General features: G+C 42.1%; 1 long non-coding RNA gene across 1 annotated transcript; it reads left to right on the forward strand.

Annotated features, from left to right (window-relative positions):
• Nucleotides 1-53,021: 53,021 nt before the first annotated feature.
• LOC144377989 (uncharacterized) lies at nt 53,022-118,878 on the forward strand. The gene is made up of 3 exons (XR_013439374.1): nt 53,022-53,579; nt 110,586-112,722; nt 118,105-118,878. It is a non-coding gene; the product is annotated as an uncharacterized LOC144377989 (long non-coding RNA).
• The last annotated feature ends 25,301 nt before the right edge of the window (nt 118,879-144,179 follow it).

Below are 144,179 nucleotides of genomic sequence, written 5' to 3' on the forward strand. Positions count from 1 at the left end.
GGCCTGCTTCTTGGGACCTGCTCCCCCTTGTACTGCTTTCATTGGGCCATTGTCTCCTGGTCTGCTCCCCCTGGCCCTTTCTTCCATGACTCTGCTCCCTGTGGCTCTGATTCCCTGGACACTGCTCCTCTGGGACCTGCTTTCTTTGGCCCTACTCCCTGTCATCCCTGCTACCCCAGCCCACCTATCCTGGGCCCTGCTCCCCCTTGGTTTACCTTTCCCTGGGCCCTGCTCCACCTGTTCCTTCTCCTTCCCAGCCCTGCTCCCCCTGTCCCTGTTCCTCTGGGTCCAACTCCCCCCAGTCCTGCTTTCCTGGGCCCTAATCCCTCCTGTCCCAGCTCCCTGGGCCCTGCTCCCCCATGGCCTTACTCCCCTGGGTCCTTGTTTCTCTAGGCTGTGCTCCCTCTGGTCTTGCTTTCTTGGTCCCTGCTCCCCATGGCACTGCTCCCCATGGGCTCTGCTCCCTGTGGCCCTAATACCTTTCATTGTGACCTGCTCCCGCTGGCCCTAATCCCCTTTCCTGCTCTCCTTGGGACCTTCTCCACCTGGTCCTGATAACCATGGCCCTACTCCTTTTGGTCCTCATTCCCTGAGTCCTGACCCATAGGCCCTGCTCCCCCTTTCCCTGCTTCTCCTGGGCCTGCTTCCCCGGGCACTGCTCCTTCTGGTACTGCTCACCCTGGGCCCTTCTCCCCCGGCCCTGCTCCCTCTGGCCCTTTTCTCTCTCGATCTGCTCCACTGACTCTGCTTCCATGGGCCTTGCTCCTCTAGTATCTTCTCTCCCTGGTCCTACTCCCCTGGGCCCTGCTCCCACTGTGTACTGTTCCCCCTGTACCTACTCCCCTGAGCCCTGCACCCATGTGTCCTGCTCCCCATGGTCCTGTTTTCCCGGGCCCTGTTCCACCTGGCCCTTCTCCCGTGGCCCTGCTCCCCCTTGGCTGTGCTCCCTGATCCCTGCTCCCCTGGGTTCTGCTTCCCCTGGGCCCTGGTTTCAGTGTGTCAAGCTCCTCTGGGCCCCACTTCCACTGGGCTCTGCTCCCACTGGCCCTGCATTCCCCTGCCCTGCTCCTCCTGGCCCTGCTACCCTGGCCCTGATCCCTCTTGGCCATGCACCCTGAGCCCTACACGCCCCCCCCCCCCGTGTTCTGCTCCCTATGGGCCCTGGTTTCCCAGTGCCCCGCTGCCCCTGGGCCCTGCTCTCCCTTGTCCTGCATTTCTGGGCCCTGATTCTCCTGACCATGCTCCCCTGGGCCCAGCTTCCCCCAACCATGCTCCCTGGGCCCTCCTTCCCATGGTTCTACTCCCCCTGCACTGGTTTCCCTGTGCCCTGCTCCCCTGGGCCCTGCTTCCTTTGGGCCCTGTTCGCCATGGTCCTTCTCCCCATGGGCCCTGCTCCCCTGACCTTGCTCTCCCGGCCCTATTTCCTGTGAGCTCTTCTCCCCCTAGCCTGGATCTCCTGGGTCCTGTTCCCCATAGGCCTCCTCTCCTTGGGCCTTGCTCCACCTGGTCCGGCTCCTCCTGGGCCCTGCTACCCCTGGCCCTGCTCTCCTAGGCACTACTCCCCTGAGTCCTGCTACCATGGGCCCTCCTCTCCTGGGCCCTGCTTCCCCTGGCCTTGCTCCCCTGGTCCCTACTCCCGATGTGTCCTCCCCCTGGCCCAGCTCCCGTGGACTATTTTCCCTCTGGTCCTGCCCCCCCCCAAGTCCATGCTCCTCATTGCCCTGTCCTCCTGGGCCCTGCTCCCCCCTGGTCTCCTCTCCCCTTGAGTTCTGCTCCTCCTTGGCCCTGCTCCTCCTGGTCCTGCTCCCTGGGCCCCACTCCCTCTGACCATGCTCCCCATTGCCCTGTTTCCCCTGGCCCTTCTTCCCTGGAACTTACTCCCCTGGGCCCTGCTCACTCTGTTCCTGCTCCCCTGGGGCCTGCTCCTCCTGACCCTGATTCCCTGGGCCCTGCTCCCCCTTGGCCCTCTTGTCTGGTCCTGCTCCCTCTGGTTCTGCTCCCCCAGGCCCTGCTCCCACTAGGCCCTGCTCTTCCTTGTCCTGCTCCCCATGGGATCTGCTCCCCTGGCCCTGCTCCCCCTGGCCCAACTCCCTGTGGGCTCTGCTCCCTCTAGGCCTGCTGTCCTGGGCCCTGATCTCCCTGGACCTCCTCCCCCTGCGCCCTGCTCCCCTGGGCCCTGTTCCCCACTGGCACTACTCTCCTGGACTGTGCTCCCTCTGGTCCTGCTCCCCCTGGGCCCTGCTCTTCCTGGCCCTACTCCCTTGGGTCCTGCTGCCCCTTGGGCCCAGCTCCCTCTAGGCCGTGCACCCCTTGTCCCTGCTCCCCCTCGTGCTGCTTCCCTGGGCCCAGTTTCTTATGGCCCTAATCCCCTGTCCATGTTTCCCCTGGCCCTACACCCCTAGGCCCTACTACCCTGAGCCCTGCTTCTCTGGTCCTACTTTCCAGGCCCTGTTACCCCTCGCACTGCTCCCTATGGTCCCTGATCCCCCTGGCCCTAATTCCCTGGTCCTGTTCTCCTTGGGCTCTGCTCCACTTGTTCCTGATAACCATGGCCCTGCTCCCCATGGGCCCTGCTCACCCTGCCATAATCCCCTGACTCTGCTCCCCGTAGGCCTCCTTGCTCTCTGTTACCTGCTTCTCCTGGGACCTTCTCCCCTGCCCCTGCTATCCCTGGCAATGCTTCCCCTCGGCCTACTCCCCTGGGCTCTGCTCCCCCTGTTCCCTGCTTCTCCTGGCCCCTTCTCTCCCTGGCCCTGCTTCCAAGGTATATGCTCCCCTGGGACCTGCTCTCCCTGGCCTTCCTCCCTGCGCCCTACTCTTCTCTTCCTGTCCTTGCTCCCCTAGGCCTTGCTCCCCCTGTGTCCTGCTCCGCCTGGCCCTGCTCCCCTGGACAGTTCTCCCTTTGGTCCTGTTCCCTCCTGGGCCCTGCTCCACCTGGCCCTGCTCTTCTGGGCCTTGCACCCCACTTGGGCTCCATTCCCCCTGAAACCTGCTCCCCCTTGGCTCTGCTCCCCCTGGTCCTGCTTCCCCGGACCCCATACTTCTGGCCCAGCTCCTCCTACCTTGTTCCTCCTGGCTCTGTTCCTCTTGGCCCTGCTCCCTCTGGTCTTGCTTCCCCGGGCCCTACATTTCCTGGCCCTGCTCACCAGGGCCCTGCTTCCTACTGGACCTGATCCCCTGTGCCCTGCTCTCCCTGGTTCTTCTCTGCCTGGCCATCGGTTTTCCTGTGTCTTGCTTCCCCTGGGCCTTGCTACCCCTGAATCCTTCTCCCCATGTTCCTGCTTCCATGGGCCCTGCTCCCCTGACTTGCTCCCCTGACTTGCTCCCCTGACTTTCTCCCCCAGGCCCTGCTCCTCTGGGCTCTGCTCTTCCTGGTTCTTCTCTGCCTGGGCATCAGTTTTCCTGTGTCCTGCTCCCCCTGGGCTTTGCTATCCCTGATTCCTGCTCCCCATGTTCCTGCTTCCCTGGGCCCTGCTCTTCCTGCCCTGCTCCCATGACTTGCTCGCCCTGGCCCTGCTCCTCTGGGCCCTGCTCCCCTTGGCCATGCTCCCCCTGGGCCATACTCCCCCTGGGCCTGCTCCCCCTGGACCTGCTCCCCATGTTCCCTACTCCCTTGTCCCCTCTCCCCTTGGCCCTGCTCCTCTGAGCCCTGCTCTCCCTGGCCCTGCTCCCCATGTTCCCTACTGCCCTGCCCTGCTCGCCCTGGCTCTACTCCCTGTGGGCTCTGCTCCCCCTAGCCCTGCTTTGCTGAGTCTTGTTCCTCCTGGTTCTCCTCTCCCTGGGTCCTGCTCCCCCTGGCCCTATTCCCCTGAGTCCTTCTCTCCCCAGTCCTGCTCCCCTGGGCCCTTCTCTCCCTTGTTCTGCTCTTTCTGGCCCCAGGTCTCCCTGGGACCTGCTCCCCCTTGGCCCCGCTCCCTCTGGCCCTGCTCCCCCTTGCCGTTTTCCCCCTGGGCCCTGCTCTCTGGGCCTTGCTCCTTCTGGTCCGGCTTTTTGGGCCCTACTCCCCATGGCACTACTCACCATGGGCCCTCCTCCCCCTGGCCCTGCTCACCTGGGCCCTGTTCCCCTGTGGCTTGCTCCCTCAAGGCCTTGCTCCCCCTGGGCCCTTCTCCCCATGATCTTGCTCCACAGGGGCCATGCTACCTTGGGCCCTGCTTGCCCTGATCCCTGCTTCTCCTGGGCCCTGCTACTCCTGGCCCTGCTGTCCTGGGCTATGCTCCCCCCTGGGCACTACTCCCCCTGAGTCATGCTCCCCCTTGGCTCTACTCTCCTTGGTCCTGCTTCTCTGGGCCCCGTTTCCTCTGGCCCTACTCCCCATGACACTACTCCCTGGACACTGCTACTCCTGGTTCTACTCCCCCATTGTCCTGGATTCCTGTGCCTCACTCCCCCTGGCCCCTGCTTCCCCTGGTCCTTCTCCCCATATGCCTTGCTCCCCTGATCTGGCTCCCCCTGGCCTTACACCTGCAGCCTATGCTCCCCCTAGCCCTTATATCCTGTGCCCTGCTCCCCGTGGTCTTCCTTTCCCTGGGCACTGCTCCAACTGATCTTGCTCCCCCCCCCCGGGCCCTGCTCCTCATGGCCCTGCTCCACTGGGACCTATTCCCCGCATTATTGCTCCCCTGGGCCCTGCTTCCCCTATTTCTGCTCCTCCTGGGCCATGGTCCCCCCTGGGCCCTGCTCCACGTGGTCCTCTTCCCTGGGCCCTGCTTTCCCTGGCCCTCCTCCCCTTGGCCCTGCTTCCCCTGGGCCTGATCCTGGAGGCACTGCTTCCCCTGCCACTGCTTTCCCTGGGTCATTCTCCCCCTGGCCCTGCTCCCCCTGGCCCTTCTCCCTCTGGCCCTGTTCCCCCTGGTGCTTCTCCACTGGGTGATACTACTCTGGAACTTGCTCTCCCTGGCCCTGCTCCAATGAGCCCCAGTCCACCTTCGTCCTACATTCCCTGTCTTTGCTCCCCCTGGCTCTGCTCCCCCTTTTCCTGCTTCTCCTGGGCCCGCTTCTCTGGGCCCTGCTCCCCTTGTGACCTGCTCTCCCTGGGCTCTGCTGCACCTATCCCTGCTCCCCTGGGCCCCGTTCTCTGGACCCTGTTCCCACCTGTGCTTCACTCCTCCTGGGCGCTGTTCTCCCTTGGCCCTTTCTCCCCCTGGCTTGCTCCCCCTGGCCATTTTCTCCTGGCTCTACTCTCCCTGGCTATGCTCTCCCTGGCCCTGTTCTCCCTGGCCCTGCACTCCCTGGCCCTGCTCCCCTTGCCCTGCTCCCTCTGGCCCTACTTTCTATGGGCTCTTCTCCTTCTAGCCCTGCTCTCCTTGGCCCTGCTCTCTCTGGTCCTCTTCTCCCTTGGCCTTGCTCCAACTTATCCTGCTCCTCCAGGGCCCTTCTTTCCCTGGCCCTGCTCCCCTTGGCCCTACACCCCCAGTACTGCACCCCTGGGCCTTTCTTTCCCTGGTTCTGTTCCTCCTGGGCCCCTTTTCCCCGGTGCCTGGCTCCCACTGAGGCTTGCTCCCACTGGGCCCTGCTCCCCCTTGCCCTGCTCCCTTGGCCCTGCTGCCCCTGGTTCTGCTTGCCCTGGGCTCCGCTCCCCCTAGGCACAGCTCCCCCTGGGCTCTGCTCCCCCTGGCCTTTTTCTCCTGGCTCTGCTCCCTCTGGCTCTGCTACCCTGTGCCCTGCACTCACTGGCCTTTCTCCCCTGGGCCGTACTCCTGCTAGGTCCTTCTCCCCCTGGCCCTGCTCCCTAGGGCCCTGCTTCCCCTGTGGCCTGCTCCTCCTGGCCCTGCTCCCCTGGGCCCTACTCCCTGTGTGCCCTTCTCCCCCGGCCCTGCTCTACCTGGCCCTGCTCCCCTGGGCCCTACTCCCTGTGTGCCCTTCTCTCCCGGCCCTGCTCTACCTGGCCCTGCTCCCCTGGGCTGTTCTCCCCCTGGTCCTGCTCCCCCAGGGCTCTGTTCTATCTGGCCCTGCTCTCCTGGGCCCTGCTCCCCCATGGGCTCCACTCACCCAGAGCCCTGTTCTCACTTGGCCTTGCTCCCCCTGGGCCTACTTCCCCAGTTCCCATTCCCTCTGGCCCTGCTCCCCCTGGACCTGTTCCTCCTGGCTCTGCTCCCCTGGGTCTTGCTCCCCTGGCCCCTTCTCTCTCTGGTCCTGCTTCCCTTGGTCCTGCTCTCCCTGGTTCTGCTCTCCCTGGGCTCCGCTCCCCCTAGGCACAGCTCCGCCTGGGCCCTGCTCTCCCTGGCCTTTTTCTCCTGGCTCTGCTCCCTCTGGCTCTGCTGCCCTGTGCCTTGCTCCTCTGGGACTTGCACTCACTGGCCTTTCTCCCCTGGGCTGTACTCCTGCTAGGTCCTTCTCCCCCTGGCCCTGCTCCCCAGGGCCCTGCTTCCCCTGTGGCCTGCTCCCCCTGGCCATGCTCTCCTGGGCCATTCTCCCTCTGGTCCTGTCCCCCAGGGCCTTGCTCCTCCTGGCCCTTCTCTTCTGTGCCCGTCTCCCCCTGGGCTCCACGCCCCCTGAGCCATGCTCCCTCTTGCCCCTGTTCCCACTGGCCCTAATCCCCCTGGCCCTCTACCCCTGGCCCAGCTCCCTTGGGCCCTGCTCCCTCTGGTCCTGCTCCCCCAGGCCCTGGAACCCCTAGGCCCTGCTTCCCCTACCCTTGATCCCCGAGCCCTGCTCCCCCTGGGCCCTGCTCCTCCTACCCCTGCTCGCCTAGGCCCTGCTCCCCCTGGCCATGCCCCCTCTGGGCTCTACTTCTGCAGAGCCTGCTTCCCTGGATCCTTTTCCCTCCTCCTTCTACTCTCCCTGGGCCTGATCCCCTGAGTCCTGCTCCCCCTGGTTTTGCACTCCCTGGGCTGTTCTCCTTCCAGCTCTTTTTCCCCTGACCCTGCTCCACCTGTTCCTGCTCCCATGTACCCAGCTCCCCCGGACCCTCCTCCCCCTGGCCCTGCTTCCCCTGGGCCTCCTTCCCCTGGCCTTTCTCCCCTGGCCCTGCTCCCTCTGTCCCTCTTCCACTTGGCCCTGCTCCTGTGGGCCCTGTTCCCCCTAGCCCTGCTCTCCTAGTCCCTGTTCCCTCTTTTGCTGCTCCCTCTTTTCCTCTTCACCTTGTCCTACTCCCCCTTGGCCCTGCTCTCCCTGGCCCTGCTCCCTGGGCCCCTTGCCCCTTGTCCTGCTCTTTGGGCCCTGCTCCACCTCATCCTGCTCCCCAGGGCCCCATTGTCCCTGGGTCCTGCTCTCTTTGGGCCCTGATCCCTCTGTTCCTGCTTCCCTGGGCCCTACTCCCTCTGACCATTAACCCCTTGGGCCCTGCTCCTGCTGGGCCTGCTCCCCTGGGCCCTGCTCCCCCTGGCCCTGCTCCCTTGGGCCCTCCTCCACCTAACCCTGCTCTCCCTACCCCTGCTCCCCCAAGCCCTGCACCCCCTGGTACTTCTCTCCCTGCGCCCTTCTCTCCCTGGCCCTTTTCCCCATGGCCCTATTCTTCCTGGCCCTGATCTCCTGGCCCTGATCTCCCTGACCCTGCTCCCCTGGGCCCTGTTCCCCCTGGGCCCTGCTCCCTCTGGTCCCTGCTCCCTCTGATCTGGCTTCCCCTAGCCCTTCTCCCCCTGGCACTGCTCCCCCTGGCCCTGCTCCCCCTTGCCCCTGTTCCCCTGGCCCTACTCCCCCTGGCCCTTTCCACCTGGTCCTGCTCCCCTGGGCCCTGCTCCCCCTGGCCCTGCTCCCTTGGGCCCTCCTCCCCCTACCCCTGCTCTCCCTACCTCTGCTACCCCGTGCCCTGCTCCCCCTGGCAGTGCTCCCCATGGGCCCTTCTCCCTCTGGGCCTCCTCTTCCAAGCCCTGCTCCCCCGGTACTACTCATCCTGCGCCCTTCTCCCCCTGGCCCTTTTTCCTCTGACCCTGCTCCTCCTGACCCTGTTCCCCCTGGTCCTGCTCCCCTGGCCCTGATCTCCCTGGCCCTGCTCCCCCTGGCCCTGTTCCCCTTGGCCCTGGTCCCCTGGGCCCTGCTCCCTCTGGCCTTGCTCCCCATGTGCCCTGCTCCTCCTGGCTCTAATTCCCTGGTCCTGCTCTTCTTGGGCCCTGCTCCACCTGGTCCTGATCCCCATGGGCCCTGCTTTTCTGGCCCTAATCCCCTGGCCCTGCTCCCCATGGCCCTGTTTCCCTGGCCCTATTCTCCTGGGCCCAGCTTCCCTTGGTCCTGCTTCCCTGGGCCATCCTTCTCCTGGGCCCTGCTTCCCCTGAGCCCTGCTACCCCTGGTCCTGCTCCCTCTGACCTTGCTCCCACTGGTCTTGCTCCCCCTTGGCCCTGCTCTCCCTTGGCCCTGCTCCCTTAGTCCCTGCTTCCCCTGGTCCCTGCTGCTCCTGTCCCTGCTCCCTTTGACCCTGCTCCCCTGGGCCCTGCTCACCCTGGGCTCTGCTCTCCTGGGCCCTGAACCCCCTAATCCTGCTCACCCCGGCCCTGCTCTCCTAGCCTCTGCTTCCTTTGAGCCCTGATGCCTTAGGCCCTGCTTCCACAGGCCCTGCTCCTCTGGGCCCTGCTCTCCCTGGAGCTGAGTTCTTGCTGCACCCAGTTTGGAGGGCAACTATGCAGCAGGGAAACAGGGTGGTTCCCAGGGGTCCAGTGCTGCCCTGGTGCTGGCCCAAGCAGGTTCTTTGCTGGATTTGTAGCTGGGATGCAGGCAAGGCTTCAGGAGGGGAAGTGAGTGGAATGTAGAAGGCCCTGGGGGCCAGGCTAGGCCAGGAAGACCAGGAACAATAGGTTCACTGTGTTGGCCTCAAATCATGACTTCTCAGTGAAGACCTGTATGAATGGAGCATGGAGGAAAAGCTTCAGAGGGATGTGGCTCTGTGGGGAGCAGAGGCCCCATTGTGGCCAGGCCCCTGCGAAGGCACTGATGGCCAGGGGCTTCGCTTCTCTTCCAGGCTGCAGCTCATGGTCCCGGTGTTCTCCAGTGAAGCTGGGCATGGATAATATGCCTGTGATTATGGCCAACGAGGGGCCTCAGGCCTTCGCTAGGCAGGTGGAATGGCTGCCGTAGGACTGCAGGCCATCCCATACCCACAGAGGGGGCAGGGCAGAGGGGCCGTGGGCCCTATCAATCAATGGAAGAGAGATGGCCCTTCGCTGTCCTCCTGCTGCCATCATGGGCTGGAGCGTCCTGGTACCAGTAGTCATTGGAAGGCCTCTCCACTCCCATGCCAGCAGCTGTGACCCGGCTCACCCAGCTCCTCCTTTCTGCCACCCCAGCCTCCTGGAGTACCCTTCTCCAGGAAGCTCCCTGGCCAACCCACCCATCAGGCCCTCTCGCTGGCTGCCCATGGTCTAGGTTCTCCACCCCTGGTCAGACCAGGTTCCTCTTCGCTGTGGGGGCACTTGGTGATTCTGGAACTCTGCCCCTCCCAATAAGGTGGGAACAGCTTCCTTGGACAGCTGGGAGGCAGGGCAAGACCTCCAATAGTGGTGACGTCAGGGGAATGACTCCTGCAGAACTCCACTACTTGGCCTTCAGTGCCTTAGTTTCCCCTTCCATCACAAAAGCCTGTGCTTCCAGGTGAGAGTGGGTTGGTGGTACATACCTCCCACAATGCTCCTCAAAACCCCACCCTCCCTTTTCCTGTGGGCCATGCTAGTGTCCTAGGGCCACCTTTGCCACACACCTCAGATGGGCAGCTTGGACAATGGAGGAAGCTCAAGATCAAGGTGGCAGCATGTGGCTCCTCCTGAAGCCAGAAGGGGAGTGTGCTCCGGCCTCTAGATTTCCTGTGGTTGTAGCCACCTCTGGTTTTTGTGCCTGTAGACACACCTTCCCTCATCCCCCCAGGCCCCAAGGACACACCCAGCAGGCAAGGACACCTCTCTCTCTGTGCCTTTTCTTCAATTTTAACCACAATGACCTATTTCCCCTGAGACTACATTCTGTGGAACTGCATGTTAGGAGTATCAGAGTATCTTAGGGAAGAAATCCAACCCTGGGCATGTGGAGAGGGTGGCCTGGCTCTGGACTGGGCACTGAGCAGCTCCTTTTCTCCCTCCCCACCTCCGTCTTTGCCCCTCCTGAGCTCTCTGACCCCTCTTTATTCATGGTGTCCCTGCCCTGCCAGCCTAAGCCACTCTGTGTCCTGCCACAGCAGGGGCGGGTGACCCAGGCAGGTTGTGGATCTTCCGCAGTCACTGCTAATGGAAGGCTCTCAGGCACCAGTTTTGCCTGCACCTTGCTGGCACATAAGGGGGACTCACGTGTCCTGCCCAAAGTTCACCATCCACTGGTGGGCAAGGAACCCTGATTCAGAGGGCCCTGGGGCAGATGGAGGGGCCCACATATGCCCAGCTAGCAGCTGACTGACCTGAGCACCCCTCTCTGTGGCCTCTGCCTCCAGGAGTGCCCAGTTGGGTAAGAGGACCAGGACAGTGGAAGCTGGCCCTGCAGTCCTGGCAGCTTTCAGTTGGAGGTGGGGCTGATGGAGGAGGGCAGGCACCTCACTGCGTCACCCAGGTGGATCCCAAACTCCTGGGCTCCAGTGAGCCTCCCAGCTCATGCTCCTAGGTAGCTGGGCTACAGGCCCATGGCCCTAAGCCAGGCAGAGTTGAGACCAGTTATGCTGTGACTGTGCAGGGGATCTGGCTGAGCCTGAACTCTCCCTCTGGGGTCAGTGGCCTGCCTAGTGTCCTGCAGGACCCCAGAGCTGAGCCCAGCACCCGGCCCTGGGCATCCTACAGCAGCTCAGTTGTCAAAGGTGTGGACTGAAGCTGTGGTTGAGCCTCATTCCTGCACCTGACCCTGCCATCCAGAAGGCTAACAAGGTCACCTGTTGTCAAGGATGTCAACTTGCAATCCAAGTCTGGGAACCACATGGCTCAGCTGGTGTCCACCAAGGGCTAGGGTGTGTGTGTGGGGGGGCATGCCTGAAAAATGGCCACAGTGGTCATCGTCATTAAGGAGCTTACAGGTGCCCAAAGCAGATATGGTCCCTAAAAAGGCAAGCACATAACTTAACATAAGAGGATTTAGTGGCAGGGCGTGGGCTGCTTCCCAAGGATAGGTTTGGTCAGGGGCCATTTTTCACAGAGGAGCATGTGCCCTGCGTGTCCCTGGTCAGAACCCCTGAATTGCTGGACAGACATAGCTCCAGGACCAACCAGTGCAGAGCTGCAGCCTGGAGGGACAGCTGGGCTGGGGTGGCATGCCAACTCGGAATCTAATGTTCTGCTCCTGGTCACTCCACAGATAAGAGAAAGGCTTGGAGACCCATTGAAGATTCTCCTTTGAGCCATAAGTTTCTTCCCCAGGATTCATATCTGGGTGGTCGGAGCAGGGCTTTGCCAGGAGCCAGATGCCCTCTTCAGCTCCCCTTTACTGGAAGAGAGTGACTGTCCCTGGTATGGGCAAGCAGTCAGGGCCAGCTCAGGGCTCCATATGTCCACAGTGTGGGCTTCTGGGAGCCAGGACCCTGCCTGAACCCACAGGCTTCCTCCCAGAGGAACTGCCGTCCAGGGCCTGCTGGTGCAAAACCTTCCTGGAGAAGCAGATGCTACAAAAACCATGGCCAGGTGCCAGGACACTCAGGGGTCAGGGTGCAGGCTCCAGGGCAGGGGCCAGCCAGCTGGGCCTCAGCTTCAGCTCAAGTGGAAGAGGGTGAGGGTCGGGGCGAGGAGAGCCAAGCAGGCAGGGAGGTGCTTGCCCAGCATCGAGGATGTAGGGACAGGAGGATCTGGGTTGTCAGACTTCTCAGTATCCCCAGGGATGACCTTTGGTGACCTAGGGGTTTGGGTTCTTTCCTTGGGTCTGAATGTCTCTGGCTCCTGGCCTGGGAGAGCTGGCTGCCCATTGCAGGTAATCAGACCGTGGGGGGCCCTAGGCAGGCATGTTGCCATGCCCAGTGTCCCTGGTAGTGGGGCCTAATCAGCCCAGGCAGGAGTAGAACCCAGCCAGAAGTCCTTTCTTAGCTGGGTGGGGATTATGTTCCTGGGCTCCCCTGCTGGGCAGGATGAGGTCTGAATCCTGCTTCTCTCCTTCTTCCTAGACAGGACTGCCCTCCACTTTCCCTGAGTGGCGGGAGCCTACAAGACCCGGCTTGCCCAGGGGGGGCCTGTGGTAGCACTGTCTGCTACCTATTGCCCTAGTCCAGTGGGGCACGCAGCTGCTGGAGGGTCATTCCACCAACCTCCTTCCCAGGCTCCTCAGCCATCAGAAACAGGCAAGTCTGAGAAATTATCATGGCCAGGACAGGGCTGAGGTGACAAGATGACAGATGTCACATGGGGTCCTGGATGGAATCCTTCACAGACAGAAGGGGAAAGCAGTAAGTCTGAATAAACTTGGGCTTTGGTTAACAGTACCAATATCAACTGGTTTGTTGTAACAAATGTATTACACTAAGATGTTGGTACAGGGGAAATCGGGTGCTGGGTGTGGGGACTACCTGTACTATCTTTGCAATTTTCCTGTGAACTCAAAACTGTTCTAAATGATGGCACTTGTTGGTAAATGGGTGGAGCTGGAGAATATCATGCTAAGCGAGATAAGCTGATCCCCAAAAAACAGAGGCTGAATGTTTCTTTCCTCTGATATGCAGATGCTAATTCATAATGAGGGAGAACTACGGAAGAAGAGAGTTACTTTAGACTAGGTAGAAGGGAGTGAGGGAAGGAAAAGGGCATGGGGTAGAAAGGACAGAAGAATGAATCGGACATCATTACCCTACAAGCATATGTGTCTGCAGAGTGGGTGGGATTCTGCACCACATGCAACCAGAAGAGTGAGAAGTTATACTCCACTTGTGTGTGATGTGTCAAAATGTCTTCTACTGTCATGCATAACTAATTGAAAAACTTAAAAACCAATGAAGGTCAGAATGAACATGATAAGGCACAGTTTTGAAATAAAAGAATAAACAACAAGAAACTGTTCTAAAAAGCAATACATTATAAATGCCTTCGAGTATGGGCTACAGATGACACCACAGGTGCCCTTTGCCATTTGAAGCTGGCAGTGAGGACAGAGGCTTACTGTACTGTCCCAGTTGTTCGTGTAGTGTCTGAAATTTACGTCACAAATATGGGTTTGGAAGAAACCAACAAAGTGGTGCTTGGGAATCTTCCTGCCCAGCACCTGGCTCAACTCGAAGCCACATCCAAGGGGCTCATTGAAACAGTTATGTAACTGGACACACCTCACCGGCACACCTTGCCTTCCACCCTGACCCTGGAGTGGGTCCCACAGATGGTGCAGCAAAGGCCTGGCAAGGGGGTGGGAGTGGGCAGCTGCACAGGGTGTCCTGGGGCTTCTGCTGGTTGGAAGGGTCTTTAGTGCCTGTCCTGTGTGATGGGTGCTTTGCCTGCCTCCTCCTGGGGCTCCTCCCCATCCTCCTTCCTGGGCCTCAGCAGCCCCAGGTAGCTGGGCCTGCAAGTATGCACCACCACACCTGGCCAGCATCTAGAGCAGGAGCTAATGAGAACATGGTGCAGGGCACACTGCTCCTGAGGCAATTGTCTGGGGGTCCTGGTGCAAGGGAATTTAGCCCTGGCTCTCTTGCTCCTGGAGCTTGCTCTTAGGTGGGGCAAGGGTTATGAAGACTGTGCAGTGCAAGGACAGAGTGCCCCTGTCTCCCATAGTCCATTGGCTTCTCAAAGTCCCCATGCAGATACTCATAGCAGGTACTGCTACCTCCATCACAGGCACAGGAACTGAGGCTGGGAAAACCTACACAGCAGGAGAATGCAGAGCTGTGGTGCTCCTGGGCAGCCTGAGACCCCTCTGCCTGCACCCCACCACCCTCCATCCTCTATTTTTTCCTCTGCCTTAGTACTTGGGGACCTTTTGCTGGGCCATTATAAGGAGTGGGAATAGTGTACTTGGAATCTGCAGCTCAGGATTAGCCTGAGAGCAGCTGTTAAGTAAATGTAAAACAGGGCAGGAGAGCTACCTGGACGGCTTCTCTATCAAGGAAGTGACCTCACCTATGGTTAAATTCATGTGTCGCTCTGTGTGGGCGAGTGGTGCCTAGCTGAAACATTCTGGGCATGTCTGGAGGGTGTTTCTGGGTGATATTACAATTTGACTCATAGACTAAGCAAAGCAGATGGGCCTCCTGGGTGGGGACCTCACTTCATTCTCTGTTGAGAATTGAGGCCTCAATGGAGAAAGGGGAGAAAAGGCAGAGGGATTCTGCTCCTTTCTTTCCCGCCTCCTTTTCTGAGTGGAGATGCTGCATTTCCTCTTCCCACCCTTGGACTGAGGTCCACCTCACCAGCACCCTTGGTTCTAGGCCTTTGACTTGAGCTAAACACCACCACAGGCTTCTCTGGGTCTCCTATGGCTCCGAGGCAGCAGATCTTGGGACTTCTTAATAGAGCAGTCAGGTCGTCAGCACTCACTCCTTTCTCTCTGTACATCCTCTCAGTTCTGTGTTTCTGGAGAACCCTGACCAATGGGATGTGATGGGGAAAGATGATCCACATGTGTGCCTTGCTGGGTCCTGGCTTTCCTCAGACCATGTGGTCCTGTGCTCTGCCCAGGTTCTTGGGACAACAGAGAGGAGGAAAGGAGAGAGGAAGACACACTGTGGAGGGCAAAGGCACCTGCTGCAGGGATCACGGGGAAGCACGTGGTGGCCGAGCTGTGTGGGAGGCAGTGGGTAGGAAATAAAGAAGGCAGAGGGCTAGGAGGACAGGGAGAATGCATCTCCTGTTGGTCACAGTCCTTCTGGGTGCTCAGACACTAGCAAACCAGGCTTGGGTTATGCTGAATACCCTTCAGTGATCTGGGCAACAGCACCTGTGAGCCTTAAGAATCAGCACTCAGTCCATGAACAAGGGCCCTTTCCTTAGACCACAGTGCAGCCACCACACTATGGATCAAATGCTGAAGCCTTCATACACAGCATAGAGTGGAAACTTCCAGAATGGTGAAGAGCTTGGTGAGCAAGTTAGTGTGGACCGGCAATTCAAATGTGGGTGTCCTGGGAAAGGAGAGGTCGGAACTACTTTTGTATCTTTTCTCAACAAACTCATTAATTCTTAGAGATAACTGTATGAAAACCAGGAACAAGGGGGCTTCCTGAATCACCATGAAGTCCTGACTTTACTTGAAAGGAGAGGATGTCCCCACAAAGGGATGGGGAGACTGTGAATCCCCAGAAGAAGAGCTGATTGATCTTTGCATGTCTGATCAGCATGGCTGGAAAGTGCATGTGAGGTCCTCTGGCCCCACTGAGGGTATACTTGCCCCAGCTCTGGTTGCCAGCAGGGGCCTACCTTGGCTCCCTCCTCAGTGTACCATCCTGAATCCTGAAACCTATGATGTCACAGGCATCCTTGTTCTCTGAAGCCACCTGCTGTGGCCTGAATGTTTGTATCACCCCCACCCCCAAATTCAGGTATTAAAATCTAAACCCCCAGCATGATAGTATGAGCAGGTGGAGGCTTTGGGAGGTCCTCAGGTGGAGGGTGGAGGCCCACAGGTGGGATCAGTGTTCATGTAAGAGAAAGCCCCAGAGCAGCCTGGTCTCTTCTGTCATGAGAAGACTCAGTGAGTAGACATCATCTTTGAATCAGGAAGCAGATTCTCACCTGATGTGGAATGTGCTGACATCTTGTTCTTAGATTTCTCAGCTTCCTGAACTGTGGGAAATACCTTTGCATTGTTATTCTATAGCAGCCTGAACAGACTGACCTCCCCTCCTGCCCTGTCTTCAGGCCTTTAGCCAGAGACCATTCTGTGCTTTTGAGGGTTCACATAATTGACTGGAATTGCCTAGTTTACCCAGGATAATCTCTCTATTTTTAAGTCCATGCCCTGGTTACACCTGCAGAGTCTCTTCTGCCATCCAATAGAACACATTCACAGGTTCCAGGCCTGAGGGCATGGGCATATTTGGTGAATGCCATACTCAGACTGGGGAGAGAGAGAGCATTTGATGTGGACAGGGAGCCGAAACAATAGCGGCCTCTGCAGGAGCCCCGGGATCTTCCACTGCAGGGGGAACAAGGCCCCTCCATGAAGCCTGTTCTCCAGATGTGACTGAGGAACTGTGACCAACAGCGCTTGTTTTGATTTGTGCTGTCCCTGAAGAATGGACATAATTGGATGGATTTTTCAGTGAAAGTACCACTAATACCATGGGCTAGATCCCTAGTGCACCATGTCTTTAGAAAAATGGTCATTTTGAAATGACAGGCATCTTTCCTTAAGATATCCTAGAAACTCAGAGTAAAATCACAGATCTGTGAGAACACCCGAGTGGACATTCTATGTGAAGAGGAATGAGAGGTTCTCACCCCGGGGAAGCATCCCAGTCTTCAGTGTGCTTGTATTGATAAGATTCACTTTAAAAAGTCCAAAACCCCACAAACTCAATATGTAGTCAAACTGCTGAAGAGAGCAGGGGTGATGTATGAGGTGAAGGAAATAGAAGTCTTGTGGTTCTGTACCTGGTTTCATGATGAGTGATGATATTTCTCCAGAAAAACTGTGCTGGTGAACAGCTTCAATGTCACCTTGGCCTGGCGCCTGACTTCAGGGATGTGCTCACTTTCTGTTTCAAGTTCAAGGTCACAGCCCAGTGGGGTGTGTGTGTGTGTGTGTGTGTGTGTGTGTGTGTGTGCATGTGTGTGTGTATGTGTGTGTGTTTGGGAGTATCTTTCAGTTATCCACTGCAGGCTGGGGGTGCAACTCTGTGATTGAGGGCTTGCCTACCATGTGGGCTCCATTTCTAGTCTTCCTCCTACCCCAAAGACACCCCGTTATCTGCTGCCGTGTAATAAATTGCCCAAGATGTAGTGACATACAGACACCATTTCATTGTTCTGAGTTCTATTGTTTTGTGGGACTAGTCAGAGAACTCTGCTGGTCCCCCTTGGGATCCCTCGTGTTAATGATTTATTGGCAACAGGGCTGATCACCAGGGAAATGCTGTGCCTCTCTTTCCCTCTGTAGTCCTAACACCTCTCTGTGGAGTCTCTCTAGCAGGTAGACTGACTTTTCAAATCAAGAGTTGTCAAACTTTCCTGTAAAGAACCAACTATTTGAGATTTGTAGGCCATGTGGTCTTGTCACCCATGTTTCTCTCTCTCTTATTGTGACATAGCCATAGACAGTGCAAGAAGATGGTCATGGCCGGCCACGATGACACTTTATTCACAACAACAGGCAGTGGGCTAGATTTGGTCTGCTTCCAGGGTGGCTCAAAAGTCTCAAGGGCACAAGAGCAGTCACCCCCTCTGTGAGCATCAAGCACAGTCCAGGCACAGAGTCACCACCCACATTTGGCTGGCTAAAGTAAGTTACAGGTTCATTCCAGATGCAACATTGGGGGAGCAGGGGGACGTGTGTGGGAGAGGAAAGCATTTTCTCTACCCTCTTAGGTTCTGTGTCTGTGACCCTGTCAATTAAATTGGTAAGAGATAAACCAGAGAGAATTTTATTTGAAGTAAATATTTTATGAACAAATATATATTAAAAAATTAAATCATGTTTGATGTTAATAGTTTAATTTTACTTATTCAGAGATATCACAGAAAAAGAAATGAAAACCCCAAGAAGCAGTTAGATCTGAAACCTTCTTGGCCATTTTAAAAAAGTGGAATTTTCTGGGATGGCAATCCTGACTCCCTTTCACCAGTTCCAGAGAAGGGGTTATGAGGATTTGGGAGTTCACCTGGGCTGTCCTTGGGGAAAGACTCCTACAGGGAAGTGAGAGGTATCAGGTTCCATTTTGGCTTAGCATTTGATCTTGAAGTAGACATTAGTGCATGCATTCTTATTTTAACCAAGAAACAGAATTTACCTTTTGAAATAGACATTTTACAAGCTTGAGATACATTTCACTAATGAGCTGCTAGAATGACAGTACCAGGGCTCAGTTGCTTTTTGCTTCTGCTACTCCACCAAGGTGGAGAAAAGTCTCATTCCATGAATTTAGTAGTGGGACTCCTGTCACCTCTCTTTCATTATTTTTACTTCTGAAAACAGAAACCAGAGATGACATGTGATAATGAGGAGTCAGGGATGTAGTTCCCAGCCAATGTAAAACACGCCATGTTGGGGTTGGACTGGCTTTGCAATCTGTGTTTCTTGGTTTTCCTGTTACCCAGGAGCCCAGGGCTACTGCCCCGATAAAGGTGTGCCTCAGTACCTGCATGCAGAGGCATTATCTGTGCTGCAGCTTCTCCTGTCCACCCAGGACACTGCCTGGGAACCTCCTTCATAATCCCATAGGAGCCCTGGTACATAAAAATAACAGGAGGCCGTTGTTTTGGATGAGACTCCTGCCTTGGGCCCCATCAGACCAGTCTCTCCCCCTGTCCCTGCCTTACCAGGAAAGTAATTTTGAAATGAAGATTCCACCTCTTGAGTTTTATTTTTATTTTTTTAAAATTTTTGTTTTTTTCACCTCTTTTCTGTATATAAAACCAAACTCTTCTACACAACCCATCAGGACTGTATTTTGCAGAATGAAGCACTGCTTGATTCTAGATTTGAAAATAAGCCAATTAAGATCTTTCAACAATGGTTGTACTTTTGTCCTTGAAGTCTTCTTGCTTTCTCCTGTTTATTCTAGGCCTGAGATGATCCCCTCAACATACTGCAACTCCCTTTCTCATGAAGGTGATCTTGCAGATCCCAATGTGAATCCCCTCCTCCAGGAAGCCCTTCCCCATTCTCTTTATTTGGGTCCATTGCTTCTTCCTGGAAGAAAGACAGGGAGAAGAAAGGAAAGAAGGAAGGAAGAAAGAAAGGAAGGAAGGAAGGAAGGAAGGAAGGAAGGAAGGAAGGAAGGAAGGAAGGAAGGCAGGCAGGCATACTGTGATGTTTCCTGGAACAGTTTCCTGGATGCCCCATGAACACATTTCCATGTGAACTTGCTAGAACACTCTGACTTTCAGCGAGTCCATAAAATATAACTGAAAATTAAAAGTGATGTTCTCTGATACCAATGATTCATCTTTTGCCTGGTGAGCAATGCTGAACCTAGTAGAACCATTTTTGAAATATGTTCCCAAGTTGTTTGCTCTTATTTCTACTTAGGACGTTTGTGTGTGTGTGTGTGTGTGTGTGTGTGTGTGTGTGTGTGTGTGTGTGACCTGTAAACCATCAAGTCAGCATCTAAGGGTGCCTGTACCCACCACTCTTCAATTTCCCAAAAACTTTCTCAATGAATCATTGAAAAGTTCTCTAAGCTTAAAAAAAAATTCAGAAAGGCAGATGGCCATGAGCAGTTTGGCCTTCCTCTGTGCAGGTGGTAAATGGTCCTTTTACGTGGGATGAGAGTGCACCTGTGTTCTTCCTCATTCTGTTCTGTTGGTTTGGTTTTGTATGTAATAAAGTTTGACAAAAGCTGCCTTCGTCTCTGCCCTGAGCTGGTGCCTGGGCTGAAGCAGAGGCTACCAAGGCACAGAAGGGACTTGAGGCTCTCCAGGACAGGAGGGACATCTGCCTCCAGACTTCTATATCATCCCCAGGCTGAGGATGGCAGCGGTAAATATGCCCTAGTGGCAGCAATGTTCCCTTCCTGCAAAGACTCAGGCACCCCTGTGGGACATAGGTCATAGGACTCTCTGAATGGAGAAAAACCACAATGGGTCCCTGTCCTTTGAGGGCACAGCCTGAACATACATGGCCTTTCCCACGGAGCCACTGCTCCCTGGGCTTACCCTCTATGTCTACTAACCTTCTGCATATGCCCTTCTCTTGTTCCACCAGATATAGCCAGAGAATGCAGCCTGCATTTCTGGAGATTTTCCTGCACACAGGGACAGCGCTCCCAGAAGTCCCCAGGCAGGAGGTGGCTGCACACATGGTTTGTGCACGTGGTAGGTGACCTGTTACAGTGAGTTTTTTTAAAATGTAGTTGGGACCCACAAGTAGGACATGAAATTAATTTTGTGACCTGGGTGTGGTGGCAGGTGTAATCCAAGATGCTTGGAAGGCTGAGGAAGGAAGATAATGAGTTCAAAATCAAGCCTTAGCAACTTAGCAAAAACCCTGTTTCCAAATAAAAAATAAAGAAGACTGGGGATGTTGCTTAGTGGTTGAGCACCCTTGAATTCAATCCCCGGTACAAAAAATATTAATATAGCGAGATGTAACTGGAATTTTAAAAATTGAGCAAATTAAAACAAATATATAATGGTAAGCTTTTTTACCTTCTAATGTGTCACCTTTCTCCATCATCGTATTTACCTTACTCTATCACAATGTGCATTTCATCAGGACCCATCCTGCTGTGAGACTTCAGGCATCTCTAGATGCTCTGCTTTCACTTTCTTTGATGGCTTGCTTTCTTTCTGTTTCTTCTTCCTAGATCCTCACATTAGCAAACTGCTTTTCCACTGATTCTTTAAATGCTGGGTTCTCAGGTCTCCTTATCTCAGGCTTTAAGCTTTGCCTGCTGATCCTAGTGACATGGACAGTTGACCCCCACTCATCTCTTGGTTGCCATCCCACCTTTCTCTTTCTCTGAAGTGCCAGATCCATATATAAAATATATATGTTGTGTATGCTAAATAGACGTGTGTATATGTATGGATCTCAGCTTTCTATGTATTCTAGATGTCAGTCCTATGTGTCTCCGATACATCATATTTTATTCTGATCACTGTCTTTTTAGTTCCTTGATGCTGTTCTTTGTAGCACAAGAATTTGTGGTTGGGCAAGCTCCAATTTATACTTTTTTATTTCTCATTGCTATGCTTTTGTGATACTAAGAAATGATGGTCTAACGCACTATCATGAAGATTTATTCCTACAGAGTTTTCAGAGTCTTTTGGCTTGGGTTTTCCCCCTTGTTAAATGATCCACTTTGAGTTGCTTTTGTAAATGGGGGAGGTAGGAGCCTCCACTTCATTCTGATCATCCTGCAACACTTGCAGTGTTTTTTTTTTTTTTTGATGCTCTCATTGAAAACCCTTTGACTATACCTGTGAAGACTCTCCATTTTATTTCATGAAATTATTTGTCACTCTTCATAGCAGTACTTATTCTTTTGGTTACTGTAGCTTTTGAGAAAGGTATGAAATATCCAAGGTTTTATTAGTTGTTGCATCTAAAAGTTCAAAGGAAATTAGATACAGAACAATCAGAGAAGTGGGTCTCTCTTATCTAGAGAACCAGCTGTCAGTAATCCCCAGGACTTGAGATCCCAGGGGTTACTCTGTGTCTTGTCACTATGCCCATTTACCACCCACTGGCCATGAGGGAGGCTCTGTGCTGGGCAATTGGTGATAAACTGGGCTCTGGAGGTGAGGTGACTTTCCCGTGGTAACACAGCTGAGAAACTCTGGGACCAGAGCTTGAAGGCTGCCTGGGTCTAGAAGCTCTGCTTTCCACTACTTTTTTCTGAACTAACACTGACCTGCAGAAGCCACTGGGAGGTGCCAGGTACATTGCCCTGGTCAAAACATTTCTTCGATATGGTAAAATAGAAATGACATAAAACTTGCCATTTGAATCATTTGAAGCATACAAAGCAGTGGCCCTGAGTACATTTTATTTCATTGTTACTCCATTACCCTGTTTCTCCAGCACTTTCTGTTTTCTCCAATTGAAACTATGTTTCTATTAAACACAAACTCCCCATCTCTCCCCCATTCCCTGGTACTCACCATTCTATTTTCTGTCTCTATAGATTTAACTACTCTGTTTTATCATTTAAATGGAATCACACAGTGTTTGTCCTACTGTGACTAGTTTCATTCACTTACAGTAGTATCTTCCAAATTCATCTGCATTGTGGCATCTATCCAAGTTCCAATCCCTTTTTCAAGGTTCAATAATATTCCACATATGTATATGTCATGCTTCATTTATCCATTCACTGGTTGATGGACATGGGTTGTTTCTACTTCTTGGTTACTGTGAATGATGCTGCTATGAGGCTGAGTGTGAAAATAGTTGCCCAAGTCTTTGCTTTCAATGCTTAGCTGGATCATGTGGTAAATTCTATGCTTAATTTTTTGAGGAATTCTCAGAGTTTTAAATTGTCACTTTTGAAAATGATTTCAGAACTAACAGTATTACCTTTGGGTTGCACTCAACAGAAGAAATGTTTGTCTTCCTGAGGCTAGTTTTTCTGTCTAAAGAAAATAAATAAATAAATAAGCAATTTTGGTGAAGCAGGTCAGGCTAACTTGGAGAATGTGACAATGAACAAAATCTACTTTTTGTGGTGTTCTTCCTAGTTAAAGAAGCAGTGCTTCCTCTGTGGGACAGTTAATTACAATAAAAATTTTAGCCAGGAGTAAGAGGAAGACAGGCCTAAGAACCAGAGTAAGTCCCACCCCAGGCTCTGAGGACATTTGCAGGACAGAGTATCCAGAGCATTCACCTAGCATTGGGTGGCAGAGAGTGGTGCTCATCAGGTGCCAGCTTCTGTTCCATGCTATTGCTGAAGAGGAAGGTACAGGCCTTGGGATTTGGGGGCAGGGACCTATTTTGTTAGTGGTAATAGCTGGAGATGCCAGAGGCTGTCATGAGGGTCCTTAATCAAGGTTGAATGTCAAGGGCCAGGCACCAAGATGGCCCAATGGCTTGTTGTCTATATATGATTAAGAGACTTATTAAAACCCAAAGATGAACATGACTGTGTACAGTGAAATATGGAGCTCCACTCTCTTTTGTTCCCTCCCTTCCTTCCTTTCTCTCATCTCCATCTCTTCCTTCCTTCCTTTATTCCTTATGAATAGTACTTATTGAGTATTCTGCGTACTGAGTGTTTAGTATGTGCCCAGCTTGCCAGCTTGAGATATGTTATATAAGAACTAAATAAAAATCCTGCCTTTAAGGAGTTTATATCTTATGAAGTAAACATCAGAAGTCCAGGGAATTTGATCTTCTATTTTATTGATGATAAGAACATATGTTTAGAAAACTGAAGAGCTTTTGCTAAAATAAATAACAGAATTGGAATATAGAAAGAAGTGTCTGGAAACAAATTTAATAAATTAAAAAAAGACATCTTTTCTTTTTAAATAGAAATTTGTTTTTTCATGAGAATAAAATATCTCCCCAAACATAAAATTTCTAAAAAGTTCTTTTTTTCACCAAATACATGCAAAACACATTAGAAGAAAGATATAAAATGTCTTTGTAGAGTGTAAATTAGTTACTAAATACATGGAGAGGCATCCTGGGCTTATATAGAGTAGTGCTTAGAGCCTAAAATTACAAATCTTTGATAAATACATGTGCAACCATCATATCTAATTAAATTTTATGTTTATTATTTATATGTATAATATACTAAAAATATTAATAATTTTTATATATTTATTTAACAGAGTTGATGCAATTTCCAGTATCATTTCAATGGATTTTATTTGAATTAACAGAAAGTATTTTAAATTTGTTAAAAAAAATAAATACATAAAAATTGTTAAGAAAAATTTAGACCAAAAATATAGAGTTGTGTATCTTGCTCTATCTAAAGTAAAACAATATAATAAGGTAAAACAATATAATGTAAGATAATATAATATAAAATAATAACATAAAATATGATAGAAACAATATAATACTACTGTAACCCAATAGAATAGAATTGGCAGGAAAAAATGAAACAGATCAGTTGACTTGAGATAGGTCCAAATGTATACAGAAATTTAATATATGTTCAAAGCAACATTGTAAAAAAATATTTTATTGTGTACATTTGTGGCTTACCAAATGATGCTATGGGATACATATAAAAAATAAAATCATTACTGTAGTGTGGCCGATTAACATATAATCTCACATAATTATTTTTTGAACATGAGCAGCTAAAAGCTACTTATTTAGCAAAAATAAGTACAATTTTAGTTTTAAAAGATTTTTTGCATCTAAAGCAACATTTTAGTTAGCTGGATGCAGTGAGAGGACACCTACCATTTGACATTTTATTGTTGATTCTAGTTTGTTCATGCACAGTTAATCTCCCTCACACACACCTCTTCTAAATCAGGGTGAGGATTAGGGTTGAAGACTCTGGGGATCTCACATAAATAGAATCATTTAGTATTTTTTTCTTTGAGTATTGACTTATTCCATTTAGCACAATGTCATCAAGGATCAGTCATATTGTAATATATGTCAGAATTTCTTTCCTTTTTAAAGGCAAATAATATTTCACTGTATGTACATACTATATTTTATCTATCAGTTCTGCTGATATAAAATTGATTTTAATAATGTACTTCATTTAATCCTGTAAACCCCACATATTATAAGTCCAATGTGCAATCAGTGTAACAATTGAGGTATTTTTGTTGGTTTTGTACCCAAGCTTTGGGATCTGGTGCACATTTTATACCTAGAACGTGTCTTAATTCAGAATCAGCCAATTCAGCTATGCAGTGGCCATGTGTGGCTGGGGACTACCACTTTGGACACCCATGGTTCTAGATTACCTATAATTAGCATAGGGGTAAAGCTAGCATCCTTGTGAGAGAGTGGTCTCCTGGTGGGCACTTCCTGCTAACACAGGAAGTGTCCGCTGTGGCACCTACTATGTGGTCAAGGTGGGTAGAATGATTAGCATGTGACCTACCTTGCCTCCTCCTAAAGTTGAGAGACTGACACCAGCATCATCCTGGTGACCGATGTGCCTGGGGTTCAGAGGCTCCCTGGCAGCATCTGGAAGGCAGAGATGAGGGGAAACTGTTGTTTTTGCTGGCCAACATATATGAAATTGTTTTTCTATTGCAACATGGGTGCAGATCACCTCATCCATGTATTGACTTCACTGGGTAGAGGGGAGTGGGCAGCTGGCTTCTGAAAGATATCCCAAGCCCTTTCAATGCCTCTTGTGCATCCTACTTGAAGGGGCTCAAGTAGGTTCTTTTTTTTTTTTTTCAGGTGAACAAGAATGGATACCATGATGGATTGGAAACCACCTATTGCTACATATCTACACACTAAGTGAACAGTTCTGTAAAAATAATGACAAGATAATGACATTCCACTTAACCTGCCTATTGTGTTTGAGGACTTGGACACACAATTAAAATATGCCTCCTTGGTTTAGAAAACCCCTGTCATCAAATTGATAATAAATATAATGATAAATAAATACATTTCTGCTTAGCTTCCTCTAGGCAGCTTCTCCAATTACATGATATACAGAATATTAGGTTGTAATTGAATTTTGTACTAATTTGGGAGGAAAAAAGAGCTTAGGGCAGAGTCTATAACTCATGACAACTTGGAGACATGATGTAATAGATGGAAAGAAAATTGATTATGGCTTTAAAAGGACATTCATTTTATGGAATATGTTTAAAGGATAATTTCCTCTATAGATTATAAAGCAATTTAGGAAAATGGTCCATAAATATTTTAGTAATAAATTTTTTTTCTTTAAGAAGAAATTATAATCTGTGCCTCCCTCCCCCTCTGGCTGTCAGTCACTGAACTGAGTAGTCTTGATATTTTATTTAAATGTGATCCACATTTGTCAAGCTTCTGTGTTTCAAGGATTGTGTTGGAGTCTCTTAAGATATAAGCACATGCTAATCAGTCCTGTTAATGTAATATTTATGCTAATGCAAACCCTATGAAGCCAGTTGGAATATCCCCTTGGACATTGTGGGGATGAGTCTCAGCATAGCTGCATTTGACAATGATTTCTGCTGACTTCTTTTGTGTTAACTGAAAATTTGTAAGTGTTAGGATGGATTGGAGGAATAAGACACTCAGCTTTCTGCCCTGATGTCATGATTCTTCCCCCAAGATAGATATAAATACATACATGACCATGTGCATGTCATATAGCCTTACACATTACTTACCTACAAATATAAATATATTCATGCACACATATACACAGGTACATCTTCATATAAAACATGAACACACGTACACACATAGAAATATGTGCCTACACACTTTCCTACTTGTATATAGAGAAATATTATTCTACTTATTATGGGGCCACATCCCAATAAATCCGCAGTATCTTAAAAATATCCAAAGTTAACAGTGCATTCACTACAATGAACCTACCAAACATCACAGCTCAGCCTTGCTTACCTTGAACTTGCTCAGGATACTTAGCCTACAGTTGATCAAGACAATCTACCATAAAGCCCATGCTATAGTAGAGTATGAAGGATCTCATATGATTTTTCAAATGACTGTACTGAAAGTGAAAAATAGAATGGTCATGTGGGTACCCCTTCATCAAAAAATGGTTAAATAAGGGACTATCTGTATGCACAAACAGATGGTACCAACAGAAACACACCCGTATAAGCTGTGACCAAGATACCTGACAAGAGCCACTTCGAGGAGGAAAACCATGATTTCAGAAGTTCAGGCTATGATTGGGTAACTTCATAACTTCCTAGCTCTGGGCCTGAGAAGAGGCAGAGCATAATGGCAGAAGGACATGGTGGAGGAAAGCTGCTCAGTTAGTGGCATCCAAGAAGAGGTTGGAGAGGAGGGAGGGAGAGAGAGCAGAGGGGGGAGATGAGCAGGAACAAAATATATAATCTCCAAGGCACATCCCCACTGGCTGATTTTAACCCATCAAGTGGATTAATCCACTAAGTAGGTTACTTTCTCATGATGGTATCACTACACCTCCTGCTCAGGAGCTTTCAGGGACCTCTCACAGCCACACCATAGCATTAACATAGGTGCTTGTGAAGCATAAGCTAGATACACAGCCCATAAGGCAGTGTGACCTGTGTATCCATTTCACTGTTATCTGTAGAAAAGATGGGCAGTGTATGAGCTGTTGGTGGCTTCCACTGATGATGGAGGCTTCTAGGCTTCATTTCAGAATGTGAAGCTGGTTGCAGAGACAGGTCTTCCAGGGTCACAATGAGAACAAAGATCATGGCCTTAAGAGTGCCATATGTGTGCATGTCATTTAGTCATCAAAACAGCACTAGGAAGCTGACAGCGCTAGTTTGCCATCTCAAGGTCAAGGACATGGCATCTGTAGAAGCTCAAGGGCTGGCATAGGGAGAGTGGACATTGGCTCTGATGAACCTTTCAATCCTGGTGTTGGAAAATAAGAGAGACGGAAAAAAATAATAAAAGATAGTGGAAGTAAGGAAATTATAAAGTAAAAGTAAAAATCAGTGAAACAGAAAACAAAAACAACAAAAGATAATACTTTGAGCAAAAAACATAATTTAAACAAATTTGTGGCTACTCTGAACAAGTGTAAAACAGAAACCAAAATACAAAACAGCAACAAGACACAAATAAAAGCATTAGATATTAAAAACTGTCCATATCTGCATTATTAAAAAAGATTAGAATTGAACATAACTCTATGCTAGTACTTTTAAAACTTCAGATGAAAAATGGTGCAAGGAAATAGGAATGAGAGAAGAATCTCTCTTATCTAACACAGTCCAGACCTGCATCCAATAATGAAAAATGAAAAAAGTTCATTAAGGGGAGATATTATAATACAATGTCATTACATTTTACTTTCATTGAAAACACAAAATCATACATCCAGTCACCAGTCTTTTAATGTAGTGTCAGAATTTTTTATTTGAAAAATATTTTTTTTTATTTTAAAGTGTATGTAATTCTCTTGGGGATCTTGTAACAGGGCAGACTCTGATCAGTAGATGTGGAGGGGACTCTGCCATTTGGCATTTCTATCAGACTTTCAGGTGATGCTGGGGCTCCTGGTCCATGGACCACACTTTGAGTAGCAAGCACATAGATGTTTATGATTCCTGGCACCCACCCATTATTAGCACATTTAATTCTAAGTCATTGATTGCCATGATTCAACCCTATCTATTCCTACTAAAATATTCAACTTAGTCTTCACAGAAATAAAAACCTTCTTCCACTTATTTCATGGTTTACATAATACAGCATTAAGTTAAATGATTATAACAGGTAAACCTGTCATAAATAGATTCAGGAACAAACACAACTGAAAGCTGGTAAGCATTCACCTTTTGTCTTGATGATAAACACCTGAGATAAATCCTCTAGAAGGAGAAAAGATTTATTTGGGCTCATGGTTTCAGAGATTTCAATCTGTATTTGGCTGGCTGCATTGTCTTTGGGCCTGTGGTGATGAGGCAGAGTATCTCAGTGGGGAGCACATGGTGGTGCAAAGCCACTCATCTGGTGATAGCAAAGAGAGAGACAGAAAGGAGCTGTGGTCCAATACCTCCTTGAAGGCCACACCCCCAATGAAGGCCACACCCCCAACGAAGACCAAACCCCCAATGAAGGCCACACCCCTAATAAAGGTCACACCCCAATGGCCTAACTTCGTTTCACCAGGCCCCACCTCTTACAGTTTTCACCACCTCCCAGTACCACCCTGGCTGGGTGGGGACCAAGTCTTCAATACATGGGCCTTTGGAGGACCTGCAAGATCCAAACTAGAACACAGAGAAGCAGAATGTAGACTAATAACAGAAAGCAGCCTGTAAACCCATGAGAATATCCACCTTATTGTGAAGATTCTCCCCTCAAATCACCTAACATGCCAGCGCCATGGCACATGCCTGTAATCCTATCAGCTCACGAGTCTGAGGCGTGAATCATGAATTCAAAGCCAGCTTCAGCAAAGGCAAGGCCCTAAGCAACTCAATGAGACTTTTCTCTAAATAAAATACAAAAAAAAATAAAAAATAAAAAGGCTGGGGATGTGGCTCAGTGGCCTAGTGTCCCTGGGTTAGATCCCTAGTACTGCCCCACCCCCCCCAAAGCACCTCACATGTGGTTTACCAAACTTGCACAGAATAAATAAGATCCATCTTACATTTTATGCATGTTTTCCAGCTAATGGAGAATAACAATACTGGTATAACCTTAATCCAAACTAGATTACAGTACAAAAACATCAAGCTTGTTTTATTTGTGAACCTTCCTACAATTTAGATGTGAGGTGTCCCCCAAAAGCTCAAGTGTAAGAAAATGTAAGAGGTTTAGAGATTAAATTATTGGTCTATGAAAGCCTGTATGGTGTGGCTGGGCATGCCCTTGGGATCTATATTTACAAGCTAAACTTAGTCTCTCTCTGCTGCCTGTTTCAATATCTTGAGCTGCTTTTCATCACCACACTCTTCAGCCATGATGTTTGCCTCACCTCAAATCCCAAGGAATGGAGTCAACTATCTATGGACTGAAACCTCTGAAACTGTGAGCCCCCAAATAAACTTTTCCTCCTCTAATTACTCTTGTTAGATCTTTTTGTCACAGAGGTGAAAAAGCTGACTAAAACAATCCTACTTAGAAAAATTCCAAATAAAATTTTAACTGGCTAATTCTAATTGTATATTAAAGAAATAAAACTTCATAAATAATTAGGGTGTATTCCTAGAATATAAGTACGACTCAATATTAGAAAATATATTGACACAATTTTTTCCCTTGGTGGACAAAGAGAAGAAACCGTATATTTATTCTCTTAATATATATTTGATATACATAATATATAAAATATGAATAAATGGGAAGACTTACTGCCTTTTGAAATATCTTAATCTTACAAAGATTTCAGTTATTTCCAAATAATACAATTAATTTATCACAATCAAAATCCAAATAAAATGGCTTCAATTAGAGTGAACAAACTGACACTCAATTTTCATACAAAAGAAAGAGCACAAGAATAGCTACTCTGAAACATTTGGAGAAGACAAGGAACAAAGAGGGAGAGGACATTTTGCAAATAAAGAAACACAGTATCCCCAATGTATGAAGCATTGCAACAAAGCCACAAAAACTGTGCAAACAATGGAATCGAAAAATAGACAAAATAAGTAGACAATCTATAGGAAATGAAACACAAGTGGATAATAAACATTCACAGTACCCAGAACCAGGGAATTAAAAACTTAAATAAGACTTGATTTGTTGGGCTTTTCAGCAATCAGATTGGAAACGTGAGGAGGAGTTGATAAACAAATTGTATTCTATTTACAAAGGAAAAAGATACACAAATGTACTGAATACCAAGACTGGTGGCTTAGTGAAGAAGAAGAGTTTGTTCCCACCAAGTCAGTGCATTGACTCTTGCCAACCACCTGCCCAGATGCATCCATAGGGCTCTCAACCGGGACCCAGCAGGGCAGAGGGGGGACTAGACACAGTGTCATGTACAGTTTTCTCTGGACACAAGTGTGCTATTTAGCTCTCATGCCTGAGGATCTTTTAACAGATTTTCAACAGAATTGCCCTAGCCAAAATTCTATGCCTTCTAGAAGAATATTCTGTTTTTGTCCCCTTCAGACAGTAGCTCAGTATAGAATAAGATGTTTCTTCCTGAAACTTCTACAAGAACTATTTGATTATCAAATTTAGCATTCTGGTCCCATAGAAAAATAACAATGCTATATGAAATTACCATTGCCAAGTAGGTGGCCAAACTATACATGTGACATTCTTCATTTTTCAACAAACTCAATATGGCTGAGGCACATTTCTCGAATGCTTCTTCCAACAGCCAAAACATAAAATTATCATCCACACAATTTACATTCCCAGAATCACAGTTTGCATTCCAACAGATGAAGAGGCTCCAGGGACCTGCCCACTGTCCTGCAGTGTGTGATATGTTCTGGGAGGACTGTCCCCTCTCTCTGGGACCTGGTTTGTTTCCTATACTGAGGGGAAATTAAATGAGCCACTTATTCTCAAAGGTCATCAAGGATCAATAAAACAAATTGGAAACAAAGAGTCTTGATCCAATATGAATACTTATTTGAACAATTTATTTTGGATTCCAGGGACTTTCCCCACTTCTAATTTTAGAATGGAATGTGTTTTATTTTTGGATGCGAGTTTATGAATTTCCTGGCCACTTTTAAAGCCCTTTAAATACTTAGCTATTTTGCTTTAAAGAAAAAGAGAGACAAGAGACAGAGATTCCACTGTTTTGGGAATTCATGCTCTGAGTAGAAATAAGCCAGTGGCTTTTTTATACATATAGGATATCAGACTCCAATTCGAAAATCTCCAACAGCTTTATCCTCAAACAAGTTAAATCTAGTCCCTCCCTGTCTCATTGTCTCATCAACTTGCAAAGCTCAGGAAGAGAAACCATCTTTCCACTTACCTGGAGGGAATTCTGGCAGTAGAGCTGCATATGAAAATTCTTCCCTCCTCTCCATTCTTTCAAGAGCCAGAGAGCAAAGGACAAAATAAGACTGACCTGGAAGAAAACATGCTAATGCCATCACCTCCCTCACCTCCGTGGAGCAGGAGATGGGGTTTAACTTCTGTTCACACTTCTTTGGGATTTGGTTTCTGACCAAGTCAACTGGAGCACTGCCAGCCTCTCAAGTCAGCCTTTACTGTATGTCTTTAACCCAAGGAAAAAACAAAACAGCATTTTCTTTGATGCTAAGTTTTAATTTACTGATATTCTTCTTTTTTCCTTTTGAAAAGGAAAAAAATCAATTCAGAAATGCCTTACAGGATCCCTGGAGATTTATAATTTGAAATGCTCTTTTGACAAGTTAAGAGGTTAAAAAGAGTGTGGAAACATATGAGAGAGCCTCATGGGTTTTTTTAGAACAATTTGAAAAATATCTTTAAATGTGTGGAAAATCCTTAGAAGTAAACATGCCCAAAGCATCAGACTGTTGTCCCAGTGACGCGACAGAGCTCTGCTGCAAGAGGTCGAGGCAGGTGAGAGGGGACAAACCTCAGGGTGCTGTTAAATCTCCACATGCCAATTGCTTCTCTGAGTTGGCCATAATCAATGAGTCCCTCAATCCCTCTTCCCCTGTCCCTCTTCTTTCCTGATTGAAGGGTCCCTCTTAAATGGCTCTTGAGCCTCTGTTCTAATTTGCTGTCTCCCAAATGGAACCACTTTACCCAGCTAAGCTGCAGTCTGTAGCTTTACGGCAATACTGAATATAATTTATTTTCACTTAAAAAGCTGCCTGTTCTGTTTACTGTCACTCTTGGGGTTCTTAACCTCATTTAAAAGGCTGACTTTGCTCTGCATTATAGAGTTGCTTGGGAGCTTCCAAGCCTCTTTCATCTCAGTACCCTGCATCAGGCCAGCTCCAATCACCCTCTAGCTTCCCTTTCCCCTCCAAGCTTTTGTTCAAATGCTTGCAGGCACTCCTGACAGGAGATTTGTTTCCATTACAGTGGCCTGCCCTTGCCAATGTGACCATTCTGTACTTGGGGCTTTACAACTGTCATATTTCAACATTCCTAAAATCCAGAGAGGACCTCAAAATAGAATAAGAAATGAAAAATTTAAATTGCAAGCAACAGCCTTCTTAGGAATGCCAACTTTGGATAGAGAGAGTCTTGTACCTTGCTCCCTGCCCCCACAACCAGGGTCCTTTTTTCCTGCACCTTTGAAATACCAGAGGCAATTACACTTCTGGTGATCAGCAATGTCTGTTTGAAAGGGAAGCTGCTTTCCAGTCACCTAATGTCGGAGACCACCTCCAAAAGGGGGTCTCAGGAGACGAACGGATGGTGAGGAGTCGGCGAAAGAGGGGGTGGAGAAACAACACAGACACCAAAGTGAAGGTGTTGATCCCAATCTTTACTTGTGAAGTTGATCATATATACTTTTCATTTTGGCAGGCTCACAGTACTTTGTGGTTACAAAACAGGAATCATTATTCAAAGAAACAAAATATTAATTAGTTACAATTAGAATAGAAGAATGTATCTTGGCTTATGCATAAGCAAGCATTTGTACTTTCAGTTTGCATTTTGTTTTGAGCTGTTTCTGCTTAGTTAACTTTTAATAATAGTTAAAAGTGTCCCAAACTATTGGCCTATACCTTGACTATTCTTTCTTGACTTACTGACTGGAACCGGTGCCATGGTTATGGCAAGTGGTTGACTTGTCATTACTTTTAATCAAACAAAGGTAAGAGCACAAACCATTGTGCACAAGAACAAAAACAAGTTGCCCAGTACTAAGCACTAATCTGTCTTCTTAACATTAATTTTTCTTCTCTAGATTTTAATTTAATTTCTCAAAAACTTCCTTGACATGAATACAGGGAGTTTTTCATTAGACATAAACAATTTACACTCCACAGCTGAATCATTGCATTTAGAGCAAACAGATCTATGCTTTAGAAGTAGTTGCATTAATTGGGAAAGTCATGTTTTTTCTTTCATACTTAATGGTCATATAAGAAATTGCAACTATACTTATTAAAGGAATACAAAAACAAATCAGCCATTCCCAGAAACATACTGCACTCCTCCAGAGGATGGATGCCTTGCGCCATCCACCTCAGTAGGGCCTTGCCATTGCCTGAGTCAGGGGAGGGGCGCAGCAACCTAAGCTTGGAAAAAGCAACCTCAAGCCTTTTGAGGGTCAAGAACCCTGGGATCCCTTGGGAATACACAGTAAAATGGCTGCTAGAAGGGGTGTACCACAGACACCCACATTTCCTGCAGGGAGAAGCACAAACAGCCCACATTGAAGGGTGGATGGTGGTAGAGTGAGGCCCAGTGAGGGTTGTGTACAGAAAAGTCTGAGACTGCTATGCAAATGTGGAGTGGTGAGGCCCTCCTGATCCCACTCTGCCATGGCCCCTCCTGGGGCTGGGGTTCCAGCAGCCATCATTGCCTTCTGAACTTGGCCTCCCTGTTCCCCTGCTCAGCCCACAAACTCAACCCACAGGGAGACAGCAACTTCTTCTCAAGATGGACCCAGAACTGCTGCTCCCTCACCCACTCAGCAAAAGTTATACATTATTTCCAGCTCAAGTTCCTACCACCAACAACACATTGAGCTTTTCCCATACACACATTGGAAAGGGCCAACCAAATCACAGTAAAAATGGCCTGACTGCTATTTCACTTTTTTCCATGGTCTGAATGTCCCCCCAACCCCCAAATTCATGTTAAAAAGTGAAGGTCATGTGCTGGTGTGAAACATGGAGACTTTAGAAAATGAGTAAGTCATAATGGTAAAGCCTCAGTGAACATGGTGAAGACCTTTATCAAACAGGCTTCATAAAGCATTTGTCTCTTTTTGCCCTTCTGCCTTCTATCTCATGATGTGACAGGGTTCAGGGTGCCATCCTGGAAGCAGAGGAAAGATGTCACTGATCCTGATTCTGCCAGTGCCTTGTTCGTGGACTCCTGTTTCTGTGGTTCATTAATTACTCAGTCTCAGATATTTAGTTATAGCAGCACAAATGAACTAGTACACTTCACTTCTCTTCTTCTCCAGTTTTCTGAGTACAATCCCCATAAGGTGTAAATCACAGAATGAGAAGCAGGGCACATGGAAGAAGCTTAGTAGGAACATGAGACTTTAATTCTTTCTTGTGGCTTTCCTTTTAGCATCTTATCTCCTGCTGGTGAAGAAGGGATTCTGGGTCATAATCCATACTTTATTCTTCTGTGTGCTGCACACTATCTTCCCTGTCTGCTCACATTCCCAAGAGATGCTTGAGGATTCCCAGTGAAATGAAAGTTTTAATGCTGGGCTGTCCAGGATTGAGTAGGACACACTCAGCTCCCTTCCATTTCTGGGGGGAGTCCAGCTTCAGGGTAGAGCTTGAGGAAGGTGCTATTGAATTCATGGCTCATTGGAGAATCAGTTTCCAGGAATTGGATCTGGAAGACCTGGTGTCCCAGAGCCTTTCTCCATTGGGGTACTAACAATGTGTGTTTTCTGAGCAGCACAGGGACATGGTGTGCAAAAGTAACAGATGACTTTTACTGAGAATCTCCTCCTTGCTTGTCTCTGTTTGTACAAAATTATGCACTAAAGAATTTTATCAAAGGCTCCTCTCAAGGAATGCATTTAGATCCTGTGTGTGATAGGATGCAGCCACCAGCTGTAGTACATGGGAACATTTCCTGCACTTGATACTTGACATTCAGTCTCTCCTGGTACCACCTCAGGGTTAAGCCCAGGTTAGGTCTCTCTCCTCATCTTCTTCTTTCAAACCTGGAAGTGACCCTTTGGGGTTCTGAAATGGGTGGGGGAGGTGGATTGCTGCTTCAGGAACCATTCATCCAATTGGGGTGACCATGTGCCTAACTCCCCTAGCACAGCACTTTGCCAGTATGTGTTTTTGAGAAATACCAGCAGGAGAAAATGGAAACAACATAAACAAATGAGTTCTGATTGTAGGACTCTGGGATTCACATTGTTAAGATAAATTGCAACAGGCTGAAGAATTCACACCTTTTTTGTTGTTTAGATCATGCTAAATATTCTATGGATTTAATATGCATTGAAATAAGTGGGTCATTGTCTGTGGTTTAGAAATAATTGAGCCAATCCAAGACCTAAGTGGCCCAGGGATGCCATTATCACTTTGACTCTTCAACCTTTGGGAAAGTGTGTGTAGCATTGATGTTGTGGGGACTGGGGAAGCTCTATCAGAGAGACCTATGTTCCAATACTGTATCTATTTGTGTGACCCAGGCAGATTAATATGCTAAACTCTACTTTCCTCAGTAGTAAACCAGGGAATAATAATAGTCTCTATTGAACAGAGTTCTGAAAATTATATAGGCTCAGCCAAGAGATTAACAAAAAGTAAATCTTCAACAACAGCCAGTCCTATTATTAAGGCTTTTAATCACTGATGTTTGACTTCCTGGCTGAGTAATTCCAAGCTTTTTGTTTTTCTCTGCAGGGGAGAGATTGGTCTGTGCTTTATTAAAACCTGTTGGCTTTCTCCATAACCTGTCCCTGTCACCATCCAGAGTAAGAATTCTTTCTAGGAGGAGGCAGCTCTGTAACTCAGTAGCATGCAAAAGGAGTCTGGAAGGTTCTGTTGCTCCAGTGGAGTGCTGGCTGGCTGGGTGTTGGAAGCTTCAGTCACTTGTTTTGTCTCCCAATAAGGCACACAGCAGTTTTTTGGTGGAAATGTTTATTTTGGGGAAATGGAAACTCAGGGGCACTCGACCACTGAGGCACATCCCCAGTCCTATTTTGTATTTTATTTAGAGACAGGGTCTCACTGAGTTGCTTAGTGCCTCGCTGTTGCTGAGACTGACTTTTATCTCTTGATCATCCTGCCTCAGGCTTCTCAGCCACTGGGATTGCAGGTGTGCACCACTAAGTCCTGCAAGCACACTGCCCTTTTCTATTTTTAATTAGGAACCAATAAGGGAGTCTTCTCCCATGTATGTTCAGTGCACATTTGCAAAGAAATTGGATAAGTGAAGAAATGAATGAATGATTTTCTTTTTTGTTGTTCCTTGAGAGAGGTTTTGTTTGAGGGTTAGAGCATGTTTCAGAGCTACATGAAACTGAGACTGGTTTCCAGTTCTGCCATTGAACCCATGCCAATACATGGCCTATTTGTGTCTTATCATGTTCATTTATCTACTTATCCTAACATCCATCTCACAAGAATGGGGAGGGGGGAATTAAGCCAGGTGAGCTGGTTCATGCCTATAATTTTAGCCATTTGGGAGACTGAAGTAGGAGAATTGCTTGAGTTTGAGACCAGCCTGGGCAACATAGGGAGACTGTCTCAAACAAACAAACAGAAAGAAAAAATGTTGTGTGTGTGTGTGTGTGTGTGTGTGTGTGTGTGTGTGTGTGTGCTCGAGCGCGCGTGCACGCATAGGGGGCAGTGTGGAATGGGGATTAAATGGCTTAATGACAGATTTTTTAGCACAGGATAAAGAAATGTTCTGAGTTTCTCCAGTGAAGCTGGAGGCTGGCTGGGTATTCAAATTTTCATTCACTTGCAAGTGAATGAAAACTGTCTCATGACAAGACATTCATGGTAGGTTCATAAAAAGCATCATCAGTGACATCATAGTCATCATTAATACTTTCCCTGGGCTTGTGTCTTTCCACCTAAATTGCCTCTTGGATAGAAAAGGAAGAGCCAATGGTCATAGTCAACCCCAGGCTCGTTTTGAGTTTCAAATATTGGTTACCATCATTACAAATGTGTGTATTGGCTGCATGTATTTACAGAGGATCTTTGTGTACTTAAGTTGGTATTTGGGTGTCTGCATGTGTGTTGAACAGAGCTCTTGGCAGCTCTGCTCTCTGTCTCGTGCATTTAGACTTTTTCCTTCCTTACCATGTTCCTTATCTGGAAGAACTTTTCATGCCTAGAGGCTTTTTTTCTCTTTTATGAAGAAAATTACCAGCATTTATTGAAATAAATATAAAAGAAGATCTCAGTATATAATGAAATATGACAAATGGGGGGATTGACTTCAATTATCATAAAAATTATCATTTTTCCCAAATTCAATTATGAATTCTTCATGAAGAACAAAGAGAGGAACTTGAATGACCAGACATTGATACTTATTAGAGCACTATCATAATTAAGATTCTCAAAACATTGGGTAAGTGAAGACTTCTCAAATCTTCATGCTTATACAACATAGTGCAGGGTGGTTCTATTTTTAGTTTTTTGATGAGTCTTGTAGCTATTTTTCACAGTGCCTGTACTGATTTACATTCCCACACACAATGTATGAGAATATCCTTTTCTCTGCATCTTTGCCAGTATTGGTTATTTTTTGATCCATTTGATGGTAGCTCTTCTAACCAGGGTGAGATGAAATCTCATTGTGGTTTTGATTTGCAGGACCCTCCCTGATAGATTAGTGAGCTTGGGCATTTCATGAATTTGGCCATTTGCATATCTTCTTTTGAAAAGTGTCTGTTTGGTTCTTTAGTCAATTTTAGAACTGGATTGCTTGTTCTTTTGTTGTCCAGCTTTTTGACTTCTTTAGGTATCCTGGATATAAACCTTTTATTCAAATGAAGAGTTTGCAAATATTATCTCCCATTCTGAAGGCTTTTCTCTTTATTCTGTTTATTGTTTCCTTTGCTGCACAGAAGTTTCTTAATTTCATATAATCCTGTTGTCTATTTTTGCTCTGGTTATCTATGCCTTTCTAGTCCTAGATGAGAAATCATGCCTATCTCAGTGTCTTGGAAGGTTTTCCCTAGGCTTTCTTATTGTAATTTTTGAGTTTTTAGGTTTAACATTTAGGTCTTTGATCCATTCTGAGTTGATTTTTGTTTTCAGTGAGAGAAAAGGATCCAGTTTCAATCTTCTCCATATGCATAGCTAACTTTGACACACCTTTCTATAAAAAAAAATTGTTGGTATTTTTAAGGGAATTGCATTAAATATATAGATTGTTTTAGGTAGGATGGTGCTTCTAATAATATTGATTCTTATTGTTCACAAATGGGGGATATATCAGCATTTGGGGGCATCTTCTAAAATTTCTTTCATCAGTATTTTATAATTGTCACTGTAGAGAGCTTTCACTTCCTTGGTTAAATGTTTGGTTTTTTTTTCTAAATATTTTACTTATAGCACTGTGAATGAGATTGCTTTGTAAATTTCTTTTTTAGCAAGTTTCTTATTGGTGTATAAAAATTCTGCTCTTTTGTATTTTAATTTTATATCTTGCAACTTTCTTGAATTTTTTAATATGTTTTAATAGCTTTTTGATGGATTCTTAAGATTTTCTTATGTATAAATTCATGCCATCTGCAAATATAGGTGATTTAATGTCTTCCTTTCCAGTTTTGTTGTTCTGCATTTCTTTCTCTCACCTAATTGCTCTTGCTAAGGAAGCTAGTACCATATTAAAGGGTGGTGAAGGGGGACATCCTGCATTGTTCTCAATCTTGGAGTAACCACTCTCATAGAGAGCCTGTAGTATTTTGTGATATGCTGTTTCTATAATACTGGTTGAGAGTTTTTATCATAAAGGGATGGTGAATTCTATCAAATGTTTTTTCCACATCTACTGAAACGCTCAAATGGATTCTGTCCTTCACTCAACATATTGTATGGGGTATGTTGATTTGCATATGTTGAACCATCTTTGCATTCCTGGAATGAATCTCATTTCATCATGGCATGTGATTTTTTTTTGATAAGTGTTTGGATTTCATTTGTTAATATTTTATTGATAACTTTTACATCTGAGTTCAGGGATCAGATCTTTAGTGTTACCCTCTGGTTTTGATGTCAGAGTAATGTGGACCTCATAAAAAGAGTTTGGCAGAGTTTCTTCTATTTTGATGGTTTTTTTTTTGAATAGATTAAAAAGAATTGGAATAAGTTTTTTCAGTGCTTTGTAAAATTCAGTAATGAGGTCACAGATTCTGAATTCTTTTTAAATTGGAGATTTTTAATTATTGCTTCAATCTCATTACTCATGTTTGGTCTTTAAATTTTCTTCTGCTTGATTCAATTTTGTTAGGTTATATATGTTCTGGAGTTTAAGCATTTCTTCTAGGGTTTCCCTTTTTTTAGCATATAAGAATTGATATTAGTTTATTATGATCTTTTGTATCTCTGTAGCATCAGTTGTAATGTCTTTCTTTCTGATTTTATTTATTTGGGTCTTCATTTTTCTTGGTTAGTCTAGCTGTAGACTTGTCAGTCTTATTTACCCTTTCAAGAAACCAACACTTTTTTCATTAATATTTTATTTAGTTATTTCAATTATATCTATTTCTGCTCTGATCTTTATTATTTCTCCCCTTTTACTAATTTTAGGCATCATTTGTTCTTGCTTTTCTGTGTACTTGAGGTACATTGTTCATTTGTTTATTTGAGATCTTTCTATTTTTTCACATATGAATCAATTGCTATATACTGCCTTCTTACTTCTGATTTTGCTGTATCCCACAGACTTTAGTTTGTTGTGTTGTCACTTTCATTTGTTTCTAGAAGTTTTTTGGTTTCCCCTTTATTTCTTCAATTGTCCATTTGTCATGCAGGATCACATTATGTAGTTTCCATGTGCCATTATACTTTTCATGCTTCTTGTGGCTGCTTTTAGTTTTATTTAGCTGTGGTCTGAGAAGATACATGGGATGATTTCAAATTTTATGAATTGAGACTCATTTGGTCCTAATGCATGATCTGTCCTGGAGAATGTTTCAAGTGCTGATGAGGAGAAGTGCATTCTGTTGCTGCTGCAAGAAAGGTTTTGTAAATGTTGATTAGGTCCATTTGCTCTATAGTGAAGTTCAAAGTGGATGCATCTTTATTGATTTTCTGCCTGGATGATTTGTACAATGATGGAAGTGGGGTCTTCAAGCCCCTTATTTCTATTGCATTAGAGTCAACTTCTAATTTTAGATCTAATAATATTTGCTTTATATATATTGGTGGCCTGATGTCAGGTGCATATATAATTTTATTTGCATTTGTTATATCTTCTTGCTGAATTTATCATTCTATCAATATATAAGGACAGTCTTTGTCTTTTACAGGATTTCTTTTTTGGTACTAGGGATGATTGAACCCAGGGGTGCTTAACCACTAAAGCACATCCACAGCCCTTTTTTTATATTTTATGTAGAGACAGAGTCTTGCTAATTTGCTGAGGGTGGCTTTGAACTTGCTATCCTCCTTCTTCAGACTTCCAATATTTCAGGTTTTGATTTAAAGTCTGCTTTATCTGATGTTAACGTAGTTACTCCTGCTCTCTCTCTCTTTTTTTAATTTAGGATATATATTAACCCTTTACCAGTGACGAGCAATTCTTGTAGGCAGTATATATTTGAATCCTTTTATTGCCCCACATAGCCAGGCTGTATCTTTTGATTGGCACATTTAATCCACTTACATTAAAGGTTATAATTGATAGGTATGAATATCCTCCTGTCCCTTTTTTAATTGTGTTCTGCTTGTTTTATAAATTTTTTTCCCTTTCCACCTAATTTACTATTTATTTTTGTGATTTGGTAGTTTTCTGTGGTGCTAAGATTTGTTTCTCTTCCTGTTTTATGTACCAGTTATTCTGTGAGTTGTGCATGTTCATGTTTTCATTATGTTAGTTCTCATCCCTTCATTTCTAGTGTGGGTCTCCCTTATGTATTTGCTACAGGGATGGTCTAGGGGTTAGAAACTCACTAAGTTTCTGTTTATCTGGGAAAATCTTATGTCTGCTTCAGTTTTGAAGGATAACTTTGCTGGGTACAATATTCTTGGTTGAGCAGGGCATGATGGCTCATGGCTTTACTCCCAGTGGCTCGGGAGGCTGAGGCAGGAGGATCATGAGTTCAAAGCCAGCCTGAGCCACTTAGGGAGGCCCTAAAAACCAACAAATTCTTGATTGGCAATTTTTTCTCTTTCAGTATTTGGAATATATCATTCCATTCTCTTCTAGTCTATGAAATTTCTGCTGATAAATCTGCTATAAGTTTAATGGGAATTATCTTGTAGGTGACTTGGTGGTTTTTCCTCTTGCTATTATTAGGATGCTGTCTTTGTCTTGTACTTTTGACATTTGAACTATACTGTGCCTTGTTTGAATCCAGCTGTTTTTCTTTGAGATTTTTATGACTGGATGTCTAGATTACTTTAAAGATTGGGCAGATTTTAATCTATTATTTTGTGAAATAAGTTTGCGATGTCTTTCCTCTTTTCTTCACCTTCTGAACTTTTCATAATGACAATATTTGTTTACTTAATGTCCCTTAAGTCTTATAGATTTTATTTTTTTCCAATATATTTTCCCATATTTTGCCTGACTGGGTTAATTAAACAGATCTGTCCTAGAATTCAGAAATTCTTTTATTTACTTATTTTTTCTTAGTTCTAATCAATTATACATGACCACAGAAAGCTTTTCTATTCATTGTACACAAATGGAGTGCAAATTTTCATTTCTCTGGTTGTACAACATGTAGAGTCACACCACATTTGCAGTAAAAAATGTATCAAGGGTAATGATATTGATCTCATTACACCATCTTTCCTTGGCCAAATCAAAGTTCCTCCATTCCTCCCCACTACCCCAATTATGGATCAGCATCCACTTCTAAGAGAGAACATTCAGCCTTTGGTTTGGGGGATTGGCTTACATCATTTAGCATTATAATCTCCAATTTCACCAGTTTACCTTCAAATGCCATAACTTTATTCTCTTTTAATGCTGAGTAATATTCCATTGTATATGTATACCACAGTTTCTTTATCCATTCATCTATTGAAGGGCATCTAGGTGTGTTCCACAGTTAGCTATTGTGAATTGTGCAGCTGTAAACATTGATTTGGCTGTGTCACTGTAGTATGCTGTTTTTAAGTCCCTTGGGTATAAGACAATGAGTGGGATAGCTGGGTCAAATAGTGGTTCCATTCCAAGTTTTCTGAGGAATCTCCATAGTGCTTTCCAGATTGGTTGCACTAACTTGCAGTCTCACCAGCAAATTATGAGTATGCTTTTTCCCCCACATCCTCACCAACACTTATTGTTGTTTGTAAAAATTCAAAAATTATTACTTTTAGTTATTCTAGTCTATTATGAAGCTCTGCATTATATTTTTTATTTCATTGAGTTCCAAGACTTCTGATTGGCTCTTGTTAATCATTTATATCTCTTTGATAAATTTCTCTTTCATATCCAGAATTGTTTTTCTCACTTTTTTGAATTATTAATTTGTATTCTGCATCTCACTTAATTTCATTAGGATCATTTAAAATTATTTTCCATGTAATTCATAGATATCTTTCTAATTAAGATCTCCTTCTGAGAATTATTGTTCTTTTTTGAAACTATCACATTTCCTAAGCCTGCAGTGGCTGAAGGCTTCTGACAAGGTCAAGGTTTAACTGCAAGCTCCTAAGCCAAGATGGTGTCTAGCCAAGGCTACTTATAATAGATTGATTTCTGGGCTTTGAGGAGGATCCCTAGTGAGTACCTTCTTTGGAGCAGAAGAGTCACATTTAGTGCAGCCAGTTCTACAAACTGGATTTAAAGATTGCAAGTACTGTGGAGTTCTGTAGCTAGGACTTCCAGTCCACTGCTATAATCATGTTGACTTTCCTTCCTTCATGTGATGGAGGCTGTGTGTGTTTCCTTAAATTTGACCTACCTTGGTGAATGACGATCAAACAGGGACATAGGAATGATGCTGTTGCTCCCAGGGAGATCAAAAAAGCTGATATAGTTCCTAGTTCTTGCCTCCTGTCTTATCAAGACCTGATACTTTATAATGAACATAATTTTTTTTTGGCTCACAGTTCTAGAGGCTGTCAAGTCCAGGATTAAGTTGCTGGCATCTGGTGAGGGCTTCTTTGATGTGGCACCCCATGGCATAAGGCTGACAGGCAATAGACACCAAGGGAGGACTGAACTTCTTTATTTATTTCTGGTGGTGCTAGGGATTGAATCCAGGGCCTCACAAATGCTAGGCAAATGCTCTACCACTGAGCCACATCCCCAGCCCTGTGTGTTAGAAACTTAAATCCCCAATTCATAAATTCATGAGACTGGGTCTTTGGGGGATAAATTGAATTTGATGAGGTCATAAGAGAGGGCGCCCATGATTTCATCATTATTAGTCTTCTAAGACGAGGAAGAGAAACTTGAGTGAAGATTGTTGCTCTTTTCTCACCATAGGATGCCTTGCACCATGTTATAATGTAGCAAGAAGAAAGCACCATGACATCGGACTTCTCAGTCTCCAGATAAGAGCTAAATAAATCTCTACTCTTTTTAAATGACCCATTCTGTGGTATTTTGTTATAGCAACAGAAAATGTACTGCTATAATCTGTAAAAACCAGTATGGAACCCAGAGTGCCTCTGTTCCCCTGGGTCAATATGAGTGTGTTGAGCCTGAGATTCTGCTCATGATATCCCCTGGGGGAATTTCAGGCTTCACCTAACCTTTAAGGAGGAGCTCAGAGGTGGATGCTGGGTGAAGATTCTTTTTTGCTCTCAGAGTAAGCCCAGAAGTAGCTGATGCTGAACACCACTTTAGCTAGAAGGAGATAGACACTCACAAAACACACTTTTTGAGAACTCTTCCAAAATAAGATTATTTTCCCCCTAATTTGTTACTATTTGTTAGCACTTGTGATTGTTGGAAAAATGTAGATTGCATTCAGTACAAAATAGCCTCTAAAATGTTAACTTTAGGAAAAAAGAAGGCTCTGATTGACAGCTAAGGCCTCGATACTACTATCTTGACTGCACTCACTTGCTGTGGTGCCTTGGGAAATGTGGAAAGTTCCAGCATCCTGACCCACCTCCTGAAGCCCTGATGTGGAGGTCTGGTGTGACACATACCTCCAGAGGTTAGCTAAATTTTGTTAGCCTTTGCAGGGTGTAGCTATCCCTCATTGCTGTATATGAGTCACTATTTTATATAGTTTTCCCTAAGCTTCACCTCTTAAATGTTCCACTACCTGCCAATAGTGCCAGAGGTTAGGGATCAAGTTTTCAACACCTGACTTTTGAGGGGACATTCCAGAACTAAACTATAGCAGTGAGTATTCTGAAGTGGAAGATTTTCTGTCATCTTTAAACCTTGATAAAAACATAAACTGCTTCTTCTGTTTACTTTTAGTAGTTAGATTGGTAGTCATTTTAGTAGTTACTGATGAAACAGTAGAGCATTATTTTTTAACGGGTGCTTAGCTCAAGGGCTAAATAATAGATGCCTGAGCCATTTTTTTGTGCAAAAGCCTATAAATTTTTGAACTCTAACAGCACATTTTAATACTAATTAGGTTCTCCTGTGTTGAAAAGTAATGCATGAATATGTAAATATAAATGTCCTAACAGTAGGATTGAGTTTGTAGTGGATACAAATCTCACTTCCCACCTCAGATCTCCTGGGCCAATTCCATATACCCCATTGTTAGTAGTGTTATCACCACGTCTTATTTATGATATCTCTGTTAACAATGGACTGGATACATGTTGGTTGTCCCATAAGATTATACTGGAGCTGAAATATTTCTAACACCTAGTATTTTAGCTCTTTTCTATGTTTTGATACACAAGTACTCACCATTATGTTAAGCAGCCTATAGTATTCACTGCAGTAATGTGCTGTTGTTTGCAGCTGAAGAGCCACAGTTTATCATGCAGCCTGGGTGTGTAGTAGGGTACACCATCGAGGTTGATGTGAGTACACTCTGACTAATCTACCACAAGTAAATTGCCTAATGACACATTCATAGGACTTTTTAATATGCAAGCCAACAAAGAAGGCAACATATTACATAAAGGAGAGCATGCTCACAAGCAGATGCTTATGACCTTGAGTCCATATGCTGGTTTATAACCTTGACCAAGTACCAAAACATAGCTGGCCAGAAATCTCAGAGAGAAAGCCTAACTATAGCCATCTTTGTTCTGCCCTAAAAACACTATGCTATAACCCCCTGGTCCAATTCAGTGAGGCTGGAAGAAGGTAGATTGGGGTATGATTCAGGAAAGCCCATGAGGGGGCAGGATAGAAGATGCCCCTTAACCTCAGACCCTAGTATCTCATTCTCCCTCTCATTCACCTGCTGGAAGCTTCTATCTTCTTTCCATTCCTTAAATGTGGGTGCTCTCCTAGGCTTCACCATGGGCTGCTTGTCTTCTCAGATCACATTGTACCTGGGGCTGTCACCCTCCCCATGCTTATGGCTTTAAGGGTCAGCAATCAGCCTGTGGCTTGTGCTTGTGGGTCTTAAGTTCTGATCCTTACATCCATCATTTATACACAACCACAGTGGTGCTCAACCCTAACAGTCCCATTTCCCTAGCTGACTTTCCAGTTTCAACCCAACAGTTCTCCTCAGAGCTCCAAAGCAGGAGCCAGGAGACCTCTCCTTCTCTCCTTATTTGTTCAGGTCCTGGGTCCTGCCAGCAGTACTTTCAACACCAGTATGTGCCCTGTCTCTGCTCAGGTATACTGCTGCATCCTTCTTTTGAATGCTGCTCCATTCTCCTATGTGGTACCCTTGCTTCTAGTCTCCTAGCCACTAACCTTCCTGTGACTAATCTAAATTAGAAATGTCTTCTTTTAATCATTCCATTTACAACAGTTCATGCTTTCTGTTTCTATTCTGATGGAACCCACACAGTATAAATCCTATTTTCTACATTTCTGCATTTTTGAAATTCTGTTGTTCTGAAAACATGGCTTGCCCCCTCCTGCCTTTGTACTATGTTCTCTCTGCATGGCACATTCCAGCCTTCTGCTATCTGCCTGCATCAACTGCTTGGTTCTACTGCCACTTGGACCTCACCTCAGAGACAGGGGTTCTAGGAAGCCTCAGGTATTTCCCATGCCATGGCCGTCAAGCATCTGCAGACATCACTGTACTGCACCCTTGCCTCCCTGAATGTCCCATGGCATCTGAGAATAAAGCCATATATCTGATGTTCACCACTGAATCTAAGTCCCAGGACATCCAGATGGTTTATTAGTAGCAATGCCCAGCTGAGACTCTCCAGGACTTTAGAGCTGTGAATGGGAGCAGAGTGAGTTAGGATGTGGAAAATTCCCAACCTACCCCTGAAAATCCAACAGCAGTGTATCTGGTCTGGAATTCCTCATGGTGTATGGGCTGGGGCTGTCAGGAGCTTTCTTGGTCTGAATATTTAAATGCCCCCATCTGACATTCCTTCCTTCTTTCTCTTTCCCTTCCCTGGCTCCTTCCCTTTCTGGTGATGGGAGAGAGCACTGAGCCAGTGGCATCAGAAGACACTGTAGGTACATAAGTGCATTCTCTGCTGCCTGCTCCTTCACTCTTCCAGACACAAGCCTAGTCTAGTATAACATAGTGATTTTGAATTTATTAAACTCTTCTGCTTAGTAACCTGAACTGCTTAACTTGGGCAGTTCTCACCTTATTAACTACCATGGTCAAATGCATACTCATTCCATTGTTCTGGTTTTTCATTTTTAATTCAGCAGTTAACAAATTACATGTTGCATTCAACAGTTTGCTATAAAATAGGCTTTGTGTTAGTTGATTTTTCTCAATGGAGGCTAATATGAGTGTTCAGAGTGTATTTAATGTAAGTAAAGCAGAGCCATGGCATTGGGTAGTTTAGGTGTATTAAAGCATTTAATGCTGCATGAAATCCTGAGATGTAGCTCAGAGTTGAGCACTTACCTAACATGCATAAAGCCCTGGGCTCTATCTTTGGCACTGCCAACATAAACAAACAAACAAAACAGCACTTTAAACTTGTGATATTTTCAACTTAAAAAAGGGGTTATCTGGATGTATCCTCATTGTAAATCAAGGAGCAGTGGTCATTTGACTTTTCAGATTTCTGTCATCCTTGGATTTTCTGTGATAGTTTGATACTACCGTGTAGTGAACATCTGTCTATCTAATTGTGTTGGAAGCTGTAGATAATGGAATCCATTCACATACCAGGCATTGTCTGTGGGCATCCAAAATACTAACCATGGGACAATCAACTACTACATGTATGGATTCAAGGCTATGACACATAAAGTATAGCAGTGTTAAATAAATGTATTGAGTTTGGGCCATTATGTGTTTCCTCCATTATGGAATAGTAAGAATATATCTATGCTATCACATGGGGTATGTGTCTGTGGACAATTTGAATATCTAAAAGCCCATGGATGAAGGGGGATTGGAACTGGGGTGATAGTGATGTTCTGTTTTGTGTTCAAGATGCTTGTTGCATGAATATCATCAGTTTGCAAAAATGCATCAAGCTGTGCAGAATACTATGTTCCGTTTCCTATGCCACATTACACTTCAACTGCAAAAAGATTTAAAAAGTAATGTTTGACAATGAAAACTCAGTGATCTGCAGAATAAAGAGGGGTGGATTTTCATCTGTCAGTTGAGGGTGGTAGAATCAGGTAAAACTAACCACAAACAATAAGGAGACCTTCAAAGAAGAACTGAACTCTAAATAGAGAGAACTCCATTTTCCATGGCACTACCATGTTGCCATGTTTCCAACTCACAGCTGAAGAGAAGAGCTGTCTAAGATAGAAGGTGCAGGGGGTGGTGGAAGAGACCAGGCAGATCTAAGAGGGTACCTGGGCTCGTGTGGCTCTGGGAACATGAAGGATTAAGGAGCCATGACTGGGTGGAGCCAAGAGCAGACATACATCTCTGGAGGAGGAAGGCTGCTCTGTGGTGGGTGGATAGCTCTGTCACTGATCCAGAGTAGAGTAAATGCTTCTGTGGCCATCCAGAAGGCTGGTGACCAGGTAGTATTGTGATTTGCAGTGACAACCCCCAGGGTTGGAAATTTGTCTAAATGTCCACGATTCAGGTTTCACACGAACTGGACTTACTTTCCTAGGTCCTTCTCAACAATGTTCCTCAGCCACATATGGTCTACTGTGGTTGATAATCCACATAAAGACTATTAATAATAAGAAAAAAGCCAACAAAAGACCCAGGCAAGAGTAAACTTGGGAATTAATTGATCAACAAGAGACAGGTGAAGAACACATACACAGAGTCATGCTTGAGATTGAAGAAAATATCAAATGCGTGCTTCTCCATGAAAGGCAAAGACAAGGAAATGAATGGCTGTCTCCAAGAAAAGGCCTTCAGGCATTATGTGGCTACATGGAGAATGTCAGCTTGTCAGGATTAGGAGAACAGGAAACAAGGACTCATGGTATGCCCAACCAGAGTCTTGCTGAACAAGCACCTAGAGCTGGACCTGTGCTAACTGAAGGAATGAACTGGGAAATTTAGAGGTGTGTACAGAGTGTCCAATGAGGGCTAGATTGTGTGGAAATTCCAAATATGGAGCAGAATGCAAATGATATCATATGGCAATTTAGAAATATAACCATTCCTTAGTATCCATGGAAAGTTGGTTCCAAGATTCCCTTCTCTTGTATCAAGAATCCATGGATTTTCAAAAGTGCATGCTATGCACTTGACAGATAACTACAAAAGAGGAGCTCAAAAGCTCCAAACATAAAGCAATGACAAAAAAAAATAAATGTTAATTTTCCTGATTTGATCAGTACACACCATACCCCATAAATTTGTACAATTAAAATACTTGAAAACTTGCAAACAATTTCACAAAACATTTGAACATCTTTTTTCACACTTTAAATCATCTCTAGATTACTTGTGGTGCACAATATAATGTAAGTGCTCTGTAATAGCTGTTACCCCACATTTTCTAGGGAATACTGATTTAAAAAGTCTGCACATGTTCAGTATGAATGGAAATTACTTTTCCAAATATTTCAATCTGAGTTGGTCAAATCCTCAAATGCAGAGCTCATGGATACAGAAGACTGACTTTAATTGTGTAGTTAGCAAGAATTTGTAGATGAAGAGAAAAGAAGAAGAAAAAGGAAGTTGGCATAATTGCTGTTTTCCTAGTCTTCCGTGGTATGAGGAGATAAAGCAGGTTTTGAAATTACAATTCAACATTTTCTTTTTAAGTATAATATATGATATTTTAAATATAATTGCATCAGACCTGAAAGCTTTGCAATTACAGGAAAGAAAAAACACATATGTCCCATATTGTTGCCCAAGTATTCACACGAGCTGAGAGCAGAGTGAATTGTTGACATCTCTTTATGGGGAAAATGATGTACTACCTCGTGAAATTTTAAATAAATATGCCACTTCTTGGAATTTATCCATATATTTATTTAGAAAGAACTTGGGCAAAAATGTCCATGACATGTGGTCACTGTAGGCGCAGATGCAAAGAGACTTCCCCCAGGGATATCTTTATGTCCCTGATGGCTTAATATATTATCTTCCTTGTGATTTGCATTTGATAACAAATCTTTATTGTGAAATTACTTTCTTTTACCATTTCAAGCTGTATGACCTTGGAAGACCTTGAGCTTCTCATCTTGGTTATCTCATTAGCAAGTTGAAAATTGTACTATTTCCTATTCAGGACTGCTCCAGTTACAATGAATTGCATAACTAATCACCTAAAGACAGAGCAGCATGAAACAACAGTTTATTTATGTTCATTGATTTGATGAGTTTGGAATTCAGAAGGGGCCTCAACTAAAAGACAGTGGGAAGGGGCTGGGATCTCCTGTACCTCACTCATGCATGTGTCTGGTGATTGGACCTGGCTGGTGACTGAGGGCTCAGTTCTTGTACATGCCATCTCTCCCCATTGGCTAGCTGGGGCTTCCTTAGCATGGAACCCAAGTTCTGGCAAACCAGGGGAAACTATGATATTTTTCCCCAGCTATCTTTGGAAGTTGCATTCTGTTGGTTTAGGTAATTGGTTACAAAGTTCTGCTCAGTCTTAAGGGGAGGCATATTAGTTTGCCAGGGCTGCTAAGTGCCATATAACAGGTGACTTAAACAAAAAGAACTAATTTTCTTACAGTTCTGGAGATTAAGCAGTAAACAGGGTTGGTTCTTTCTGAGACCTCTCTTCTTGGTTTGTAGACAACTGTCTTCTCCCTATCATCCCTCTATGAATATCTGTGTCCTAATCTCCTCTTATAAGGACACCGGTTATACCAGATTAAGGATGCTTAACCTTCATTTAAAGACCCAACTTCAAATACAGTCCCATTCTGAGGTCTTTGGGGTTAGACTTTCAACGTATGGATTTGGGGCTTGGAGCACAGTTCAGCTCACAAGAGGACAGAATGTAGATCCTAATTCTTGAGAGAAGGTTAGGATCACACTGTAAGAAACATTTTTAGATGGTTCATAACAGTGGTCTAATACAACTTACAGGGTCATCATAATGCAATCTAACCTGGATGGAGGTGAATAATGACATAGCACATTCTCTTCTAACAGCAAACTAACTTATTGCCTCTGATTAAAGGTCCTATATGTTCCTGGGCATGTGTCATTACCCAGGAGGACCATCTGAGTACTTACCATGTGTAAGATGGACATGGCTGGGATATTGAGCATGAATAGAAGTGACTTTTTGAATGGACCTTGAAAACAACCTCTGACTCCAATTCAGGTTTTTATTCCTATTTCTCATGATAGAGGGCACACATATAAACCTTTAAAAAGCCCCTCTTGCTAATAAAATCTTGGGTGCTGGAGCTTGAGGTTCCTTGTGAGTGCCAGCCTCCTTACTGTCAACCTCCAGCTCCTGCATCTCTGGGCTGGGTTCTTTCTGGCCTCCAGTATCTGATTTGCCCAACCATTGAGACTGGAATGTGGAGAGAATGAATGCCCTACCTGCAGCCAGTGTCTTCCACCAGCCACCGTGGGAATGGCCTATATGTCCCCATGCCCTGCTACCTGCCCTGTTGCTTGCACACTAAAACTCAAGGGTTTCAAGTGGGGTCCCTCTCTGGTTGACCACAAGGGCAACTAGATTCATTCCTGCCCTTTCTATACCCACCCTGTATAGGGCTCCTCGGATAAACTTCCAAATCTGCTGCCTGCACTTGAATGTTATTTCAGGACTTGTTTCTGGAGGAATCAATCCAGCACAGAGAATGGTTGATGATATGTAGAGAATGTAGCAAGACAGCCAAGGGAAGGTTACTGAATCCCTCTCATGTCTGAAATTGTCCTTTGAGTTATCTTTATCTCATCTGAACATGAGCAAATGCCCAGGCTCCCCAAATCATCTGGAGCCCCTCAGGAGCTCCCTACGTTGTCTGAGCCCTGCAGCACTGCTGCTTGAACTGTGTCATAGGAAGCCACAAAAAGGTGACAAACTAAGTCATCCTCTTGCCTTCTCTTTAATGGAAACCTGCAGAATTACAGATGTGGATCTGTTCAGAGTATCTGGCCCATACCCTGGCAACAGGGTGTTTTTTGATTACCTTTACCTTCCTGACCAAGCCCAGCATGACTGTTTGCCTAGAATAGGAAGCAAATAGTGTGAAATAGGCATTTAAAAAGTCATTCTCACACCTGTCCTGGTGTCCTGCTGTGGCTGCATCTGGTGATTGGTCAGCTGGTTTTTGTGGATGACACCTGCATTCTGGTGATTCTTAGCCTGTGAATGTCCTTGAGCCCGGGGTGCATGGGGATGAATGGGGACAACTCCCCTGAGGCTCCTCTCTGGTTTTGCTGATAAATTCAGGCTTATTTTGGAGCCACAGAGAGGGACAATACTATAGTACCATGTCCCCTTCCCAAGGCCTTGTGCAAACACTGTCTTTCCCTGGAGCCCAGCATGGCCCCCTTCTGGAGAAAGTGGGCAGCTGTCAGAACCCACTGACAATCTATAATTCCTGGTACAGCAGAGATGCATAAAGAAATACACACACACACACCACCCACACACACACACACACACACACACACACACACACACACACACATTTAGTAGAAAATGAGCAGCACCTTTATTTTTTTCCCTGCTTCTTTTATACAGCAAAAAAGAAACACATTCTCTTGGCAGCTTAATCTTTTCAAGCATGGATAAACATTCTCGGAATAACTTTGTTCATGGTCACAGTGCTCCGTACTTCTAATTATGTGACTTGTAGTTAGTTAATTTCTTGGCAACCATATATATATATTAAACTTGGCAAAATATTCTTTCCTATCTTCTTAAGACAACAACAAGAACACAGTTCAAAGAGTTCATAGTTTTTCACAGAACCCCTTTGTTTGGGTAAGCACAGCAAAACTTAACACTTTGTGTGTGTGAGCACACAGGCAGCCCCACTGGCTGGACCTGCCTGGCTTGAACTGACTCCTGTCCATGGGGAAGCTTTATTCTCCATGCCTTCCCCAAGCTCAGACCCAGCTGTTCCCCTGGCTGGTGTCTCCCAACAAAGGCTCCTCCTTTCTCCCCACCCAGCGTGTGTTTACCACTATGCACTTTGTGTTGAACTTGCGTTAGACTTTCCTTCTGACTGGTTTTCAATGTTTCCTCTGCTGACTTATCTCCCATTGTGTATTCTCAGTTCTTGACCCTTGGGAGCTCAGCATTATATCAATCTATTTGGGTGAGCTTGGCTGCCTGAAGGGACTGAGGGGGACACTTGTGGGCCCATGGTAACCCACCCCAGCTCTGTCCAGGCAGAACACACTGATCCTCTTTGGCTTCATGGGCAGCTCCAAGTCTGGGCACAGAGGTGAGGTAAACAGAATTGATGATCACTAGGCAAAAAGGTCAGGGGCTCAGCCACAACCACTCCAAATCAAATAAAAACAAGTCTTTACCTCATGGGGAAATGATCAACCTGAATAACCATGGAAGGAGTGGTTCTCAAAAGTGGAATGGTTTTATTTGGGAATAAGCAGATTGCAATCTGGAATGTGTGTGCCATGATGGATCATAGGCATTTTCAGAGAGGCAGGGGAAGAAGGCAAAAGCTTCCAAAGGTAAAACAGGGGAAGTTACATAAGTTGTTTTGAAAAAGATCATCCTTGGCAGCGAGGCTCCATAACAAGGGTGAAGTCAGTACAAAGTTTACTAGGTGGCTGCTGGGTGGCTCTCCTATTGAAGTGCTCTTTGCATAAGGTTGTGGTGGCCTCTGTGCAAGGCTGTAGTCTTCAGAGACTTCTGGTAACAGTTTTTTTTTTGTTTGTTTGTTTTGGTTTTTTTTTTTTTTTTGCAAGCACGTGTGCATGAGAGATTTTTCTCTATGGGCTTCTGCCCCCATCTTCTTAGGGCTGCTGAGTCTCCATTCTGGTATTGACAAGTGTCACAACAGACCAGGAGAAGAGAGCCATGTCAGACATTGCTGAGAGCTATGTTTCTAAAATTGCAGGAAAGATCAAGCAAATGAAAGAAGGCCACTGGTTCAGTTGATGAACACATTTGGCACTTAGAAGCAGTGTTTGTTTGTGAAGAATTTGGAAATGTTGAGCCAGGTCAGAATTTGGAGACTGAAGTGCTTCATGGATGGAATGCTTATAAAAGTGATTAAAATAATTTACAAAATTTGCCTGGATGAGGGGAGAAAGAGCCTGTGAGGAGCTCTGGAGGTGGGAATTCAGATGCCTTTTCCTGCTTCATATGAGAGCTGAACACACTCCGAGGAAACCGTGAGTCTGCCACAATCAGTTGGGCCAACAGCGATGTTACTTTGTTGTGTTTTCATTGCAGCTACAAGAAAGGGTGCTGTAACTAATCTTTAAATAGCAAAACTGCCACTAAATTTCAGTTCATCCATCAAAAGTCACTGCTCTGTCATGACCTAATTTTAACTGCTTATCAATTCCCCAGTGCTTGTTGGTTGATGTAACTTTGATCCTCTGATGCTAGATGACTTTTGTGCTGAATATAGCTAGAATTTAATATAAATCATTTGAGTGGCTGGCCAGAGGGGGGGAGAGAGTATTCAGGCCATGGAGGTAAGATGACAATACACATCTAGGCTTCCTTATTCTTAGGAAATCAACTTTATATCACCAGGCATGTATTCCATGCACATTATCCTGGGACTTTTATTTTCCCTTCTGAACAATGAGACTCTTCTCACGGCAAACACACAGGGCAATAATGCATGGGCATTGCCAAGATGTAATGATAGTGTCAATAATTGCAAGATGTTTTCTTTCTTTTCTTTTCTTTTTTCTTTATTTTAAAGAGAAAAAGAATTTTTTAATATTTATTTTTCACAACATCTTTAATATTTATTTTTGGACACAACATCTTTATTTGTTTTCTAAGCAAATCATTGCCTTCTCAGTGGGCTTTTATTTCGACTTATGGAGAGAGCAGCTGAGATGCTAAGGAGGAGCAGGGAGCATTCTGACAGGCCTCCTCCACCCCCTTAGTTTATTAGATAATGTCTTCTACCTCTTCTGCTGTCTGGCTTTTAATCTGAATTGCAAGATTTCTTTCATTCCTGTACTCCTGGCTCATCAGAAGGGTCCCCTGTGTCACATGCAGCCCTATGCCACTCACTCTGTTATCTTTCCCTGGTTGGCAGCATTTCTAGCTATAATAAAGTCAGTCATGTGGCTTTAAGATCTCCATATTCTTTTTTTTATAACTTCTATGAATGTTTTATTTTACTGATCATATTGTTCATTTACTAGTGTTTTTCCTTGTTTTCAATTTTTTTTGTTTTTTTTTAAAGATTTGTAGTTTTTATTCTGAGCTTTCACATTTTTTTCTTTTCTTTTCTTTTCTTTTTTTTTTAGTTTTTTTATTGGTTGTTCACAACATTACAAAGCTCTTGACATATCATATTTCATACATTAGATTGAAGTGGGTTATGAACTCCCAATTTTACCCCAAATGCAGATTGCAGAATCACGTTGGTTACACATCCACAATTTTACATAATGCCCAATTAGTAATTGTTGTATTCTGCTACCTTTCCTATCCCCTACTATCCCCCCTCCCCTCCCCTCCCATCTTCTCTCTCTACCCCATCTACTGTAATTCATTACTCTCCTTGTTTATTTTCCCATTCCCCTCAAAACTTCTTATATGTAATTTTGTATAGCAATGAGGGTCTCCCTTCATTTCCATGCAATTTCCCTTTTCTCTCCCTTTCCCTCCCATCTCATGTCTCTGTTTAATGTTAGTCTTTTCTTCCTGCTCTTCCTCCCTGCTCTGTTCATAGTTGCTCTCATTATATCAAAGAAGACATTTGGTATTTGTTTTTTAGGGATTGACTAGCTTCACTAAGCATAATCTGCTCTAGTGTCATCCATTTCCTTGCAAATTCTATGATTTTGTCATTTTTTATTGCTGCATAGTACTCCTTTGAGTATAGATGCAACATTTTTTTTTATCTATTCATCTATTGAAGGGCATCTGGGTTGGTTCCACAGTCTAGCTATTGTGAATTGTGCTGCTATGAACATCGATATGGCAGCATCCCTGTAGCATGCTCTTTTAAGGTCTTCAGGAAATAGTCTGAGAAGGGCAATAGCAGGGTCAAATGGTGGTTCAATTTCCAGCTTTCCCAGGAATCTCCAAACTATTTTCCAAATTGGCCGCACCAATTTGCAATCCCACCAGTAATGTACAAGAGTACCCTTTTCTCCACATCCTCGCCAGCACTTGTTGTTGTTTGACTTCATAGTGGCTGCCAATCTTACTGGAGTGAGATGGTATCTTAGGGTGGTTTTGATTTGCATTTCTCTGACTGCTAGAGATGGTGAGCATTTTTTCATGTACTTGTTGATTGATTGTATATCCTCCTCTGAGAAGTGTCTGTTTAGATCCTTAGCCCATTGTTGATTGGGTTATTTGTTATCTTATTGTCTAATTTTTTGAGTTCTTTGTATACTCTGGATATTAGGGCTCTATCTGAAGTGTGAGGAGTAAAAATTTGTTCCCAGGATGTAGGCTCCCTATTTACCTCTCTTATTGTTTCTCTTGCTGAGAAAAATCTTTTTAGTTTAAGTAAGTCCCATTTGTTGATTCTTATTATTAACTTTTGTGCTATGGGTGTCCTATTAAGGAATTTGGAGCCAGACCCCACAATATGTAGATCGGAGCCAACTTTTTCTTCTATCAGACGCAGAGTCTCTGATTTGATATCAAGCTCCTTGATCCATTTAGACTTAACTTTTGTGCATGGCTAGAGGAAGGGATTCAGTTTCATTTTGTTGCATATGGATTTCCAGTTTTCCCAACACCATTTGTTGAAGATGCTATCCTTCCTCCATTGCATGCTTTTAGCCCCTTTATCAAATTTAAGATAGTTTTATCTTTGTGGATTAGTCTCTATGTCCTCTATTCTGTAACATTTGTCCACCCGCCTGTTTCGGTACCATTACCATGCTGTTTTTGTCACTATTGCTCTGTAATATAGTTTGAAATCTTGTATGGCTATACCGCCTGATTCACACTTCCTGCTTAGAATTGCTTTTGCTATTCTGGGTCTTTTATTTTTCCATATGAATTTCATGATTGCTTTATCTATTTCTACAAGAAATGCCATTGAGATTTTGATTGGCATTGCATTAAACCTATAGAGAACTTTTGGTAATATTGCCATTTTGATAATGTTAGTTCTTCCTATCCATGAACAGGGTATATTTTTCCATCTTCTAAGATCTTCTTCTACTTCTCTCTTCATTGTTCTGTAGTTTTCATTGTATAAATCTTTCACCTCTTTTGTTAGGTTGATTCCCAAGTATTTTATTTTTTTGGAGGATATTGTGAATGGAGTGTTTTTCCTCATTTCCATTTCAGAAGTTTTGTCGCTGATATACAGAAATGCCTTTGATTTATGTGTGTTGATTTTATATCCTGCCACTTTGTTGAATTCATTTATTTGTTCTAGTAGTTTCTTTGTGGACCCTTTTGGGTCTTCTAAGTATAGAATCATGTCATCTGCAAATAGTGATAATTTGAGTTCTTCTTTTCCTATTTTTATGCCTTTAATTTCTTTTGTCTGTCTAATTGCTCTGGCCAGTGTTTCAAGAACTATATTGCATAGAAGTGGTGATAGAGGACATCCCTGTCTTGTTCCAGATTTTAGAGGGAATGACTTCAACTTTTGTCCATTCAGAATGATGCTAGCCTGAGGCTTAGCATATATAGCTTTTACAATGTCAAGGTAGGTTTCTGTTATCCCTAGTTTTTCAAGTGTTTTGAACATAAAGGGATTCTGTACTTTGTCGAATGCTTTCTCTGCGTCTATTGAGATGATCATATGGTTCTTATCTTTAAGTCTATTGATGTGGTGAATAACATTTATTGATTTCCGTATATTGAACCATCCTTGCATCCCAAGGATCTCCATATTCCGAACTTTTCAGGTAAAGCTACAAGTTGGGAAGACTGGCAAGACTCACTGAGGTACACTGGCCTCCTGGATGAGCGTCTAGCCACCAGCCTTTCTTCTCCAGGCCTGGAGGATCTCTTTCATTTCTTTAAAATTTTTCAGGGGCATAACTGCTGCTTGCTTAAAGCCTCCTCCATCCTGAGATTGGGGCTGAGAGTGGTAATCGTAGGAAACAAATCTTCAACCTGGCAGGGCTACTAGTTTTCAGTTTGATAGGGAAGAAAACCAGGACTGCCAATCTCAGGATGCCTGTGGGCATCACAGCAGGCAAATATTGCTTGCAGCCTCTCTTCAGATATAATCATCAGCAGCATTAATCTGAAAAGGAGGATGCTAAATATCTCACTAGGGAGTTGTGCCTTTAATGAACATAAGGTACCTTAAGATATCCAGAAGAGCCAGGTATGGTGGTGTATGCCTGTAATCCCAGCAGCTTGGGAGACTGAGGCAGAAGGATTGTGAGTTCAAAGACAGGTTTTTGAGGTGCTAAGAAACTCAGTGAGACCCTGTCTCCAAAAAAAATAGAGATGGGGATGTGGCTCAATGGTTGAGTTCAATCTCTGGTACAAAAAAAAAAAAGATAAGAAAAAAAAAAGAAAAGAAAAAGATATCCAGAAGAAAGTTTTCTTTAAAAGAGACAGTAAGCTGTTATAACAAAGTGGTCAGAATAAAAATAATTTTACCAACCTCACATGAGGACAGGTCAGACCAGCTTCTAGGTGCTGCGGAAATATCAGAGTTTTTCCTTCAGTCCAGTCTGGGGACATCAGTGACTTGGTAGGAAGAGAACACTTGATTTCCTATGCAAACATTTTAATCATACTTAAGTTACTCTTTTTGTAATTTTCTTGAGCTTCCCATGCTGGGGAAGGCAGTTTGATTTTCAGCAAGGATTTGTAGGGGATATGGGTTTGTGGAGATGTGGCCTCAGGGCTGGGTTGTCTTCATGCCAGGAGAGTGAAGACATGTGTCCATGTGCCCGTCCAGAGCCAGCTGCACATATGAGACTCTGTCCTGAGCAAATCACACAGCTGGAGAGCAGGGGAGAGGCAGGAGGGTCACTTTAGATTAGAGAAGAGAATCCTCTGTGTTAATAACTCCATGACCAGCTAGCCATTCTTCTGACTCCTTGGTCATGGTTTAGGCTAAAGCAGCAAAGTCTTCTGCAGATCAAAATGGAATTAGATGGTGCATGGCTGGAGAGGCAGGTGATCAACTCCCCACCCCCCACATTCATTACATAATAGTAAAAGCACTTTTGTTTTTGGACTCAAATTGTTAAGAGTGAGGCTTCCCAGAAATGAAAGGGTTTATTGACCCACCACAGATGCTTGCCAGAAAAGGAGCAGGTCACTGGGTGGCCTGAACCAAGACCACCCAGAGCAATTTTATAATGGATATACCAGTTGGGGGACATAACCATTCATATTAAACCTGTGATGGATACAGGTAAGATGGGCATGATGATACAAAGTGGCTCTGGACAGGAGCACAGTCCCAGGTGAAGTTCTGGTGCTTCTGGATTGGTTGGGGTAAATGGTCTGGACACTTCCTCTGTCAGCAGGACACTGGTGGAACCTGGTGGCTGGGTGGCCACCTGAGGCTTTAAGTCAAGGTTTTATCCATCTTGGTTGAGCCTGAGTCTCTAACTCATTAATTTCCCTTATCTCTTCCCCTTCCATCCTCTGGCCTTTGTAATTAACTTGAGGACATGTCATGTTCTAAAACCCATTCTTTAAAATGCCTGGAAATCTTCAAAGTGATGTGTCTTTTTATATGATAATGCCTTGACCAGTGACTAAGGGTCTATAGGTGGCTTCAGAATGGGAGCTGGTCCTAAGAAATTATATAAGTGGCCAATGATATAATTAATCATGTCTGTGTAATGAAAGTTCCATACATGCATTTAGGTTTGGGGGTACAATATCTCTCAGGTGGCACAGGGGCTCTTCCTCTTCCTGTTCCTTGCCCTAGGCATCTCCTCACCTGGTGTTCATCAATATGCTTTATGTTCATCAACATCCTTTATAATAAAGTGGTAAATGTACGGAAGTGTTTTCCTAGTTTCATGAGCTTCTCTAGCAAATTAATTGAAGTGAGCAGAGGGCTGTGGGAACCCCAATTTGCAGCATGCATCACAGTAGGGATTTGGGACTGATGCCTGAAGTGGAGGGTGGGGGTCTTGGGGACTGAGCACTCAAACCTGCAGCATCTGATGCTATCTTCAGGTAGATAGTGTCAGAATTGGATTAGATGATCAGATGGTGTCCTCTGAAGAACTGATTTCATGAAAGATCACCCCTCAACTCCATACATCACACACACACACACACACACACACACACACACACACACATGCACATTTGGTTGTAGTTCTCTCCTGTGTTGACTGCTGGTTGTCAGAGTAGAGGGAACCTGTCCTTTTCTGTAGAGTTAGAGATTTCCTATTTATAGTCTTTAGGGAGAACTTAGATTTATATAGGAAGCCCAGGGCATTGGTGTAGGTGATTCTCTCTGAGGTTCCTGCCATATGGAAGGGCCTGTAGACTGCTACTTAGTGGGATATACTGGATTAATTCATCTCCCAAATCATATGGACAGACACGACACCCAACAGTCTTTATATCATGCCTCGGCCAAGAGAAGTTGAACCACAAAAGTCAAAGTCAGGACATCTCCATACTCCTAAGTCAGGCTTTCAGTTAATTGACATACTAATTAGGTAGCAGATTCTCCCATTGGCCCATGGCTTAAGTGTGGAGGCCCACTCAGGCCAAATGCAGTTTAACTGAGCATCAGCTTGCTTACTTCATCAATTCTCTCAGAAACCGCTCCATCCTGTGTTCCTCCACCAGAATCAGAAAGTGACTGGTGGAGAGAGCCTGCTGGAAAAGCACAGGCTCACCCAAGTCCCCTTAGCTGAGTTGTCCAGTAAGTGAGGTTCTTGCTAGTTCCTCTATCTTCTTCCTTCTCTTTTGTGTAAATACAAAAATGGTCCCAACGGTGACACCAGTCACACAGTGGTTCCCACTTGGAGGACATTCACTTACCTCTGGATCTGCACACACTTCTTGACTATGCACACACAGGTGCAAAGGTGAATCTGCAGTGCATGTACCACTTGAGTGCACCAGCAGACTCTGATGGACACCACCATCCCCTGGACTACAGCAGGCGAAGGCAGGGCAAGTTTATTTATCTCTGTCAAACAATCAAACTAAGCATGACATGTTTTGAAGTAGTACATGGAACTAACCAGTGGACTTTTGAACACCTGGGCCAGAGTAAAGTACTGGAAAAGCTCTTACTTCCCAGAGAGGTAAACTCTTTCAAACAAAACCACCTGAAATGCATTCTTCATGAACTTTGAGAGCTTCACAGCAGCAGGCGAGAGATGTACCCCAATTCATGACAGGATGTTCACAGTCCTGACTCTACTGAAATTCATAACATGGGGATATTTGCTTATTTATTTTGCATTTCCAATGTATAGGGCAGGCCCAAGATGGTTATGATTAGCTTCCCTCACTGAGAAATCTGGCCAGCTATAGAGTCAAGTCATACACACCCTGATTCAGCATCTGGACTCAAAGTCATAAATATCTGCCTGTGAGCATGCGCTTATTTATACCATCCCTTGACATTGGTCCTTTTTTTGTTTAGCCTGCACCTAAAAAGGGCATATTAGACTCAGGAGGCTGTTGTCACCTTCAAATAAAGCAGGACTACCACCCCAACTGTTCCTTGTATCTTCTTCCAAATGCCAGGGATCCTAATCTGTTTCCCAGAGTCTTAAACCCTGCAGCATATGGAGATTGTACCCAGGTGTACTCTACCCACTGAGCTATGTCCCTACCACTTGTTATTTTTCATTTTAAGGATCTCACAAAATTGCTGAAGCTGATCTCAGACTTGTGATCCTCCTGGCTCAGGCTTCTGAGTCACTGGAATTACAAGTGACTCAGTTTAATGTTAGGATGTGAACCTGTGGCCAGTAGCTCCCCTGAGGCCTGGTTAACAACACACAACTTTTGGTCAGCTTCTTGAAGGCCCCTCAGGGGCTTCTAAGTGGCTTCAAGTTTCTCAACAACCATCAATTTGCACAGGCAGAAGAATAAGTGGACACAGACTTTCATAGCGAGGTGACTGCTTTGGGAGGGCTCAGGACACATTTTCACGCTTTAAGAAACAGCCTGGCTCTGTTTTCCTCCATTCTCCAAGTATTGTGATAATGTGCACAGTGTTGGTGTGGCACATACCCCAAAATATTTTCTCCTCTGTGAGAGGATTGATGGTTGGGCTGGTAGGCCAGAGAATGGTACAGTGCAATTCACTTATTTCAGATTTACAGCAAACCCCTCTAGTGGGATAATAATCAGATGAACAGAGCCAACAGTATCTTCTGTGAGAAAATGTAGTTTATTCTGGCTAAGCTATAAATAGACTCTCTATTTTACTTGTTTGTGAACATCAGAAAAATGACACCAAAACACCACTATTCACTCCATGGATACCAGAGCATGACATCACATATCTCTTCTGCTTTTTGAAGCACATCCTATTCTGGGGTGGCATACCCTGTAATCTAACATGGTTGGGAGTACTTAGAGGGAGCTCTCTCTTTTACAAAACCCTGGAGGAGAGTTCCTTCTTCTCCAATGGGCCCTGGTTTCCCAGAAGGACCCTCTTCTTCAGTGACATTTTCTTTCCTCATGTAATCAGAGCCCTGCAGGAGCTCGATCCAAATTAGAGAGAATGATACTCAATCACACTAATTCATGGGGTGGCTTCTGGGGCCTGGGACTGCAGAGGCTGTTTCTTCAGAAGCCAAATTATTCTGGGAAAATGTGGAAAACTGAAGCTTATGAGATTTTCCACCCAAAGGCTAAATTTATCAAATCCCTCCAAATACTGGCATGTTGAAGAATAGAATGGTTGCTTCCCTGTGAAGCTGTGCCCAAATGGTACATTTTATTCCTGTTCATAATAAAATTAAACACCTAGGGTCCGCTTAGAAGAAGGTGTCCAGAATGGCAGTTATCAAGAATGCAATTAGCAATAAATGTAGGTGAGAGTGTGGGGATCAGGGCACACTCATCTATTACTGGTGTGACTGCAAATTGGTGAAACCACTCTGCAAAGCAGTATGAAAATTCCTCAAAAAACTAGGAATAGAACCACTATATGACCCAGTGATCCCAATCTTTGGTGAATAACCAAAGGACTTAAAATCGCCATACTACAGGGACACAGCCACATCAATGTTTATAGAAACATAATTCACAGTAGCCAAGCTATAGAACCAATCAAGGTGTTCTCCACCAGAGAGATAAAAAAATGTGATATATATATATATATATACACACACATACATACATAAATGAATATTACTTAGCTATAAAGATGAATGAAATCATAGCATTTGCTGCTAAATGGATGCAACCGGAGACTACCATGCTAAATGAAATAAGCAAGTCCTAAAAAGTCTAAAGTCAACTGTTTTCTCTGATATTTGGAAGCTAATTCACAATGGAGGTGGGTAAGATAAAAAAAAAGAATAGAAGAAAGATTAGTGGAGTAGACAAGGGGAATGAGGGAAGGGTGCAAGATGAAATAAGGAGACAGTGGAATGGATCTGACTTGAATTACTGTATGTTCACATATAAATATACCACAATGAATCTCATCACCCTTGGATATCCACAACACACTGATTTAAGAAATCTATAAATAGCAAAAAGATTAGTAGAAGGAAGGAAATCTGGGGCAATTTCTTTTAAAATGTCCTGTTTGTTCACAATTGTAGCATGTTTTTGGCCTGGAATCTAAAACCTGTTGTACTGCAGCTGCCACAACTTGCCCTTGTTCATTAATGTCTCTACATAATTTAATATATGTGTTTAAATCTTCATGTTTCCGTGGTCTAATGACTTCTCTGCACCAATGATTCACTTGCTCATAAGCCAGTTGTTTTATTAATGGCATTGCTTGTTCTGTATTCCCAAAAACTCTGGTAGCTGCTTGAATAAGCCTATCCACAAATTCAGCCTAAGCTTCATTAGCTCCTTGTATTACCTTAGATAATTGACCTTGTAAATCTCCATGTTCTTGTAAAGTCTTCCATGCCCTAACTGCATCTGCAACAATTTGTGAGTATAAAGCAGGATCATATGCAATTTGTTGCAGCTGACCCTCATAAGCCTTTTCCTAACAACATATCTAGATTTCTCTAAGGATAACCAGCTGCTGCATTTTGCCTAGCTGTCTCCATGCAAAATTCCTCATTTGCAACCCTCTGTAACAGGTATTGTCCTCCATTTAGCACAGCTTTACACATACTAGTCCAATCTGCTGGTGTCATGTTCAAGTTGGTAATGGATTTGACCAAGCTTATAGTGAAGAGTGCTTGAGGACCATAGGTTGTTACAGCCTCTTTTAGCTGCTTCACTGTTTTGAAATCTAAAACATGGTGATTCCGCTGCCCTCCTGCCACCTCAAATACAGGGCATGCTAATCTTTGAGGTACTGTCTCAGAATCCCATCTATTAACTATGAGCTATGAGCGTTGAGGGCCCCATAGGTGGAGCTGTTGGTTGGACACTTACGCCCTCTTGTGATAGAAAGGTGTTAGTAGCAGCCTCCTGTTGTAACTTTTCCCCTGATGGCTTTTTCTGCTCTAAACTTTCTTCCCCTTTCTGACTATCTCGAGAGGCATCCTCTTTTTTCTAATCTAATATGTCTTCTACCATAATCTGAACTGAAAGCTTTGGACTAGGCAAACAAAATCGTATCATCATCCACAATAGCAATGTACCAACTGAAAGAGTTCCTGGGTTTTCTTTTCCCTGTCCCTTAAATCTTCACCATGATGGTCCCATTGTGATATATTTAATAACTCCTCCTTAAAAAGCCATGGGATACATTTTTGTATTGTATCAACGTATGCTTTGACTGTTTTTGGTTTTACTGGGGTGCCTCCTTCCTCTAACAATTTACTTAACATTCTTTTGGTTTGTTTTTTACTAATTTCTGACCCCATATTTCTGCTACAAGGATAACACAACTCAAACAGATAACTCAAAACAAAACCGAAGCAAAACAAAACAAAAACAGAACAAAAAATTGTATCAATTTTCCTATTTTTTTTTTTGAAATATATATTCGTGGTCTATCTCTATCTCTTCCTCAGGGCCAAACAACTTCAAACCTTGAGCCAAACATTTTTCCAAGTTTGCCTGAGATAGTTCTATGGATAGGAAGCTTGAAACAAAAACAAAACAAATCAAAACAAAAACACATTGTTTTTTGAAATGGTCAGCCATTCTCTCGCCTTCCCTCAAGAGAGAGCAATTTCACTTACCTCTAAGCTTCAGGCATTCCCCGCACAGGCCATCAAATGCCACAGTATAGCTGGGCACAAATCACGAGTCACTGATGCAGGAACAAACTTTATTTCCCAAGTCCTGTGAATGCCACGCACGTGGCCTTCTCGTGGGACACACCACACACCAACCAGAAAATCGCTTCTCCGGCACTTCCCCAACCAACTCAAACTCCCCAGGGATCCCTGCGAGAACTCCAAAGTAGCCAGGGCCTGAGGCAGACACCAGGGGTCTAATATACAATTGAATACACAGCTTAACATAACCATCATCATCTCAATGGCTTGCTGGTGTCACCTCTCAACCACTCAGTTCTGGCAAAAATGCCATGCATCATTCCGACTTGGCTATGGCTCTCAGAAATTAATAACATTGGAAAATAAAAAATAACAATTTCTTTATTTTCCCTTAAAAATAAATTGTTATCCAAATAAATCATATTAAGAAAAAATGGAACTCAAGGTCCAGTATGAAATGTTATTTTGGACCTGTGTAGCCTCAGAAAGCATAATTATATCCACTCTTCAAGAATAGCATGAAGAAAATACTTTAATTGAGCTCGTGATGGTGAAGAGTTCTGGCTCTACTGGGAGGCATGAACTTGGCCCTGTAGATGTGATGTCCAAGTTGATCACTGATAACAGACATCAAATGTCTGAATGTTGGCTAAGGGTTCGTGTAACATTCTGGAAGGGAAAGCATAATGTTTCCTACTATTTAAAATCTTTTTTTAAATTTTTTTAGTTTTCAGTGGACACAACATCTTTATTTGTACATGGTGCTGAGGATCAAACCCAGGGCCGCACGCATGCCAGGCGAGCGCACTACTGCTTAGCCACATCCCCAGCCCCAATTTAAAATCTTTAAACATCTCAGCAAAACCCAGTAGGGCTCTACTGTTGTGTGTTGTGGTAGGAAGGAAAACTAAGGGTTGGGAAGCGAGTTTTAGGTAACCCTAGGCAGAGTGACAAGGCCTCTGAGAACTGGCATGTTGACATGGGGGAGGACGGGTGGGTAAATACCTTTGTGGGAGAGTAGAGTTGTTATCAGTCCATGCTGATGTAATGATAGATAAGGAGAGGGTTGATAGTTGATTTTAGGGGTCCACTTGCATGGGCTAATAGGAGCCCAGATATTTGGTGAAACATTATTCTGGGTGCCTGTGAGAATGATTTTTGAATGACATTTTTGATTAACATTTCAAGGGTATATTGAGTGAAACATAGGACTCTCTCCAAGATGGGTGGTTCTTGTCCAATCAGTTGAAGGCCAGAATAAAACCAAAGGGTTGACCTTCCCATGAGTGAAAGGAAATTCCTCCTGGCAGGCTGTCTTCAAGTTGGGACATTGGTGTTTTTCATTTTTTAAAAAAATTTGAACTGAAACATCAGTTCTTCCTGAGTTTAGGGCCTGTTGGCCTTCAGATTGAACTGTGACATTGAACTGGGTCCAGTTCTCAACTTTCACATATGGTCTGAGGTACATAATTGACTATCTGGTCTCCTGCTTGCTGACTCATCCTGCAGATTGTGGGGCTGGCCCACTTCCAAATTATGTGAGCCAATTTTTTCAAATGAACACATTCTATAGCTTCTGTTTCTCTGTGGAACCATGAAAAATTCGGAGTTTAATTATTTGTGAACAATGATGACATGTGATTTCTTAGATGAGTCTATAAAAGACATTGCCGTCTCCAGCTTGGTCTCTCTCTTGGATCCCTTGCTCTTTGCAAGGCCAGCTGCTGTATTGTGGGGACACACTCATGCAACCCTACACAGAGGCCCACAGAGCATAAATTGTTGTTCAAGTATACATGAATATTAGCTAACACAATATCATATCACATCTAAAACATGAATTAAAGAAAAGCTGAAAGCTTTTAACCTTTTGTAGAAAAGTAGCAAAGTACTTTTGTGTTTTGCAATAAAACCTTTACACAGATTAGGCTCTCATTAACTTAAAAATACATTTAATTGTATCTCAGTGTAAAAAGTAACATGGAACTTTACATACTTGGATAACAAGTCCAGTTATAGAACACAAATGATAAATAAATTTCCAACATGTTTTTCTTTTAAGCCTAAAATTACCATACAACTTTAGAGCACAGCTTGATATAATGCTCTTTATAAAGCTTCTACCTTACAGACTTGTATACCTGGAAGATATGAACACATTAATAGCACCAATTACATTGATGTTTTTATATTAACCAAGTTTAGCTTTTAAAGAAATAACATAGAACAATTCTCTAAAACAACAGCACTTGTTTAACCAGCTGTTTAATTTATTTAAGATTACTTGCTCAAAAACTTGCATAGACCTTCTTTATATCACTTACTTAAACCCTCTTAATTACTTAATCATATAGACTCTTATCCAGAAAAACATTTTCCCTCTATTAAATCCATACATAGAACCTTCTGGTTTTTCTTTTTCATCTGTTAACCTCCTTCTGTTCACATTTTGAAACAATACTTGTAAACTTTTGAATTTAAGCAGATTATTTCATAGACATCAACATTTTATTAGGTTTTATTTTTGAACACCTAGAAAAACTTATAAGCTTAATTTTAAAGACATATTTCTTATCTACTTATCAAATTTAAATTGAGCCATTTGAATCACGTGAATCAAAGATATTTGGATCCATTGTTTTTTTTTTTAATTTCTCATGAGCACTCCTCATATATCTATCAATTGTCATATCACTGCATAATATATGGACATACACACATACAGACATACTGACATACAACACGTAACACAAGTGTAACTCAACACAATAGTAAAGGCCTTGTAGCTTTCTCAGGTGAAATCTCATTGCAATGTGAAAAAAAAAACTCCACAGTTGATCAAAAATAGAACGATCAGAAAACATTAACTTGTCTGTAGGATCAAAATCATGAGCTCAAAAAAAATACAGAATTTTAAAAAAAGCAAGAGTCCTAAAAAAAGATGACTGGCCAGTAATTAGTAACTACCATACAATTTACTTTTTGGTTTAATCTAGTTTGAGCTCAGGTAAAAGACACCTTTACTTTTTCTTTTCCTTGGGCCTCAGCTCTGTCTCCTACTGAGCTCCAGGCATCTTCTATTTGCATATCAACTTAAGTCCTGGCTGAGGTCTGGAAGGAACTGGGAAAACTGAAATTCTGAGCAGAAACCTCATGCCTAAGGCATTTTAACCATAAGTCACAATTTTCAGGTTTGGATGTTGAATATTATGATATAAGTTTAAGATACAATTTATAAAATTTCATACCTTTATATTTTCCTACACTAGAAAAACTTGCTCACACAAAACTGAAAATAGGATCTCTACCAAATTTCTTTAGGATCATTAAGTCACTTCTTTTGTTCTGAAGTTTCTAAAGTAATATTAAGTTACATTAAATCGACTGAAAAAAATCTTAAAAGAGAACCACACACTGCCATGTATACCCAAAATTAAGCTTTAAAAATTTAAGACTGTTGCTATTCAATGTTATTTCAATAAACCAGATCAACGTTCCAATTCAACATTTTTTTCCTAAATCTTACACACTGAGGGGAACAGATACCATATAATTTACTATCCTTGCCCAAGTTAATGCACTGGTATACCTAGTGAAATCTTCTCAGGCTACCCAGTTCAAAATTGATGAAAAATAAAATAAAACTAAATGATTGGGAGTTACTTGCCAGCTTGGAAGTAGAGTTCTTTTAATTTTCTATCCTAAGTATTTAAATTCTCTGGCATGAATTATCTACAATCACAAACTAAACAATTACCTAACCCTAACTTTTAACTGCAAGATTGTGCAATGCTTCAATCTCATTTAGATACCAGATTATTACAGTAAAAAATCTTTTAGATATTCAGCTAAAATCATCCCCAAGAACAATCTATAATGACCTTTAAAACAGACCAGATAAGAGAAAAATTTCTCCAGGTTTTTAACTTTCATTTAATTATGACATCTTTATCAGTGGCACCATAGATTTCCCCACTGAGTGGACTAGATGTCTTCACATAAGGGCAACTATAGTGTAAAATCAAGGGTCTCAGTATGATGACGTTACTGCATTCAGTGTCCCTTCTTTTTAAGTAGACAGAGATGGAGCAATCCTTACAGTGCAGGGAAGAAATGAGGAATTTCCCCAAAGCAAAAAGGGCTTTGGCAGCTGCTGTGAATCCCTCAGTCTCCCCTTTTTACTTACAGGATTAGCTCCTTTGGATAAATCCGATTCCAGGCAATCTGGCATATCTCCTAACTTTTCAGTAGAGTCAGTTTTTATCTGCCTTAGATCTTGAAGGGGGAAGGGGGTATGTACTTTGATCGGCCCAAATTCTCCCAGCATCTCCTGGAGAGGTAATATATTTGGTTTGCCTGTTAGGGCAGACACAGAGAGGCCAGCAAATGGAGATTTTTGTGGGTTCTCCTGATTCTTTTCCTTAGTGAGTCCCCAAGATTTACTCTTCATGGCAGACATTATAGGTAAGTCTACTTTACACTGTTGGCATAATTTAGGATTTTCCCTTAAAGCAAAGAAAAACCTGAACATACCACACCTCACACCATTTCCTTTTTTTCTAAATTTTATCAAACTGTAAAATTGTATTAAAATTGATATTTTCCTCTGGTGGCCAGGTTTCTCCATCAGAGAGTTTGTATTGAGGCCAGGCCAAGAAAATGAGGTGCTTTTTCTTTAGCATATGAGGTTCAAATCTATCCCAACTTTTCAATACGCAGGCTAGTGGTGCATCTGTCATATTGGAGAGAGAGAAGCTCCCATCTAAATGAGAAGAAAACAGGACTCAGGCGCCCATGCTGTGCCGGAGAAAACTGTTCTCATTAGGGACATCTCCCTAAGCTTGAGCTTCCTAAACGGTCCAGAAAACCCATCTCTCACCTTGCTTTGCCAAGGGGTTTCTGGTCCCCTTTAGCAAAGTGCTAGGGTCTCAGTTTGCCCTGTGCCAGAGACTATGGGAGGATTCAGACTTAAGGGCATTACTGCTTATCCTCCCGGCCACTAAAAACCCATTGCAAAAGAGAATCATGTGCTTTTTTGTTGCCTTTGCTCTGTAGACTAAAGGAATCACCACAGCACATTTTTAAACATTGGGGCAATAAAACAGACTAGTGAAAGTTACCTATGCACCTTAGGGAACCTGGGCAGATTTTACTAATTATCTCATGCCTTTCTCAGTCCTACAACCTGAATTGCTAACATTTCTGACCTGTGAAGGAAGGGGAGCATCCAGGAGAAATGGATGCAAGGTTGGGAGTGTTGTATAGCCCATACGGAGGCAAATGTGATTGGGGCTTTCCCTCAGTGCCATTCATCTACCGATCACCCTAGATACCCCTGAGAGCTTTCAGGAGGGGGCTCAAGAGAAAGGAACCTTAGGAATACATCTGAGTGTAGCCCAGACCAGAATTCCGCAGTTGTTCCAAACTCTTTCCTCCACCTCCAGGCATCTGAGGCAGATCGGGATTTGGGACACTGTGTACTCACGCCAATTGCTCTCTGGGCCCAGACAGAAAAGTTGGAAGCGGCTTTGACAGAACCCAAAGCAGAGAATGCCTGCTCTGTATTGAACAGGTGATTGAGAGCTGCCTAGGCTGGGAAACCTCTCACCCGAGTCTTGAAGAGTGGCGGCTGCACTAATTGTATTTAAGTAGCCGTTGGGTGCCCACCTTACCCTCCAGAAAGAAAGAGAGAGAAAGATGCACCTCAAACAGACATGGAGTGCGTGCACTTACCTCGGTGTAGAATCTCGGTCTGGGACCTCCAATATGTTACCGCTGTTGGCCGGTGACGAGTCCTTGCTTCCCCGATGTTGAAGAATAACACCAGAAATCACATGCTGAGGCAAGGTCAGAGTACAAATTAGAAGTTTATTAAAGAACAGCAGAAAAGACTTCTCCTGGAGGAAGAAGGGGACCCAAGAGGTGGAATCTATGGAAGTGTGGTTGTCTCCCCTTGGGAAAACTTGAATTACATGGCATAAAGATATAACAAAAAAAACAATAGAAAACAAATTAGGTAAATAGAGTATTAATACCACATTTTTTAAGAAAACTGACACATCAGGTTAAACATCCCAGATTTGAGGAACCACTTTAACTGTGAAATTCTATCCCCACATGGTTCTTTATGAAGTAGGGAGTAAGGGAATACTAGCCAGGTAAGAAAATATTTTTGAATGGTTCTTTTACCTTTACATGTCTTTCTGAAAATTTGCAAATGTCCATTATGAACATACACACATAAATTCTCAATGAAATTCTGAAAAATCACATTCAAAAATGTATTACAAATATAGTGCACCACAATCAAGTGAGGTTTATCTGAGGGATGCAAGGTTTATTTGACAGGTGAAAATCAATAATTGTCATATATCACATCAATAGACTTGAAGAAAAAATTATATGATTATATCAATAGCTACAGAAAAAGCATTGAAAAAACACAGCACCTCTTCATGTTCAAAACACTAGAAAAATTAGATAAAATTTGTATATAAAAAAAATGGAAGATCATTCTACTGTCATGTATAACTAATTATGTGACAGCCAAGCCAAAGTGATTCCATTTTGTTTAGTAACTCAATTTTGTAAAACAGTCATGCTGAATAGAAAGGTCATGACTGGGGCAAGTTGTTCTATTCCTTTTATTATAGAAAACCTTAAGAACATGGAACTACCTAACAGGGCATTGTTTCTGTAACTAGGGTAATGGGGCTCTGTTTCTGTAACTGAGGTGACAGGACTAGTTGTGATTGGCTAAGCTTCAGGACACCTGACTGCATTCTCCCACTTCTGTATCTTGGCTTCCTTGCATTGGCTAAACCCACAAATGTCTCTTTTGTGGTTTTAAGTCTTAAAAGTAGTGCCCTTGCAATTGTTCAGGGCTGATCAGGGAACAGACTTTATGTGTGCTTCAATAAAGGTTTGATTTGATTACATACTAGTGTTCTGGAAGTCAATTTATGAAACCCCAGATGTTTCTTTTACTATAAGAATTAGAACATACAAACAAACAAAAATAAAAAATAAATAAAACTAGGGACAGAAGAAACGTACCTCAATATTGTGAAAGTTATCTATGATAAACCCAGAGACAACATCATTCTAGGTGAAAAAAAAAATGAAGAACTAAAAAAAGACAAGGATGCACTCCCCCACAACTTCTATTAAACACAGTTGAAACTGTAGCCAAAACAATCAGAGAGACAAAAGAAATTAATTTGGTACAAATATGTAAAGAAAAACTCAAAAGTATCACTTTTTTTCAACATGATTCTATATTTAAAAGTTCCCAAAAAATTCACCAGAAAACTTTTAATACTATTAAGGAAATTCAGCAAAGTAATAAGATATAAAAACAAAACCCCAAAATAAAAACATTCCCATATACATCAATGATGCATCCACTGAAAGAGAAATTAGGAAAAACTACCCCACTCATAATAGCCGCAAAAATATGAAATACTGAGAGCTGGGATTTTGGCTCAATGGTAGAGTGCTCACCGGGCACGTGCAGGGCACTAGGTTTGATCCTCAATAAAAGTGGGTGAAATAAAGGTGTTGTGTCCAACTACAACTAGAAAAAAATTTAAATTAAATACTGGGAATCAATCTAACAAAACAGTTGAAAGACCTCAACAAGGAAAACTATAGAACACTAAAAAAAAGTTGAAGAAGACCTTTGAAGATGGAAAGACTTCCCATGCTCTTGGAAAAGCAGAATTAATATATTCAAAATGGCCAAACTACCAAAAGCATTATACAGATACAATGCAATTTCTATTAAAACTCCAATGATATTCTTCATATAAATAGAAAAAGCAATCATGACATTTATTTTCAAAAATAAAAGACCCAGAATACTCAAAGAAATCCTTAGCAAGAAGGATGAAGTAGAAGGCATCACAATACCAGACTTTAAATTACACTACAGAACAATAGTAATAAAAATATCAAGGTATTGGCACAAAATTAGAAATACAGACAAATAGTACAAAAGACAGAGACAATTCCAAATGAATACGGTTATCTTATATATACAAAGCTGCCAGAACCATGCATTAGTGAAAAGACCCCCTATTCAATAAGTGGTGCTGGAAAAACTGGAAATCTATATGTAAGAAAATGAAATTAAACCACTATTTTCACCCTGCACAAAAGTCAACTCAAATTGAACCAAAAGCTTAGGGAGTAGAACAAAAAAATGCACATAACAGAAGAAAAAGTAGGCCCAAACACTTATAATTTTAACTTAAGACTTCAGTTTTTTAAAAAAGTCACCTATAGCACAAGTCGAAATATTAATAACCAATGAATGGAATGGATTCAAACGAAAAATATTCTTATCAGCAAAGGATACAATAATGTGAAGAGAGAGCCTACAGAAAATAATAAAATCATTACCACAAACACTTCAGATAGTCTTAATCTTCTGGATACATAAAGAGCACAAAAATCTATACACCAAAACCACAAATACCCCAATCAATAAATGGGCGGAGGAACTAAGCAGAAACTTCACAGAAGAAGAAATACAATTGATTAAAAAACACAAAAAGTGTCCAACATCTCTAGTGATTAATCAAATCAAATCTAAGATTTCATCTCACTCAAGGCAGAATGGCAACTATCAAGAATACAAGCAATATTAAGTGTTGATGAGGATTGTGAAAAAATGTACAATCATACATTGCTGGTGCTACAAATTTTTGCAACCACTATGAAAAGAAGTATGAAAATTCCTCAGAAAAATTGAAATGAAACCACCACTTGAACCAGCTATCCACTCCTCAGTTTATTCTCAAAGGACTTAAAATCAGAATACTACAGTGATACAGCAACCTCAATGTTTATAGCAGTTCAATTCACAAGAGCTTAACTACAGAAACAACAAAGATGCTCTTCAACAGATAAATGGTTAAACAAAATATGCTACATATACACAATGCAATATTACTCAGCCTTAAAAAATAATATTATGGCATTTGCAGGTAAATGGATGTAAATTAGAAAATATATTGCTAAAAAGAAATAAGCCAATCCCAAAAAAACAAAAGCCAAATATTTTCTCTTATTAGCAGATGTTATTCCATAGTTGGAGGGGCAGTGAAAAATAAATGAACTTTGGATTATCTAGAGAAGAGTGAGGAGAGGAGTTGGGGTGTGGGTATGGAAAGGATCATTCAATGATACAGACATCATTATCTTATATTCATATATGATTACACAAGTTCTGTGACTGAGCACTATGTATACCCAGAGGAATGAGAAGTTATGTTCCATTTGTATGAAATGTGTTAAAATGCATCTATTGTAATGCTAATAACAAATAAAAATAACAATTTTAAAAAATGAAATTAGAAATTTGACCAGGGACATCCTACCCCTGAGCTGCATCCCCTGTGCTTTTGATTATTACTACTTTTTTTGAGACAAGGACTTACCAATTTGATTAGGACCTCTCTAAATTACTGAGACTGGCCTCAAACTTGACATCTTTCTGAATCATTCTTACAAATTAGTAGGATTACAAGTGTGCCTGATCCCCCTGGCTCTGCAACCACTTTTAATACCAAATGTGTAAAATTGCCCAACAACCAATATTCCAACAACTAGTAGTCTAATAATTAAACACTGATACCACTTAGTAGAGATGCCACAAGTTTTGGGTTCACTCCTGTCGAATTTCACTAATATGAGTTATTAGTTGCAAGCCCCAGAATAAGATCTATTTTGTGATGAGTTTTTCATAAATTGGGGTCTCTACAATGACACACTCAAGTTACATGTTCTAATAAAACTAACTACTTACAGAACAAATAAACACAATTTACTTATACATACCAGCTTCTATAAAATATGAAACTCAGGAAGCTGACAGTGGAAAATACATAGAGAACATGAAAAATGTTAGAGGGAAATAGAGCACATAGAAAATTTTAGGAAATAGATGGTTGAATAAGTACCCTCTAGTTTTGGTGATTGCTTCAGTAGCAAAATCTCCCTTACCATCATCATTAGGAAAATTCTCCCTATTTAAACTGTGGTGATTCAGACACTCACACTGCAAACTTTCCATTTTTTTGCCATCAAAACCAATTAATTTAACACTTTCATATTTAGTGATCAGAACAAAATATTGTTTATCCAACCTTACCTTAAATTTTCTCCCTATACTCTACCCTTTGTACAATAAACCATGTCCTGTCAGCCTATAGCAACATACACAACTTTTTTTTTTAATCTCCTAAGTATAGGTTGGCTTTTGTGTAAAATACATTTTCATTTTGAATTTTGATTTATTCTTGTGATAATGGGGCAATCTGCCACTGAAATATATTCTTAGTCTTTTTAATTAATTAATTTTTTGAGACAAGGTCTTACTAAGTTTCTCCACTAAGTTTGAACTTGTGAACTTTTTGCCTTAACCTCCCAGTAGTTGTAATTATTTGAATGACAAAATATGCCAGTTGAGTATGAATATTTTACATTTGATGCATTTTATATTTGATACATTCCCCTTTCAACTTCTTTTTTTACACTTCCCTCTAAAAACAAGCCATTTACAGGCTAAATTTTGGGATGCATCAAGATCTTATATTTGATGCTTTCTCATTATTTCAATATCCATTTAAAATTTTTAAAATTCATTCATTATGCATATCTGTGTTATTTATAAAATCTGATATTTTATAAATAGATCCACAACAATAAAAATATAGCCACATATATTATTAAGAACTAACTTAACTGACCTTAGTTTTTGTATGATTTTATTCTGAAATTACCTTTATCTTTACTCTTAGGAAAAATTTTTATATCTTTCTAATACTAGTCATAAATTACATTCCCTAGCTAATGAGAACGTAAAACTAAAATGAGACAATTTTTATCTAGCATCTTATTGGCTTAAATATTTGGTGACCACCCTGACTATGAGGCAATACACTATGCCTTCCTATCTGCATGTAGTGAGTTTTCCCTTAAAGACTCCTGCACAAATAGACTAGAATTGTTTTCCTGATTTTTTGTCATAGTTTATTGTCCTTCTGCATTATTAGAACTTTTAATCTTTCCTCCCTATATGGGTAGAAGAAAAAATAATAGAGATCATTTTTCCCTTTCTCTTTAATTCCAGAAGCTAGGTGACTAAACTGACACTCAGGACCAGAAAAAGACATGGCATTCATTGAAGACACATGACACTCTAAAGTTTTTTAAGGGGGCCCTAAACCTTCTATCCATGCTTACAGAAGATAAATAGATAAGATGTTATAAAATTTTATATTTTGGTACCAAGGATTGAGCCCAGGAGTGCTTAAGCACTGAGAGACATTCTCCCTTTTATTTTTTATTCTCAAACTTGTGATCCTCCTGCCTCAACCTCCTGAGTTACTGGAATTGTAGCCATGCTTTCCCACATGGCATTAGATGCCAAACATTTTTACAGTTTCAAGTGATAATCGTATTTTTCTCTCTTGTGAATGTACACAAACATATTTTATTTAAAAAATTTATCCAGAACTTAGAGAAAAAGAGGAATTAAAATGTTATGTTATTTGAAATGTACAATAGAAAAGCATACTTCATAGTATACTGAGTTAACTGAGAAAAGATGGCATTTAGGGAACTCATGCTTACTATATTATTGGAAAATACCCCAAAAAGTGGACAACATCTGAGATATAAAAAGAAATTGAATACCTAATGGGCCACAACTACTCCCAAATATGAATTATTTACATCAGTCAGAATTCTTATGTCATAACTATATATTTAATACATGCTTTGAAGGTGTGTGGCAAGGAGGTAAAGAGAGTTTAAGCCAAGGCTGAGGCCAACAATCTGGCACAGAACATAAAAGTAGTATCCTGTCAAGCCTCATTATGTGGGCCAGAGGTGATGGAATATTGAGCACTATCAAAATTTGACTAGGGTTAACAGACTCCAAATCTGACCTCAGGAAAGTTCAGTTTCCCACAATTAGTTCTATTTTCAACCAGCCCTTGTCTTCTATTTCATAATGCCCAGCCCTGCAGACTTATCATTTTTACAAATACTCTAACCCCTGAAGTTCAGAGTGAAAAAACCTGTGAGAGGACCTCCAAGGTATCAAAATACCTGATGGATCTAGAGATTTACCTCAGCCAGAGATAAAAATCTCCCTGAATTTTGAAACTTGTCTTCTATTCTTCGGTTGTTTATGATTGAATAATTACCATCACAATCACCTCTGATTAGATAATTTTTAACTGAATGGACAAAATACCTGCCTCAGACCCTTCTGAGTGACAGGTGAAACAATTAGAACTCAGGCTGCTGCATCAATGATTGAAAGGTTCTTGGTTATTTTTTTTTCAGACAGAGCTTTCTATGTGGAAGAAGACTTGGCCATGCAAAGGAACATTTATATTTAAGGTGAATATGAAGTTATATAATTATCAATAACAATAATATCAACAACATAGATTCACAAATGCAAATAGTATATTGAAAATTACATTTTTTTTTTGGTTTTAAACTCTTCATTCTTGGGCTTCATGAGGTTTATGTTTGTTTGTTTTATTGGTTCCAGGGATAGATCCCAGTGATGCATTATTGATCCATATCCCTAGTTATTTTCAAAAAGTTTGCCCAGGTCTACCTAAGTCACTGAGGCTGGACCTCAGCTTGTAATCAACTTTTCTAAGTGTTCTGAGTCACAAGAATTACAGGTATGCACCAACACACCCAGATCATATGCTGGAATTTTGGAGATACATCAGATTTTGAAAAAAGTAGACAATCTTCTACAGCAGCAAAGTTAAGTAAAAATAAGTGAAAAATATATGTGTAACTAAACTTTTAGAGTTCATAAGCAAAGTAATTAAAATAAAGAATTATAATAATTTAAATTAAATTACTATAATTTTTTTAAATTTATAAGTTGTCAGAAAATTGACACTTCATAGTAATTTAGAAATTATAAAATATCATAAAATTTTATTATATAATACAACTGATTATAATTTGTAGTGAATCATAATTCAAACTCAATATACTTGAAATATTATCATTTTAATATATGACTAATTAAAATTTTTAACTATATTTTTAACATTTTTTAAAATAACTTTATTTATTTATTTTTATGTGGTGCTGAGAATTGGACCCAGGGCCTTGTATGTGGTAGGCAAGCACTCTACTGCTGAGCCACAACCCCAGGCCAACTATATTTACTTCTCAATAAACATGCAATCTTCACTGTGTTTTCCATTTCTAATACTTCTCAATGTATATCAGCCATATTCCAAAAACTCATTACTCACATGTGACAAATGGCTACCACATTGAAAGGGTACGTTTAAGGGCTCTGGTTCTTCTTACCACAGGAAATTGAATGACTTAAACCGTCATTTTTATCTTATGTCTTCCTGCCTAATATCCCTCCTTTAGACCAAATGAACAAGAAATGATTTCTATTAGACACAGGAGAATGCTCTGAGATGAGAGTTCACAAATGCAATCCATCTTTCCAAATGACTACCTGAAAAATCTCAGGCGTTTTAGATATTAGAAAGTGAATAAGGGGAAGGATTCTATGTCTTCACATGTGTCTACACCTTGACATCAGAATTTAGATGTAAAGGAAAAAATTAAAACTTTTTTATCTTGCCTTTGGGCTTTGATTCTAGTGATCTGACTAAGGTTGCCTGGTTCATCTTCTGGTGAGGAGTATGGTGTGAGTTAAAGTTCATGTCTGCACACATTTCTGCATAACTCAAAATCATCTAATATGACTTCCTATATTAAATCAGGGGAAAAAATCTGTACTTCTTGCATGCTCAATTCAATATAGTGATTCTGAAATCAGCAAGTCTTGAACTCTGGTTTACTGTTTGCACTGGATATATTTGTTGATTAGCTATCAAATATTAGAAACTACACGGAACTTACAAAGTCATGATTGAAATGATCAGTGTATGTGAAAGCACTGTTTAGACTTGGTTAATCTGGGTTATTCTTCTGATTTCAGCTAGGAAACTTTCTGCATATGCTCTGCTATTTGACATGGTAGCCCTGCTCCTGGAAGAGAGATGGCTGTCCACTGTGGCATTTTTCTTCTCATCCACATGACCTCTTCTTCTTCACAATCATCATCATATTAGCTTCTCTCCTTGAGATGGTGGGGTATACAAAGAAAATCAGGAAAAATTCAAGACACTTTAGGCCAAGGCATAATACTAGTACATTTTTATACTCACTGTATTTTACTTACTGTAATATAAGCCATTCTAGATTAAAGTTTTGCAAAACAGACCCTACCTGTCAATAAGAACAGCTACAAAAGAACATTGTCAATTGCCTGGATACAGAGGAGGATGAAGAATTAGAACTATTTTTGCAATTCATACCTTTTTTTCTTTTCTTTCAGATAACATTTGTGTGACTATTTAAAATTAATAAAATTTTATTCAACCATAGGTACTAAGAGGCTAGTCAGGATTGGGAATCATAATTACTACTGCCTTCCTCAAAAACTCAAAGTTTTACTAGGTCAAAATAATTATGCAACTTCTTTAGGAATTCAAATAACTCAAGAATTCCACCTCTGCAATAGAAGCAAAATTCTTTTTTAGCTTCACATATCTTTACTATTTTTTATTATTGAAATGTTTTCAAAAGAATGCTCAAGTGACTTTTAAAATAGAAAAAAATCTGGATAAATAGATTTGGGCTATGTTTAAAAATAAAGGCTGAATGATTCATTTTCTAATTTCTCATCATGAGATAATATTAAAATTGTGCATAACACAATATAATTGCAACTTCTTTCATTCCTTCTTTTGGTATTTTAGTCTACAATTTTTTTCTTGGTACCAAGGATTTAACTCAGGGACACTTGAACTCTAAGCTACATCCATAGCCCTATTTTATATTTTATTTAGAGACAGAGTCTCACTAATTTGCTGTTTATAGGCTGGCTTTGAAATCAAAATCCTTTTTTTTCAGCCTTTCAAGCCACTGGAATTACAGGCATGTGCCTTTGCACCCAGCTTATGTACAATTTTTAACCTAGACTATACCTAGACTTTTTGTTTGCATGAAAAAAATCTTAATATGAAAGCAAAAGACCAAGATAGATATACTTAGAAGATATTTCCTCCTCTAGCATTTTGTATAAACAGCTTAGTTTGTAAGAAAATTATCTTTTTGGTTTTTTAAACATGGCAAATCTCTTTTCTATGAATCCAAACCTGAAAGGCTTAAATGGGCACATCCACACATAACACATATAAAGCACACAGTGTTAATGCATTTTCAACTGTTAATTAATGGTTCCTGGTTCTGGATGAAGTGTACTGTTACCTGAAGTGCTATTCAAATTCACAGAATACAAATTGCATTAAAACAATGTATTCCATATACCTGCAGAGGGACCTAAGCTTCTGTGTTTATCAAAGATTTGGAAAAATTATCATGTGAGTTTAAGTTCATGTCTGAAATTGAATGACTTAAACACTCTTTTTTTCAGTAAAACTAAAACCCATTGCTTTAAGTGAATATCTTTTGATGAATGAGTTGCAAATACATATAAGACATTTGCTCATGGCATGGGCATTTCAGGCTCACCCAATTTCTTAGTCAGGTTTTACTAACTATAACAAGTACCTGCAATAATCATATAATAAACAAAAAAATCTTATTTTGAATCAAAGTTCTGGAGATGCTTGTTCATAAGTGATTGGTATTGCTTTAGTCCTGATGTGAGGCAGCATATTATGGCAGGAGCTCATGGCAACACAAAACTAAAAAAGTACCAGGGGCCAAAGCTACCTTCAAGTACACACTCTGCAGTGAATTAAAAAATTTCCACCATGCCTTACCTTGTAAAGGTCCCACCACTTCAAAAACCCTGGGGACCAAGCCTTTAATACCTGAACCACTCACTATGGGGCAGTTACCCAAGCCAGAGCACCTGCATTGTCTAATTGACATCTTTTGCATAAACTGGTCTCTAATAGTCTTTTTTTTTCTCACTAAACCCAATCAAAAATTATTGAGAATACACCATGCAAAGGACACAGTTCTAAGTACCTTTTTCATGAACAACCTCACTGTACAAAAGAATTTTTTGGGAAAAAAAAATCATTATAAAAAATGTGTTAAGGCATGAGTTGTAGTGCAGGCTAATAATCTTGGCAACTAAGAAGTCTGAAACACGTGGATTGCAAGTTCAATGACATGCTAAGTTACTTATTACATTATTACAATTTGTCTCAAAATAAAAAATAAAAATCATACAACTCAGTGGTAAAGTGCAACTTGGTGTCATCCCCAGTACTGAGAAAAAATAAATAAATAAATAAAAATAGAATGTTTGTCAAATTGTGGTTAAAATAAAAATTCTTATGTTCAAGTGTTAGAACATGGAAAATTGACTGCAAATAATAAAATACTAAAAGCCAAAATGAGGGGTTGGAGTTGTGGCTCACTGGCAAGTCTGTTTGCCTAGCATGAGTGAGGCACTGGGTTCAATGCTCAACACCACATATAAATAAATTAAATAAATGTCCATTGACAACTAAAAAAAATTATACTGAGCCAATTTGAAATCTAAACCAAATCACAAATTGTTCCTAATATCCTTTTTAAATATTTATGTTTAGTTGAGGTTGTACACAATAGCTTTATTTTTATTTATTTTTATGTGGATCAAACCCAGGGCCTCGCACATATCAGGTGAAGCCTCTACCACTGAGCCAAAACCTCAGACCTGTTCCTAATATTTTGAGATACCTAATAATTTCACACACATAGCATTCAAAATTCCCATGTAAATATGTTATACATATAAAAACACAGAAAACATCCTGTAAAGGTTCAGAAATTATCCCAAAGTTAACACATTTTGAATCACCCTTGCTCAGGACAGACTAAAACATTTTCTTCATTTTTGGTCTCAGAAAGCAACCAAGATCTTATAAACCAGTATAGAAATGTTTTATTACATAATGCAAAATGTAAATAAATAAATGTTAAAATATACCAGTTATCAAAATTCAACATCTGCTTATTACATGACATATTTTATTTCTTCTATGCTTCTACCAATTTTCCAACATAGACCAGTCCCACTACTTCTATATTAAGTTTTGGTGAGGTCTTGTGCCTTTAATGTCACATATATTAATGTAGAATTTTGACTAATAGAATAATAAAAAATCACTATTTTTAAGCAGAGAATATTTATATCATCCCAAGAAAACTATGTTTTTTCCCAACAACATTTTTATTCCCAGAAGGAAGATACTGTACTGGATATTTAATCATACTTTCATTTTGCCTGACATCATGCAATATAATTTTAAATCCAAAGCTGAACCATGCAGTATTTGTGAGAGTCAATCAGCATGTGTGCTTCAGTAATGTGTTCCTTTGTAGTGAAGATTACTATTGTATTTTATGGATGCACTACCAATTTTTCATTTCAAGATTTAAGAACATTTGAGTTATTTCTTATTTTCTTCTTATTTTGGATCATTAGTACTACTGGTCTTTAAACAAAAATTTTAATCAAATTATTCTTAAAAAACTATTCTACTCAGTTTATTCTTTCTTAGTATTTCATTGACATGATATTTCATTTTTACTGGTTGATATGAGAATAATTTCCATCTTAATATTTTAATTTAATTAGAGTCAATATTATATGAGTTTACTAAGTACAAAATATATAAAAACCTTACCAGAGACTGTTTAGATTCTTGTATCCTTTGTGCAACTACTATAAATATTTATCTACACATTATAGAATCAAAAATATACTGTTTAATTTTTATTCAATATAATCTTATGTTTAAAAAATACTAAGAGGAAAAAGTATTAATTATAGGTTTGCTAATATATGCCAGGCACAGAAGCACATGCCTATAATACTGGTGACTTGGGGTGCTGAGGCAGGAGATTCATAAGTTCATACCTAGACTCAGCAATTTAGCAAGGCCCTAAGCAACTCAGCAAGACCCTGTATCTCATAAAAATATAAAAAGAACTAGGCATGTGGATCCATGGTCAAGCAATACTGAGTTCAATCCCTGGTTTTAAAAAGTGCTAATATATTATAAAACTCAGAAAGGTAAAAACAATAAAAATGGTATACCATGTACAGAATTTAGTAGGTAGTACTGATAAATTATAAAATGTATTAGTGACTTTTTTGTCAAAATATTAGTTGATAGGTACTTCATGGAAGATTTTCTTTCCTATATGCCACATAATCCTAGGTATATATTTTCAATGTTATTATTTATAGCCTAAGAAAACTTTTAAATAGCAGAATACATTATTTGTTATACTGACTCTTTATTGTTCTCTGAATATTTTTCTCTCAGCTTTTTAAAGTTATAGAAAAGATAATTAAAGTATAAGTTCAATGTCACTGAACATTATAAAGTAAGAAGTGCACGGACCCCTTAATATCCCTGATGAAAACTCTCAGGCAAGTTAGAGATTAAAAACAGTTCTATGTGTAAATAGTCAAACTAATTTAAGTCTTGACTCTCACTTTTTTATCCACACATATGACAACTCACTTTAAAGATCATTCAAGCACAAACTCATCACTTTATTCATATTGGCCATAAGCTTAAGCACAGGTGCTTTGTTGGCTTTTCCATTCCTTCCCATTTTTTTTACTTTTACATACTTAATTTTTTGTGACCTTGAAAATATCCACATTGGAAACTCTGTTATTTGGGGAAAGAACAAAATTAAGACAGCAAGAGACACAAGGAAGCTACAGTATACCTTATTTTGACCAAGTCAAAAATATTGGTGGGAATCTCACAAACTGTACTACCTGCAGTTCAAAAACAAAAAGACATAACCACAAACCAGAAACAAACACATTTACTCAGAACAAGTGTTAAAAAAACAAGCCAGCAAATCCTCTGTTCTAAATCACGTAGAAAACAGAAGTAAAAATTAAATCTGCTAATTTAAGAAAAACAATTCTGATCAGAAAATTTCTGTCATAATCAACTCTACTTTTTTGCTCACTTCAAATAATAGAACACATTCCACTTAGTTTTTGGAAAAACAATATTTTATAAATACCTATCACTTTAGCGTAATTCCATTTGGTAATGTAGCCAAGTAAACTTGAAAAAAAAATCTAAAATCCTATTGCTACTAAGTAACAGATTAAAACAACAGAAATTCATTTTTTATAGTTATGGATGTTTTTATTTTCATGACACAGGATTAATATCAAAGTGTTAAAAAAAAGCCACATTCTCTCTAGAGGCTCTAGAAGAGAGCTTCTAGTGACTGCTTGTGTTCCTGGTTTTATAGTCATGAGTATTTCTCATGGTGATGCAGCCTACAAAATATAAAGACAGACAAACTAACTTTCTGTAGAACATGTTGGTATTGCAACAGGTTACAATCTTCAAACATCACAGAATCTGGAAGCCATAGCATCATAGATGGCAGATCCTCTAATGGGCTGATCTTTGCACAAATTGTTTGATAGAATTACAGCAAAGGAAATTTCATGCCCAAGAGAATAAAGAAAGTGAGGGGACCCTGGGCAAGCAAAATGGAGCAGGATAGGTTAAAGATCCACAGATGTTAGATGAATAAAGAGTGGTATCATATACTGCTTCAAAAATCCTGAAAAGACAAAATTCATAGATCACCAAATATAAGTGCATTCATTGGAAAGAGTGAAACTCTGATGCAGAACAAAAGACAGAATCATGAACAGAAAGCAGTCTTATCATGTTTTGCCTGGAATGTGAAAATTTTTTCAATCATTTTGGATAATTCCAATTAATATTCTATTTATACTTTGTGCATGACCTTATTCATCCTCTTACAATACACGTGCATGGTGCTTATCTGAATACTGTGAAGGGGAAATCTACATATACCAGGTATCACTGTTACTCAACTTCTAAGACATTTCTCTATAAATTTTTATGTATTGATATCTCAGAATATCAATATTAAAATTTTAAATAAATGTACATCCAGTTATCAAAGCTGGAGCATGAAGTGTGAGAGAATATTTGGAAAGTGCATATGTAGCAAAATATTTTTATTGCAGAATAAATGAAGTATTATATTTGTGAGGAAAAAAGACATACCAAAAGAGTAAAGCACAATGAAAGTATTTGTAAATGTATTTCACAAAGAAGGAAATATTCAAACAGGAGTATAAGTCATTACTACCAAGAGAAGTTAACACTAAAGCCAATACATTCTTGCATATCCATCGGGAGGAAAACATGAAATAAAAAGGCAAAAAAGAAATCTAACAGTTTGATTGGCTGAGCTGCACAGGGATCTAAGCCTGGAGGTCAGCTTTAGCTCCAAAATTTTTGCAGCCGCTGGGCAATGACTCGGCTGCGGTCACTCATCGACTAGTTCGCCAAGCCCAGAGAGGTCGGGAAGGGCAGCTTCAGCTTCAGTCGCACCTGGTTCCATCGCACCCAGAGCCACAACCTCAATCGAGCATGTTCTCCAGGGCCCAGGAAGAACAATGGAGTGGATCATGATTAACGTGCACATGGGCCAGGAGACCTTCTATGATTTCTACAGAAAAAAGCCTCAGAGAGACAGTATCAGAAAGGCCTGGATGACACATCTGAGACTGAACTTCAACAATCAATAAAATGAATATGAATTTTCAAAAAGAAAGAAAGAAAGAAAGAAAGAAATCTAACAAAACAAAATGTCTTAAAATTACAAACTTGTTAAGCAATGGCAATTTTCAAATCTTCTGTTGGTGATAAATATTTTTAGAGCCACTATGAAAATTTACTTTGTATCAACTACATAGTCATATTTGAGCCATGATTTTATTGTGACAGAACAAAAATTTATCAAAATATTCTGTGAATACTCCAAGTGGTAGCTGCCACTGCTGCTTTCACCAAAAAACTAGACTGCAACTGTCATAACCTTCCACAGTCCAGGCCCCCTAACTCAGAGCCACAGTACACATAATTTTCACAAGTCTATGTTCAGTCCCACAAAAATGTCAAAGAAAGTGCCATAGTTGAAAGTCAAGGATCTGAAGAAGTAGATAGTGTAAGAAAATAAATACCGGGCAGAGGAGAAGAAAATGTGTTGAAGTAGTAGGAGAACAAATATGAGGAGCAAGAAAAAAAAACTGCTGAGGATGCATAAGATTCAGAGATGAAAAAAAGGTGACTCCCAAGTGGGAGAAGACAGAAAATGTGACAGTATGACACTTATGCCACTGGCCTCATATTTGAAAACCCTTAAGACCAGGAGTTAATGGGGTAATCAGACAAGTATGACACATACCTGGCTCCCTGCTATTGGAGACCTATTATATATGACACATTCATTATTATTACTTTCAAGCCTTGTAATTTCTTCCTCCTCCAGGCACTCTTCAACCAACTTAAATATGTTGTTGCTCTACTTTCTGACCTGTTGCATCTGAGGTCCCCAGCTTGATGCTAGTAACCCACATCCATGCTTTTCTTTTTCTACAACCCATCCCACTCATCCTTTTTCTCAGGTAAACTTTCAGAATCACACTCTCAGTGCCTCAACTCTGACATTCTGAGCTATTCTTCTTGATTCTGATCATTGGACTACCCTCACATTTACTCCAACATTAAAGCATCATACAAGATTGTGGTCAGATTGGTTTTCTAGACAAGAAACTGTTATTCTACCTCCTTTTTTGGTACAATTAAATGAAGAAATTGTCTCACTTCTGTTTTTTCTTTGTTTTTAAAAGAGATAATACCTAGTGTGTGTGTGTGTGTGTGTGTGTGTGTGTGTGTGTGTAATACCTAGTTGTGACAAAACAGTTGTTACCAAAACCAAGAAGATATGATGGTATATTCTTAGAATCATTAATGTTGTATTTCTGATAGAAATACTAGTTATTTTGTATGTTCCTGAAAAATATGCCATGTGTCTAAGTTAAAATTAAGGAGAAATCACACATTAGCTGGGGTTTTATCTCATCAGTGGAATCCTTGTCTTGCTCATGTGAGGTCATGGGTTTGATTCTCAGCAATAAATAAAAAATAAACAAATAAAATAAAGGTAATGTGTCCACATACAACTAATTTTTTTTAAAAAAATCACAGACTATTAAATGATAAATTTACAATGAAACCAACAATTAATTAGCTAAATATTTGCTTCAATATTTTGGGTAAGGCAATTTTTATACAAATAAGAGTAAAGGGCAAATAATAGGCAAAAAAGCAAAATTTAAATATATTAACAGTGAACATACCAAAGAAAGTATCAGGAAAGCCAGGTGTTGTATTTATAACACAGATAAAATTGCAAAAGCTCTAGTAAATTTCACAAGAAAAAATGCATACTATTTATATATTATTCAATTTAACATATATAGTTTCATATAATGATGCTTCACTTAATGATGGAGATACATTCTGAAAAATGTATCATAAAGTGATTATATTATTTTGCAAATGATTCAGGGTCCTGCCTCAATTCTAGATGCTATAGACCACTACAAACCTAGGTTAGTATTTATCTATTAATGTACATGAAGTGCATCATTGATGATAAAAGATAGAAAACTCACTGCAGTAATAGAAAAAAAAATCACATCCTTTTCAAAGAAAGCTCCTGGGAAAATAGAGTATCTGCATGACACAAAATGCTCCTGTATTCTCTCCTGATGTGACTCAATAGATCATTCACTTGTAAGAAATAGTTGAATAAAAAAGAATAATAGAAGACACAACAAATTTATATTAAGAAAGGTATTTAAACAATGTATATAGTGGTATATGACTATAACACCAGGAACTTGGAAGAAAAATATCATAAAAATTGAAGGAACAAGCTAAGCTTGAGCAACTTGGTCAGAAGATTACTCAAAATAAACTTTAGAAAAAACTGTGAATGTGGCTTACTATTACACATGTCTGTCTTCAATTACCCAAAAGAATAATACTAATAATACAGAAAGATGGTTATTTTTTTAAAAGTTAAATACTAACTTTATAACAAAATTGGGAATATTAAAGTAAGTTTCATGCACACACACACACACACACACACACACACACACAAACACACACAAACATGTCAGAACCTCCCTCCAACAGGGGTTGAGGAGAAACACTAGACCGGCTAGTGTCTCCAGGCTGAGAGAGAGGGTGAGTGTCAATGACCAGGCCAGCCATCCAGCCTGGCAAAAATCATACCAAGTCGGGAGTTGAGTCAGTCGAGATGGCGCAGCAATTGCACTTTATTGTGAAGGGGGTGAACTTATATAGTGGAAGAAAGAAGAAAACGGGGGCAAAGGCAGGGGCCAATCAGAGATCAGAGAGTCCCCCAGGTTGGGGTAGCCTAGTCAATGCAGTTACAGAAACAGAGCCCCGTTACCCTAGTTACAGAAACAATACCCCATTAGGTATGTGTGCCCCTGTTGCTGGGGAGTTATTCTTTGTGTTTGCAGAAGCCATATCTTGGGGCTGTTCAGGCATGTATACAGAAGCCATTTCTCAAGTTCTAACTGTCATGTACATGGAAAATCACAAGATCAGAATCACAAAACTGGGGATTTCCCAACAGTGGTTTTTCTTCCTCTTTTCCCAGCAATTGCACTTCCGTGGTCAGCAGAGGTCCCAACACACACACACATACACACACACACAAACACACACACACTTGATACCATTAAAGAATATAAGCTGAAGTGACAGGTTGGAAGACAGTGACTGCCTCACATGTAACAAAATACTTTGAAACAAAAAAGAAAGAGAGTAAGGCAGGAGGATCTCAAGTTTAAAACTAGTCTCAGCAACTTGCTAAGGTCAAAAGCAACTTAATGAGACCCTGTCTCAAAACAAAACAAAAAAAAGAGAGAGAAGAAGAAGAAGATTACAGGATATTGCACACTGGTTAATCATGCTGGATTTTACAATAGGTACCATAAAAATAAATAAAGAAAAGAAAGTTAAAAAAAAGTAGGGACCCCAAGGAAGATAAGAAAAAGCCTGGCTCAGTGGCACATGCCTATATCCCCAGCAGGTTGGGACACAGAAGAAGAAGAAGAACTGGGAGTTCAAAGACAGACCCAGCAATTTAGTGAGGCACTAACCAATTTAGTGATATCCCATCTCAAAATAAAATATAAAAAAGAGCTAGGGATGTGGCTCAGTGGTTCAGCACTTCTGGCTTCAATCCCTGATACCAACAAAAAGAAAAGAGAAGATTTGAATGGCTACCTCATTAAAACATACATACATACATACACACACACACACACACACACACACACGTATTCAATAATAATTAAATCACTCTATATCTTTATAAATTTTAAAAAAATGTTTAAGCTAGGAACGCTGGCACACACCTGTAATCCCAGTGACATGGGAGGCTGAGTCAAGAGGATCACAAGTTCAAAGCCAGCCTTGGCAATGGTCAGACACTTAGAAACTAAGTAAGACTCTGTCCCTAAATAAAATACAAAATAGGGCTCAGTGGTGGAATGTCCCTGAGTTCAATCCTCAGTACCAAGGAAAAAAAAAACAAACAAAAAATGCAAAATAAAATCAAATCTGTGAAACAAAATTAAATGTTATCAGTAAGCATAGAAAACAAATAAATTCTCATGAACTGAAGAGGGAGGGAAAATTTATATTTTTTTGAAGAAATTGGCTATTGAAAATACATGATTATTCCATAGCAGAAGCATGTGCTTATAAAAATCACTGCATATATGAACCACAAAAACATATAAGACTGTGGTAGCATTGGCCCAAAGAGATAAAACCTAGGGCGTAAAGAAAAGGCAATGTACACTGGGGAAGAGATAAGAATATAAGGGTGAGAAAAATGATTTCCAGAACCCATTTTCATCATACTGTATCCTGTTTGACAAATATTGTGAAACACCACCTAGTTTTTATGTAGATGAAACATACATGCAATATTTTACATGCATATATTTGTAGAAAAATTGTAGCATTTGACAAAATATAAATATCAAAAACATAAAATTATGATATTATAAAATATCATAATTTGTGTACATTAGTACCAAGATTTAAAATTCCGCCTAAAATCTAAAATATTACCCCATTAAAATTGTAGCATATTTTACTTTTTAAAAAAAGTTATTATTTTTATTCCTTTATTTTATAATTCATGTGGTGCTAAGGATCAAATCCAGTAACTCATGCATGCTAGGTGAGTGTTCTACCACTGAGCCACAACCCCAGCCCCATACATTACTTGTAATGTTCATGACATATCATCTTTCATACACTTGATTCAAGTGAGTTATGAACTCCCAATTTTACCCCAAATACAGATTGCAGAATCACATCGGTTACACATTCACATTTTTACATAGTGCCATATTAGTAACTGTTGTATTCTGCTACTTTTCTATCCTCTACTATCCCCCTTCCACTCCCCTCCCATCTTCTCTCTCTACCCCATCAGCTGTAATTCATTTCTCTCCTTGTTTTTTTCCCATTGCCCTCACAACCTCTTATATGTAATTTTGTATAACAATAAGGGTCCCCTTCCATTTCCATGCAATTTCCCTTTTCTCTCCCTTTCTCTCCCACCTCATGTCTCTGTTTAATGTTAATCTTTTCCTCCTGCTCTTCCTCCCTGCTCTGTTCTTAGTTGCTCTCATTATATCAAAGAAGACATTTGGCATTTGTTTTTTGGGATTGGCTAGCTTTACTTAGCATAATCTGCTCTAATGCCATCCATTTCCCTGCAAATTCCATGATTTTGTCATTTTTTAATGCTTCGTAATACTCCATTGTGTATAAATGCCACATTTTTTTAATCCATTCATCTATTGAAGGGCATCTGGGTTGTTCCACAGTCTAGCTATTGTGAATTGTGCTGCTATGAACATCTATGTGGCAGTATCCCTGTAGTTCACTCTTTTAAGGTCTTCAGGGAATAGTCTGAGAAGGGCAATAGCTGGGTCAAATGGTGGTTCAATTCCCAGCTTTCTCAGGAATCTTCATACTGCTTTCCAAATTGGCCGCACCAATTTGCAGTCCCACCAGCAATGTACAAGTGTACCCTTTTCCCCACATCCTCGCCAGCATTGTTGTTGTTTGACTTCATATTGGCTGCCAATCTTACTGGAGTGAGATGGTATCTTAGGGTGGCTTTGATTTGCATTTCTCTGACTGCTAGAGATGGTGAGCATTTTTTCATGTACTTGTTGATTGATTGTATGTCCTCCTCTGAGAAGTGTCTGTTCAGATCCTTGGCCCATTTGTTGATTGGGTTATTTGTTATCTTATTGTTTAATTTTTTGAGTTTTTTTGTATACTCTGGATATTAGGGCTCTATCTGAAGTGTGAGGAGTAAAAATTTGTTCCTATGATGCCTATTTACCTCTCTTATTGTTTCTCTTGCTGAGAAAAAACTTTTTAGTTTAAGTAAGTCCCATTTGTTGATTCTTATTATTAACTCTTGTGCTATGGGTGTCCTATTAAGGAATTTGGAGCCCGACCCCACAATATGTAGACCGAAGTCAACTTTTTCTTATATCAGACACAGAGTCTCTAATTTGATATCAAGCTCCTTGATCCATTTAGAGTTAACTTTTGTGCATGGCGAGAGAAGGGGATTCAGTTTCATTTTGTTGCATATGGATTTTTAGTTTTCCTAGCACCATTTGTTGAAGATACTATCCTTCCTCCATTGCATGCTTTTAGCCCCTTTATCAAATATAAGATAGTTGTAACTTTGTGGATTAGTCTCTGTGTCCTCTATTCTATACCATTGGTCCACCCTCCTGTTTTGGTGCCAGTACTATGCTGTTTTTTTTTTACTCTTTATCTGTAGTATAGTTTGAAATCTGATATCGCTATGCCGCCTGATTCACACTTTCTGCTTAGAGTTGCTTTTGCTATTCTGGGTCTTTTATTTTTCCATATGAATTTCATGATTGCTTTATCTATTTCTACAAGAAATGCCATTGAGATTTTGATTGACTTTGCATTAAACCTATAGAGAACTTTTGGTAATATTACCATTTTGATGATGTTAGTTCTGCCTATCCATGAACAGGGTATATTTTTCCATCTTCTAAGATCTTCTTCTGTTTCTCTTTTTAGGGTTCCTTAGTTTTCATTGTATAAATCTTTCACCTCTTTTGTTAGGCTGATTCCCAAGTATTTTTTTTTTGAGGATATTGTGAATGGGATGTTTTTCATCATTTCCATTTCAGAAGTTTTGATGCCGATATACAGAAATGCCTTTGATTTATGCGTGTTGATTTTATATCCTGCCACAGTGCTGAATTGAAGAATCAGTACTAATACTTTTCAAGTTATTTCAGGAAATAGAAAAAGAGGGAGCTCTTCCAAATTCATTCTATGAGGCCAATATCACCCTGATCCTGAAACCAGACAAGACACCTCAAAGAAAGAAAACTACAGACCAATATCTCTAATAAACTTAGATGCAAAAATTCTCAATAAAATCCTGGCGAATCCAATACAAAAGCATATAAAAAAAATTGTGCACCATGATCAAGTAGGATTCATCCCTGGGATGCAAGGCTGGTTCAATATACGAAAATCAATAAATGTTATTCCCCACATCAATAGACTTAAAGATAAAAACCATATGATCATCTCGATAGACACAGAAAAAGCATTCGACAAAGTACAGCATCTCTTTATGTTCAAAACATTAGAAAAACTAGGAATAACAGGAACTTACCTCAACATTGTAAAAGCTATCTATGCTAAGCCTCAGGCTAGCATCATTCTGAATGGAGAAAAATTGAAGGCATTCCCTCTAAAATCTGAAACAAGACAGGGATGCCCTCTATCATCACTTTTATTCAATATAGTTCTGGAAACACTGGCCAGAACAATTATACAGATGAAAGAAATTAAAGGCATAAAAGCAGGAAAAGAAGAACTTAAATTATCACTATTTGCGGAAGACATGATTCTATACCTAGAAGACCCAAAAGGGTCTACAAAGAAACTACTAGAACAGATAAATTTTTTATGGAATACATAAAGTAGCCAAAGTCCCAGCCAGTAAAATAAGGAAATAAAAATGTAGCAGAATACAACAGTCACTAATATGCCATTATGTAAAAATGTGAGTGTGTAACCGATGTGATTCCGCAATTTGTATTTGGGGTGAAAATGGGAGTTCATAACCCAATTGAGTCAAATGTATGAAAGATGATATATCATGAGCTTTATAATGTTTTGAACAACCAATAAAAAAAATAAAAAATAAAAATAAAAAAATAAATGACTTCCAAGTGATCTAAAAAAAATGTAACTGATTTTCTTTTTATTATGGCTTCCACTTACATTTACTTAAATATGCTGTGGCTATATGTATATGATGATTATTTTTTATTTCCTTATTACTTGTTTATAATTTGTGATAAATATATGAGAAAAATATGTCTGTATACAAACTACAATTGTAAAGTTGTCAAGATTTTACTATACTTTCATAATTAATATGCATTATTTTTTGATTGTGTGTGTGTGTTTTCAGTGCTTGAGATCAAACATAAGCATAGCAAATGTTTTACTGTTTGGTCACATCCCAAATACAAATGTACATTTCTAATCTTGATTGCTTCTCTCTCTTTGTGTGTGTATGTGTGTGTTTCTTTCTGTGTCTCTCTTTGTTGTTTTTGATGTGGTTGTTTGTTTGTTTTCTTTTTTTTTTTTTTTCTGGATGGCTATTAATTATTTTTATTTTATTTTTTTTATTGGTTGTTCACAACATTACAAAGCTCTTGACATATCATATTTCATACATTAGATTGAAGTGGGTTATGAACTCCCAATTTTACCCCAAATGCAGATTGCAGAATCACATCGGTTATACATCCACAGTTTTACATAATGCCCAATTAGTAATTGTTGTATTTTGCTACCTTTCCTATCCCATACTATCCCCCCTCCCCTCCCCTCCCTTCTTCTCTCTCTACCCCATCTACTGTAATTCATTACTCTCCTAGTTTATTTTCCCATTCCCCTCACAACCTCTTATATGTAATTTTGTATAGCAATGAGGGTCTCCCTTCATTTCCATGCAATTTCCCTTTTCTCTCCCTTTCCCTCCCATCTCATGACTCTGTTAAATGTTAGTCTTTTCTTCCTGCTCTTCCTCCTTGCTCTGTTCATGGTTGCTCTCATTATATCAAAGAAGACATTTGGTATTTGTTTTTTAGGGATTGACTAGCTTCACTAAGCATAATCTGTTTTCTTTGTTTTGTAACATGGATTGAACCCAGCGGAGTTTTTACCACTGAACTACATTACTAATCCTTTTTATTTGCTATTGTGACCCAGGGTCTAGCTAATTTGATTAGGCAGGCCTCAGATTTATTAATCTGCTGCAGCCTTTTAAGTTCTGAGATTAAATAAATGGACAACCATGGCTGGCTATTAATTTCTTTTAAAAGAATATCTAATGACACATTATTTATTTTCATTGTATGTATTTCTTATTGTTAAAGTGAACTTTTAGCACATCCTAATTAACACTGTTATGATTGTCGTTGCTGTTATATTAGTGAGTAAAAATTCCCCATTATTAACCATAATCTTCTCCTTCACACATGTGCTTTGTTCTATTGCCTATTTATTGTATTTAATTTTTTTTAGAGAAAGAGAGAGTGAAGGAGAAAGAGAGAGAGAAAGAGAGAGAAAGAGAGAGAGAGAGAGAGAATTTTTTAATATTTATTTTTTAGTTTTTGGTGGACACAACATCTTTATTTTATTTTTATGTGGTGCTGAAGATTGAACCCAGTGCCCTGCACATGCCAGGTGAGCATGTTACCACTTGAGCCACATCCCCAGCCCTTATTTTGAATTCAAACTTAATTGGCCTGCTGATTAGTGTGCTCAGTCTCAGAGTCCTAAGTTCTCTGGCCATCTCAGCCTCCTCATTCCTTCTTTTCTCTAGTTCAGTGTTACAAATCTCCCTTACCTATGCTGTACATATGTCCTGAGTACGAGAATCTCTTTACTTGTGCTAGTGCACTAGCCCTGATTCTGAGTTTAGAACAGCAAGGCACAGTATTATGTTAAAATAACAAAAAATTCACCTTCATCTATATCCATGTTTTCAAACAGAAGAAACTATTCAAAGGGACACTCAGATGGAGGTAAAGGAAGGGGGTTACATGGTATTCACTGAAGATAAAATGAAAGCTGAGAAATAAGAACTTGAGCATAAAGATCCCTGCCCTATTACTTGCACATTGGTAATATGAGTAATACACAAAGACCCAATTTAGACAATTTATTATACATCTGTAATCCCAGCAACGTGGAAGGTTGAGGTAGGAGGATTGTGAGTCTGAGTCCAATTTCAGCAACTTAATGATACCCTACTCAAAATAAAAAGGGCTCAGGTATTGACTTATTGGTAAAATATCACGACTAATGCCCCCCCTTCCACAATTTAATTCCTGCAATTTTGTGAAGTTGAATTGATAAATTATCTAATTGTCCCTTAAATTAGAAAATTAGCACTCAGTTCTTCCTACAGTTTTTAAATATATATAATATATATATATATTATATATATTATATATATATATTTATATATATACATACATACACACACATATATTTTAGTTATAGATGGACACAATATCTTTATTTTATTTATGCTGTGCTGAGCATCAAACCGAGGGCCTCACATATTCAAGACAAGGATTCTAATGCTGAACCCCAGCCCCAGCCCCTAACCTATGCCTTCTTTAGCCTCACTTTTGTTTCCTATTTGAAGGTGATAACTTAAGTCAAAAATCACAAACATAATAAATAACCAAAGAATAGTACTCCTCTGAGGCCAGAAATTATACATTTCTTTTTGTTCATAATCCAGAGCCATGAAGACTAGTTATAATAAGACAGGGTCAATAACCACAAGTGAATATTAATTTAGTAATAAAGTAATAAATAAATTTCAGTTTTGTATCTGGCTTCAGATTATACACACACACACACACACACACACACACACACACACACATACACACACACACACACACACACTTAGTTTTGTATGAAATTTTATTATTTATTTATTTGTACATGGTGCTGGTAATTGAACCCAGTGCCTCATACATGCACTCTAACCACTCTACCCCTGAGCTAAAAGCACAACCCTTCAGATTTTTTTTAATCAGATCCAAATAGTTACATTCAGTGTTCAAGAAATGGCCTAAAGTATACCTTGAGTTGCCCCACAAGAACCACCAATTAATTCTAAAAATAAAATGATGGAATAAATAAATAAGAAGGTAACAAATAAGTACTAAATGAATTTAAAAAGAAATTAAACCAGGCATGGTGGTGTACATCTATAATTTTAGTAAGATGGAATTGCGAGGCCATCCAAACATAAATACAAGACTCCTGATGGTGCATATCTGTAATTCCAGCAGCTTAGAAGTCGAAGGCAGGAAGTTCTCAGGTTTAAAAGCAACCTCAAAATTAAGCAAGTCCCTAAGCAACTTAGTTTGACTTTGTCTCAAAATGAACAAAATAAGCGGGGCATTGTGGCACATCTGTAATCCCAGTGGTTTAGGAGTCCGAGGCAAGAGGATTGCGTTTTCAAAGCCAGCCTCAGCAACTTAGCAACACTATAAACAACCTAGTGAGACACTACATCAAAATAAAAACATAAGATCTGGGGATGTGGTTAATGGTTATACATCTCAGGATTAAAAAATAAATAAATAAATAAGGGGGAAGAGACTTGGGATATGACTTGGTGGTTAAGTGCCCTAGAGTTTAACCCTGGTCCAATATATAAATAAATAAATAACAAGATCAATTGGGCAACTTAGCCAGAGATGATATACCTCAGTAATACAGCACTTCTAGGTTTTATCCCCAGTACAGAAAAGAAGAAGAATAAGAAGAATAAAATAAAAAATTGTTTTATAATGAAAACAAAGAAATACAATCATTAAAAACAAATAAGAGCAACTATCTAATGTAAGGGAGAGAACCACCAATTTACTAAATTAATTTCCAAAGTAAATAAAATAAAATAGATTAATTAGTATTTGAATTAAGTTTGTTGATATAGAGAATTTATAGTCTTGAAGCTTTGATTGTACCCTGAAAACCATTCATAAAATTAAACTGGTATTTTCTGAACCAAGCCAAATATATGTGTATTGGTGATTAATAAACTTGTTAAACACTTGAATCTGAACAGAGTTTCTATTCTTTTACATGTTTTTCATCATGAATCTCAATAGATGTTTCAAAGAAGACAATGAAGAATCTTGAGTATCCTTCCCACATTGTGTGAGATCTTTCAATCTTTATTTTTGTGGTCCAAAGTACATACATTTCTATATATGCAGTTTTATATTTTTGCTTTCAAGATCCATTAAAAAAGAAAAAATGTGTATTTCTATTTCCTTTTATATATTTTTTTTCACTTTTACTTGTCTGTATTCTTCCTCTGTTTCTGGATGAGAGAATATATATAGTTGGAATTATGTTGCCCTTGTTTTTCTGTTCATCAATTTTTCTTTGCTGAACTTTCATGGATCTCTTCATGGTGTCATGCTGAAAAGTCTCTTAAAGAATTATATTTTAATTAATATATTCTGAGTGACTTATGAGCTATGCTTCTAAGGGACACATTGCAGTGACACATTAACTACTAAGCAGAATCAAAATGAAACGACTCAAAATCAACTAAGAATAAGTCACACTCTTATGACTTTTATAGGCTTTTAAGATGTGATGATGACCTGGATAAATCCACTTCACTTTTTTAATGAATGCAAAATTTGTCATTAATCTGCTCATCACAAATTTGAGTGCAAACACTGACAAGTCTATCTTAAATTACCTACATTGGAATCATACAATATTAAAGAAATGTGGAGCTTATTTATTTTTAATTACAACATAGGTTAAAAATTAAATATGAAACTCTTTCAAGGAGATGAAGCTAACATTTTGATGAATCACATATTTATTTTAGTAAATAAAACAAAAAAATCATAGAGAAACATTAAACAAAAATTTTGTTATCACATCAATAGATATATACTCTGATGAAATATATCTTCTGTAAGTGCAATATAGTTGCATATACAAGTTTTTCATAATATCAATTAAAAAGATGCAAGTTCTAGCTGGGAGAGGAGGCACATATCTGTAGTCCCAACAGCTCAAGAGGTTGAGGAAAGAGGATAATGTGTTTCAAGCCAGCCTCAGCAAAAGCAAGATGCAAAGCAACTCACTAAGGCCCAATCTCTAAATAAAATGGCATCCCTTAGCTTGTGACCACAAAAAATAAATAAATAAATAAATAAATAAATAAATAAATAGTCAAAGGCTTGATGGGAAACTTAGAAGACACCAATATCTATAAGCTAGAAAACTAGAGAATAGAACCCTTGACCTAACCATATTCACTTAATGCAAGAGATGATAGAATAACCAGCCAATAAAATGCCTAGGTTTTCAACTGCCAAATAAAAAACAGCCTAAATGTCTTTCTATAGAGAATGGATAAAGAAACTGTGGCATATATACACAATGGAAAATTACTCATAATTAAAAAGAATAAAATTATGGCAATTGTATATAAATGGATGGAGTTAAAGAATATCATGCTAAGCCAAGTAAGCCAACCCTCCAAAACCAAAGGTCAAATTTTTTTTTTCTGATAAGTGGATGCTAATCCATAATGGAAGAGGCATGAGATACATGAAGAAACTTTGGATTTGTAGAAGGAAAGGGGGAAATTAGTGTAGGAAAGTTGGTGGAATGAGACAGAAATCATTACCTTAGGTACGTGTATGATTTAATAAATGATGTTACCCTACTTTGTGTGTAATTCATGCACAACCAGAAGCAAAAATTTGTGCTTTATTTGTGTACAATTCGAAGAGCATTCTGCTGTCATGTATAACTGATTAGAACAAATAAAAAATAGATTTAAAAAATACTCAGGGTTAAACTGAGTAGGAAAGAAAGCTGAAAAGCTATCAGCCAACCTCCAAAATGTAAAATAAGAGTGTTCAAGAAATGTATAACACTATAAAATCTTCTGTGAAATCAGTCTTCTTAGTTACAAAAAATAATGTGTCTTCTAATGGGATTATGTTCAGAAGAAAATAAATGTTAACATAGAAGTTAACCAGAAATAATTGAAGGCAAAGAGGTCATTATAGATAATAGCAGAAGGGAATAGGTTCTTGATGGAACACCATGTAGCTCACATCACAAGGAAGCTGGTATTAAAGGAAAGAATAACAAATACATTTACTTATCAATCTGAAATTAAAGGCTGTCTGATCAAGCTGTTGCTGACTCTCAGAAAAGTCAGTGAAGCCACAATCATGTTTTCCAGTAGCTTTGGTCAATGTGTTCATAACTACTACTTAATGCTGATCACATTATCATAATGGAAATTTGATAACATAGAAGATGTAATTTGCAATAATGCCTGATTTTCTACTACTGCAAAATAATAAAAGCATTAGGCACTCATTTGAATAAAATAACCAGAATTTTTTCTCTTCCAGTTATGAATGACTTAAATATAAGATTTTCAGTGTGAATGACTGTGAGTGCACTGATATCAAAGTGATGTAAGAGCCATACTACCTCTAATGGCTCTAAGAGAAAAATATTTTTTTGCATTTTATCAAATCTGATGGCTTGTAGCATTCCTTATTTTGTGACCACAAATCTTTCTATTCTGTATTATTGAGGCCTTCAACATAAAGCACACAGAGAAGTCCCTATCATATTAAAGATAGTGCTAACCCAACAGAAAGCTACCATATTGGGATATGGGAACCATATTGCATAATATGAAAGACCCTCCAATAGGCTTGTTTTTTTAAACATTGTTTGCAAAGATTGACAAAAGTCAGATCATGTCCCAGAATAAGTGAGATGAGTCTCTGCCTCTGGAGACCAGAACAGGTCATAAAAGAGTTATGAAAGTGAATTAAGGACAGAGCATTACAGGACATAGCTGATAAAATCCTGATATAAAAACAAAACAAAAATTCAGAAAACATCATACCCACCTACATTCATTTAAGAGAATCAAATTTGGATGAAGAACAGAGGACAGAGGCATAGCCAGAAGGATTTAGCTTTATTTTCTTTTAACTAAATTGCTAATAATGTTTCCCACAATTATAGATTTCTGGATCACATTAATTACTACTTCATGTTTTGAATGTTATCATTACCTTCTACCTAAAATGCATGTGGCATACTGAATTTACACCCACATTTATGTACTGATCATTAATCTTTTCTCTATATAAATGTATATGTATGTGCTTATATTTTTCCCACATTTTCAAGATTCTGCCCTGAAAATTTCTGTGATATCATCTCCCTGAAATGCATTTTTGTCATTTCAGGTGACTACATCTCTATGTTCCATTCCATATAGTTGGAAAAGATTGAAAAATTGAAATGCCCTTTTGATTTAACTAATTAGTCACTAGAATTAAAGATCAACCTCAGTGACAACAGGGGTATTAATTCTCATTCACTTTTTTTTGTTGGTGTTTAAATTTTTGTAGTTGTAGATAGACAGGATGCCTTTATTTGATTTGTATATTTTAAAAAACATTTTTTAGTTATGGTCAGGCACAATGTTTTTATTTTATTTGTTGATTTTTATGTGGTGCTGAAGATCAAACCCAGCACCTAACACATGATAAGTGAGCACTTTATTGCTGAACTACAACCCCAGCCTCTATTTGTATATTTTTTATGTGGAGCTGAGATTCAAACCCACTGCCTCATGCATGCTAGGCAAGCACTCTTCTGCTGAGATATAGCCCAGTCAATCATTAACCTTTCTTATACATAGCGTTTTAATTTTAAAGCAAGTAGCAGGAATTTTATTTAACTGGATAGTAAAAGATTCAGATCCATCCATGATGCTTTAAATGGTCCCAACAACATAGGGTAGTGGTTATAACTCCACTTTACCACTGAAGCATATGGATTTCATTCCAAGTTGGACATGGGTATAATGCTTTTCCTAGAAGTAGGTAATTGGTTATGAATATTGACCTTTAACTACCTCTAATAATCCTGGAAATGTGAAGGTTGGATAAGAGGTTTTATAATATTCAAAACACTTAGAGTAGATCCATTTGACAACAGGTGACATTTATATTCTGAAAGCATGGAAGAAAACCCTTTACCTAGACCCAAAGAGGTGACAAAATAAACTATGGAAAAGAAAATTGTAGTCATTCATTAAATTGGTTTAAAAATATTTTAGATGGTAATATATTACTGTACTAGGAAAGAATGATGTAAATGCAATTTCAGTTTTTACATTAGTGAATATTTTAAAGAGAGTATAAAGCCTGGCTACAATGGTGCATGTTTTTAATCTCAGTGGCTTTGGATGTTGAGGGTGAGGAATCACAAGTTTAAAGCCAGCCTCAGCAATTTAGTGAGGCTCTAAGAAATTAAGCAAGACCCTGTCTCTAAGTACAATATTTTATAAAGTGCTGATAATGTCTCAGTGGAAAAGCATTCCAGGATTCAACCAGTGATACCACAGGAAAAAAAAGAGTATAGGAAAAGTTGAGGTAATAAGTGACAATCTGTGTCAAGAATGTAAAGAATTTAGAAGCAGTAGTGGTTAGTCTATGAAAAACATCTCTAGGTTTGTTAACTGCTGCTTTAGAAAGTTAGTATCCTGTTCTTCAATGTATGCAAGGGAGATAGAAGTTCTATTTTAAGGTGTGTATGGGAACAAACAAAAGTTTCAGCACAGCTTTTAGTTGTCCCAGAGTTCCACTTTAGTGGGTGATTGGATTATGCCCAGGTGATAGATTCTTGAGCTGTTTGAATTGATGTGTTTTTATACCAGGTCTTCATAAACCAAGTTTAGGACTTAATAAGAAGCAGACATGGCAAAGATGAAAACATTCAAATGATAAGTAAACATGTAAATATGTAAACCATTATTAGAAAAGTTAAGATTCAGGAGATTTGTATCATTATAAACTCATCAGGAATGTAAAAACAATGACAACTATGCAAAAGTGAATAAATAATATTTTCAGGGCATAATGAAATAAATGAAGAAATAAATAACAGACTAAATAGTGCAAGGATATTAAGTGATTAGAATTTTCAAAGATTTCTTGTGGCCATGCAAAAGTTTAAAGCTACTTGGAAATGTTTATTTTACTACCTGCTAAGGCATACCCTCTGAACTATCAATTCTGCTCCTTTGTGGGAAGACATAAACACATATACACACCCTATTTATATATTTTTCATGTGGAGCTGAGGATCCTATTCAACTGGCTCTCTCTTTCTGAAACTGTGCTATCTTCTTCTTTCTATCTAAACCACGTTTCTGCTTATAAAGACACTGCCCCACTATCCTCATGCTAACATTTTAGACTTGTTGCTTTTGAACCTATTAGCTGGTCTTTTTTCTCCTCTTTTTTTCCATGCTTATTTCCTCTCTACCCCATCTATCCCACCAATACTTTGTCATGAATAGCCAGTTCTACATACTCAGCATCCACCAGTCTTATGTCCTGCCTTTTCCCTTTTCTGTCTTGTGCATGTATCACTTTGTGATCCCCTCCACTTAGACATCAATAGTCCAGAGTGGGGTCAGGGTTGAAGATTAAATGTGCAGGGTATTAGAAGTCAATTATATAACAATAAAGCTATAAAAAGTGGGATACTTCTAAAACTGTAATATATATGACGTTAAAAAAATCTAAAGACATCACTAGTTAAATTAAAGGGTCTAAAATTCATTAATTTCAGTAAGTTGGAAAAGATTATTATATGAAAAGGAGTGTGATGAAAAGAACATTAAGTACAATAAAAATTTTCAAGATAAACAAAATGTACATATCCACAGAGTGTCATATATTGGTGCATATATACAAAATGTGCCTCTTTTAATAATGAATATACAGTGCAATAAATACACTCTAAAGTGTTTTTTTTTCATTTTTTAAATGCCATAGTGAATACCAACACCAAGATTTTTGTATTACCAAATGCTTAGGCTACATGTTATAGTTACATAAAGTACCTCACTGACCAACAGATAATTTTATCACACATTGCTATATGTCATGATATTATAAATATTAGTGTATACCTCATAATAATATAAATAAATAGACCTGTGTAAATAATATAGAAGATTTATTAAAAGAAAAAAAAAGACTTGTCCTTGAGACAATGATAAAATATATAGCTTGCACTATGGTGAGGACATAGAAAAATGACATTCTTTCCAAAGACAACTCCTGGGACAAGGGGATTTTTTGAGGAGGAATAGTATTATATGCTTTTGTAATACCAGATGTAAATTATTTTCAGAAGTAATATGTACGTCAAAATAAAAATAAAATGTAGCTGAGAATGGTGGCACATATTTGTAATCACAATAACCAGGAAAGCAGAGACAGAAGAACCAAAGTTCAAAGGTACCTTCAGAAACTTATCAAGACCCTGAGAACATGGAACAAGACTCTGTCTCAAAATACAATATTAGATGGCCTGAAGATATGTCTGTGGCTTAAGGTTAAACCACCTCTAGTTTCAATCTGATATATATATATATATATATATATATATATATATATATATATATATATATGTCAAAAGTTACTGTAGAAATAAATTTATGGGAGTTGGTTTTGTAGCTCAGTGGTATAACACCTGTCTAGCATGTGAAAGGCACTGGGTTTGATCCTAAGCATCACATAAAAATAAATAAATAAATGTTCAACTACAACTACAAAAATAAAGGGAAGTTTATACCAGAACACATTTCTGTAATCCTAGTAGCTAAGGAGGCTGAGGAAGGAGGATCACAAGTTCAAGGCCAGCCTCAGCAAAAACAATGGGCTGAGCAACTCAGTAAGATCCTGTCTCTAAATAATACACAAAATAGAACTTGGAATATGGCCCAAATTACCAGCACTAAAAAATAATAAGGGGACTTATAGTATGAATGCCATAGAACATGCCTGTAATACCATCTATTTGGGAGGTTAAAGCAAATAAACTGAAATTTCAGGGTCAGCTGAGGCCACTTACTGACAACCTGTCTCTACATAAGATTCAATAAATGGCTTGGAAGAGCAGTGAAATGGCACCCGTGGTTTCAATATCAAAAACAACAAAAAAGGGCTTTTTTTTCAAAAAATTACACAAAATATGTTAAAAATTCATAATTGGGCAACATTAAAATTAAAATTTGAGTGATACCATTAAAAAGTACGAAGAAAAGAGATAGAGTAGGAGAATTAATGTCCTCACATAAACTAAACTCTTTTAATTAAAAAGGAAATGATAGAGACACCAAGTGAAAAGCAGACAAGAGATTTGAATAACTCAAATATAGAAGTTTTCAACAATAAAAAAAGTTACAACATTTTAGCAAATTAGAGAAAAATAAAATAATATCAGATAAAAAATATCACAGTGTTGATGAGGACATGAAACAAATTCTAATGAATTGAAGGAGTATAAATTATTGTCATCTATTTTGAAAAATGTTTACTATAAATATAAACATATATATAATGCTCCTCAGAAAGTAAGATAGACTTATAGAAATTAATGTACTTGAGAACCATGATAGCATATAATTACATGATAGAATAAAGCTAGAGCTATGTTGGTCCATATAGCTAAAATCTGGGGGCTGGGAAAAGAGAAGAGGTACATTAAAAATTACATGACTACTAAAGTTTGAAAAATTGGTTTCTAGGGAATGGACACATTTTTTTGTTTCACTACATTCAGTTTTAACTAACAGAACAAAATATCACAGAAGTATTATATAGAAGTGATATCTGTGTAACACATCACATATGTAGAGATTTTCATGAAAAATATGTAGAACTTATCACAAAATAAAAATTTACAGAGGACATAAAATACTTCATCAAACACACCAAGTGGATAGATAAAACTCATCACTGCAAAGACAATCAATTTATGGTAGTTTAATGTATTATATTCCCCCATCAAAATTTTAGCATGACTTTCTTTAATAAAAGAAGAGTCCAAGACAATTTTTTTTCTAAAATTTATCTAAGAAGTAAAATACCTCCAAACCTCTCAATTAAAAGACCAAATAAAGTAGTTATTGTTATTTGACACTAATGTATAATGTAAAACAATATTTCAATAATACAGACCTATCAATTATAACAGAATCAAATATAAATATATATATTTTAATTTTGGGTATTTTTAAGAGCAATAGGAAGGCCTACCTAAATACAACCATATAAAAAATAACATTAGATGTGAAGGGTGAGATGGGCATGGTGGGACATGCCTTTAATCTCAGCAGCTTGGTATGCTGAGGCAGGAGGATAATAAGTTTACAGTCATCCCCAGAAACAGTGAGGCACTAAGCAACTCAGTGAGACCCTATCTCTAAATAAAACACAAGATAGGGCTGGGGATGTGACTCATTGATCCAGTGCCCAGAGTTCAATCCCAGGTACAAAAAAAAGATGTGAATGGGTGAATGGTGAAATTTTCAATATAAAGTTAGAATTTGAAACTGGTGGCACAGTTCATTGATAGAGTGTGTGTGTAGATATGCAAGGTACTGGGTTCCAACCTTAAAAACATAATAAAAAGCAAATGTTAAGTGGAGATGATGTTGAAAATAAAGGAAAATATTAACAATCTGGACTCTCCCATCATCTGTAGAGTTAATAAAAGTCTACTCATGAGTGTCTCTTTGACACAGTCATAAATGAGTAGAGAGACTTAGATACATTGGACAATCTAAAAAATATCTACCTTTAATCAGCAGAAAAGCTGGGCTGCACTGGGTATTAGTTTTGTCTTGAGCAAAATACCATATTTGGGGCCAAATCCCCAACAGCAGCATTACCTTCACTAAAGAGAAATGTGGGAGAATTGATACACAATTTTCTATGCCACAAAAAAAATGTGGTGATTTTCTAGGGACTGTGTCAGTTTGCAAGCATATTTTCCCCAACTGCTGTTGCTGGCAGATTAGGTTCTCTCTAGATTGTACTGTGGGTATAATGGGGGAAATACAGTATAACACTGATAGCCTAAGTGAGATTTTAGCACTTCCTGAGCCCTACACAAACACTGTTTACTCCAGTAATAACTCCAGAACTACCAATTTCTGCTAGTAAGACTTTGTGCCCTGAGTGACTCAACTTTAACATATTTTGTTTGATACCATGTCCTGAAGTTCCAAGCTCTGGAAGCAAAGGTGACTGAGAATGTGCAAATCTCCATAGATTGCAAAAAATAAACAAATAAATTTACATTGTTTTTCCAGCACTTTTATGGACTATGATACCTAAAAGTAGTTCAGAAAAGGGGTTAGAAAATACAAATTCCTGATTATTCCAAGCAGTCTTTACAAAAATGCTTTGAGCTGGGGATGTGGCTCAAGCAGTAGCGCGCTTGACTGGCATGCGTGCAGCCCGCGTTCAATCCTCAGCACCACATACAAACAAAGATGTTGTGTCTGCTGAGAACTAAAAAATAAATATTAAAATTCTCTCTCTCTCTCTCTCTCTCTCTCTCTCTCTCTCTCTCTCTCTCTCTCTCTCTCTCTCTCCCCCTCTCTCTCTCCCTCTCACTCTCTCTTTTAAAAAAATGCTTTTATACTAGCTACTTCACATAAACTTGCCTCAGGGATTTAATGTATTAGTCAAATGGACATCTTACAGTCTATGTACTGCTGTTATTATAAAACTGTAATTAAAACCTGAGAACCAGGTGTGGTGGCACATGCTAATAATCCCAGAGGGTCATGGGATGAGGCAGGAGGACTCAATCAAAGGAGACTCAGCAACTTAGCAAAGCTTTAAGTAACTTAGGGAGAGCCTGTCTCAAAATAAAACATAAAAAGGACTAGGCATGTGGTCAGTGGTAAGCTCCCCTGGGTTCAATTCCCAATACAAAACAAAACCAAAACAAACAAATAGCTGAAAGATAAAATAGATTTCAGAGTAAATAAGTATATAAAACTGTTGGTGACAATAAAAATTCTATAAATATATTTTTGAAACAAATGTTTAGGTTCTCCAAAAAGTCAAAATAAAAATGTCATATAATCACTAATAACTATTTTGGGTAGTAGAGCAAGGTTGTACATGCTTGTACTCTCAGTGGCTTAGGAGGATGGGGCAGGGGGATTTCAAGTTCAAACCAACTTTAGCATCTTGGCAAGCTCCTAAGAATCTCATTGATACCCTGTCTCAAAATAAGAAGGGGGAGGCCTGGGATGTAGAACTATGATGAAGTGCTCATGGACTGATGTCCACTACCTAAATAAATAAATAAATAATAATTCTGGGTTAAAAAAGTCATACAATTCACTAATAAATATTTTGGGTATATATCTAAAGAAATTGGGATCCTTTTTTAAAGAAATTATTTCAATTTCATTTTCACGTAGTTTTATTCACAGTATCTAAAGAGAGGAATCAAATGATGTGTTTTTAGATGAAAGGTATCTCAGAATATTTCTTCCACCTTCAGAGCATCCAACTACTCCCCTTAGAGGCTGCACACTTATAATTCCAATGGTTCCTAAGAAGGCAAGACTCAGATACTGATATTTTCAAGATACTCCAAGAGACTTTTATATCTTTGGGCACCTTTTGTCAGACTGTTCTAAAATTGAGGACTAGAGAAATATGATACACTGTAACAAAAACACAAGATAGAGTAAATTCTTCAATGGGGAATCTTAACCTAGACCCAGTGATAACTGAAACCAGAGTTTGAGATAAAACTAGATTCTCTGCTTCACTGATTTCTGAGTTATGGATACAATCCAAACAGATATTGGAAAAGTGTTAAGGCTACTAGTTAAAATCTATGTAAAATAGTTATTAAAAAGTACTGAGAGGTAGCTCAGTTTGTAGAGTGCTTGCTTACATACACAAGACCCTGGGTATCCCCTGTATCTCTCTCTCTCTCTCTCTCTCTCTCTCTCTCTCTCTCTCTCTCTCTCTCTCTCTCTCTCTCTCTCTCTCTCATACACACACACACACACACACAAACACACAAATCAGGTTATTGACATGGCTTTTGACCTAATTTGCTGTGTATTTTACCCCTTGAGATTGAACATGCCTGTAATTTAAATTCAAGTCCAGTCCCACTTTAATTTTGCTACCACAGCAGGACAAAGGAGTTTGCTGGAATGTTTCAAATGTTTCCACAGGTTGCTTTAATAAAGTGGTCTAACATATAAAACAAAACAAAAATCTCAATTGAGGACCCATTTATTTTTAAATCCTTAATTGTGACACATTAACTATACTATCCTATTTAGAAGAGAGTCATTCTTATTAATGTCACTTGTTTTTTCCTGCTTTCTTCACATGTGAAAGGCTCACAAGGGTAAAACAACATCTTGAAAAGCTTCCCTGCAGTACTTGGAGAAAAAAAAATACAAATAATGCATCCACTTGAAATGAAACAAGGGGAAATAAAAATTGATAATTTTGAAACTGGAGTTTTGAGAAGAAATTGAATTCTCCATTTTGCCAAATTCTTTTGGGTTCTTCTCTCTCTCTCTCTCTCTCTCTCTCTCTCTCTCTATATATATATATATATATATATATATATATATATATGTATATATATATATACATATATATATATAATTATATATATAATTCAATTATATATAATTAATATTAACTATATATAATTATATATAATTATATATATTAATATATAATTATATTAATATATATTAATATATAATTCAATATATTAATCATTGCAAGAAAGTGTGAAAAGGAGGAACATAAAATGTGAGATAAATAGAAAGGGCAAAGTAAATATGGAAGAATACAAATCCTACCAGGTTAAGACTTGTGCACAGCATGTCTTGAAGAGAAGCTCTGGTGTGCTGGGTGAGGCGTACACGTGCACATGCATACGCGTGCGCACGCGCACACAAACACAAACACACACACACGAGACCCAGGTGGTATTTTCGGTGCTATGGTCTGGATAAGTGCCCCCCAAAGGCCCACCTGTTCAAGGTCTAGTCACCAGCCTGTGGCATTCTAGGGAAGGGGTGGACCTCCAAGAGCTGGGGCCTGGTGGCAGGAAGTTAGGTCATGGAGAGTGTGTGCCCTGAAGGGGACAGTGGACTCCCAATCCCTTCCCCTTTCTTTCTTAGTCACCATGAGGCAAGCAGGCCTTCTCTCCCATGCCCTCCTGCCAAAAGCAACAGTGCCAAGGGAGACGCTGGGCTCAAACCTCTGAAACCATGAGCTAAAATAAACCTTTCCTCCTTTTAAGGTGATCATCCATCGGGTATTTTGTCACAGTCATGGACAGCAAACACATTTATGATACAAACAAAAGAAAAAAAAAAGGAATTAGGAGGTCATTAGACTGAGATGGTCTCTTTGCTTTGTGTTTCCAGGTAAGCAGGCCAAAACCCAGCTGAGTATCAACACCACAACTTAAGCTTAACCAACCAGAAACTGCCATCTAACCTTAGCTAGGAGCTATTCATTCTAACCCATCAAGAACACTTTACAAAACTTTTCTTCTCATACCCTTGATGGAACCTTCTCCCACCTCTGGTTGGTGCTGCTCAGCTCAAATAAACTCCTCAAATGTTTAATGTGCCCAAATTTAACTTTTAATGTTGGTAAACACTACCAAATTATCCAGGAGCAAACAATCCCAATCCAATGCCAACTCTTCCAGAGAAGAGACAAAAGAGAGGCAGAAAGGCAGAAAAAAAGAAATAAAAATCCCCAACTCCAATGAAATTAGTATAACCTCTATGTCTAGAGCAGAGGAATACAATGTAACAAATAAAAATCTTTGGCCATATTCACTTAAGAGAAATGCAAACTAGTAGGAATAAAATAGATAATATAAAAATCTTTAGTAGGCATCATACTCATGGTGAAAACTTAGAAATGTTCTCTGTAAAATCTGTGGTATGCAGAATTATAAAGATGACATGCAAGGTCCCCCCCCACCTCCACCCCCAGTACACACCTTGCATAATCCCGGTGAATTATAGATGGTGAATACAATGGATTTCTCTAATTCCTCTAATTAGGCACAGTTGACTTCAGGGTAAGGAGCTAGGTCAGGTATGGCTAATCTGAGCACAGGAACACTTAAAATGAGTTTGCTACAGCTGGTCTCCAAAGAGGACAGTCCAAGATCCCTCTGGGGAGAAGGCCCAGCCTTATGCCTTGGGAAGGGGCACCCTCAGGCTCTGCTGTCCATGAGTAAAAGGAACAAGCAAGCACCAAAAAACATCTGTTGACAGAGAAGGCCCTGGCTTTTGTCCACATGTCCATCTGGAAGGCTCTGAGAGGGAGAGCTGAGATCTTAAACATGGCTGGGCTCCTTCCCCAAAGACACTGCAGATAGGAGCCGTGGCAGATCCATTTTTTTAAAAACTGATTTCCTTAATACCAGATGATCATAAAGAAAAGAAAATGCTATGTAATCCCACTGCCCTGATAATCCTTGCTGACATCTCAAAGTGTGAAAGTAACACAGGTACCTTATGAGAAATGCAAATAGAATGGAAGGCATAGAAATGAAAACCAGGAGTCTCATTCTCCAATCCCCAAGTTGTTCTCACAGATTCTAATGTGTCCTTCCAGAAAAAAATGCTGCACTAGTATCAGGTCACATGTCCCTTTCAACATTTTTCTACCCAAAAGAAATAGAAATTGTATTCAGTTTTGGAGCGACCCTCCCCACCCTTGATATAACCTGCAGAATTTTCTACATCTGCACTTAAAAACTACCTCAGTTAAACAGAATTGTAGTAGGAAAATAATCAATTTTTTCTTTCTTTTTTCAGGTGGAGAAGAATAAGTCTCACTGTGTTGCTCAGGCTGGTCTCGAAACTTTTGGGCTCAAGTGATCCTCCTGTCTCAGCCCCCCAAGCAGCTGGGACCACACATGCTCCCCTCACTCCTGGATAGGAATCACATTTCTAATCAGTGTGAACATGGGGGTCAGTAGATCACCCCCAAGAAACCCTGACCTAAAGACAGGGATGTCACAGTGACACCCCCTCTGGTTTCCAGGTCAGTAAAGTTAAGGCCTTGGAAGAGTCCCAGGAAACCTCTGAACACACTGCATGTGGACACTGCGGTCACAATACTGACCCTGTATGTCCACTTGCAAGTCTCTCTGGGTAACTGCCAGGGGTCAGGTAGCATGGGACAGAGAATCTGGCTGCCTGCTCCACTTAGTGGCATGCCCAGAGGCAATCCGTTCATTTGCAAGGCATGCTGGGTAGACCTCCAAATGGCCATCATCCATATTCAATCTCAGTTCAAGGCTAAAGCTAAGAAAGCAGCCCAGAGGCTGGTCTGCACAGCCCCAGACCACCCAGAGCTGTCATCCCTGTGCCCCTCCCCACTGGGCCACTGTCTCCTGTAGATTTTTGGCTGACTGCTAAGTGGCTCCAATGATGATGTTGCCCCTGATTTGCCTGAAGCATCGTTTTGCATTCTCACTGATCTGGTAATTGGAAAAGTTTCCCCTGCTAATGAGCTTGCATTATCCTTCATCTAATTATCTCTGAAAATCCTCCTCCCCGGCTGCAGTGATGACATCACTCAGAGATCATAACAGGTGGAGAGGTGTGATCTTGTGCCAGATCTCCAAAAACACTTGTAAATTTCCTAAGTCATGAGAGAGAAAGGAGTCTTTTATTCACCACATGCCCCTTTCTGACACACTGAGTTCAAGTTAAGGAGGTGCCTCCTGGATAGCCCTTAAGGATGGAGGGAGTCTGGTGGCCAAGGGAGCCCATCATGTGACCAGACAGTTGGAACTTTCACCTCTCCCAGCTGGCTCCCCACACCGCCTGACCTCCGGGGAGGGAGAGGAGACGTAGGCGTCACTGATTACCAGTGGCCAGGGGTTCAGTCAAACACGCTTGTTTAATAAGCCAACATATGCCCCCCACAAGCAAAGGTTCAGAGAATATCCTGGGTGCTGGGAGGGACTGGCAGGGTAGTGCATGCCTCTTGCCCATACCTTGCCCCACACAGCCTTCCATTGTCACTGCCCCTGATCAGACCATCTTATAACAAATAGGAAACCAGTTTCCTTTCCAGGTCATCTAAGTGCTAAAAATAATCCAAGTAAACAATCAAGCACAGAGAGGTGGTCTTGGGGTCTCTGCTTTCTTGGCCATTGGTCAGTAGCCCAGTTGACCACCTAGACTTGTAAGTGGACTGTAAAGCAGGGATGTTCTTGTGGGACTGAGTGTGACACCTATAGAATCTGATGGAATCTCTGAGCAAATGGTGACAGAATCTAACTGCATTGCAGGACATCTAGCCCGTGTTCACAGAGAATTGCTGGTGTGGGAAACCCTGCACGTTTGGTCACAGAAGCACCCTTTGTGGCAAGTACAGAACAAAACTGTCTTGCCACACCGGAGGGAAAGAGTAAGCCCTTTACGGTGTCCCTGCTCCTGTCCTTTGCCTGGGGAAGGCAGGTGATCCCAACTCAGTGGACAGAGTCTGGGAGGAGGGAGTTGAATTGAGACCCACACCCACGTTCATAGACCTTCTGGGGAGTGTCCCAGTGCTGCACCCACACACCACCTTCATCCTCCGAGGGGTGACTCCCAACTCGGGGAAGCCCGGAACACAGGTGTGTGCCACCCTGCTCCCAGGCAGGCAGCCAGCCCAGTCAGGTCCAACTGGCCCAAGTGCCAGGTTCTCAGCCTTGAGCTGAGGGTGTGGCCACTGGGCACTCGTCACTGGCCTTGGCACAGAGCAGCCGGGAAGGCAGGTCTGCAGAGAAGAAAGGAGATGGAAGCACAAGGAGAGGCCCAGGCGGGAAGAAGAGTGAGAGGAAGAAACTCGTGCCCTCCGCTACCGCTGCTGTGCCATGAGGCTCAGGGGGTCTCGTCGTCGCCCTTGGACTCTGCTTCCTCGGGATACAGTCTGCCTTCTGCCTTCAGCTGGTCTGAGGTGGGTTCCCTCCCTTTTACCCCAAGTACCCCTCCTGGAACAACTTAGTGAGACCCTGTCTCAAAGTAAAAAAAAAAAAAAAAAAAAGTTCTGGGGATGCAGCTCAGTGGTGGAGCACCCCTGGGATCTGTCCAGAGGAGCACGGGATGAGAGTCAGCGGAGGAGGGGAAAGGAGGAGGGGGAGAGGAAGAAGAAGAAAGGGAGGAAGAGGGATGCTCTGCGGACAGAACCGGTATGCCCCCTGGCGAGGTGGTCTAGGGATGCTGGGCAAAGCCGAGCGACTGGCAGAGGGGAAAATCCTGCTGCTTTGCATCGGAGTCTGTGAACTCCCACTTGGCAGGTGAAGAGGCTGGTGAAGGACCCTGGAATTGTCAGCACAGACAGAAAACCCAGGTGCCCACCTCCTACTGCCTTCAAACCTTGCTTCCCAAAACCACCATGAACAGTTCTGAGAGGATGGAGGGAACCCCAAGGATGAGCAGGCGTGTTCTCAAAAAAAGGGAGGACACAGTAGAGACGCAGGGTGCTTTCTGTCCTGGCCCACCTCGAGCTGGGGCCCCATCAGACTCCCTGTCGGTGGAGAAACCACACCTGGGGCTTCGGCCCAGCTGTGAACTGAGCAAATTGGACAGTGTGTGGAGTTCATGACTCCGTCACCTCTAGTTCTTTCCCCTTGAAAACAGGACCTACTGGATTTTATCTCTGAAATGAAGGTAAGAATGCTTCAGGGGCTGTAGACTGAATACACTAGGCATAGGGAGAACCCACATATGTTTTGAATGCAGTAGAGGAGAAAAACAGTGAATCCTAGGAGAGAGGAAAGGAGGAAACAAGATTATTTTGAGAAGGAAAAGCTTGTGCAATTAGACCAGATGTTGGAATGACATTTGCAAAGGGATGGGGAGCCGCAGGAATGCAATTAAGTGAGCTGCGTGCATTATTTTAAATCCCATTCGCATTAACACAGTAAACATTACACTTAATTCATCACTGAATCTGCCAGCAAAGCTGTAGGGTAACACTTCAGCCCAAAGTTTAATTACATCCAAGAAGAGTGGAGCATTTGTCATGTCCCCAAGAGATGTCACAGGAGAAAGATGGAGCTTTCAAAATGGCCAAGTGACAGGCACCTTTCTGAACACAGCTGTCATCCTCTAGAGACTTCAGGGTAGGCCAGCACGATCTGGGGACCCCCAGAAGCTGTCCAGCACATGCCAGCCAGCTTGCAAAGTAGGACAAGGCTCTCTGCAAGAGCTGTCCAGTTCCAGTGGTACCAACTGTTCCCAATACACCCTCACTCCACGTCCTCATCTGGCTTGAATGCTACCCACAGCCATGCCTATTTACATATGCATCTGTCATCTATCTGCCTCATGTGGCTCTGACAGATGACCCAGTTCATGCGTGTGTGTTAATTAATGATAATCTGCCCTGGAGTCAGTGTTTCTTTTCTAACTCACTTCTCTCCTTTTTCCTTGGAGCACAATTCAGTGCTTACTGGGTTGGCACCTCTTCTGCAGGGATCAAAGTTAAACCTGAAAATTTTTTTTCTCCTTGCCTTGAGACACCATGGTGCTCTGCTATACCCCAAAGACTCCAGATCACTGGGTGGACACATAAGGGGGTCTGTGCCAGACGAACAAAAAACAGAGAGCAATGGCAGACTAATGACGGAGAGAAGGGGGCAGTGCCAAATAAGAAGGGTCGACCATCCCAGCCCCAAAGCCAAAGTTCAAGAGAGTCAGGAAGATGCTATTGAGTTCTGAGTTTGACTCTGCTTATTACAACACAGTGCAGGCAAGGCCACAGAACCTTAGCACCAGTAGAAACCTTTCCAATCTCCCCATACCCACAGCCATAAAATAAACCCCATGTCCTAGGCAAGCACCCAGCAAATGCAGGCCCTTGGTTATGAGATGGCTAAGAGGAAATGATCACAGTTAGCTAATCCAGCTGGACGACCTTCAGCCCAATTAAGTACCATCTTACCAAAAGATTCAAAGAGTCATTATTCATCCTTAAGCAACACCCTGTTTTCTTTAGATCAGTGTAAGCCTCGAGTTATACTGAGAAAGGCTGGTGTCTGTTAGAGGTATACTTTTGAAAGAAAGTGCTGGAAAAGGCTTTGTGATCAATCGTTCATGCCTTTCCAACCCAATTACCCCTCTCCTGCCTTCGCTTTGTGGACACCGGTTATACTGAGTCTTTGAACAGTAATTCACAAGGCAAGATTATTGCTGGCTTTATAATATGGCCCATTTTCCTGACTCCTTTGAAGGGTGGGCAATTAGACCCTCAAATGCAATTATTTTCATTCAGGTCAGTGTCACATTAAAATGACCAAAGAAGGGAAAATAGGCCCAAACCTTTCCCCTGCAATGAACTTGTGATGCTCAATGGAAACCCCCAACATTTATTTTTTTCCCAATTACTCATGAAAGGTAATCAAGGTGAGAGAAAAATCTGAAGCCAGGCAGGGCAGAGAAATGGCTGGTAATTTTCCCAATGAAAGAGACGTTTCCATGTTCCCAAGGGTTTGGGGCAGAGGCCCAGGACAGTGTGCTGAATTCTGGCTTTGTGGTGGGCTCATGTCTTCACATCTAGGGTGTCGTGGTTTTCATTTTCAAAATAGCACCAGGAACATCTCATTCCAGAGCGAGGGCTGCTCTTGGACATGCTCTAACCATCACAACTACACTGTCACCTCCTGCTGCTGCTGTGGCATGGAGGTCTTGGTGCTTTGTTTCTCTTGGAGGTTTCAGGAAATAAAGCTCATTAGGAAACCTCCTTCACATATTTCAGGAAGATAAACAAGATTCCCAGCCCCAAGGGCTTTCTTGCTGCCTCAGCATGCAGATTCTGTTCCAAGCTCCTGTCCTTTCTCTACATTTCTTCTTGGTCTGATATTCCCTTCGTTCAGACGCTTCCATCTCTATGGCTCCTTCCAATTCCTGTCTCCACCAAAATTTGTGAGATCTCTGCGCACCAGCAAGCCATCAGTTCTGCAGTGGCCTCCTGCGGGTATCTTCTAATCTAATGTAATTCTGATGTTCTCTACGGGGAGCGGCTTCATGCAGAGGAGATCCATGAACAGGGTCCAGTGGAGGTCTGATCTTATCTCCACCCAAGAAGGACCTCTGTTCCTTTAAGTAGTAATACATAAAAGGTAAATAACAGATCACAGGAGAAGTAGAGCATGCTCCAGAGCAGAGGACCTCAGAGCTTCCCTCCTGTTGGTTCCTGAGGGATTTGGATTTTGCAAGTCTTTCTCTAAGGTCCTTCTTCTGGTTGAGAGGATCCCAACCAGGATCCCACCTTATATAAAAGCTCCTCTAGGCTTTGACAGTTTTTTAGACTTTTCTTATTTTCTATGACCTGGACAATTTTGAGAAGTACTGATAGGATACTTTGTAGGATGCTCCTCAATTTGTATTTTTATGATTTTTTAAAATCATGTCTAAAAGGGGAGTGAGGGTTTGGGGGAGGAAGGCCACAGAGGTCAAGCGCACCTCTCGTCATATCATATGAGTGTGCATGCTGTTGACAAGACTTATCTGACACATTAACCTTGACCACTTGGCCAAGGTCATGGTTGTCAAGCATAGCACACACTCAAGTGAGAGGGAAAAGGTCACCTTCACAAAGAGGTAGTGTCTACATATACTTGGTGCAATTTTTCTGAACAGATTTGTCTCTTCTTTCCTATCTAAGATTTATTCAGTCATTTACTTCAATTGGAATGTGAATTTAGTTTATACTTTGGGTTACAATCCAGTACTACATTATTAATTTTGCTGCTGAAATCACTCCACTGGTGGCCACTGGGGGCTCCTTCTGTTTGGCACCTGTTCAATTACGTTTTAATAAGGCATCCAGAGTGGAGAGTCTATAATTAAGAAAGAAAATTAAATGGCTGTTTTCCTCCCTGGAAGAGCCTTTGATAATACCTTGAAAATTTCTCCTCCTCATGTGAACACAGAATTGGGGATTTTGCACCCATCCAACAGGTTGAATATCCCTTGTCTGAAATTCTTGAGACCAGAAGTGTTCTGGATTTTGAATTTTCTGGAATATGTAAGAAAATATCTTGGGAGTGAGAAGTCTAACCACAGAATTGTCTCACACACATCTCCATCCACAGTGCTCGAAGGTAATTTCATGCAATATTCTCAGTGCACCTGCTTTTGACTTGTAAGGATCATGGTGGCATTCAAAAAGTTCTCGAATTTTGGAGCATTTTGGATTTTCACATTAAAAGGCTCAATCTGTTCTAACTTTTCAACATTACTGAGCTGAGGGAACTTCTGCTCATTATCTGAGTTGGGAGCATGGCCAAGGAGGTGGCATTCAGCCACATGACTGACTGCTCAGGGAGAAGTTGAGATTCTGCCCAAGAATGTGGAAGGAGGAGACCAAGGTGGCCAAGGAACATGAGCAGGGCAGCTGGACTGAGCAGGGAGGCTCTTCCCCCAGAGCTCTGTGGGAAAATCCACTCCAGATAATGGAGTTTTAGAAGGTGGGGGCTGGAGCGTGGCTCAGGGGAATACTCTTGTCCAGCACACAAAAGGCCCTGATTCAGGCCCCAGTACCACCTAACAAAAAGGGGGTCCTCCACTCATAGTGGAAAACATCAGAAACAGATTGCAGTTACACTGACACCTAGTTTCATTTATCTCCCCATCGCTCACTGTCCTGAGACAGCGGGAGGCACCATGCTTTGTCACAACCTGGGGAAGGAGAGAGGGGATAGAGCCAACTACATGGGGATCCAGCAGATGACTTCAGATCTGCAAACCGTGGCTTGCACTGGCTATAATGAATGCATAATCTTAATTAATGTATTGTATTAATTAATGAATATTACCCAAGACTGATTAATTGGTGATTCATCTGCTCCTTCTAGTCTCAACCCACAAAGGCAGAGAAAGCTTTGTGTGTTTTGATAGTCTCTAGGAGAAAGGCTCAGGAGTGTCTAAGACAGGTCTACAAAACCTAGGCACTAAATAAAGAACACGCAAAGAGCTCATTAGTATCCTAGCCACCTTTAGGTGCGCATATGTATCTAAAACTCAGCGATCCTCTTGGTTATAGTCAGTTTCTTTTGCTTCACTTATATTAAGATAAAATTTAGTATTTATTTTTAGAATTGCACACAAACACACTGAGCCAAATATGTAGAATTGTTTCCTTTAAGAAGGTTTATATAGATTATTTCTGGGTGAGAGGTAGAACTTAGGGAGATTTCTTGCCTCCTTCTCTGGACTCTATATTACTTAAATGTTTATAAAAAAGCAAGCATTGTTTTTTTGCAAATGTAATCAAGTCAAAATTTAGAAGGATAAAGTAGGTCTCTGAGCCTCATTCTACCATCTCTCCTGACAGGCCCCACACCTTCTAGGAATGTGTGTGCTTCCATCGGCAGGACCTGAGGTCAAGAGCTACACAGTGGACACATTACACACACTCTCTGAAGAAATGGGGTAAAGCAAAGCAGGGTCATACAATGTACTGGCTTCTCTGCCAATTTATTTTTCGAGGACTGCAAAAGCCACCAGATTGACCCTAATTTTTAAAAAATGTACACCTTAAATAATAGAATGTTTTATGACTGCATGGACTGGATTTTTAGAAACCCGCAGGACTTCATTTTCTTTCACCTGGAGAAACTGAAGGGGGCCAAGCATCACTCAATGCTTTCATAGGCCAGGAGGGACAAGACATTTTAGCTTCATGAGCCATTTCTTCCAAAAGCTGTATGTGAAGAAGTGAGAGAGACTCAGATTCTGATTCCTGAAGCTCTTTGGTAAATAGCTTGCAGGTGACCTTGATGGTTCCATGGCTTGACCCCAGGAGTGTTCCTTCCAAGCTGGTAGAGAGAATTCCCCTTGGAGAGCTGCAGACCTGGACGTGGTCTAGTAGCATTGCCAGGTAATACAAGGGTGGAGGTCGCTCTTATTCTGATTTTAGTGCCTCTCATTGCCCTTCTCTGCAATGGTTAGTCCTCCATTCCTCCTCTGGATACAAAGTTACTGCCATTCCTGATCTTCTTTAATAATTAATTTGTTCTAAATGTTCTTAGCATCATCTTAAGTGTTTTACACTGTTGCTCCTTAAATTTCTATTTGGAAGATAAATTAAGAATGCTAAATGTCAGCATTTCAGTGGTTCTCTCATCTGTTATGGAAATAATGGTGGTTGTAGGATTTTTTTAAAAAAAGAAATCCCACCTCATTTACCAAGAGTTCCTGAGCCCTGGAGCTGATCCACATTTCAGCATGCTCCTCTCTCCAACATGGGTTCTTGAAAAGTTTTTCATGACAACAGAGATTTGAGACTAGAGGAAGCAGCTGAGGTATGAGCTTTCATGAAGCCATCCAATGGTGGCTGCATTCCTGCTGTGACTATATATACACTTGTCTTTGTCCAGGTGGCCTTCCCTTGACCCTGGTCTCCTAGAAGTCACCGACTCAAAGAGCAAAGGCAGACAGGGTAACACAGGATGGCCTGTCAGCACATTCAGCCTTGCACCTGCAGGGTGCCAAGTGACAGCATGTGTTCACTGTCCCCAAAGGCCACACCTTTGCCCCAAAAGGTGATTTTTTACTTTTTATCCTGTAGTTAGAGGTATCCTTGAGAATTATTTAAGTATTAGTCATATCATTAGGAAAATGCGCGCACACACGCACACACACACACACACACACACACACACACACACACAGATTTCATGCACCTCCATGGATATTAACTAACCCTGGGTTATTACATCCTGAAAGACAAAGGGCTGCAGGGACAGAAGCATCAAGGTGCTGTATGAAGGGGCTCCTGGGCCCAGACTCCACCCAACCTTGACCTTGAAGCCAGTATCTGGTAACTGATCCCATTATTAGAAAACCAACATCAAAGTTTTGGCATAGGAAAGCTTACCTCATCCTTACAATTGTTCCTCCAGTTTGAAACTTAAATTCAATGAGAAATTAACCCACACTTAGAAAGTTTGCAGTTTGCCTATTGAGACTTACACTCTTCCATTAGCATCTGTTGAAGAGGTCAGGCAAATGTATTTAATAAAAACACAGGGGACTGGAAACAGTAAGTTTACAGGAAAAACACTTAATATTTTTGAACCATGATGGCATCACACCATGGATTTCTCTGAACTCGTGATCTTAAGAAGAAAAAAATACCTTTTTCTAACATTCTTGGAAACATCGTACCCCATTGCAAACTCACTGCCCCTGGAAACTCAGAGAAAGAGGACATCAAATGAAGGTCCTGTAACTTCATTATGGAGTAAATGCTGAAAAATCATAGTAATGAACTTCCATGCCAAAATGTATCACCTCTTTAAACACAATGAACATCAAAGTCTTAAAAAACATCTCATTAAAAATAATAGTGAAGGACTTTGATGTTAAGTCCAACACAGATGGAACCTCTCTAGGAAACACTGATAAGCAGGTTAAAAGAATGAACCACTCGACAACATCAAGTGTTGTTTGCACTGCCCGGCTGTCTCAACAGGCCATGGGCTGGGCTGGGCCCTGTGCAGCAGAAGTGACAGTCCAGTGTGTTAACACATGCAACTGTGCCTCAGGGAGGATCCCAGGTAGATGCAACTACTCCAAAAGGCAGCAAAATAAGAGAAATAAAGAACAGACAGAATAAGCAGAAAGCAAGTAGCAAGATGACAGACTCCAAACCTAACCACACTGATGATCACATTAAGTATAAATGGTCAAAAGAAACCAATTAAAAGGCAGAGATCTAAAAGAATAAAATACCTAGGTAAGAATTCAACCAAGGAGAGGAAAGACTTATAGACTGAAAATTACAAATATTGCTAAGAGAAATGAAGACTCCCATTTATTTATGGAGAGAAGACTTCATTCTATGTGTCAAAAGTTTAAATGTTTTTAAGATGTCCGTTCTTCCAAAACTGCCTAAAAAATGTAATGGGATACCTATAAAACATGTAACAGGTTTCATGTAGAAATCGATAAGCTAATTCTAAAAGTCAATCTGAAATTTTGAAAAAGACACAAAATAGTAACAACTTTGTAAAAGAATAACATGGTTGGTGGACTGGCATCACTTGGTTTCAAAACTTCCATAAAGCTTCCATAATCAAGACAAGTTGATATCAGGTCCATGCAACACAAGACAGAGTCTAGACGTACACCCAGAGAGGTTCACTTAACTGATCTTTTTACATATATGCAAAGTCAACCCATGGAGAAAGGAGAACATTTCCTACAAATGGTGCTTACTGGACCAACTGGATATCCACATACTATGGATAAATTCCTTGGATTCATACCCTAACATCATGTATAAACATCAACTCAAAATAGATAATTGACCTAAATATAAAAACAAAACTATAAAAAACTATTATTTGGTAAAAATGTTCTCATTTGAGTAATGTTTTACATTTTTTCAGTAGATTTACTACCAATCACTACACATTTTATTGATTTCACATAGATAGATCACCTCAAAGGAAACCCAGGTTGAATGGAGCAGTTTCCCCTGTGGTCCTCAGCTTATAACCAGTAGAAAAATGTCTCAATATTAGGCAAAATGAACACCAGAATTTGGATACTTTATTAATCCAGCACAATTTCCATTCCTCAACCTCTATAGCCTTGGTTTACTTTCCACTGACCACAGCTGTCCAACCCACCTTGGAAAGATCATTGAAAAAACTTCCTTTGGCCTATGTTTACCTCTATTTTGTCATACTCAGAAGTGGTGAAGGTAGGCGAACTACATCAAGCCTTCTGATGTCAGCGTGACCATCATTTTCATGGATGGTTGAATTGAGTTTCTATTATAAATTTATAAAAATTCAATTTATGTAAGTTATAGAAACCACAGGGGAGCTCATGCAAGAGAGCATTGGTAAAGGAGCAGTCCAGATTTATAGAGCAGAGGTCGTTTCAGAAATGTTTCTGTCCACCCATCCCTTACTTCTGAATCCTTAGAGGTTTGCATGGTTTTGAACAGACTTTTCCATCAATGGCAAATATGGCCTTGGTGTAGTTCAAGCTTCATGTTCATTAATACCCGATAGCTCTCCACATCATCCAGAACCCAAGTCAATCTTGAATAGAAACTCGAGGGACCGTCTTTGGTTCATATACCAGTGCTGAGACCCACGTGTACTCAGGCACATAAACAACTCAGTTTTAGCCTAGGTCAACACTGGAATTCATTATTGCTGGACTGAAGCTACAAAACTTTTATAAGAAAACAGAACAAAATTCTTTGTTACTCCTGGTAAGGCAAAAGTTTCTTACCTCTTACACAACAAAACCAAAGTCCATAAAAGAAATGACAAAATGATTTCAATAAGATGAAAATATTTTGCTCTTCAGAAACACTGATAAAAGAATGAAATGACAAGCCTCAGGTTTGAAAAAAACTATTTGCAAATCCTACTTCTGATTAAAGAGGAAAAAAGACACATATATATTGAGGCTATATAAAGAACTCCCCAAAACTCAGTCATAAGAAACAATTCAATTAAAAATGGTCCAACAATTTGAATAGCCCATTCATCAAAGAATATGTGTGGAAGATATCAAAGCACATGAAAAGATACTGACCATCATTTGTCACTGGGAAAATGCAAAGTAAAATGCATGATAAAGTACCATTTCATGCTTGTTAAATGAAAATGCTAGTGAATGACCCTTATGCCGATTCAGAGGAGCTACAACTCGCACCTGCTGGTGGCCATGGAACATGGCAGGACCACCATGGAAACATCTGGCAGTTACCTCAAAAGTTCAAGCAGACACCTGTCATAAGACCCATCATTCCACTCCTAGGTATTTGTTCCAAGAAATGATGATGTGTGTCCAAGCAAAGACTTATACACCTAAGTTTACAGCAGTTTTACTTGTTAGAGCCTCAAACTCTAGATAACCTAGGTGTCTTTCAACAAGTGAGTGGGTAAACGATTTGGCATAGTCATGCAATGAAATACAGCTCAGCATTAGACAGGAATTATCTTGGTTGTGGTGAGGATGTCACAGGCGTGCCCCTGTGTCAAGACATCTAAGATAGTCATCTTGAAATGTGCGAAGGTTTCTGTATGACAATTATGCCTCAGTAAAGCTATTTTTAAATGTTTGGAAAAGTCTGAGTTAAATAATTTACATATATTTCTTCCCTTGTAGGATTTCCAGAGCCTCTAAATATTAAGTATAGGTCTGAGTACTTTGCCAGAAGAGAATGTCATTTCCCATTTTTTTTCTTCTACAGAATTTAAAAAACCAAACTTTTATTAAAAAAAAGTTTTATGTTTTTTCTGAGTTTCTCATGGAGCTGACATTTCATGATCATTTTGAAAAACATGGCAAATCTGTTCTTTAGAATCTTTAAGTGGCAAATGACAAGAACGCATCTTCTAAAATGTCTTCAAAACAAGAGAGGCCTCCATTTCACAAAACCTGCTCTGGTGCATAAAAAAGAATCCCAGCTGCCAAAATCGACATGAACCCTTGACCTTCAAGGCTGCAGAAGGACTTCAGCTTCTCAGTGCAGCTATAGGTCTTGCTTATGAGTCCTCGGGTTTCCACTAAGACAGATGCCATTGGCTAGGATTTAGCGCTCAGTCTCCTTCCCGCCATCTGCTAGCAGTGGTTGTTATTGTTAAAAGTAATATGATACTAAATTATTTGAGCACCCCAGAGTATAACATCCTGAGGAAACAATCAAAATAGCTGCTTTTTCAGCTTCCTCTTGAAGAAACACACCACAGACATCCACAATTCGAGTGACAGGAAGAGGAGAAATGCTCAGAAAATCAAAGTTCCGATTTTCTAGAAGGCTCCTAGAAGGTCACTGTGCATGGCTAATTTCAGTACTCTCTGCATCCTCTCTGATGACGCCAGTGCTGACCCTGAAGGGTTGCAGCTGTCTGTGGATGTCTCTAAACCACAGGATCAGCTGGCCAGCTCAGCTACTTGACTCAGGCAACTCACCGCGACTGGTTCATCTAGAAGCCCGAGTTCCATTCGAGACCACGCATCAGCAAGGTCTAACGTCCCACTTGGGCAGGGCAAGTCGACTGTTCAAAGATCTCACAACCTGCTTGTGGCAGAGCATGCTTTCAAGAGTAATTGTTAAAAGGGTCCCCACATCTTCTAGGCAGCTTGGCTCGATGGAATCGTGGGCACAAGTACGTGGAAACTGCAAAGCTGTGGACAGGGCTGTATTCCACAGAGTGCTCTCAATACTAGTAGCACATGCACACTGGAGCCCACCTACACCAGATGTTTTCATAGCTGTCTGTGCCAGCTTTTTTGCCAACACCACACTCTCCTCAAATCCTCTATTAAAATCCTTGGCATAACTTCTGTCAAAAGTTTGGGTGATCACAGAGCCGACCCAGGGTGACACCATCCTAATGACTGAGCCATTGCAAGCACCCTCCTGGGTGATACTTAAATGGTATAAAATGACTCAGGTATCATCCATCCTGAAGATTTTCAAATTTTTGTGGGGCACAAGCAGCTAGGTAATTGAAGGGAATCTGGGAATGTGTTCCAGGCTTCAATCTCTGTTCTTCTAGCGGGGTGTCATAGATGCAGAGTGATGTCATTATTTTTTCTGAGGCTTCACTGAGAAATTATCCCAGGAATCCCATCAGGTTGTAAGGAAGAAGTGGTACATAAAAATGTATTTTGGCCTCAAAGAGATGTGGCCAGTGGAAAGTCACAACAACTGCTATTATCTATTCCTCAACCCTCCTTACTGGGGCAGGAAGGGGGTGCTGTCTTTATATATCATACTTGGAAGGCTGAGACTGACCTCCTCCCATTAGACTCATGTAGGGATCAGTCTGTGAGATGACCCTACTGTGCAAAGGAGAACCTGCTATAACTGACCACTGCTCCCCTGGGCCTGCTTGGTTGCCCCACAACTTGGCTCAAAAAAACACTTATGTCACTACTGATGGCCATACTCCATGTTGGCTATGCACTGTTGGAGTGCAGTGCCGCTATTTGCAGGAACAGAACATTATTTTCAGTTGCATGTCAGACAATGAATCCTCAGAGCTTTATTTCCACCCACACCCTCTTCTTCACACACTGTGGTACATCCCTTGGCATCCAAGGAGAACTGGTTCCCAACACACCCCTCACTCCTGCTGCCGTTAATGCCAGATCTGTGGGTGTGAAAGTCCCTTACATAAAAACCACATGATATTTGCATTATAGCATCCTCCTGGATCCCTTAAGCCATCTCTAAATTACTCATAACACCTAATATAATGCAAGTGCTATGTAAATAGTTGTTATGGGGTGTTTAAATAATGACAAGAAAACAGTCTTACCTGGTTTAGTATTTTCTATTCATGGTTGAATCCACAGATGCAGAGGGCCCACTGTACCAGGCTGTGGTTCATAAGCCCCTGGTTTAAAATGTTTGGAAGATACCCAGTACCGCGGCCCAAACCCTAGCAAAGCATGGCTGCTGGAGGAAGGCCACATGACTTCTGCCTCAGTACTCATGGCAGAGCAGAGCCACCCCATGTGCTGCTGGGTGGGCTCATTTATACTTGCCAGGTGGCCTTCAGTTCTAGATGACCGGAGTTCCATAGTCTCCAAGCAACCACAGTTTCTTGTAACGGTGGGCCTTGTGAGACGAGGAGTCTGGCATCCGTCTCAAGTTTAATGAAAAGAAAATCATGAGACAAACTGAAATCCATAAAGTAAGGGACAGGGGAGCCACATTCTGCATTCTTGAATAGGAAGGCGGCAAACCACACAGCTTTTCAAATGAGTGGCTTTAATTTAATCCCTGAACAGAATTTTTAAACTGGCAAAGGGATTCTAAAACTCCCTTTCACCTGGAGAAAGAAAGATGCCTAATAAGAGGGACTTACTGTTAGTACGTTATAAAGTAGAAGTGATTAAAACAGATCTTTCTTGCTGTTGAAGGATACTCAAATTTTTTCAGATTTACCATAACCTTCAGAGGTCTGTGTAGATCCTTCCTGAAATCTCAGACAGCAGTTCTTTAGCCTCTGCTTCCTTTGCACATTCAGATTAGACAGCTTGCTGTCAATCTTGCAAAGTTGATGCCTCCCTCATACTAAACTCAAGGTTGTGTTTATTCATATCAAGTGTCAGGCCCACACAGCTGAGAGTCTATTCCAAAGCCAGGAATAATTTAGTTCGTACTTTTCATGCCACTCTACTGCTTTTGGCTAAGGGGTCACCTCTTGCATTCACCTATTTCTCACCTAGACCCTTCCTCCATTCACTGCAGATCCAAGCACCATGACGAAGATGTCATTATTTTTGTAGATAAACCATCTACTACCTTGGTTTGGGTTCTGAATTTGGTTCCTCACCTCCAATGAACTTGTCCCACATAGTTTGTCAACTCAATGACATTACTTGTAACAATATTTCTTCTCAATTGTCACCTCTAGGCATCCTAAATGGCCAGCCACCTGCCTTCGGTATTTCCAGCTCCTTCCTATAGAATCCTCGGTCCATTATTCCTTGGTCCCAATGGCACCTCTATTCCATCGTCTCAACCACCATTTCACTTTCATGGCCCCCCATGTCCTCACTTCCCTCCTTATCAAGTAGCAGACTCTCATGACAACCACTCTCTGGCATATACTTGCCACATGCTTAGGTAATGTCCTCTGTCTACTCTGCATCTTCCCCAAGTTGCTGAATGGGGCTGGAGAGACACCTACAGCCATGATGGCTGGCCTGTCTTAAAATCTCTGTGGTGGCTTAGCATGTCTACCACATTCCCCTTGGATATGCATGATCCAGAACCTCCCACTTCCGGTCCATGTTTTCTTCTAAAATCTTCAAACCTCTCCTCCTCCAGGCTGGTGCCTTATATTTCTTATTTTGTCCAGAAATTGGAAGAAAACATCCAGATCCCACCAACCAATGCACTGCTGTTCCCATGCTTGCAGCATCTGCTGCCTCCTGTCCTGAAACACAATGGGCCGCCCTTTCTTCCATCCTCTTGCCTCCCCAGCACCATTGCATGCGTTAGTTTTCTGGCACTGTGACAGAATACCTGACAGAATCACCTTGACGGAGAAAACACTTTTTTGGCTCTCAGTTTTGGAGTTTTCAGTTCCCGATTAGCTGGCCTGTTGCTTTTGGTCCTGTGTGAAGGCAGGACATCATGGCGGGAAACACATGGTGGAGCAAAGCTGCTCACCACCCAGTGGCTAGGGAGCAAAGAGAAAGGGGAGGGGCCGAGGTGCTGAGGTCATGGCCCCAGTGACCTTTCTTACCAGGCCCCACCTCCTAGAGGCTCCACCCCCCCCAAGAGCATTATAGACTGGGAACCAAGATTTAGCACATGAGCCTTGGGGGACACTCCAGACCTTAACTATAGCACTGCCCCTGCTGCTCTCCTGGGCCATCATTCTCCCCCCTAGTGGGGGAGAGAACATTAAAACAGTCTCCCATCAGGTCACACCCATCGCTGCCCCCTTCTTCATCCTTCACAACAGAACTCAGCAGGATTTTTTGTACTCATCGTCTTCACTTTCCCATCTCATGTTCCTTCTCTGACCCAGGTCAATCAGCCCTTCACCTCCACCATGCCACTGAGACTGCACTTCCAGGGCCACCCCTGATCTCAAGCCAGGGTCATTTCTCAGCTCCCATCTTGCTCCTCTCAGCAATGCGTTTGTAACCAGTTCTCCAATTTTTGGACATTCTTATTTGGCTCCTGGCACTCCCATGTCCTTACTGGCAGCTCCTTTTCCGTTTCCTCTGCTCAATTATTCTCCATGTCCTGATTTCTATATGAAGAGCCCGGGGCTCAATTCTCACACCTGTTCTCTCCTGCCTACACGCACTCAGAGACCTCCGCCAACGCTGCAGCTTTCATCATTCCCACACGTCATCTGTGGACTCCTGAGTCCTGGATCAGCCTGCCCCTTGACACTGCCTGGAACAGGCATCTCACATACAGAACTTCTCATGTTCTCCCTCCCAAACTCGTTCCTTCCCAGGTGGCTCTTCACCCTCATTCATCAGCAAATCCCAGGGCCCAACACCAGCACTCTTGATTCAGTCCAAGCTGTCCCCTCCTCACTCAAAGGATCCTCCCAACTAACGGCCTGGATTCCCCTCCCCTCTGTGCCCCGGCTCCCAGCATCTGTTCTTCACCCACCACCAGAATAAAACTTGCTCAATTGTCAGCTCATGTCATTCCTTAACCAAAACCTCCTCAGGGCTTCCCGCCAGGCTAGAGTGAAATCTGAGGGACTGGTCTTCAGCCAGCTTGAGGCCACCTGTTCCCCGCGCCTCCCCTGTACTCACTGGCCTCTTGACTGCCCCTAAATATGCCACGCACCCTCAACTCCAGGTGAGCGGGGCGAAGGAGGCCTGAAGCTGCAGGAGACCCACAGGGGCATGCCTCACCCTACACCTTGAATCCCAAGGCTTGCGGAGGGGGTGGAAGGGGAAGATATTCACCTATCTCCTGCTTTTGAAAGGAGTGATGTTTCAACATTGAGAGAGAAAATGATCTGAGAAAATTAGTCTTCACGACCATACCATATAGAGTCACAAGTAAAGCAGATCACATTAAAAAAAAAAACTCAAAAAGGAACTGAGACTGAGACTCCAACCCAGACAGGTGGGTACATGAGTCTGATGTGCAATAAGACCTGCTGCTCCCAGCCAGGACTCATTAGTCACTGACAAACCTAAGTGGATAGCAGAAAAATTACCCATCTGTAAGGAATTAGCTAATCATGTTATTGTTACTTAAAACAGGGCTCATTTGGACCAAGGGCATTTCACAAAAGAGGGAAGAAATAAGCCTCTAAAACTCTGAAATGTCCAATTTTTCTTGTAGTCAAAGAAATACAAATTAAGGGAGACATCATTTGCTCTATAAATGAATACACTCATTTTTACTTGAGAAGTACCCAGTGCTAAGAAATAACTGATGAGAACTTGAGAACTCTACCATGGGCTTGCAAACCACTGAGTCTTCTGGAAGTTAATTAGAAAAATGCAGCAAGGCCCTTTAGCCAGCAATTCAACTTCTGGGATCTTTGTCCAGATTTCTGATTGTTTGTCCTGGTTAAAGTTTTTGCAGTAAAATTTATAAGAAAAAATAATTTTAGAAGCAGTTGAAATACCCAGTGGTATGATAATGTAGGTAAGACTCTGTATCACTTGAAAAACACACACACACAAGGGTGTTTCATCATATGGGGAAATTCTTATGTTGCATTTAGTGAGAACACAAAGCTGTCTGCTGTTGTGCAAGGTGACATCTCAGTCCCATAAAACTGCCTGAGAAGGTGTATTAGGAAATGCACCAACCTGGACTATCATTATTTTGAGAATGGTGATCTGCATTTTCTTCTGTAATCTTCTAGGTTCCCGAGGTTGCTTTAGCATGCATTTCTACTTTTGCATAAGCAAGCTTAAGGACAAGGATGCTTTTTGTGAGTCACTGACCCAATGGCCAGATGAGTGGGTAGAGCAGCCACCCAGCCCTGCCCATTACGTGTATCACAATGAAATGCTCTGCTGTTGGTTTTAGGCTGGACTTTCCATTTGCCCCCAGGTATTAGTAGTTCCAAGGGTCCTGGAGGATTTGAGGACACTGCTAGGTCCTGGTAAGACTCAGAGAAGCAAGGGGTTTTCTGGGGAAGGCATCAGCGGCACTCTACTTCCCCCTTTCTACCATTTCAGCCAGAGACTGTGTTTCTGGCCACTCTGCAAGCCAGCCCACCTTGCCTGTGTCTGACAGTCGGACCACAGGCTCAAGTTTCCACAAGTTTAAGGCAAAAGTATTGGAGAGTCAAAATCACCCCTTTAAGAAATTCATGTTGTTCTTTGAGCCAGTAGAAGTACTAACACCCTCCAGAAGATCAAAAGTTAAGAATCAACTTTTTTCATTTTTTTGTCTCCATTTTTGTGGAAGGCCTCCCCTTTTCTGCAAAGGCCAGGCAGAAATTAATTTGAAGAAGCAATTAAACATGGAATTGGGACAAGGGATTAATTGGGAGGATTTTCTCTTGATCATTTTTAAATGCATGCACTTGCCTTTCCATTTGTAAAATGCACATGGGATACAGCTCCCCATGGTTTGGTTTTAGGAAATGAATTGCTGCTAGGTATTTAGTTACAACCAGGTGCATGAAAGAATTAAGGGTCTTTGTGCAGATTCCCCCCCTCTACAGGAAGAAAAGCTCCCCATGTGCTGAGCTCCATTTCCTGGGGTAGGTTCAGCCCACTTTACATGTCCCAGTGGCATGTATGATTCATGAAGTTGTAATACAAAGAACCAGTGCCTGATGTCATATGTAGAAGCAGCTTTTCCAAGTGGATTCCCATTACGAGTGGGAGGGAGCAGAAAGAGTATGCCCCCAAGTGGCCTTAGACTGGTACTGCATTTTTTTAGCACTTGGGAGAGAAAAAGACGACTGAACGTGAAGAGGAAAAGAAACTGTATTGCAAATAATCGGTTCATATAAGTAAATGCTCTAGAGCCATTACAAGTCAGAGTCACAGAAACTAAGACATTTAGAAAATATTTCCATAGTTTAAAGTGAAACAGCAGAATAGGAAACTGTAGCATGAATTGTGCTCTGTGAGCCTTGCGTTTGGACAGTGCGCCCATATGTTTTAACTCACAACCTCACTAAGTAGGAATGACTCATTGGTCCCATTTTACACAACAAGGAAACTGAGGCACAGAGCCTGCAGCTTTATGGCCAATAGCAGACGGTGGGGTCCCTTGTCAGTTCCTCCGACCACAGCATCACTGACTCACAGAGTATCACCATGCATGAGCTGGACAAATGAAGCAAACTGCATTAGGTCTCCAGGGCCCTGTTCTCTCTGGAAAATGCGCTTCAATGGAGTTACATTTTTATAGCTCTGCCAAAAGGGAATGGTGGCAGCTGTGGATAGTTTGGAGACTGCCATGGGCTTTAGTTTGGGGTGTCTTGGAATGAGGGGGTCTTCTGCTGGGATCAGGAGAGCTTCCCTGGTTCTGCCTCAAGTTTCCATGTGACAGTCAAGACGGTGTCCATGGGCCTTAGTTTCTTAGATGCATGGTCAACACGAGCCACTGTTGAGTAATCACTTCATGTTCAAATTCGGTGTTAGTCATAAGGAAAGTCCTTCTAATCCCATTTATAATTAAAGACCAAAACCAAATTCTCTGCAAACATCCTTGCAACTCACGTTGGTAATTCTGTTTCTCCCACTAAATGATGCTGATTCTCTGAGCAACAAGAAGAAAAGAAGACTGAGTGATTGGATGCTCATCTTCCCTGCCTTTGATTGGCCCTAGGGCGTGGTTTGTGCGCCCCTGGTCCATAGTGAAAACAGCAGGCTTCTCTTCATTGTATCTTTCACACCAGGGGTTTAGAAAGGAAGTATCTTCCTGGGGAGTTTGAAGTTGTCTGCACTTTGCAGGTGAATATTCGCCTCCTTGTGCTGATCCAGCCGAATCGCCTCCAGTGGCGGCTGGCAGTGCTGCTGGAGCTCCCTCCCACTCCCCCCCAGCTGCTGATGGGTTAATTAGCACTGCCAGGTCTTGTTGGAGGCCTGAGCATCCGTCTCCAGAGATGGACTTAGATAGCCCCACTGTCCCAGGGACAGTGTGCTCATACGCCTGTGTCCACCCATGATGAGGGACAGTCACCACTGCAGGGGAATTTGACTCCCACGACATTCCCAGCCTGAGGTCCTCCAATCCACAAGGAGTCAAATGTTGTTTCAAAATCGTGTGTGTATGCCTTGCTGGAGAGTGGGTTGTGACCTTGTCCTTCAAGATGACTTGGCACCACTGGGGAGGATCTCGGGGCCAGCACGTAACAGGCAGGGATTCCCAACCTTTGAGGTGGTTGTGCCTACAGGACCACACATGCTGTGGCAAGGTCCCGCCCCCTGTTTTCAGGAACTCTCATGTGGTCCTCATCACTCCCCTCTGGCACACGCCCACGGGCACTCAGTCCCACACACTGGTCATCCTCTGCCCACAGGCAGTGCTCCAAGTAGCCCTACCAGGAAGGCAGGCTGCTCCAGGTGCACCTGGCTGTCCATGATGATTCATTTGGACCAGGCTTCCTCCTTGTAGACTCATGAGTGGCTGCTACCAGGTGGTGGCTTATTTAACTTTCACAAGGGCCTTGGGTGTCCCGCCCTCTTGTTTGCCTCAAGGGAAGACTTGGATGTCAGTCTTCATGTGTTGGACCTTGAGCCAAGGAGCACATCTTCGCTTTGGTTAATAATTCTTCACGAGGCTCCATGTCCCTGTTAGACACAGTGGGAGGCTGGCTCCACCCACCTTTGTGGCTTTCTGTGTATCGCCTGCCTGGATCTGGGGTCAGATGTTCTTGTGACATTGGTGATGGCAAGTGCAGCCCTAGGCTTGCTACAGAGTGTGCGTTCCTGGTCCCCAAATGTAAGGGAGTTTACCTGCCTTCCTGTCTGTCGGCTCTCAAGTTATAAAATCTGTAAAGGAAAAGATAAGGAACAAAAAACAATCAGCTGCCACTTAAAGAGCAGATAGGCCGGCCAGTACACCTAGAGAGGACTTGGGGAGCTCAATCCAGGAGAGAGCTGAGTGTGCTGCTGTGGGCGCCTTGCTCCTGTGCCCAGTACTCTTGGGCTTGCTGTCCGAGTGCTTAGTCATTTCCCCACTAGCCTCTGAGTCCTCCAGTCCCCTCCCGACCCGTGTGTAACTGAAACACACATGTGCAAAAGGCAAGGGGCTGCCTGGTATCCCCGTCCAGAAAGAGGGTCCCACGGGCCACTCACAGGTGCCCACATGCATGTATCAGTGTGTGCACACCTCCTCATGTGTGGTGTGTTGCCACCCAGACAGCCTGAGAGCAGTGGCTGTCCACTTGAGATGGTCACATTCTCCAGGGCCAATGCTGTGAGCTGGGCCTACTGGCCACTGCAGGCTGGCACCAAGCTGGCTGAGAGCCCAGCAGCAGGGGGTCCACCTGCTTTTGCACCTTCTTGGTCTTCGAGATGCATTTGCTGGATTCCAGGAGACACAATGATTTTCAAAAAAAGGGAGTGTCTCCCCTTTTATTGTCTTTGAAATACAGAGCAGCAGCGTTCCTGTTGTTCCTGTCTTGCTGGGCGGGTCACCTGAAGGGAATCCCAGATGTACTTAGTTCCTGTGGTGGGATCTGCTCTGCCCGGCCTTGGTGCCCTGGGGACAGGAGCTGGGCCACCCACCTGCCCACGGTCGGTAGAGGCCAAGGAGGCTCAGGTGGCTCCTGTTTCTTGAGACAGTTTTCCTCCAGCTCCTGGCTCAGGTCGAGCAGTTCCTTCCCTGGACGTCCTGTGAGTGGAGTGTCTGCACTCCAGGGTCCCCAGCAAGGGCTGTTGCACTGTCCCTGGCAAGCCCACACTCGAGGCTTCTGCATGTGCCACGGCCAGGGACACAGAATGGATCTCCCAGATGGGGACACTCGAGAGTGAAGGGCACTGATGAGCCCTTGGGAGGGCTGGGGTGTGGCTCTGTGGCAGAGCGCTGGCCCAGTAGGCGGAAGGCCCTGGTGCCATCCAGGGCCACCAGAAAGGGAAACCACATTCTCTGAGAGAAGGCGCAGAGCTGAGTGCTGCCCGGGGCTGTGCGGTGTTCTCTGGGCACCTGACAGCCGATGAAGCCCACCAGGCTCCCCTGCCCATCACAGTGGAGGCCCGCACAGCTGTGCCACCCTGGGAGCCAGAGCCTGATGCTCTGCTGCCTCCTTGTCCCTGATTCAGCCCGCCCCCTCCCCAGTGGGGGGTAGAGAGGAATAACCTGGGATGCCTGGGGGTGCAGGTCCAGGAAAGGACCCAAAATCAACCAAAGAGGGAGTCTGTACAGGGAGGGTCGGCGACTGACACCCCAGGGCTGGGTGGTGAGGTGGCCCCCGTGTCCCGCGGGAGCTGGGCAGCTGTCTCTCTGCCTCCAGGGGTCAGCGCAGCCTCCCTTCCCTGCTGGCTGATGTCCACCTGCCACCTCGGTCCATCCTGACATAGCTGCCCCTGTCACCTGACCTTCCAGTACCCCCCAACAGCACAGGAGTCACCTTGTCTCTCTGGGGAGGGGGCATGATGGGCTGAGTCTGGCACCTGAATTGGTCCCTGTGAGGTGGGTGACCAGGGAAGGGGTAGAGCCACAGGGCCTGCAGTTCTCTAGGGCTGGGGGTGGAGAGCGAGAACAGCATCCACAATAGCGATCAACACGTTCATATATTCTGGAACCTTCTGCATTACCTCACTTAATCCTTGTGGAACCACGTTGAAATATGTACTGTTGTTGCTTTTTTATGAATCAGAAACTACAGCACAGAGAGGTTGACAGCTATTTTAGTGCCATACAGCTAGGAGAAGCCATCAGGAAGCAAACCATGTGATCCTGTTCCAGAGTTTGTGCTCCTTGTTTGTGTCACCATCAAGGGTCTCAGCGGGCATCATGGGGGCACATCTTCATCTTCCTCACCTTCCTAGTACCTCTGCCTGGGCCCTGAACGTGCATTTGAAGGGTATTAGCTGGATGACTGTGTGAGGGGGCGAATGGCAGTCAGGACGCCAGGTCTGCTGCAGTCTAGAACCAGAATGTCTTCTGCCAGGCGCTTCCTCTTGGGCCCCTTGCTCAGGGGTCTGCCTGCACATTTTCAAAGCCTCTTTCCCCCCCTGCTCTCTTTATTTAGACAAGAGCAAGAACGGCGAGGCCTACTAGAGGAGGAAGGCCGCGGCCGCCAGCTCTCCTGAGGGCCCTGCCCACCTGGCACCTTCTCACGGGAGCCTAGCCCAGCCCAGAGGCAGCAGCTGGAGGAGGATCCTGCTGCTCATCCTGGCCATCACCATCCACAACGTTCCAGGTGAGCTCTCCCCTGGGCCCCCTTCTCTGGCTGGAAAGGGATTGGGCCGTTTGGGTCCTTCCTGGGGGAGGGGCTTCCAGTTATTCATTGATGAGTGCATCGTCCTGGGTTAAAACTTCCCTAAAGGGAGGCCGAGACAGGAGGATGGTGAGTTCAAAGCCAGCCTCAGCAAAGGTGAGATGCTAAGCAACTCAGGGAGATCCTGTCTCTAAATAAAATACCGAATGGGGCTGGGGAAGGGGCTCAGTGGTCAAGGGCCCTGAGTTCAATCCCCGGCAGCCCCCACTCCCAACACCAAATAAACCTCCCTTTAAATACCTTCTGCCATTCTTCCCAGGAGTCCCTTCTTTACACGCTTGGTACCCAATGGCCACGTGTATGGTGTCCTCAATGGGATGATCACCATGGGGACGGGGTGTTTTATAAATGGGATATCTGCCGCTCTGTCGGATGCTTTTTGAAAGGATTGAATTCAATCAGGTTTGACCCTGATATTTCACTTACTCTCCTCTGTGAAATGGCAGCACTGATCTTTTCCTCTTTAGCATTGAAGAGTGATTTGTTTTGTGTCCTTGGATTTATTTTAATGGGGAAGGGACTTTTGATGTTTTTATTTCAGAATTAATGTATGTTTCTTCTAGAGGAGTTATATGTAGTAAGAATAAAAATATATTAAACTAAGCCCACGGAGGAACCAAGCTCCTGGGGCACTTGTTGGAATTCCAGCTCCGCCACCAACTGACAAGTTTGTCTTCACAAATTGCTTGAACTCCCTGAACCTTGGTTTTCTCATTGATGAGATGCGAGTGAAGCTATGCCTGGCTTATTTGAGAATTAAATGATATGTCAAATACCCACAAAGCCTTCTGTACAGTGCTTGGACCTCGTGAAGCAGGATGGCGTAGGTGACAATCCTGCCTGCCTTTCCTCCATGACTCCCTCCATTCTCAGTCCCTCAACTTCTGACCATCACTGGTTAGAAACATAGGCTTGAGCACTCACTTTCTCCAGGGAGCACCCCAGGTGATTTATTTCCCACATCCTCAGGAGTTCAGTTACCCATCCCTTACCTGCTCGGCAGGCAGAGGAAATGGTAGCCTATGCTAAGGTCCTGCTGCAGGAGCTTGCCTGGCTCCTGTGGAGAGTGGCAGGTGTCCAGTGTGACCACAGAATGTAGAGCCATGGGGAGAGAACAGAGGTACTAGGAAAGTGAGGAAGGTGATGTGCCCTTAGCTGGAACTCGGAGGCCTTAAGGGACTTCCAGTTTTGCTCTGTGGGTGAGAAGCCATTGCAGGGTTTTAATGAAGGAGCATATGGCTCAATCTGAGCTTTAACGGGCTCTGTCCAGGTGCTGAATTGAGACCAGACCCAGGACAGGTGAGGATGGAAGCAGGGGGACCCAAGTGGAAGCCATTGCAGAATCTAGGACAGAGTCAGAGATGGCTCAGACAAGGGCAGAGGTGGCAAGAAGGGATCCTATTCTGGGTGGGGCCAACGGGATTTGTTGAAGCACTGGACGTGGTCAGGAGGGTGCAGAGGCTCAGGGCTGATCTGCTCCAGGGTGGTGCTGTGGTTGGCTGAGAGGAGGAGGGCCACGCGGCAGGACTGGGAAGGTCCGCGAGTTGGTCATGGAGGGAGAGTGTCATGGTTTGGATATTAGGAGTTGCCCCAAAGCTCCTGAGTGAGAGAGGGAAGGAGGTTTAGAGGAGAAATGATTCAATCCATGAATCCATCCCCTGAAGGGACCAAGTGGTAACTGATGGTGGGTAGGGTGAGGCTGGAGGAGGTGGGTCATGGGGGCGTGTCTCTGTGGCACATGTGTTGTGTTTGGCGAGTGGAGACCTTTCTCGGCTCCTGGTCACCATGTGAGCTGCTCCCCTCTGCCACCCTGATATTCAGCCTTTCCTGGAGCACAGAGCAATGAACCCACTATCTGTGAATTGAGACCTCTGAAACTGTGGGGCCCAGAATAATCTTGTCCTACTCTAAAGTTGTTCTTGTCAGGTCTTCTAGTCACAGCATCAAAAAAGCTACTGAAACAGAAACTGGTACTCAAAAGTGGCCTCGTTGCTGTGACCAACCTGACCATGTGTTTCAGAAGCTTTTGGAACTTTTTGGAATTTGGAGGAATTTTGAGATTCTTAGCAGTGCAAGCTGGAAATACTTTATGTTGTTGTAAGCTGAGCTTAATGGCCAATGCTGGTGGAAGCCCAGAAGACCAGGTGCCAATAGTGAAGACAGGGCTCAAGAGGGTTTAGAGGAAAAGGAGGACACTGTTGGTAATTGGATTAGAGTTTATTCGTGTTATGTTCTAGCCGAAAAGCAGTCTGTGTTTTGCCTGTGTCCACACAACTTTTTGTGAGGTTGATTTTTAAAAGCAATGGGCTTCTTAATCTGGTAGAAGAGATTTCTAAACAGTGTCATATTCAGACAATGCCATGTATATTGTTGGTGGCTTTTGGGCAAATTTATGGTGATTTTTCAGGAGCAGAAAGCAGAGCAGAAATATTGGAAAAACTTGGACTTGAAAATTAAAGTGAAACTCCGTCCAAGGAAGGTGCAGTTGTTAGAGACATTGTAGCCACTAACACGGTGCTGAAGACTCTGCCCAGAGATGATAAAAAAGATGGTTTGAGAGCATTTCAAGAGCTGGCAACACCATACTTATCTCAAACTAGAGGAAGTAAAAATTCTCTTGAAGAAATCAATGGGGCACCTTCTTGCATAGGAGGTCCTAGGAAGTTTTTTCAACATGCTCAGCCATCCAGACACTGTGAGGCCCCTGCAGCCAGGGTCCTTGGAGGTTTGGAGACTGCTCAAGATGGCAGCAGACTTTGGCCTCAACCAAGTGGTGTTGGTTCTGCAGGAATGCAGGATGCTGGAGTTAGGGGGTCATGGAGGCTTGCACCAAGATGTCAAAGGAAGGCCTGGGAGGCCAGGTAAGTGCAGCAGGGTTGGAGTCCCCATGGGCACCTCCTGAGAGGGCAGTGCATGGAGGGGTGAGGCAGTCAGAGATGCAGCAGAGACCCCAGGATTAAGAAATGCCTGTACCATGGGACAGCTGCTGAGAAAGACTTCAGGAATGGAGCAAGACAAGCCAACAGAAAGGCCACCTGGGCTGCAACCAGTAAGGCCACTGGGGCGGAGTGTCATGCCATGTGTCCCAGATGCCAGATCTGTGGAGCTACGGGACTTATTTGACCAGCTGATGTCATTCTTGCTTTGGTCCCATTCCTTCTTTCTGTGCCCCTGTTTTTGTGAATGGGAATGTTTACTCTGAACCTTTATATTCAGGGTATTTGTAAGTCACTTTTGCTTTTTACAGAGCTCGCAAATCAAGCTCGCCCCGAGTCTCAGAGGAGACTGTGGGCTTGAAGTTTTGGCCAATCTTGAATCATTGAGACTAGGGGGGCTCTTGTAAATGGACCAAATCTATTTTGATCTGTGGGATGAGCATGAGTTTGGGAGCCAGGGGGGGAATGTTATGGCTCAGATGTCAGTTGTCCCTGAAAGCTCAAGTGTGAGACAATGCCAGAAGATTCCGAGGGGAAATGATTAGGTTATGAGAATCTTAACCCAATCAGTGAGTTAATACCCTGATTTGATTCACTGAGTGGTCACCAAAGGACAGTCAGGGTGTGGTTGGAGGAGGCGGGTCCCTGGGGGTGCACTTTTGGAGTTTTTATCTGGCCAGTGGAGTCTCTGTCTCTATCTTCCTGATCATCCTGTGAGCTGCTTCCCTCCGCCATACTCTTCCACCATGATCTACCTCATCTCTAGCCCCAAGGGATGGAGCCAGCCTTCTATGGACCGAGATCTCTGAAATTGTGAGCCCCACATGAACTTTTCCTCTCTTACAGTTGTTCTAGTTTGGTCTTTTAGTCAAAGCAGCAAAAAAGCTGAACAAAATAGTGAGTTTGGGTAGCTGTTAGACTTTAAGTGGAGATGCTGACTAAACGGCGAGGTACACAGTTGGGGTTGGGGGTGAGTCTGGCTGGAGCTGTGGGTTGAGAATCATTGGCACAGGGATCCTGTTTAAGCCCATGGCCCCAGCTGAAACCATCAGAGCAGGTTCCTGCCCAGGAGGTGTGAGTCGCCTAGGAAAATAAAATGTCTGAAATGATCCATAAGAAAAAAAGATAAAGCCGGAGATGGGATTTAAAAAATCGGAGCGCCTGATGGCCTTCCAGTCCTAATAGGAGCTGGAACTGAGCAACTAGAAAGTAGGGGGGCACCTCCAAAGCAGGGGAAAGGCTCCACTGGGAGGAGTCTGGTTTGGTGCTTGCTTCTTGGGCAGCAGGGTCTTGCAGTAAAACAGGCTGATTGGCATCTGGAAAGCCACACCCATCTCCCGGAGGCTGTCTGGCTCAAGCTGGTCCCTTCCATCTGAGGAGCTGAGCCTGAACTTGAGGGGTGAGCTAGGAGAGGGCACCCCTTGAATTAGGTATTCTCCAGACGTTATTCTGCCTGAGAGTTCCTGAGACCTTGCTTCCCTGCCTAATGGCTCCAGTGTCACTCAGTTTCCCCACAGCTTCCTGCAGAGGCCTAAACACAAATAGGTGAGCCTTGAGGACCCCACCGTGGGTTAGCCCTGGAGTCTCCATTTTTACTTGAGGCCAAAGAGGCAGAGACCCGCCCACAGGCTTCCCTTTGATGACAGCTGTTTTCTGAGCCTGTCAGCAGCCGCTCACCTTTGAAAAGGTCTCTTTGTCAACACTCTCCTTCAGAGTTGATTAAAAATTTAGCTAGCACTCTGACATTCCCAGGCTCTAGGCTCTAAGATAGACTTTTCAGAGTAACTAAATGGATGATGGAGTTTTTGAAGTTTTTACTTTTGTAAAGAGGAAGGATGAGAGAAGCTTGTTAATGATGCTCCTGGAGGTTTCTGGGCATGAGGACATGGCTGTGGGCTGTGCACACATGCAGGGCACTTGGGTTACCATGTGACACATGTGCAAGGACCACCAGTCCACAGTCTTCCTTGAGACTCCAGCAAAGCTGTGGGCACGAGAAGTTTGTGCATTCACATGTCAGTTCTTCGGGGAGGCTATAACAAAATGCCACAGGTTGGGTGACATATAAACCACAGAATTACCCATCATCATTCTGGAAGCTGGAAGTCTGAGGAGTCTGTCACAGGACCAGGCTCTGGTGAGAGCCCCTTCCAGGTTGCAGAAGGCCACCATCCTGTGTGTCCCCACATGGTAGAAAAGGGCATAGGACTCTCCAAGGATCTGTTTTATAAAGGTGTGTAATCCCATTTGTGAGGGCTCTGCCCATGTGAGCTCCTCACCGTCCCCGCCAAGGCCACAGCTCCTAATGCATCAGCTTAGGGGGGTGGGCCTTAGGTTTCAACACCAGGATTTCAGGGGTGGGGACACGCCATTCAGGTCATACCAACACCCAACATCTTGCAGGCACTTTGGGGAGTGTTTACATCATGAAGACTGTCCACAGCCCTAGAGTGGAAAAGAACCCCCACTTTAGAGGAAAAAACTATATAGTTGGACAAGCAGTTAAGTGATTCAGGTGAAGATGAACAGAGGTCATCGGGAACACACCTGCTGGCAGAGCACGGAAGCCAGATGCCAGCCCCCAACAGCCTGGGACCCTGCTCCTGCCTCCTTGCAAGCCGCTCCCCAGCCTCAGCTTGTGTGCAGCCCTGGCCATGGGCTCCGACACTTGCTGGAGTCTGTTGGGAAATGGCGTTGGGGAAGCACCCCATTCTCTCTGAAAGCAACCCAGATGGGAGCCTCTGAGCACCGTGCCTCTGGCGTGTCTGCCACAGTGTGGCCCAGACTCGAGGGTCTGCCTTCCAGAGACCCCAGGGCATTTGGAAACCAGCCTCCTTTCTGCATCCGAGTGGAACTAAAAGTCAACTAGCCATTGAGTTCCTACTGACGTCTCCTCGTTGATGATCTGTTCAGCGATTTGTATGTGAGAAAGTTAAATTTAAGGCTGAAGGAATGCTAGAGGTTTTCTCACTCAAACACGACTCCATCTGAAAATACAGCATGGCTCTGGCTCCTGCCAGCCTAGCTTGGGACCGTTCTGTGAAGAATGATATGCGTAGAGCTTTCTGAATTTCATTTTTGGTGGGTGCTATGGATTGAACCCAGGGCCTTGTCCTGCTAAGCACATGCTCTGCCTCTGATCTCCTTCTCTAGCCCCTGAACTTCTTTTATGTAACAAAATTAGATATTTCCCCTATTATGATCTGTGTTGCTCTAATTTCTTGCTTGTTTTGCAAACAGCTCCAGCTCCCTGTTATCTGGAGCTGTTTGCAAAAAGGTGAGTACTATGCTCATTGTTTTAGATCCAAGGTCCCAAAACACACTGGAAGTCTGGTATATTCAGGACATAGTGTATGCTTGAGTGACAGGTGCATTTGATATCTCCCCTCCAATCCAGATGAGGAGCCTAGAGGGTTGGGTGACTATCCTTTGGTACAATGGCCCCCAGTGGGCTAAGGGAGAATGTTTGACAGGTGCAGATCCTGATGATACGTGACAGATAGTTGTCCCCATTATGTTTGAGATTAATGATGAAGCTCCTCAGAAGCAGCAGCAAAATGAATGGATGGTCTTCATCTTCCTCTCCTTGGAGTCGAGCCAAGTGCATGTTGTTCATTTTGCTGGCTAGGGCTGTGATTTAAGGAGACCCAGGGGCCACTGTTTGTGTCTCTGGAGCAGCACAGTGGTTGGTTTTAATTATCTGGCATGTTGTCACTGATGGTGGTAATAATGGCTTCAAAGGGAATGCTTGAGGCTTTAGTTAGAAGTGATTTTTGTTTGGGGGAAACAAAAACACAAATTTTGACACCAAAATATTAACAGTGGTTGGTTATTTCTGGGTTTATGACTTACTTTTATTTTAATTTTTTGGTAAGATTTATAATGGAATTTTCCTACAGTAAACACTTGTGGTGATCAGATAAAGATATTCTTTGGAAGGGGGATCTCCATCAGCTCTCTCAGCCCCTCAGCATACCCACCAAAGTATAGAAGTGAATTATTTCTTTATGCCAGAGATAATTTTAATACCTGGAGGGGCTAGAAAGTGAATGAAGGACTGTATTAGTTTGTGATAGCTGCTGTAACAAATTACCATAAACTGAAAACTGCTTAAAACAATCCAAATTCATTCTCCTGCAGTTTTGGAGACCAAAAGTCTGCAATTGGTTTAGACTGAGCCAAAGTCATGGTGTCAGCAGGATGGTGTCTTTGCTGGAGCCTTGAAAGACAAAGAGGTGTTCTTTGCCACTTCCATCTTCTAGAGACTGCAGGTACTGCTTGGCTCATGGCTCCCTCATCCTAGTCTGTATCCTTATGCTCACAATGCTTTCTCCTCTGTGTCAGATCTCCTCCTTAATAAAGATTCTTGTGATTTTATTCCGGGTCCACCCCGATAATCCAGTATTATCACATCTGAGAAGTCTCTTTTGTCAAAAAAGGTGACATTTTCAGATTTAGGCATAAGGACTGGGATATATTTGAAACCATCATTTGGTCCACCACAGAGACCAAATGGATCCTTCCAATGAAGTCCAGAGAGGATTAGCTGGGGTTCGGGAACAGACTCAACAGCAGCACATCAGTCCTGTGTGAACTGGATTCCTCACGGTCTTGGTCCTGCCTTGGGCCTCCTTGGGCTGCTGCCCACCTTTCCCACTTCCCATCCCTGGCTGTTTCTGTTTGAGTTTCCAAAGGATGCTGCAGACCCCAGTTCTCTCAGCAGCTCATTCCCTGGGCCTTTGTCCTGTGGGGATGTCGGGTGGTGGTCAGAGGATGCAGGGCACGTATTGAGCTTGCGTGTGTCTGCAGCTGGAGTGGCCGTGTATCATGGTGGGCATTGCCACCCGTGTCTCCTGGACCACCCCCCTCACTGATCTCCCCATCTTAATACTACATACCGCTCTTGTGTTGCCCAGGGTTCTTCCTGGCTCGCCAGTTTACAGTGACGGGGAAGAGATCCAGGCTTTCACCTCCTGAGCTCAGTGCTGTGGCTAAAGGATTGCTGCCTCTGCTCTTTCATCTCATTTGTGCATGTTCATTCCCTCGTTCCCTCCCTCCCTCTTTCCCTCCCTCCCTCCCTCCTTCCCTCTCATAAACAACTTTATTTTGTGGCCTTTTCCTCCAAGGATGCTTTATTTTTAAATTTAAAAAAAATCCCCAAGCTCTATGGGTCATTCGAAGGCTTGCCAGTTACCCCTCCACACCAGGGAAACTGTCCCTGCTAATTCCCTTTAAAAGGTTATAATTCACAGATTGTAAAACTCGCCCTTTGAAAGTGAATGTACAGTTATACCTACACAGGTCCTTAGTGACTGAGGACCTCAGTAGGTCCCACTAAGGCATTGGCTGTGGGGTGTCTGTGAGCCCTGCTTTTAGGGGATGCCAACTGCTTTTGGATTTGAATTTGGAGTGAAATACAGATTATATGTTGAAGCACTCATAAGTAGGGGACAGTTAAGAGGGGCAGGAGTAGTGGCTGCTGTTGCTGACAAGAACCTGGACATCTGGCTTGCCCCTGCTTGGGCGGCTCTGGCTGGGCAGCACTTGGAGCAAGGTGCGGCATCTGGCTTTCAAGGAGGAGTCAGTAGCGCCAAAAGGAACATACCGACTCTTCATTTTCCTGGGACAGAGACTGGGTAGGAAATTCTCTTGTTGGATATGGACCTTCCCACGGGATGGACATACGGATGGAACCACTTGTATTCTGCTCTGATTCCACAACTGGGGGGGTGGTCTTGGCACAGCAACCTGGGCTCAGCCAAGGAGGAAGCAGAGCGCCCCACGAAACCACAGATTGAGGCCCCCACACGTGTACCCACCTGGATCCTGGGGACCATCTGGGACCTATGCAAGTCATCAGCCAGAGGGTTGGGACAGGACAGGCTTTAGAGTCAGAAATGCCGGTTCTTAGATCCTGCAGTCACAGATTATTGGCAAATAAAATATACCTGTGATACTAAAGGCTGCCCCCTATGGGGCCCTGGGACCCAGGCATTGAAGAAAGCATTCCAGGGATAGTGCTCAGATATTTGTCTCTGTTTAAATGTGATAAACAGATCCAGAGGGTCCAAGGTCAAGCCCAAGGCCGGCCAGCCCATTGTCATGGGTGCAGCTGGGCACAGTCTAACAGCCCACTCCTCTGCCTTCTGCTCTGGGGAGTGTTTCTTGTGGATCTCAAAGGTTTTCTGAGTCTGTTACAAAAAAGTTCTGGAAGCACCTATTGCTCTTTGAGGTTTGCCACTTTCAGTGTTAATGCCTGGGGCACCACCCTGAGGTGTCGGCAGGTTAGGGCCTTGGACATGGGCAGGGAACCTGGACAGGAAGCCTTGCCCAGATCTGCTAACATGGGGCAAAACATGTAGCATGAATGCCCATGAACTGAGGCCCCCACACGTGTACCCACCTGGATCCTGGGGACTATCTGGGACCCATGCAAGTCGTCAGCCAGAGGGTTGGGACAGGACAGGCTTTAGAGTCAGAAATGCCGGTTCTTAGATTCTGCAGCCACTGAGTGCTTCACTAGCTAGGAGACCTGAGGTCAGAGCCTGGGAGTCTGTTTTCCTGGCCACAGA

The sequence above is a fragment of the Ictidomys tridecemlineatus genome, chromosome 5 (assembly GCF_052094955.1).
Source record: "Ictidomys tridecemlineatus isolate mIctTri1 chromosome 5, mIctTri1.hap1, whole genome shotgun sequence".
Classification (NCBI taxonomy): Eukaryota; Metazoa; Chordata; class Mammalia; order Rodentia; family Sciuridae; genus Ictidomys; species Ictidomys tridecemlineatus.